At 43.7% G+C, this 144,179-nt stretch overlaps 3 protein-coding genes across 5 annotated transcripts in view; 2 read left to right on the forward strand and 1 right to left on the reverse strand.

The window, feature by feature from the left end:
- Nucleotides 1–34,740: 34,740 nt before the first annotated feature.
- Nucleotides 34,741–104,247, reverse strand: LOC123747281 (acid phosphatase type 7). Its single transcript, XM_045729361.2, has 11 exons — nt 103,994–104,247; nt 100,831–100,983; nt 97,455–97,649; nt 86,438–86,570; nt 83,333–83,408; nt 81,558–81,655; nt 79,339–79,522; nt 44,015–44,157; nt 42,013–42,153; nt 38,803–38,971; nt 34,741–37,864 (listed from the first exon to the last, which is right to left on the reverse strand). Exons 2-11 carry the CDS (start codon nt 100,967–100,969, stop codon nt 37,784–37,786), a joined length of 1,359 nt encoding a protein of 452 aa, XP_045585317.2. The 5' UTR covers nt 100,970–100,983; nt 103,994–104,247; the 3' UTR covers nt 34,741–37,783.
- LOC123747288 (uncharacterized) lies at nt 46,359–78,317 on the forward strand. 2 transcript variants are annotated; one of them, XM_045729373.2, is made up of 6 exons: nt 46,359–46,660; nt 51,063–51,374; nt 64,218–64,321; nt 71,640–71,723; nt 75,806–75,983; nt 76,166–78,317. In XM_045729373.2, exons 1-6 carry the CDS (start codon nt 46,487–46,489, stop codon nt 76,307–76,309), a joined length of 996 nt encoding a protein of 331 aa, XP_045585329.1. In that variant the 5' UTR covers nt 46,359–46,486; the 3' UTR covers nt 76,310–78,317. The 2 variants fall into 2 exon arrangements, with proteins under 2 accessions (XP_045585329.1, XP_045585341.1); XM_045729385.2 differs by having other exon boundaries at nt 78,065–78,317.
- Nucleotides 104,248–130,414: 26,167 nt separating the features above from the next.
- The window catches only part of LOC123747319 (activator of 90 kDa heat shock protein ATPase homolog 1), a 21,916-nt gene continuing 8,151 nt past the window's right edge, over nt 130,415–144,179 (forward strand). Inside the window, exons 1-8 of one of the 2 annotated variants that reach the window (XM_045729438.2) lie at nt 130,415–130,623; nt 131,638–131,720; nt 133,486–133,685; nt 135,466–135,586; nt 137,885–137,988; nt 139,917–140,045; nt 140,265–140,366; nt 141,789–141,925. In XM_045729438.2, the coding sequence (XP_045585394.1) occupies nt 130,544–130,623; nt 131,638–131,720; nt 133,486–133,685; nt 135,466–135,586; nt 137,885–137,988; nt 139,917–140,045; nt 140,265–140,366; nt 141,789–141,925 (956 nt within the window). In that variant the 5' untranslated portion in view covers nt 130,415–130,543. Of the gene's footprint in view, nt 130,624–130,994; nt 131,456–131,637; nt 131,721–133,485; nt 133,686–135,465; nt 135,587–137,884; nt 137,989–139,916; nt 140,046–140,264; nt 140,367–141,788; nt 141,926–144,179 lie in introns of those variants that run through there. The other variant, XM_069321559.1, reaches the window with a different exon arrangement.

The following is a 144,179-nucleotide window of genomic DNA, read 5'->3' on the forward strand; positions in this document are numbered from 1 at the left end:
TGTCCAACTTTTGCGTCATTCAAAAACAAAACTAAAAAGTACATAATTTCATCTTCATAGTTTTTTACCATGTTGCTTTAAAATTGCAGTGTATCTATTGCTACCCAATCTCCCAATCTTTATATACCCAATCCGAACATCTTTACCATTCTGATCATTACTGTCTTATATGTGCTGTCAATCTGCTGTACGGTGCCTATTAATCTTGTTTGAATTACCAATCAAGTTGTCAATGTAATCAATCAGAGCTTTAATATACCAATGTGCTTTAATATACTTACTAATCTCTCTCATCTCATTTTTTTTCTTGCAATGTATTTGTTATCATTTTATTAATTCTGCTAGAATTTACCTACTTAAAATTATCGGTTAGATTAAGGACCTGCCCGAAACCCTGCGCGTACTGGTGGCTTTACAAGATTGTAAATACCATGCTATGTATTCTCACAAACCCCATCTACCTTCTTGTATATAAATAAATAAATAAATAAATAAATAAATAAAAATAGGTGATTTGAAGGGCGGCGTGTTTCTCGTGGTAATGGATGTGTTGTGAGGACGTGCTCTTTGGGCGTGGGGCCAAGGGATGGTACGTTAGGGTAGTTGAATTTTGACTGTTGCAAATTATTTGTATTTGCAATACGTGAGTAAAGCATTTATAGAGTGGTGCGATTCGAACAGAGAAAGAAAGCAAAGCACTGTTCAAGAAAAGTTCGGACATAGTGAGGTTGTTGATGAATTACCAAGCATTTGACCAATGTTCGAATGGAATCCGTTGCAAGTTGCGTGTATAGTGATTTCCACTTATACAGAGAAGAGCGGTTGGTAGATTAGCGAGTATTTGGTCTGTGTTTGGAGGACGTGCGGGAGAGCTGGGAGCTCCGAGGGCTGCCAGGACTCATTAACTAGCACGATAATAACACACACTGTGAGGCGCCTGCAACATTAACACGTTCTTGACGCGTGTTAAAGTCAGCTTCCCATGAGACTCTTGTGTGAAGGTCAACTTTAGGTAAAACAATGTGAAGGTCAACTTTAGATATGACTCGAGGTTACCTTACCTTGAGGTTACCTTGAGGTGCTTCCGGGGCTTAGCGTCCCCGCGGCCCGGTCGTCGACCAGGCCTCCTGGTTGCTGCACTGATCAACCAGGCTGGATCAACCAACCAGGATCAGGCTGGACTGATCAACTCGAGTGTGAAGATGAACTTGAGATAAGACTCATCTTTATGCAAGAGGTGTTGGGACTTGCAAGGCCCTGCATACTGAGAAACAAATAACACTTTTGAATAATTTGATTATTTTGTCCCGGAATCATACACAGTGGAGCTTGGTTGTATAATCCTCCATACACGCATACAATATGAAAGTCAACACCATACCTGAAATGTGATGAGTAAACGAGCTTTCACCCTCAGACATGCGGTCCGTCCTTCACCCTCAGGCACAGGCTCGGTTGAGAGGCGAGGCACAAGAGCTGAAGCTCAACCTGCGCATGCATAGCTAGGTGAGTAGATGCGAAACATTGGTAAGCTGGTATGCCACAGTGGAGGAGAAGACGCCAGTTAAACTTACCGAGGCCTTTCTGTCCACGTGTCTACCCAACCATTGCCGCCCAGACGCTCTGGTGCTTAACCTGACTCAGTAACATGCTCATGATAAACTAAGTCCAAATACCAGTATGAGACTTAATAAAAAAGACAAATATATACAATAGTTAGTATAGACCAGAAAATTACAAAACTACAGGCCATAATAAATGCTATTAGAAAAGACTTCATGAAACAAGTATAATATCCAAAAGTACTGATATTATAAAGTAAATTAAGAAATAACGCATCATAGGACGGGGGGACTTGCGCCTTATTATTATGAGTACTCTCCTATTTCTTCTTTCTCCTCCTCATTTCTTTTTCTTCCTCCTCCTCCTCCTGCTGCTCGTCCTCCTGGTCCCCCGGGTGCCCATATATGGTGGTGTGGAGCCGCCGCCTCCCGGCAGGGAATCCCTGCATTCCCGCCATTTGCCAAACGCCGCCACTAGAATAATAAAAAAACTTCGTGTGACGTCAGAAGTAGCTGTATTTTTTTTTCTTTCAGTCATGGGGAATTTTGATGGAGGAGGTGAGTCTGGTGCGTGTGGGGTCACATTCCATCAGCCTCTCCCTCCTGTCACTCGTGAGGAATCCGGTAAATGTTTAGTTCTCGCGGACGATGCTATTTTTTTTTATTTTAATATAAGCCGATGTGGGATCATGAGTGGGAGGTAATGGTAGAGGTGAGGCTGATTAGTAAGAGATGACGTCTGTATCTCCCAGCTGAAGCATGAATTAACTGAAATAGAGATAGATTTGGTAATAATTAATTTAAAAATATTAATATATTTATGATAACAAATTACATATGATCAAGAAGGAACACCTGATTACTCTCTCCCTATTCTCCACTCTCCCTGGCTCACACTACTGATCACTCTCCCTGGCTCACACTACTAATCACTCTCCCTGGCTCACACTACTGATCACTCTCTCCCTGGCTCACACTACTGATCACTCTCCCTGGCTCACACTACTGATCACTCTCTCCCTGGCTCACACTACTGATCACTCTCCCTGGCTCACACTACTGATCACTCTCTCCCTGGCTCACACTACTGATCACTCTCCCTGGCTCACACTACTGATCACTCTCTCCCTGGCTCACACTACTGACCACTCTCCCTGGCTCACACTACTGACGACTCTCTCCCTGGCTCACACTACTGATCACTCTCCCTGGCTCACACTACTGGCGACTCTCTCCCTGGCTCACACTACTGACCACTCTCCCTGGCTCACACTACTGATCACTCTCTCCCTGGCTCACACTACTGACCACTCTCCCTGGCTCACACTACTGATCACTCTCCCTGGCTCACACTACTGACCACTCTCTCCCTGGCTCACACTACTGACCACTCTCCCTGGCTCACACTACTGACCACTCTCTCCCTGGCTCACACTACTGACCACTCTCTCCCTGGCTCACACTACTGACCACTCTCTCCCTGGCTCACACTACTGACCACTCTCCCTGGCTCACTACTGACCACTCTCTCCCTGGCTCACACTACTGACCACTCTCTCCCTGGCTCACACTACTGACCACTCTCTCCCTGGCTCACACTACTGACCACTCTCTCCCTGGCTCACACTACTGACCACTCTCCCTGGCTCACTACTGACCACTCTCTCCCTGGCTCACACTACTGACCACTCTCTCCCTGGCTCACACTACTGACCACTCTCCCTGGCTCACACTACTGACGACTCTCTCCCTGGCTCACACTACTGACGACTCTCTCCCTGGCTCACACTACTGACCACTCTATCCCTGGCTCACACTACTGACCACTCTATCCCTGGCTCACACTACTGACCACTCTCCCTGGCTCACACTACTGACGACTCTCTCCCTGGCTCACACTACTGACGACTCTCTCCCTGGCTCACACTACTGACCACTCTATCCCTGGCTCACACTACTGACCACTCTCCCTGGCTCACACTACTGACGACTCTCTCCCTGGCTCACACTACTGAGCACTCTCCCCTGGCTCACACTACTGACCACTCTCCCTGGCTCACACTACTGACCACTCTCCCTGGCTCACACTACTGAGCACTCTCCCTGGCTCACACTACTGACCACTCTCCCTGGCTCACACTACTGACCACTCTCCCTGGCTCACACTACTGACCACTCTCCCTTGCTCACACTACTGACCACTCTCTCCCTGGCTCACACTACTGACCACTCTCTCCGTGGCTCACACTACTGACGACTCTCTCCCTGGCTCACACTACTGACCACTCTCCCTGGCTCACACTACTGACGACTCTCTCCCTGGCTCACACTACTGACGACTCTCTCCCTGGCTCACACTACTGACCACTCTCTCCCTGGCTCACACTACTGACCACTCTCCCTGGCTCACACTACTGGCGACTCTCTCCCTGGCTCACACTACTGACCACTCTCCCTGGCTCACACTACTGACGACTCTCTCCCTGGCTCACACTACTGATCACTCTACCTGGCTCACACTACTGGCGACTCTCTCCCTGGCTCACACTACTGACCACTCTCCCTGGCTCACACTACTGGCGACTCTCTCCCTGGCTCACACTACTGATCACTCTCCCTGGCTCACACTACTGGCGACTCTCTCCCTGGCTCACACTACTGACCACTCTCCCTGGCTCACACTACTGGCGACTCTCTCCCTGGCTCACACTACTGACCACTCTCCCTGGCTCACACTACTGACGACTCTCTCCCTGGCTCACACTACTGACCACTCTCCCTGGCTCACACTACTGACCTCTCTCCCTGGCTCACACTACTGACCACTCTCCTTGGCTCACACTACTGACCACACTCCCTGGCTCACACTACTGACCACACTCTCCCTGGCTCACACTACTGACCACACTCCCTGGCTCACACTACTGACCACACTCCCTAGCTCACACTACTGACCACACTCTCCCTGGCTCACACTACTGACCACACTCCCTGGCTCACACTACTGACCACTCTCCCTGGCTCACACTACTGACCACTCTCCCTGGCTCACACTACTGACCACACTCCCTGGCTCACACTACTGACCACACTCCCTGGCTCACACTACTGACCACACTCTCCCTGGCTCACACTACTGACCACACTCCCTGGCTCACACTACTGACCACACTCCCTGGCTCACACTACTGACCACTCTCCCTGGCTCACACTACTGGCGACTCTCTCCCTGGCTCACACTACTGACCACTCTCCCTGGCTCACACTACTGACGACTCTCTCCCTGGCTCACACTACTGACCACTCTATCCCTGGCTCACACTACTGACCACTCTATCCCTGGCTCACACTACTGATCACTCTCCCTGGCTCACACTACTGACCACTCTCTCCCTGGCTCACACTACTGACCACTCTCCCTGGCTCACACTACTGACCACTCTCTCCCTGGCTCACACTACTGACCACTCTCTCCCTGGCTCACACTACTGACGACTCTCTCCCTGGCTCACACTACTGACCACTCTCCCTGGCTCACACTACTGACGACTCTCTCCCTGGCTCACACTACTGACGACTCTCTCCCTGGCTCACACTACTGACCAATCTATCCCTGGCTCACACTACTGACCACTCTCCCTGGCTCACACTACTGGCGACTCTCTCCCTGGCTCACACTACTGACCACTCTCCCTGGCTCACACTACTGACGACTCTCTCCCTGGCTCACACTACTGATCACTCTCCCTGGCTCACACTACTGGCGACTCTCTCCCTGGCTCACACTACTGACCACTCTCCCTGGCTCACACTACTGGCGACTCTCTCCCTGGCTCACACTACTGATCACTCTCCCTGGCTCACACTACTGGCGACTCTCTCCCTGGCTCACACTACTGGCGACTCTCTCCCTGGCTCACGCTACTGACCACTCTCCCTGGCTCACACTACTGGCGAATCTCTCCCTGGCTCACACTACTGACCACTCTCCCTGGCTCACACTACTGACGACTCTCTCCCTGGCTCACACTACTGACCACTCTCCCTGGCTCACACTACTGACCACTCTCCCTGGCTCACACTACTGACCACTCTCCCTGGCTCACACTACTGACCACTCTCCCTGGCTCACACTACTGACCACTCTCCCTGGCTCACACTATTGACCACTCTCTCCCTGGCTCACACTACTGACCACTCTCTCCCGGGCTCACACTACTGACGACTCTCTCCCTGGCTCACACTACTGACCACTCTCCCTGGCTCACACTACTGACGACTCTCTCCCTGACTCACACTACTGACGACTCTCTCCCTGGCTCACACTACTGACCACTCTATCCCTGGCTCACACTACTGACCACTCTCTCCCTGGCTCACACTACTGGCGACTCTCTCCCTGGCTCACACTACTGACCACTCTCCCTGGCTCACACTACTGACGACTCTCTCCCTGGCTCACACTACTGACCACTCTCCCTGGCTCACACTACTGGCGACTCTCTCCCTGGCTCACACTACTGATCACTCTCCCTGGCTCACACTACTGGCGACTCTCTCCCTGGTTCACACTACTGACCACTCTCCCTGGCTCACACTACTGGCGACTCTCTCCCTGGCTCACACTACTGACCACTCTCCCTGGCTCACACTACTGACGACTCTCTCCCTGGCTCACACTACTGACCACTCTCCCTGGCTCACACTACTGACGACTCTCTCCCTGGCTCACACTACTGACCACTCTCCATGGCTCACACTACTGACCTCTCTCCCTGGCTCACACTACTGACCACTCTCCTTGGCTCACACTACTGACCACACTCCCTGGCTCACACTACTGACCACATTCTCCCTGGCTCACACTACTGACCACACTCCCTGGCTCACACTACTGACCACACTCCCTAGCTCACACTACTGACCACACTCTCCCTGGCTCACACTACTGACCACACTCCCTGGCTCACACTACTGACCACTCTCCCTGGCTCACACTACTGACCACTCTCCCTGGCTCACACTACTGACCACACTCCCTGGCTCACACTACTGACCACTCTCCCTGGCTCACACTACTGACGACTCTCTCCCTGGCTCACACTACTGACCACTCTATCCCTGGCTCACACTACTGACCACTCTATCCCTGGCTCACACTACTGATCACTCTCCCTGGCTCACACTACTGACCACTCTCTCCCTGGCTCACACTACTGACCACTCTCCCTGGCTCACACTACTGACCACTCTCTCCCTGGCTCACACTACTGACCACTCTCTCCCTGGCTCACACTACTGACGACTCTCTCCCTGGCTCACACTACTGACCACTCTCCCTGGCTCACACTACTGACGACTCTCTCCCTGGCTCACACTACTGACGACTCTCTCCCTGGCTCACACTACTGACCAATCTATCCCTGGCTCACACTACTGACCACTCTCCCTGGCTCACACTACTGGCGACTCTCTCCCTGGCTCACACTACTGACCACTCTCCCTGGCTCACACTACTGACGACTCTCTCCCTGGCTCACACTACTGATCACTCTCCCTGGCTCACACTACTGGCGACTCTCTCCCTGGCTCACACTACTGACCACTCTCCCTGGCTCACACTACTGGCGACTCTCTCCCTGGCTCACACTACTGATCACTCTCCCTGGCTCACACTACTGGCGACTCTCTCCCTGGCTCACACTACTGGCGACTCTCTCCCTGGCTCACGCTACTGACCACTCTCCCTGGCTCACACTACTGGCGAATCTCTCCCTGGCTCACACTACTGACCACTCTCCCTGGCTCACACTACTGACGACTCTCTCCCTGGCTCACACTACTGACCACTCTCCCTGGCTCACACTACTGACCACTCTCCCTGGCTCACACTACTGACCACTCTCCCTGGCTCACACTACTGACCACTCTCCCTGGCTCACACTACTGACCACTCTCCCTGGCTCACACTATTGACCACTCTCTCCCTGGCTCACACTACTGACCACTCTCTCCCGGGCTCACACTACTGACGACTCTCTCCCTGGCTCACACTACTGACCACTCTCCCTGGCTCACACTACTGACGACTCTCTCCCTGACTCACACTACTGACGACTCTCTCCCTGGCTCACACTACTGACCACTCTATCCCTGGCTCACACTACTGACCACTCTCTCCCTGGCTCACACTACTGGCGACTCTCTCCCTGGCTCACACTACTGACCACTCTCCCTGGCTCACACTACTGACGACTCTCTCCCTGGCTCACACTACTGACCACTCTCCCTGGCTCACACTACTGGCGACTCTCTCCCTGGCTCACACTACTGATCACTCTCCCTGGCTCACACTACTGGCGACTCTCTCCCTGGTTCACACTACTGACCACTCTCCCTGGCTCACACTACTGGCGACTCTCTCCCTGGCTCACACTACTGACCACTCTCCCTGGCTCACACTACTGACGACTCTCTCCCTGGCTCACACTACTGACCACTCTCCCTGGCTCACACTACTGACGACTCTCTCCCTGGCTCACACTACTGACCACTCTCCATGGCTCACACTACTGACCTCTCTCCCTGGCTCACACTACTGACCACTCTCCTTGGCTCACACTACTGACCACACTCCCTGGCTCACACTACTGACCACATTCTCCCTGGCTCACACTACTGACCACACTCCCTGGCTCACACTACTGACCACACTCCCTAGCTCACACTACTGACCACACTCTCCCTGGCTCACACTACTGACCACACTCCCTGGCTCACACTACTGACCACTCTCCCTGGCTCACACTACTGACCACTCTCCCTGGCTCACACTACTGACCACACTCCCTGGCTCACACATCTGACCACACTCCCTGGCTCACACTACTGACCACACTCTCCCTGGCTCACACTACTGACCACACTCCCTGGCTCACACTACTGACCACACTCCCTGGCTCACACTACTGACCACTCTCCCTGGCTCACACTACTGGCGACTCTCTCCCTGGCTCACACTACTGACCACTCTCCCTGGCTCACACTACTGACGACTCTCTCCCTGGCTCACACTACTGACCACTCTATCCCTGGCTCACACTACTGACCACTCTATCCCTGGCTCACACTACTGATCACACTACTGACCACTCTCTCCCTGGCTCACACTACTGACCACTCTCCCTGGCTCACACTACTGACCACTCTCTCCCTGGCTCACACTACTGACCACTCTCTCCCTGGCTCACACTACTGACGACTCTCTCCCTGGCTCACACTACTGACCACTCTCCCTGGCTCACACTACTGACGACTCTCTCCCTGGCTCACACTACTGACGACTCTCTCCCTGGCTCACACTACTGACCACCCTATCCCTGGCTAAACACTACTGACCACTCTCCCTGGCTCACACTACTGGCGACTCTCTCCCTGGCTCACACTACTGACCACTCTCCCTGGCTCACACTACTGACGACTCTCTCCCTGGCTCACACTACTGATCACTCTCCCTGGCTCACACTACTGGCGACTCTCTCCCTGGCTCACACTACTGGCGACTCTCTCCCTGGCTCACACTACTGGCGACTCTCTCCCTGGCTCACACTACTGGCGACTCTCTCCCTGGCTCACACTACTGATCACTCTCCCTGGCTCACACTACTGGCGACTCTCTCCCTGGCTCACACTACTGACCACTCTCCCTGGCTCACACTACTGGCGACTCTCTCCCTGGCTCACACTACTGGCGACTCTCTCCCTGGCTCACGCTACTGACCACTCTCCCTGGCTCACACTACTGGCGAATCTCTCCCTGGCTCACACTACTGACCACTCTCCCTGGCTCACACTACTGACGACTCTCTCCCTGGCTCACACTACTGACCACTCTCCCTGGCTCACACTACTGACCACTCTCCCTGGCTCACACTACTGACCACTCTCCCTGGCTCACACTACTGACCACTCTCCCTGGCTCACACTACTGACCACTCTCCCTGGCTCACACTATTGACCACTCTCTCCCTGGCTCACACTACTGACCACTCTCTCCCGGGCTCACACTACTGACGACTCTCTCCCTGGCTCACACTACTGACCACTCTCCCTGGCTCACACTACTGACGACTCTCTCCCTGACTCACACTACTGACGACTCTCTCCCTGGCTCACACTACTGACCACTCTATCCCTGGCTCACACTACTGACCACTCTCTCCCTGGCTCACACTACTGGCGACTCTCTCCCTGGCTCACACTACTGACCACTCTCCCTGGCTCACACTACTGACGACTCTCTCCCTGGCTCACACTACTGACCACTCTCCCTGGCTCACACTACTGGCGACTCTCTCCCTGGCTCACACTACTGATCACTCTCCCTGGCTCACACTACTGGCGACTCTCTCCCTGGTTCACACTACTGACCACTCTCCCTGGCTCACACTACTGGCGACTCTCTCCCTGGCTCACACTACTGACCACTCTCCCTGGCTCACACTACTGACGACTCTCTCCCTGGCTCACACTACTGACCACTCTCCCTGGCTCACACTACTGACGACTCTCTCCCTGGCTCACACTACTGACCACTCTCCATGGCTCACACTACTGACCTCTCTCCCTGGCTCACACTACTGACCACTCTCCTTGGCTCACACTACTGACCACACTCCCTGGCTCACACTACTGACCACATTCTCCCTGGCTCACACTACTGACCACACTCCCTGGCTCACACTACTGACCACACTCCCTAGCTCACACTACTGACCACACTCTCCCTGGCTCACACTACTGACCACACTCCCTGGCTCACACTACTGACCACTCTCCCTGGCTCACACTACTGACCACTCTCCCTGGCTCACACTACTGACCACACTCCCTGGCTCACACTACTGACCACTCTCCCTGGCTCACACTACTGACGACTCTCTCCCTGGCTCACACTACTGACCACTCTATCCCTGGCTCACACTACTGACCACTCTATCCCTGGCTCACACTACTGATCACTCTCCCTGGCTCACACTACTGACCACTCTCTCCCTGGCTCACACTACTGACCACTCTCACTGGCTCACACTACTGACCACTCTCTCCCTGGCTCACACTACTGACCACTCTCTCCCTGGCTCACACTACTGACGACTCTCTCCCTGGCTCACACTACTGACCACTCTCCCTGGCTCACACTACTGACGACTCTCTCCCTGGCTCACACTACTGACGACTCTCTCCCTGGCTCACACTACTGACCAATCTATCCCTGGCTCACACTACTGACCACTCTCCCTGGCTCACACTACTGGCGACTCTCTCCCTGGCTCACACTACTGACCACTCTCCCTGGCTCACACTACTGACGACTCTCTCCCTGGCTCACACTACTGATCACTCTCCCTGGCTCACACTACTGGCGACTCTCTCCCTGGCTCACACTACTGACCACTCTCCCTGGCTCACACTACTGGCGACTCTCTCCCTGGCTCACACTACTGATCACTCTCCCTGGCTCACACTACTGGCGACTCTCTCCCTGGCTCACACTACTGGCGACTCTCTCCCTGGCTCACGCTACTGACCACTCTCCCTGGCTCACACTACTGGCGAATCTCTCCCTGGCTCACACTACTGACCACTCTCCCTGGCTCACACTACTGACGACTCTCTCCCTGGCTCACACTACTGACCACTCTCCCTGGCTCACACTACTGACCACTCTCCCTGGCTCACACTACTGACCACTCTCCCTGGCTCACACTACTGACCACTCTCCCTGGCTCACACTACTGACCACTCTCCCTGGCTCACACTATTGACCACTCTCTCCCTGGCTCACACTACTGACCACTCTCTCCCGGGCTCACACTACTGACGACTCTCTCCCTGGCTCACACTACTGACCACTCTCCCTGGCTCACACTACTGACGACTCTCTCCCTGACTCACACTACTGACGACTCTCTCCCTGGCTCACACTACTGACCACTCTATCCCTGGCTCACACTACTGACCACTCTCTCCCTGGCTCACACTACTGGCGACTCTCTCCCTGGCTCACACTACTGACCACTCTCCCTGGCTCACACTACTGACGACTCTCTCCCTGGCTCACACTACTGACCACTCTCCCTGGCTCACACTACTGGCGACTCTCTCCCTGGCTCACACTACTGATCACTCTCCCTGGCTCACACTACTGGCGACTCTCTCCCTGGTTCACACTACTGACCACTCTCCCTGGCTCACACTACTGGCGACTCTCTCCCTGGCTCACACTACTGACCACTCTCCCTGGCTCACACTACTGACGACTCTCTCCCTGGCTCACACTACTGACCACTCTCCCTGGCTCACACTACTGACGACTCTCTCCCTGGCTCACACTACTGACCACTCTCCATGGCTCACACTACTGACCTCTCTCCCTGGCTCACACTACTGACCACTCTCCTTGGCTCACACTACTGACCACACTCCCTGGCTCACACTACTGACCACATTCTCCCTGGCTCACACTACTGACCACACTCCCTGGCTCACACTACTGACCACACTCCCTAGCTCACACTACTGACCACACTCTCCCTGGCTCACACTACTGACCACACTCCCTGGCTCACACTACTGACCACTCTCCCTGGCTCACACTACTGACCACTCTCCCTGGCTCACACTACTGACCACACTCCCTGGCTCACACTACTGACCACACTCCCTGGCTCACACTACTGACCACACTCTCCCTGGCTCACACTACTGACCACACTCCCTGGCTCACACTACTGACCACACTCCCTGGCTCACACTACTGACCACTCTCCCTGGCTCACACTACTGGCGACTCTCTCCCTGGCTCACACTACTGACCACTCTCCCTGGCTCACACTACTGACGACTCTCTCCCTGGCTCACACTACTGACCACTCTATCCCTGGCTCACACTACTGACCACTCTATAACTGGCTCACAGTTATAATCACACTACTGACCACTCTCTCCCTGGCTCACACTAATGACCACTCTCCCTGGCTCACACTACTGACCACTCTCTCCCTGGCTCACACTACTGACCACTCTCTCCCTGGCTCACACTACTGACGACTCTCTCCCTGGCTCACACTACTGACCACTCTCCCTGGCTCACACTACTGACGACTCTCTCCCTGGCTCACACTACTGACGACTCTCTCCCTGGCTCACACTACTGACCACCCTATCCCTGGCTAAACACTACTGACCACTCTCCCTGGCTCACACTACTGGCGACTCTCTCCCTGGCTCACACTACTGACCACTCTCCCTGGCTCACACTACTGACGACTCTCTCCCTGGCTCACACTACTGATCACTCTCCCTGGCTCACACTACTGGCGACTCTCTCCCTGGCTCACACTACTGGCGACTCTCTCCCTGGCTCACACTACTGGCGACTCTCTCCCTGGCTCACACTACTGGCGACTCTCTCCCTGGCTCACACTACTGATCACTCTCCCTGGCTCACACTACTGGCGACTCTCTCCCTGGCTCACACTACTGACCACTCTCCCTGGCTCACACTACTGGCGACTCTCTCCCTGGCTCACACTACTGACCACTCTCCCTGGCTCACACTACTGACCACTCTCCCTGGCTCACACTACTGACGACTCTCTCCCTGGCTCACACTACTGACCACTCTCCCTGGCTCACACTACTGACCACTCTCCCTGGCTCACACTACTGACCACTCTCCCTGGCTCACACTACTGACCACTCTCCCTGGCTCACACTACTGACCACTCTCCCTGGCTCACACTACTGACCACTCTCTCCCTGGCTCACACTACTGACCACTCTCTCCCTGGCTCACACTACTGACCACTCTCTCCCTGGCTCACACTACTGACCACTCTCCCTGGCTCACACTACTGACGACTCTCTCCCTGACTCACACTACTGACGACTCTCTCCCTGGCTCACACTACTGACCACTCTCTCCCTGGCTCACACTACTGACCACTCTCCCTGGCTCACACTACTGGCGACTCTCTCCCTGGCTCACACTACTGACCACTCTCCCTGGCTCACACTACTGACGACTCTCTCCCTGGCTCACACTACTGATCACTCTCCCTGGCTCACACTACTGGCGACTCTCTCCCTGGCTCACACTACTGACCACTCTCCCTGGCTCACACTACTGGCGACTCTCTCCCTGGCTCACACTACTGATCACTCTCCCTGGCTCACACTACTGGCGACTCTCTCCCTGGCTCACACTACTGACCACTCTCCCTGGCTCACACTACTGGCGACTCTCTCCCTGGCTCACACTACTGACCACTCTCCCTGGCTCACACTACTGACGACTCTCTCCCTGGCTCACACTACTGACCACTCTCCCTGGCTCACACTACTGACCTCTCTCCCTGGCTCACACTACTGACCACTCTCCTTGGCTCACACTACTGACCACACTCCCTGGCTCACACTACCTACCACACTCTCCCTGGCTCACACTACTGACCACACTCCCTGGCTCACACTACTGACCACACTCCCTAGCTCACACTACTGACCACACTCTCCCTGGCTCACACTACTGACCACACTCCCTTGCTCACACTACTGACCACTCTCCCTGGCTCACACTACTGACCACTCTCCCTGGCTCACACTACTGACCACACTCCCTGGCTCACACTACTGACCACACTCCCTGGCTCACACTACTGACCACACTCTCCCTGGCTCACACTACTGACCACACTCCCTGGCTCACACTACTGACCACACTCCCTGGCTCACACTACTCACCACTCTCCCTGGCTCACACTACTGGCGACTCTCTCCCTGGCTCACACTACTGACCACTCTCCCTGGCTCACACTACTGACGACTCTCTCCCTGGCTCACACTACTGACCACTCTCCCTGGCTCACACTACTGACCTCTCTCCCTGGCTCACACTACTGACCACTCTCCTTGGCTCACACTACTGACCACACTCCCTGGCTCACACTACTGACCACTCTCCTTGGCTCACACTACTGACCACACTCCCTGGCTCACACTACTGACCACACTCTCCCTGGCTCACACTATTGACCTCTCTCCCTGGCTCACACTACTGACCACTCTCCTTGGCTCACACTACTGACCACACTCTCCCTGGCTCACACTACTGACCACTCTCCCTGGCTCACACTACTGACCACTCTCCCTGGCTCACACTACTGACCACACTCCCTGGCTCACACTACTGACCACACTCCCTGGCTCACACTACTGACCACTCTCCCTGGCTCACACTACTGACCACACTCTCCCTGGCTCACACTACTGACCCCACTCCCTGGCTCACACTACTGACCACACTCCCTGGCTCACACTACTGACCACTCTCCTTGGCTCACACTACTGACGACTCTCTCCCTGGCTCACACTACTGACCACTCTCCCTGGCTCACACTACTGACCACTCTCCTTGGCTCACACTACTGACCACTCTCCTTGGCTCACACTACTGACCACACTCCCTGGCTCACACTACTGACCACACTCTCCCTGGCTCACACTACTGACAACACTCCCTGGCTCACACTACTGACCACTCTCCCTAGCTCACACTACTGACCACACTCTCCCTGGCTCACACTACTGACCACACTCCCTGGCTCACACTACTGACCACACTCCCTGGCTCACACTACTGACCACACTCTCCCGGGCTCACACTACTGACCACACTCTCCCTGGCTCACACTACTGACCACACTCCCTGGCTCACACTAATGACCACTCTCCCTGGCTCACACTACTGACCACACTCTCCCTGGCTCACACTACTGACCACTCTCCCTGGCTCACACTACTGACCACACTCCCTGGCTCACACTACTGACCACTCTCCCTGGCTCACACTACTGACCACTCTCCCTGGCTCACACTACTGACCACACTCCCCGGCTCGCACTACTGACCACACTCTCCCTGGCTCACACTACTGACCACACTCCCTGGCTCACACTACTGACCACACTCCCTGGCTCACACTACTGACCACTCTCCCTGGCTCACACTACTGGCGACTCTCTCCCTGGCTCACACTACTGACCACTCTCCCTGGCTCACACTACTGACGACTCTCTCCCTGGCTCACACTACTGACCACTCTCCCTGGCTCACACTACTGACCTCTCTCCCTGGCTCACACTACTGACCACTCTCCTTGGCTCACACTACTGACCACTCTCCCTGGCTCACACTACTGACCACACTCTCCCTGGCTCACACTACTGACCACAATCTCCCTGGCTCACACTACTGACCACTCTCCCTGGCTCACACTACTGACCACACTCTCCCTGGCTCACACTACTGACCACACTCCCTGGCTCACACTACTGACCACTCTCCCTGGCTCACACTACTGACCACTCTCCCTGGCTCACACTACTGACCACACTCCCTGGCTCACACTACTGACCACACTCTCCCTGGCTCCACACTACTGACCACACTCCCTGGCTCACACTACTGACCACACTCCCTGGCTCACACTACTGACCACACTCCCTGGCTCACACTACTGACCACACTCCCTGGCTCACACTACTGACCACACTCCCTGGCTCACACTACTGACCACTCTCCATGGGTCACACTACTGGCGACTCTCTCCCTGGCTCACACTACTGACCACTCTCCCTGGCTCACACTACTGACGACTCTCTCCCTGGCTCACACTACTGACCACCTCCCTGGCTCACACTACTGACCTCTCTCCCTGGCTCACACTACTGACCACTCTCCTTGGCTCACACTACTGACCACACTCCCTGGCTCACACTACTGACCACACTCTCCCTGGCTCACACTACTGACCACACTCCCTGGCTCACACTACTGGCCACACTCCCTGGTCACACTACTGACCACACTCCCTGGCTCACACTACTGACCACACTCTCCCTGGCTCACACTACTGACCACACTCCCTGGCTCACACTACTGACCACACTCTCCCTGGCTCACACTACTGACCACTCTCCCTGGCTCCACACTACTGACCACACTCTCCCTGGCTCACACTACTGACCACACTCCCTGGCTCACACTACTGACCCACACTCCCTGGCTCACACTACTGACCACTCTCCCTGGCTCACACTACTGACCACACTCCCTGGCTCACACTACTGACCACTCTCCCTGGCTCACACTACTGACCCACACTCCCTGGCTCACACTACTGACCACACTCCCTGGCTCACCACTACTGGACCACTCTCCCTGGCTCACACTACTGACCACACTCCCTGGCTCACACTACTGACCACTCTCCCTGGCTCACACTACTGACCGCTCTCCCTGGCTCACACTACTGACCACACTCCCTGGCTCACTCTACTGACCACTCTCCCTGGCTCGCACTACTGACCACACTCCCTGGCTCACACTACTGACCACTCTCCCTGGCTCTCACTACTGACCACACTCCCTGGCTCACACTACTGAATACACTCCCTGGCTCACACTACTGACCACACTCCCTGGCTCACACTACTGACCACACTCCCTGGCTCACACTACTGACCACTCTCACTGGCTCACACTACTGACCACTCTCCCTGGCTCACACTACTGACGACTCTCTCCCTGGCTCACACTACTGACCACTCTCCCTGGCTCACACTACTGACGACTCTCTCCCTGGCTCACACTACTGACCACTCTCCCTGGCTCACACTACTGACGGCTCTCTCCCTGGCTCACACTACTGACGACTCTCTTCCTGGCTCACACTACTGACCACTCTACCTGGCTCACACTACTGACGACTCTCTCCCTGGCTGACACTACTGACCACTCTCCCTGGCTCACACTACTGACCACACTCTCTGGCTCACACTACTGACCACTCTCCCTGGCTCACACTACTGACCACACTCCCTGGCTCACACTACTGACCACTCTCCCTGGCTCACACTACTGACCACACTCCCTGGCTCACACTACTGACCACACTCCCTGGCTCACACTACTGACCACACTCCCTGGCTCACACTACTGACCACACTCCCTGGCTCACACTACTGACCACTCTCCCTGGCTCACACTACTGACCAGTCTCCCTGGCTCACACTACTGACGACTCTCTCCCTGGCTCACACTACTGACCACTCTCCCTGGCTCACACTACTGGACGACTCTCTCCCTGGCTCACACTACTGACCACTCTCCCTGGCTCACACTACTGACGACTCTCTCCCTGGCTCACACTACTGACGACTCTCTTCCTCGCTCACACTACTGACCATTCTCCCTGGCTCACACTACTGACCACTCTCCCTGGCTCACACTACTGACCACACTCCCTGGCTCACACTACTGACCACACTCCCTGGCTCACACTACTGACCACACTCCCTGGCTCACACTACTGACCACACTCCCTGGCTCACACTACTGACCACACTCCCTGGCTCACACTACTGACCACACTCCCTGGCTCACACTACTGACGACTCTCTCCCTGGCTCACACTACTGACGACTCTCTCCCTGGCTCACACTACTGACCACACTCCCTGGCTCACACTACTGACCACACTCCCTGGCTCACACTACTGACCACTCTCCTTGGCTCACACTACTGACGACTCTCTCCCTGGCTCACACTACTGACCACTCTTCCTGGCTCACACTACTGACCACTCTCCTTGGCTCACACTACTGACCACTCTCCTTGGCTCACACTACTGACAACACTCCCTGGCTCACACTACTGACCACACTCTCCCTGGCTCACACTACTGACAACACTCCCTGGCTCACACTACTGACCGCTCTCCCTGGCTCACACTACTGACCACACTCTCCCTGGCTCACACTACTGACCACACTCCCTGGCTCACACTACTGACCACACTCCCTGGCTCACACTACTGACCACACTCTCCCTGGCTCACACTACTGACCACACTCTCCCTGGCTCACACTACTGACCACACTCCCTGGCTGACACTAATGACCACTCTCCCTGGCTCACACTACTGACCACACTCTCCCTGGCTCACACTACTGACCACTCTCCCTGGCTCACACTACTGACCACACTCCCTGGCTCACACTACTGACCACTCTCCCTGGCTCACACTACTGACCACTCTCCCTGGCTCACACTACTGACCACACTCCCTGGCTCGCACTACTGACCACACTCTCCCTGGCTCACACTACTGACCACACTCCCTGGCTCACACTACTGACCACACTCCCTGGCTCACACTACTGACCACTCTCCCTGGCTCACACTACTGGCGACTCTCTCCCTGGCTCACACTACTGACCACTCTCCCTGGCTCACACTACTGACGACTCTCTCCCTGGCTCACACTACTGACCACTCTCCCTGGCTCACACTACTGACCTCTCTCCCTGGCTCACACTACTGACCACTCTCCTTGGCTCACACTACTGACCACTCTCCCTGGCTCACACTACTGACCACACTCTCCCTGGCTCACACTACTGACCACACTCTCCCTGGCTCACACTACTGACCACTCTCCCTGGCTCACACTACTGACCACACTCTCCCTGGCTCACACTACTGACCACACTCCCTGGCTCACACTACTGACCACTCTCCCTGGCTCACACTACTGACCACTCTCCCTGGCTCACACTACTGACCACACTCCCTGGCTCACACTACTGACCACACTCTCCCTGGCTCACACTACTGATCACACTCCCTGGCTCACACTACTGACCACACTCCCTGGCTCACACTACTGACCACACTCCCCTGGCTCACACTACTGACCACACTCCCTGGCTCACACTACTGACCACACTCCCTGGCTCACACTACTGACCACTCTCCATGGCTCACACTACTGGCGACTCTCTCCCTGGCTCACACTACTGACCACTCTCCCTGGCTCACACTACTGACGACTCTCTCCCTGGCTCACACTACTGACCACTCTCCCTGGCTCACACTACTGACCACTCTCCCTGGCTCACACTACTGACCACACTCCCTGGCTCACACTACTGACCACTCTCCCTGGCTCACACTACTGACCACTCTCCCTGGCTCACACTACTGACCACACTCCCTGGCTCACACTACTGACCACACTCCCTGGCTCACACTACTGACCACACTCTCCCTGGCTCACACTACTGACCACACTCCCTGGCTCACACTACTGACCACACTCCCTGGCTCACACTACTGACCACTCTCCCTGGCTCACACTACTGGCGACTCTCTCCCTGGCTCACACTACTGACCACTCTCCCTGGCTCACACTACTGACGACTCTCTCCCTGGCTCACACTACTGACCACTCTATCCCTGGCTCACACTACTGACCACTCTATCCCTGGCTCACACTACTGATCACACTACTGACCACTCTCTCCCTGGCTCACACTACTGACCACTCTCCCTGGCTCACACTACTGACCACTCTCTCCCTGGCTCACACTACTGACCACTCTCTCCCTGGCTCACACTACTGACGACTCTCTCCCTGGCTCACACTACTGACCACTCTCCCTGGCTCACACTACTGACGACTCTCTCCCTGGCTCACACTACTGACGACTCTCTCCCTGGCTCACACTACTGACCACTCTATCCCTGGCTCACACTACTGACCACTCTCCCTGGCTCACACTACTGGCGACTCTCTCCCTGGCTCACACTACTGACCACTCTCCCTGGCTCACACTACTGACGACTCTCTCCCTGGCTCACACTACTGATCACTCTCCCTGGCTCACACTACTGGCGACTCTCTCCCTGCCTCACATTACTGCCACTCTCCCTGGCTCACACTACTGGCGACTCTCTCCCTGGCTCACACTACTGATCATTCTCCCTGGCTCACACTACTGGCGACTCTCTCCCTGGCTCACACTACTGACCACTCTCCCTGGCTCACACTACTGGCGACTCTCTCCCTGGCTCACACTACTGACCACTCTCCCTGGCTCACACTACTGACCACTCTCCCTGGCTCACACTACTGACGACTCTCTCCCTGGCTCACACTACTGACCACTCTCCCTGGCTCACACTACTGACCACTCTCCCTGGCTCACACTACTGACCACTCTCCCTGGCTCACACTACTGACCACTCTCCCTGGCTCACACTACTGACCATTCTCCCTGGCTCACACTACTGACCACTCTCTCCCTGGCTCACACTACTGACCACTCTCTCCCTGGCTCACACTACTGACGACTCTCTCCCTGGCTCACACTACTGACCACTCTCCCTGGCTCACACTACTGACGACTCTCTCCCTGACTCACACTACTGACGACTCTCTCCCTGGCTCACACTACTGACCACTCTCTCCCTGGCTCACACTACTGACCACTCTCCCTGGCTCACACTACTGGCGACTCTCTCCCTGGCTCACACTACTGACCACTCTCCCTGGCTCACACTACTGACGACTCTCTCCCTGGCTCACACTACTGATCACTCTCCCTGGCTCACACTACTGGCGACTCTCTCCCTGGCTCACACTACTGACCACTCTCCCTGGCTCACACTACTGGCGACTCTCTCCCTGGCTCACACTACTGATCACTCTCCCTGGCTCACACTACTGGCGACTCTCTCCCTGGCTCACACTACTGACCACTCTCCCTGGCTCACACTACTGGCGACTCTCTCCCTGGCTCACACTACTGACCACTCTCCCTGGCTCACACTACTGACGACTCTCTCCCTGGCTCACACTACTGACCACTCTCCCTGGCTCACTCTACTGACCTCTCTCCCTGGCTCACACTACTGACCACTCTCCTTGGCTCACACTACTGACCACACTCCCTGGCTCACACTACTGACCACACTCCCTGGCTCACACTACTGACCACACTCCCTAGCTCACACTACTGACCACACTCTCCCTGGCTCACACTACTGACCACACTCCCTGGCTCACACTACTGACCACTCTCCCTGGCTCACACTACTGACCACTCTCCCTGGCTCACACTACTGACCACACTCCCTGGCTCACACTACTGACCACACTCCCTGGCTCACACTACTGACCACACTCTCCCTGGCTCACACTACTGACCACACTCCCTGGCTCACACTACTGACCACACTCCCTGGCTCACACTACTGACCACTCTCCCTGGCTCACACTACTGGCGACTCTCTCCCTGGCTCACACTACTGACCACTCTCCCTGGCTCACACTACTGACGACTCTCTCCCTGGCTCACACTACTGACCACTCTCCCTGGCTCACACTACTGACCTCTCTCCCTGGCTCACACTACTGACCACTCTCCTTGGCTCACACTACTGACCACACTCCCTGGCTCACACTACTGACCACTCTCCTTGGCTCACACTACTGACCACACTCCCTGGCTCACACTACTGACCACACTCTCCCTGGCTCACAACTACTGACCTCTCTCCCCTGGCTCACACTACTGACCACTCTCCTTGGCTCACACTACTGACCACACTCTCCCTGGCTCACACTACTGACCACTCTCCCTGGCTCACACTACTGACCACTCTCCCTGGCTCACACTACTGACCACACTCCCTGGCTCACACTACTGACCACACTCCCTGGCTCACACTACTGACCACTCTCCCTGGCTCACACTACTGACCACACTCTCCCTGGCTCACACTACTGACCACACTCCCTGGCTCACACTACTGACCACACTCCCTGGCTCACACTACTGACCACTCTCCCTTGGCTCACACTACTGACGACTCTCTCCCTGGCTCACACTACTGACCACTCTCCCTGGCTCACACTACTGACCACTCTCCTTGGCTCACACTACTGACCACTCTCCTTGGCTCACACTACTGACCACACTCCCTGGCTCACTCTACTGACCACACTCTCCCTGGCTCACACTACTGACAACACTCCCTGGCTCACACTACTGACCACTCTCCCTGGCTCACACTACTGACCACACTCTCCCTGGCTCACACTACTGACCACACTCCCTGGCTCACACTACTGACCACACTCCCTGGCTCACACTACTGACCACACTCTCCCTGGCTCACACTACTGACCACACTCTCCCTGGCTCACACTACTGACCACACTCCCTGGCTCACACTAATGACCACTCTCCCTGGCTCACACTACTGACCACACTCTCCCTGGCTCACACTACTGACCACTCTCCCTGGCTCACACTACTGACCACACTCCCTGGCTCACACTACTGACCACTCTCCCTGGCTCACACTACTGACCACTCTCCCTGGCTCACACTACTGACCACACTCCCTGGCTCGCACTACTGACCACACTCTCCCTGGCTCACACTACTGACCACACTCCCTGGCTCACACTACTGACCACACTCCCTGGCTCACACTACTGACCACTCTCCCTGGCTCACACTACTGGCGACTCTCTCCCTGGCTCACACTACTGACCACTCTCCCTGGCTCACACTACTGACGACTCTCTCCCTGGCTCACACTACTGACCACTCTCCCAGGCTCACACTACTGACCTCTCTCCCTGGCTCACGCTACTGACCACTCTCCTTGGCTCACACTACTGACCACTCTCCCTTGCTCACACTACTGACCACACTCTCCCTGGCTCACACTACTGACCACTCTCCCTGGCTCACACTACTGACCACACTCTCCCTGGCTCACACTACTGACCACACTCCCTGGCTCACACTACTGACCACTCTCCCTGGCTCACACTACTGACCACTCTCCCTGGCTCACACTACTGACCACACTCCCTGGCTCACACTACTGACCACACTCTCCCTGGCTCACACTACTGACCACACTCCCTGGCTCACACTACTGACCACACTCCCTGGCTCACACTACTGACCACACTCCCTGGCTCACACTACTGACCACACTCCCTGGCTCACACTACTGACCACACTCCCTGGCTCACACTACTGACCACTCTCCATGGCTCACACTACTGGCGACTCTCTCCCTGGCTCACACTACTGTTCACTCTCACTGGCTCACACTACTGACGACTCTCTCCCTGGCTCACACTACTGACCACTCTCCCTGGCTCACACTACTGACCTCTCTCCCTGGCTCACACTACTGACCACTCTCCTTGGCTCACACTACTGACCACACTCCCTGGCTCACACTACTGACCACACTCTCCCCTGGCTCACACTACTGACCACACTCCCTGGCTCACACTACTGGCCACACTCCCTGGCTCACACTACTGACCACACTCCCTGGCTCACACTACTGACCACACTCTCCCTGGCTCACACTACTGACCACACTCCCTGGCTCACACTACTGACCACACTCCCTGGCTCACACTACTGACCACTCTCCCTGGCTCACACTACTGGCGACTCTCTCCCTGGCTCACACTACTGACCACTCTCCCTGGCTCACACTACTGACGATTCTCTCCCTGGCTCACACTACTGACCACTCTCCCTGGCTCACACTACTGACCTCTCTCCCTGGCACACACTACTGACCACTCTCCTTGGCTCACACTACTGACCACACTCCCTGGCTCACACTACTGACCACTCTCCTTGGCTCACACTACTGACCACACTCCCTGGCTCACACTACTGACCACACTCTCCCTGGCTCACACTACTGACCTCTCTCCCTGGCTCACACTACTGACCACTCTCCTTGGCTCACACTACTGACCACACTCTCCCTGGCTCACACTACTGACCACTCTCCCTGGCTCACACTACTGACCACTCTCCCTGGCTCACACTACTGACCACACTCCCTGGCTCACACTACTGACCACACTCCCTGGCTCACACTACTGACCACTCTCCCTGGCTCACACTACTGACCACACTCTCCCTGGCTCACACTACTGACCACACTCCCTGGCTCACACTACTGACCACACTCCCTGGCTCACACTACTGACCACTCTCCTTGGCTCACACTACTGACGACTCTCTCCCTGGCTCACACTACTGACCACTCTCCCTGGCTCACACTACTGACCACTCTCCTTGGCTCACACTACTGACCACTCTCCTTGGCTCACACTACTGACCACACTCCCTGGCTCACACTACTGACCACACTCTCCCTGGCTCACACTACTGACAACACTCCCTGGCTCACACTACTGACCACTCTCCCTGGCTCACACTACTGACCACACTCTCCCTGGCTCACACTACTGACCACACTCCCTGGCTCACACTACTGACCACACTCCCTGGCTCACACTACTGACCACACTCTCCCTGGCTCACACTACTGACCACACTCTCCCTGGCTCACACTACTGACCACACTCCCTGGCTCACACTAATGACCACTCTCCCTGGCTCACACTACTGACCACACTCTCCCTGGCTCACACTACTGACCACTCTCCCTGGCTCACACTACTGACCACACTCCCTGGCTCACACTACTGACCACTCTCCCTGGCTCACACTACTGACCACTCTCCCTGGCTCACACTACTGACCACACTCCCTGGCTCGCACTACTGACCACACTCTCCCTGGCTCACACTACTGACCACACTCCCTGGCTCACACTACTGACCACACTCCCTTGCTCACACTACTGACCACTCTCCCTGGCTCACACTACTGGCGACTCTCTCCCTGGCTCACACTACTGACCACTCTCCCTGGCTCACACTACTGACGACTCTCTCCCTGGCTCACACTACTGACCACTCTCCCTGGCTCACACTACTGACCTCTCTCCCTGGCTCACACTACTGACCACTCTCCTTGGCTCACACTACTGACCACTCTCCCTGGCTCACACTACTGACCACACTCTCCCTGGCTCACACTACTGACCACACTCTCCCTGGCTCACACTACTGACCACTCTCCCTGGCTCACACTACTGACCACACTCTCCCTGGCTCACACTACTAACCACACTCCCTGGCTCACACTACTGACCACTCTCCCTGGCTCACACTACTGACCACTCTCCCTGGCTCACACTACTGACCACACTCCCTGGCTCACACTACTGACCACACTCTCCCTGGCTCACACTACTGACCACACTCCCTGGCTCACACTACTGACCACACTCCTTGGCTCACACTACTGACCACACTCCCTGGCTCACACTACTGACCACACTCCCTGGCTCACACTACTGACCACACTCCCTGGCTCACACTACTGACCACTCTCCATGGGTCACACTACTGGCGACTCTCTCCCTGGCTCACACTACTGACCACTCTCCCTGGCTCACACTACTGACGACTCTCTCCCTGGCTCACACTACTGACCACTCTCCCTGGCTCACACTACTGACCTCTCTCCCTGGCTCACACTACTGACCACTCTCCTTGGCTCACACTACTGACCACACTCCCTGGCTCACACTACTGACCACACTCTCCCTGGCTCACACTACTGACCACACTCCCTGGCTCACACTACTGGCCACACTCCCTGGCTCACACTACTGACCACACTCCCTGGCTCACACTGCTGACCACACTCTCCCTGGCTCACACTACTGACCACACTCCCTGGCTCACACTACTGACCACACTCTCCCTGGCTCACACTACTGACCACTCTCCCTGGCTCACACTACTGACCACACTCTCCCTGGCTCACACTACTGACCACACTCCCTGGCTCACACTACTGACCACACTCCCTGGCTCACACTACTGACCACTCTCCCTGGCTCACACTACTGACCACACTCCCTGGCTCACACTACTGACCACTCTCCCTGGCTCACACTACTGACCACACTCCCTGGCTCACACTACTGACCACACTCCCTGGCTCACACTACTGACCACTCTCCCTGGCTCACACTACTGACCACACTCCCTGGCTCACACTACTGACCACTCTCCCTGGCTCACACTACTGACCGCTCTCCCTGGCTCACACTACTGACCACACTCCCTGGCTCACACTACTGACCACTCTCCCTGGCTCGCACTACTGACCACACTCCCTGGCTCACACTATTGACCACTCTCCCTGGCTCTCAATACTGACCACACTCCCTGGCTCACACTACTGAATACACTCCCTGGCTCACACTACTGACCACACTCCCTGGCTCACACTACTGACCACACTCCCTGGCTCACACTACTGACCACTCTCACTGGCTCACACTACTGACCACTCTCCCTGGCTCACACTACTGACGACTCTCTCCCTGGCTCACACTACTGACCACTCTCCCTGGCTCACACTACTGACGACTCTCTCCCTGGCTCACACTACTGACCACTCTCCCTGGCTCACACTACTGACGGCTCTCTCCCTGGCTCACACTACTGACGACTCTCTTCCTGGCTCACACTACTGACCACTCTACCTGGCTCACACTACTGACGACTCTCTCCCTGGCTCACACTACTGACCACTCTCCCTGGCTCACACTACTGACCACACTCTCTGGCTCACACTACTGACCACTCTCCCTGGCTCACACTACTGACCACACTCCCTGGCTCACACTACTGACCACTCTCCCTGGCTCACACTACTGACCACACTCCCTGGCTCACACTACTGACCACACTCCCTGGCTCACACTACTGACCACACTCCCTGGCTCACACTACTGACCACACTCCCTGGCTCACACTACTGACCACTCTCCCTGGCTCACACTACTGACCACTCTCCCTGGCTCACACTACTGACGACTCTCTCCCTGGCTCACACTACTGACCACTCTCCCTGGCTCACACTACTGACGACTCTCTCCCTGGCTCACACTACTGACCACTCTCCCTGGCTCACACTACTGACGACTCTCTCCCTGGCTCACACTACTGACGACTCTCTTCCTCGCTCACACTACTGACCATTCTCCCTGGCTCACACTACTGACCACTCTCCCTGGCTCACACTACTGACCACACTCCCTGGCTCACACTACTGACCACACTCCCTGGCTCACACTACTGACCACACTCCCTGGCTCACACTACTGACCACACTCCCTGGCTCACACTACTGACCACACTCCCTGGCTCACACTACTGACCACACTCCCTGGCTCACACTACTGACGACTCTCTCCCTGGCTCACACTACTGACGACTCTCTCCCTGGCTCACACTACTGACCACACTCCCTGGCTCACACTACTGACCACACTCCCTGGCTCACACTACTGACCACTCTCCTTGGCTCACACTACTGACGACTCTCTCCCTGGCTCACACTACTGACCACTCTCCCTGGCTCACACTACTGACCACTCTCCTTGGCTCACACTACTGACCACTCTCCTTGGCTCACACTACTGACCACACTCCCTGGCTCACACTACTGACCACACTCTCCCTGGCTCACACTACTGACAACACTCCCTGGCTCACACTACTGACCACTCTCCCTGGCTCACACTACTGACCACACTCTCCCTGGCTCACACTACTGACCACACTCCCTGGCTCACACTACTGACCACACTCCCTGGCTCACACTACTGACCACACTCTCCCTGGCTCACACTACTGACCACACTCTCCCTGGCTCACACTACTGACCACACTCCCTGGCTGACACTAATGACCACTCTCCCTGGCTCACACTACTGACCACACTCTCCCTGGCTCACACTACTGACCACTCTCCCTGGCTCACACTACTGACCACACTCCCTGGCTCACACTACTGACCATTCTCCCTGGCTCACACTACTGACCACTCTCCCTGGCTCACACTACTGACCACACTCCCTGGCTCGCACTACTGACCACACTCTCCCTGGCTCACACTACTGACCACACTCCCTGGCTCACACTACTGACCACACTCCCTGGCTCACACTACTGACCACTCTCCCTGGCTCACACTACTGGCGACTCTCTCCCTGGCTCACACTACTGACCACTCTCCCTGGCTCACACTACTGACGACTCTCTCCCTGGCTCACACTACTGACCACTCTCCCTGGCTCACACTACTGACCTCTCTCCCTGGCTCACACTACTGACCACTCTCCTTGGCTCACACTACTGACCACTCTCCCTGGCTCACACTACTGACCACACTCTCCCTGGCTCACACTACTGACCACACTCTCCCTGGCTCACACTACTGACCACTCTCCCTGGCTCACACTACTGACCACACTCTCTCTGGCTCACACTACTGACCACACTCCCTGGCTCACACTACTGACCACTCTCCCTGGCTCACACTACTGACCACTCTCCCTGGCTCACACTACTGACCACACTCCCTGGCTCACACTACTGACCACACTCTCCCTGGCTCACACTACTGATCACACTCCCTGGCTCACACTACTGACCACACTCCCTGGCTCACACTACTGACCACACTCCCTGGCTCACACTACTGACCACACTCCCTGGCTCACACTACTGACCACACTCCCTGGCTCACACTACTGACCACTCTCCATATCTCACACTACTGGCGACTCTCTCCCTGGCTCACACTACTGACCACTCTCCCTGGCTCACACTACTGACGACTCTCTCCCTGGCTCACACTACTGACCACTCTCCCTGGCTCACACTACTGACCTCTCTCCCTGGCTCACACTACTGACCACTCTCCTTGGCTCACACTACTGACCACACTCCCTGGCTCACACTACTGACCACACTCTCCCTGGCTCACACTACTGACCACACTCCCTGGCTCACACTCCTGGCCACACTCCCTGGCTCACACTACTGACCACACTCCCTGGCTCACACTACAGACCACACTCTCCCTGGCTCACACTACTGACCACACTCCCTGGCTCACACTACTGACCACACTCTCCCTGGCTCACACTACTGACCACTCTCCCTGGCTCACACTACTGACCACACTCTCCCTGGCTCACACTACTGACCACACTCCCTGGCTCACACTACTGACCACACTCCCTGGCTCACACTACTGACCACTCTCCCTGGCTCACACTACTGACCACACTCCCTGGCTCACACTACTGACCACTCTCCCTGGCTCACACTACTGACCACACTCCCTGGCTCACACTACTGACCACACTCCCTGGCTCACACTACTGACCACACTCCCTGGCTCACACTACTGACCACTCTCCCTGGCTCACACTACTGACCACACTCCCTGGCTCACACTACTGACCACTCTCCCTGGCTCACACTACTGACCACACTCCCTGGCTCACACTACTGACCACACTCCCTGGCTCACACTACTGACCACTCTCCCTGGCTCACACTACTGACCACACTCCCTGGCTCACACTACTGACCACTCTCCCTGGCTCACACTACTGACCACACTCCCTGGCTCACACTACTGACCACTCTCCCTGGCTCGCACTACTGACCACACTCCCTGGCTCACACTACTGACCACTCTCCCTGGCTCTCACTACTGACCACACTCCCAGGCTCACACTACTGAATACACTCCCTGGCTCACACTACTGACCACACTCCCTGGCTCACACTACTGACCACACTCCCTGGCTCACACTACTGACCACTCTCACTGGCTCACACTACTGACCACTCTCCCTGGCTCACACTACTGACGACTCTCTCCCTGGCTCACACTACTGACCACTCTCCCTGGCTCACACTACTGACGACTCTCTCCCTGGCTCACACTACTGACCACTCTCCCTGGCTCACACTACTGACGACTCTCTCCCTGGCTCACACTACTGACGACTCTCTTCCTGGCTCACACTACTGACCACTCTACCTGGCTCACACTACTGACGACTCTCTCCCTGGCTCACACTACTGACCACTCTCCCTGGCTCACACTACTGACCACACTCTCTGACTCACACTACTGACCACTCTCCCTGGCTCACACTACTGACCACACTCCCTGGCTCACACTACTGACCACTCTCCCTGGCTCACACTACTGACCACACTCCCTGGCTCACACTACTGACCACACTCCCTGGCTCACACTACTGACCACACTCCCTGGCTCACACTACTGACCACACTCCCTGGCTCACACTACTGACCACTCTCCCTGGCTCACACTACTGACGACTCTCTCCCTGGCTCACACTACTGACCACTCTCCCTGGCTCACACTACTGACGACTCTCTCCCTGGCTCACACTACTGACCACTCTCCCTGGCTCACACTACTGACGACTCTCTCCCTGGCTCACACTACTGACGACTCTCTTCCTCGCTCACACTACTGACCACTCTCCCTGGCTCACACTACTGACCACTCTCCCTGGCTCACACTACTGACCACACTCCCTGGCTCACACTACTGACCACACTCCCTGGCTCACACTACTGACCACACTCCCTGGCTCACACTACTGACCACACTCCCTGGCTCACACTACTGACCACACTCCCTGGCTCACACTACTGACCACACTCCCTGGCTCACACTACTGACGACTCTCTCCCTGGCTCACACTACTGACGACTCTCTCCCTGGCTCACACTACTGACCACACTCCCTGGCTCACACTACTGACGACTCTCTCCCTGGCTCACACTACTGACGACTCTCTCCCTGGCTCACACTACTGACCACTCTCCCTGGTTCACACTACTGACGACTCTCTCCCTGGCTCACACTACTGACGACTCTCTCCCTGGCTCACACTACTGACCACTCTCCCTGGCTCACACTACTGACCACTCTCCCTGGCTCACACTACTGAGCACTCTCCCTGGCTCACACTACTGACCACACTCCCTGGCTCACACTACTGACCACTCTCCTTGGCTCACACTACTGACCACTCTCCCTGGCTCACACTACTGACCACTCTCCTTGGCTCACACTACTGACCACTCTCCCTGGCTCACACTACTGACCACACTCTCCCTGGCTCACACTACTGACCACACTCCCTGGCTCACACTACTAACCACTCTCCCTGGCTCACACTACTGACCACTCTCCCTGGCTCACACTACTGACCTCTCTCCCAGGCTCACACTACTGACCTCTCTCCTTGGCTCACACTACTGACCACACTCTCCCTGGCTCACACTACTGACCTCTCTCCTTGGCTCACACTACTGACCACACTCTCCCTGGCTCACACTACTGACCACTCTCTTTGGCTCACACTACTGACCTCTCTCCTTGGCTCACACTACTGACCTCTCTCCCCTGGCTCACTAATATCATACTCAAAGCAATCGCCAAGAAACATGAATATGAACAAAACTTAGTATTGGCCTAGTTGCAAAGGAAGTAGTTAAGAGGTACTCGTCAGTGCTTACCAGTATAATAAGAGCAAAACTTTCCTATTACGAGAATAGATTCAAAGAAGCAAAAGGCAACATGAAAAGCACATGGTGAGCCATATCTAACATCCTAGGAGCTAAACAACATTCACATAACTAGATAAAAATCTCCAAGGATGGTTATACACCTGCAACAGATCTTGAAACATCAACTGAATTTAATAGATTCTTTTCATCGATTGGTGCTAACCTTGCCTGAAAAATCCCACAGACACATGTTACCACATATCTTTCAGGCAGCTACCCAAACTCTCTTCTCCTCTCGCCGATCAGCCCTACAGATGTTTTGTGCATCATTCACTCACTAGAAACCAAAGTTGGAATCATTAGTGAAATACCATCCATGGTATACGAGAGTGCCTCCCATGCCCTTGCACCACCCGTAGCTTTGCTGTTGAACAAATCACTTGAGTGTCATACCTTCCCTGACATCCTTAAAAAAGCACGAGTAACGCCAGTTCATAAAGAAGGTAACACGGCAGACATAAATAATTACAGACCCATATCAAATCTACCTGTATTATAAAAAATATTTGAATAAATCATTTACAAACAGCTCTTCTCCTATCTCTTAAAATTCAATATACTAAGTCCCTGTCAGTTTGGCTTCCGCTCCCAAAAAAGTACCAATGATACAATTATTAGTCTGCTTGACTTAATCTACTCAGCCCTTGACAAAAAGTGAGTTTCTGATTGGACTCTTCATTGACCTGAGAAAAACTTTTGATACTGTTAACCATAACTATCTCTTAAACTCCACCATTATGGAATCCGAGGCCTTGCCCTAAACTGTATCCGATCCTATCTTAGTGACAGACTCCAATGTGTAGCCATCAATGATATAACCTCTCCTACTTTACTACTAACCGTAGGGGTGCCACAGGGCCGCATCCTAGGACCAAAAAAACGGCCAATCTCCAGACACAAAGCAGAACGCTTTAATAGAGACCAACGTCGTCTATGCCTTCAAATGCCCACTTGGGGACTGTAAGCCTCAAAGAACTCAGTATATAGGCAAGACAACATCTCTTTCCAGGCGATTAACGATGCATAAGCATCAGGGCTCCATTAAGGAACATATAATCTCTTCCCACAACCAGACCATCACCAGAGAAATATTAACAAACAACACAGAAATCATCGATAGATACAGCGATAGCAGGCGGCTTGACATCTGCGAGGCACTACACATCAAGAAGTCAACACCAGCAATCAACAACCAATTAATGCACAACTATATTCTACCCACTTCAAGACTCTGCACCAATATAGAAGCATCAAGAATATGGGCCAATAGGCCCTTTGCAGTTACTTCCATTCTTCCCTTTAATTTACCCAATTTATACCAATTTATACAATTGTTTCGTGTTCTGTCTTGTGTTGAAAGTTTTGTTCACCTCATCCAAAACTGTTGTAACATATCACCTCACAAAATGCAGGTATATAAGATGAAAGCTGTTTAAATTATAGCATAGTTGAACTCTATTTAGTGTTTGCAGGTTATAGTTGTGTGTGTGTAAACTAAAGTCTTTGAAAATGTAATAAGTTATTACGAAACGCGTTCAAGTGTCGCATCAGACTAGAAATAAAAATGAATTTTGGAGAACTGATTTTTCAATTACCATCGACAGTGAAAAGAAACATAAGAAATATTGAGAAAATTCGTGTTAGAATTATTAATCTTACTTTTACATACATACATACATAATATATATATATATATATATATATATATATATATATATATATATATATATATATATATATATATATATATATATATATATATATATATTTTTTTTTTTTTTTTTTTTTCAAGAGATCCATAACCTTTAAGCACCTTTTTGCATTATTATTTTTGTATCAACCCATGTATATCTTGTAACCATCAAATGCATAATAAAGCACAAAAAATAAAAAAGGAAGGGGGTGGTAGGAGAAAAGCACACAGAAACTGTATTGGAGGGGATCTAAACATTCCCTCTAATGCGTTATGCGTGGTTTCCTCCGAGGCTATGGGTCCCCCTTCTTCCAGCTAGAGGTGGTACTCCCTTCCATTATTGTTTATATATATATATATATATATATATATATATATATATATATATATATATATATATATATATATATATATATATATATATATATACTGTATATATATATATATATTCTCAATATATATATATATATATATATATATATATATATATATATATATATATATATATATATATATATATATATATATATATATATATATATATATGTCGTACCTAGTAGCCAGAACGCACTTCTCAGCCTACTATGCAAGGCCCGATTTGCCTAATAGGCCAAGTTTTCATGAATTAATTGTTTTTCGACTACCTAACCTACCTAACCTAACCTAACCTAACTTTTTCGGGTACCTAACCTAACCTAACCTATAAAGATAGGTTAGGTTAGGTTAGGTCGGGTTGGTTAGGTTCGGTCATATATCTAAGTTAATTTTAACTCCAATAAAAAAAAATTGACCTCATACATAATGAGATGGGTAGCTTTATCATTTCATAAGCAAAAAATTAGAGAAAATATATTAATTCAGGAAAACTTGGCTTATTAGGCAAATCGGGCCTTGTATAGTAGGCCGAGAAGTGCGTTCTGGCTATTAGGTACGACATATATATATATACCATCGCAAGACTACACTTGCGTTTCAACTTTAGCCAACACCTATGTTGACTTCAATGCTACATAAGCAGGATGAGCTGCCAATCACCGGGAAGCAGCCAAGTCACGTAAATACAGAGACCTTGAGCACCACTACAATTTTGTCCCCATTGCCTCAGAGACACTTGGTGCCTGGGGTAAAAGTGCTGCTAGCTTTTTGAAGGAGTTGGGGTCTAAGCTAATCGAAACAACTGAGGGATAATGTTTATTAACAAGCTAATTATGCAGTAGTAGTATTCTACAATAGGCTAATACAATTGTTGGATAAAGCCATCGAAAGTATTTAAGAAAATACAACAATACAGTTTTCTAATTATCAGTGTATATTTGTAACATAATTGTACATACATGCAGTTCAACTGAAAGAAGTTTTTATATCAAAATTTACACTTTGTGTAAAATATCTGAATACTGTTTATAAAGATCAATATACAGTAATACTGTGCAAGCCAGTATTTAAAAATAATAAAGCACATTTTCATAACATCTAAATATACTATCTGGATCTAACTTTTGTATTATGTAATACTAGCTGTGTGATTGCAATGTTATTTGATAATACATCATATTTACATAAGTATTATATAAAGTTCCAAAATTTTCAGCAAATAATAATCAACAAACTTTATTAAATAATAGTTTAGTTCATTTATTATGCACCTCATACCCATCTTGTGGGATAATATAACATTAATTTTGGACTCTACTCTTAATGCATAAGCTTATAAAGGCATCTACTGTACTTGTGGATAAAGAGTTTATAAGTACAGTACGAAGTACCGAAACACAATATTCCACTGAAACCAAACAGTGTACAATAGTGCAATAAATGGTAAAGAGTACTACGTACCAAACACAAAGCTTGGTACATAGTATGTGCACTATATGTACAGTATATCCACCTGCACAGTATGCTGTATGTACATCAACTTCACAGTATACTTTCTGTATACCCAATACATGTGCAGTATTTGTATAATGTATATTCACTTTGCAGAATACTTTATGTATATTCATTGAACAGTACACTTTCTGTATATCCACTTCCCAGAATGCTTTATGTAAATACACTGTGCAGTGTACACCCCACAACCAACCAACACCACAACCCACCAACACCATACAACCAACCAACACCACAACCCACCAACACCCCACAACCAACCAACACCACAACCCACCAACACCATACAACCAACCAACACCACAACCCACCAACACCCCACAACCAACCAACACCACAACCCACCAACACCCCACAACCAACCAACACCACAACCCACCAACACCATACAACCAACCAACACCACACAACCCACCAACACCATGCAACCCACCAACACCATGCATCCCCCTAACACCACACAACCTACCAACACCACACAACCCACCAACACCACACAACCCACCAACACCACACAACCCACCAACACCACACAACCCACCAACACCACACAACCCACCAACACCACACAACACCACACAACCCACCAACACCACACAACACCACACAAACCACCAACACCACACAACCCACCAACACCACACAACACCACACAAACCACCAACACCACACAACCCACCAACACCACACAACCCACCAACACCACACAACCCACCAACACCACACAAACCACCAACACCACACAACCAACCAATGCACTGCACAGGAATACACTGTACAGTGTATTCCTGTAACACATCCTGCCCTCTTCTTTTATTAAGAAGCTTTAAACAAATGCAAAAATCTTAGCTACAAGCCTATTGGAAAACAAATTTAATGGAACTTTAAACGTAATGGAAACTGTCAGCGTGAGAGATGGTGTGCACGATAATATAGTAAAAGAAACTGTAAAATGTATTTATTTTGTAGTTTTCCTTCCTGCCCGTGATTGAAATATTAATTTTAATATTTACAAATCAATGTTAATATTTGGTATTGAAAGTACTGTACTGTATATTTGACATGCACATATTCATTTATAATTAGGCAGTAATGTGCAGTACAATGTAATATAATCATACATTGTTGGAGTACAAAGAATGTTTACAAATTAAATACTGGCTTAATGCTAAAAATACATACAAGTTTAAAAATTAAAGCAAAACTTTGCTTAAATTTAGTAAACAGAAATAAGGAAGAGAACTGAGGAGGTAAATTTTTTTCAAAAGATACAGTAGTCATAAGTTAAAAATAAAATGATGAAAGATTTAGGGATGGAAAAGAAGGGAAGAAAGAGAAGATGGTAAGGAAGAACAACTGAAAATTTTTATATTTAAAACTTAAAACCCAAAGAAGTTTTATTAAAAACAAGAGGTACTCATGTCTTACTACTTTGTAGTGTAGACAAAACGAACACCAGTCACAACCATCAGCTGCAGCTGCTACACTACTCACTTTAACTACAAATGCCCGAAACCCAAAACGCTTTGCGTAATAGTGGCTTTAGGCATTGTATGTACTAGCTCTATCTATAAAGCCAACAAACTTTGTAAAATCTCCTTATGTATGTACCTTTGCCTAAATAAAAATTATTATTATTATTAAATATAATATTTGAATTAGCCTTACAAATTCCTTGATAAAAGTATACCATTATGGTCATTGGCAAACAAACACTGCAGCTCATATTTCCAGCATCACACAAAGGCACTCATAATCAAGACTGATACATTTTATATCAAGCTCATATTTAACCAACATGGAATGTTACTATAAAAAGAACTGTATCTGAATAGAATTAATGAATTTCATATGTAGCAATTTTTTTATAAATATAGTTTTGAAGACAGCTATGCAAAGTATTGACAATAACTCTTCATCTGATGATATATAAAAATCTTAATAATTTTTATGACAATAATATATAACAAAAATTAACCAAAGGTGCTATTTGCAAATACTGTATCATAGATTGAATCATTTCAATATTGAAGACAACTGTATAATTAAGAAACATTCAGTTAGATTTAAAATTTAACAATGAATTGCAAGCTCTTACATAATTGCTACTTAGGAGAGAGGGAGGAGTTATGATACCTGGATCTCAACTTATGAAGACAGTGGGAATGTAATAGATGAAGGAGAGTACATGTTCATAATTGTATGTTTTTCACACAGAACATAACAGAAAACCAATCTTTGACAATGGAGTCATGAACAAGGCAACTAGATATGACAGCCATCAGGTGACTACTTGATCATCAACAAGCAAAGCAAGAGCTAATGTGATGTCTAAATATCCTCTTCTCGAATCTTCTTATATGACTCGTGCCTCTCTCTCACCAACCACACACTGTCGATTATTTTCCCATTCTGGAAGATAAAGACACCATTAAAATACTGTATCTGTTAAACTTAATGCTTGAATAAAATATATATATCAAATCTTTACACATGGAAAAAATATGAAGGCCTACTTATGTAGTGTTTAGTTTGCTCTTGTGGAAACGTCCGTCCCACGATACGCCACTGCATGTGGGATTATCTTATATTATCTATTATCTTATACAGTATAGCCATATGCATATAGTTGTAATGGCTTAGAACTTTCTTTTGATAGTTCCCTTCCCCTTTTCTTATATTGGTCCACACTAAAGCCCTAAAAACACCATAAATGCTTGGGAATTCCTCACCGATTACTGAATAGCATAGAAGGATCTACAATCATATAATAAATACAGGAGGGTGGTGTAATAGCCACAGCTATAAGGCCCTGGGTTATTCCCATGGGAGGCCAAGAGTATTTGGGCAATATTTTTTATAACTGATGCCTCTGTTCACATTGCAGTAAATAGGTAACCGTGAGTTGGGCAATTGTTGTAGGTTGCTGCCTATGGAAGGTAATTTGTTGGCCTAGGGGGACCTCGATAAGAGTAAAAGGCTCCCTATCCTCAGCTAAGTACATTCATAATCAGTGTGTATCAACGATAAATTCTAAAAACTCTTTATTGATTAATGTAATACACGAATTTTTATCAGTTTATTTGTGATGAGCCTGTGATCGGATGTGCAGCGTGCAGAATAATATATTGCCATACTAACCTATGATAGTTCTGAATGGTAAACTAGGTTAATTAACAGTAATATGACTTGCAGTTACTATACAACATTATACAAGCAAATTTAATTAAATGTTTCTAGCATAGGCTACATAAGACCATGAGCAGGAGTGATTGGATATAAATAATAGCTGCTTCATAGATTCAGTCATATATAATTAAACATACAAGTTCATATAAAATTATAACTACCTGATCATCAGACACCTGCTCCCAATAGAGATGAGTAGTGTTGAAAACCTTGAGGCGGGTGTAGCCATAATCAATGGCACGGAAGGCTGACCACTCAGGCTGATCTGGCATGAAGTGGTCATGGATCTCATCACAGCCTGCTGATCCTGTTGTGAAGTGTACTGGTGCCCTGGCAAGGATCATATAGCAAAACTGTGATTAATACCAACCACTGTTTTAACTAATTAAAATTATGTTACTTTTAATGCCCTTTGAGGGCATTATGCAAGAGGGACCTGAAAGCCATGGACGTCGATCTTGCTATGTGGGAGACACTGGCTGCAGACCGTTCAGCCTGGGGGCAGTCTGTTCAAAGAGGTCTCTCCAAGTTCGAGGAGTCACTTGCCAAGAAATCGGAGGCAAAGAGACAGAGAAGGAAAGCCGGTAGCCAGGAAGACAGACCAGAATCTGACTTCGTTTGTGCTCAGTGTGGGATGGACTGTCACTCTGGGATTGGCCTCATCAGTCACACCAGACGCTGCACCACGATTGACAACCAGGACGCAACTCCATAGTCTCCCGAGACTGAAGGATGCCTACTTTAATGCCCTTTCTCTATTCCCTGTCGATGATAGGGATACCACCAAAAATGTAATAAATTTAGTTTTAAACTAGAACCACATTGAATATACTGTATATAAGTATATTTTGATGCGCAATGAATGGACAATAAATAAAAAATAACAATAATTTATATTTTAAAAGTATTCAATGATGGCAGTTACAATTAACGCACATAACTGTCTACAGATACAGTAGTGCGTTAGTGAAACAATTTTTTTCTGGAAACCCTAGTCTTAAAGCTAATTCAGACTGATGGCACTATATTCCTTATGCTGTGTAGATACTTCTTTATCTCTCTTTTAAACTGGTCTTACAGTTTTCTATTGTATTTAGGCTATTCTATAATTGGAGATGCATTCCAAGACGTTACATATCAGTGATATCCCGAGATTTAATTGCTTACCACAACCCCTGCAATGACAAAATAAATTTACCTGGATTTACCCGAGGACTATTTACTATAATTTATTCCTAGTTTAGTTTAGTTCATTTATTATGCACCCCATACCCATCTTGTGGGCGGTAGTGAAAAGGGTTATAGAGGCACATAATGGGCTCAGGGACTGAACCCCACAATTCATTTAGCTAAGCAAGTTACAATCTTGATGAGCTAGTTACAAAATTCAGTATAAGTCGTCACATCATCAATGGGTTCGAGTTCGACCACAAGTACAGTTTCTAAATTCAGCAACTGACATATGTGGAGAGCTAGTGTCACAACTGATATGTTTGTCCTGCACACCGCCCCCAATCCAGTGGGCGGCGGTGGATAGGTTACAATCACTTAGTTACTACCTACAGTTAGCAAACTGGGGATATTTGGCTAAAATTTCTGGTAGCAGATCATTTATAATTATATATTTACACATCGTTGGAACATTAATTATAGAATTGTCTCTGAATTCACGTGTCTTTTTGCACTCCATCACATAGTGACGGAGGGTGTGCGAATAATTTTGTTGACAGTTTACATTTGGTCAGGTCTACATCAGCAGATAATGAGAATTCCCAGAAATACTTGTAACCAAGTCTAAGCCGAGCAGGAGTAACATCTAGAAGTCTGCTGATTTTATTGGATGATCCATAGATGTGTGGCTCCTCTTGCATGATAGTTGCCTCAACTGGGACTGGAAGCCAGCAGCTTATCAAGGCTGACACTTAACTGAAACATTTTCAAATAAATGTGTCTTTTGCTAATTATCTTTGTTTACCCAACTGTTGACAGTTTGCTTTCCTTTTCATAAAATTAGAAGTGTCATAAATACAGTACAATTCGCCTCGCAGTCATCGTGGCTTCGCGACCCCGCACTTCGCGAGCGCTGTCCTGGGTTGGTATCCTGGCCAGGAAGGATTGACTAGGTGCCAATCCTTAACTGTATGCCTCTGTTCACCCAGCAGGTACCTGGTTGTTAAACAATTTAACAAGTTGTATTCCAGGGAAAATTTAGATTAAGGACCGGCCCGAAACGCTATGCATGCTAGTGGCTTTACAAAAGTGTAAGAACTCTTGTATATATAAATAAATACATGAAATAAATTTGAGAACATTGTGTCAGTATCAGAGGTCCACAACTCTCCAACATGTTACCACCAAATACACTCTAAAATAATATTGCTGAATCAAATATAGACACTTCAAGAATAAACTTAAGGATCCTGGTTATATGAGCTTATAGCCTGCAAGCAACAACAAGTCTCTTTGATCAGCAGTCACCAGTCTTACAAAAGAAGCTACCCGAACTTCAAAGATGTTAAAAGACTATCAAACATCCTTTAACACTGGAAAATAAAGGTCTTATACAGTATATGGGACACAACTATACACATCACAGCTACTATATTACACTGCAACTTTACAATATGAAAGCTGCTCAGGAAGTTTGAGCTGTAGTAACAAAACAAAAACAACAAAAAAAGAAACTTGTGGGAGTCACATTCACTACCGCAACAGACCCCAATGGAGACCTCGCCTATACAAAAAAAATCATTATCTCATTTGAGAAAGTTCCAAAGAGAGCAACGTATATCCTAACCAAGTCAACTGTCATGACAAGAGAGGCTGAGGCACTCGTAACAAGCAACATTGCAAGAGAGCAACGTATGAGGCACTCATAATTAGCAACATTGCAAAGAGAGCAACGTATGAGGCACTCATAACTAGCAACATTGCAAGAGAGCAACGTATGAGGCACTCATAACTAGCAACATTGCAAGAGAGCAACGTATGAGGCACTCATAACTAGCAACATTGCAAGAGAGTAACGTATGAAGGACTCATAACTAGCAACATTGCAAGAGAGCAACGTATGAGGCACTCATAACTAGCAACATTGCAAGAGAGCAACGTATGAGGCACTCATAACTAGCAACATTGCAAAGAGAGCAACGTATGAGGCACTCATAACTAGCAACATTGCAAAGAGAGCAACGTATGAGGCACTCATAACTAGCAACATTGCAAAGAGAGCAACGTATGAGGCACTCATAACTAGCAACATTGCAAATAAGATATGAGAAGGCTGATCTCATTATTTCATTGAGTTTAAATACTGTATTGTATTATGTAACATCCTTGATCCTTTCATACAACTAAATAGATTAACTTACCTGGCATTAGTGTAAGGTTCAGATAGTGATCCATTCAAGACAGTATAGTTGAAAATTGGCCATAACCTCTCATAAGAGTGCTCATGTGCCCAGACTGCCAAGTCTACACCATATTTATCAAGAATTTCCTCCATTGCATACCTGTGAAGGGTTACAAAATAAAACATTAACAAGATGTTATGTAGGACACAGGAGGGATGCTGCTGTCACTGTACCATCCATCTCATCTGAAGCATGGTAGAGTACCTGGGCAATGACTTCGGCCAAATATTTGACAGTATGCTGGGTCGCTGAAACCAAATTGTGATATTAAAACAAATTAATTATAACATTATTACAGTACGTATTATAAGGGAAGGGAAGGGAACTATCAGGGGGAAAGCGCGAAGCCATTACGACTATATAGCACTGGGAAGGGGTCAGGATAAGGATTTGGGATGGAACGGGGGAAAGGAATGGTGCCCAACTACTTGTGGACGGTCGGGGATTGAACGCCGACCTGCATGACGCGAGACCGTCGCTCTACCGACCAGTCCAAGTGGTTGGGCTACGTATTATAAATAATTCATGATCTGAGGTATTTTGATGAATTATTAAAAGGACATCATTTTATACCAGCCTCTGTTGTGAGGTGGTGTGGTCCCTGCCCCGGTCTAAAGCAGAATGGATTGCACCATTTGGTTGTTAAATTAAAATCAATCTTTCCCTATATACAATTATATTTATGATTATTTGAATGATTTTGTAAGGAGTGTGGTTTATTGTGCCTCCGTATTTTTATGCTGGAGAAAGCAAATAAGATTAATCTTGTGATTAATTATTGTTGTTGCAATTGTTGGGCGTTGTAATTGTTGCAATGCAAGGGCGTGATCCAATTGTTTCCCATTCTTACTATACCCTGTACTGCATCTATATGTTGCTGCTCCATTTTGTGTGATAACCTCCATTTTGTGTGATAACCTCCATTTTGTGTGATAACCTCCATTTTGTGTGATAACCTCCATTTTGTGTGATAACCTCCATTTTGTGTGATAACCTCCATTTTGTGTGATAACCTCCATTTTGTGTATGATAACCTCCATTTTGTGAATGATAACCTCCATTTTGTGTATGATAACCTCCATTTTGTGAATGATAACCTCCATTTTGTGAATGATAACCTTCATTTTGTGTATGATAACCTCTATTTTGTGTATGATAACCTCCATTTTGTGAATGATAACCTCCATTTTGTGTATGATAACCTCCATTTTGTGTATGATAACCTCCATTTTGTGAATGATAACCTCCATTTTGTGAATGATAACCTCCATTTTGTGTATGATAACCTCCATTTTGTGAATGATAACCTCCATTTTGTGAATGATAACCTCCATTTTGTGTATGATAACCTCCATTTTGTGTATGATAACCTCTATTTTGTGTATGATAACCTCCATTTTGTGAATGATAACCTCCATTTTGTGAATGATAACCTCCATTTTGTGTATGATAACCTCCATTTTGTGAATGATAACCTCCATTTTGTGAATGATAACCTCCATTTTGTGTATGATAACCTCCATTTTGTGAATGATAACCTCCATTTTGTGAATGATAACCTCCATTTTGTGTATGATAACCTCCATTTTGTGAATGATAACCTCCATTTTGTGTATGATACAGGATCTGAACCAAAGTCATGCAAATTTATCTCCCTAAATTAAGCTCTCACGTGGAAATAGGAAACGAACAATACGATATTAAATGGGGGTTAAAACATGCTACTGTAGTGGTTAAACTCCATAAGCCCAGAGGATATACCTGTAATATAACAACTACATACATTAAAGTGTAAAATTAAATAAAAAAAATAATTGCATCCTTCAATTACTGTACTGTATTTAAAACCTAGTGAGATATCCTATTACTGTATTTATAGTACAGTACAGTATTTAGAAAAACTGTATCAAAATACATTACAATTCATCCAGCATGAACTAGATTAACGTACAGTACTTACGTGTGCACAAGTGGCAGGCCAACACGAGTGAGGCAATTCACTTTGGTACAGTCATCATGATCATTGTTAGAGCAGTACATAGGACGGTGACCAAACACTATGATCCAAGGACGTGTTGCACGGACTTCAGGTTTAGTTGCCTCCTGTAGAAAATATTATTAACCCTTCCATAAGTACATTTAAATATACTATCCCATAAGATTTTTTTTAAAGAGACTTGGCAAATGTTAAATCATACATATTTTTTCAAATGAAAATACACATACAAAAATAAAATATTCTAAAAAGTACATTTTACCTTTGTACCAACCATGCAGGCAGGTGTCTGGGCATAAGGGCAATACCCACTAAATGTGTTGCCATTCAATCTAAAATGCTATGCATGTTAATTGTTTTGCAAAAATGTACCACTCTAGTACAAGGTACATACATCAATGTATGTACCTTCACAACCCATCGTACCTTCTTGTATATAAATAAATAAGTAAATAACCTGTATACATACTGTACAGATCTTGACTACTGACACTTTAGCACTTATTAAAAGTAACTGAAATGGTCTCCTAATACAGTATAAATAATAGGGATTATATTTTCACAAGTGGACAACTTAGTACAGCAATAATTTAAAAAAGCCACTAAGCCGGGAAGATTATGCAGCACCAACTGTGTTGCCGAATATTCAAAAGGCACTAAATATCATTCAGGATGCCAATACAAGAACAAGAAGGCATGAGGCGAGCGACATCACAAGGTATTAGATTCAGCAATTCAGACAATAAGGAGCAGCAGGGCATCATTCCATTAAGTGCCCATGGGTGAAGCGCACGTGGTCAATATATGCAGCCTAGTCAGAGCTGTTCTCGCCCCATATTATGGTAGTAAGAAGAGGTTCATGCAGATAGACCTTTATGATTGTATACTAAAGTTCAACCCAAGTAAATATAGGGTAATGAAACTAGGCGGAGGAAATAGGGGGCGAGACACTAGATACCGAATGAAAGATGAAGTCCTTCATGAAACGGACATAGAGAAAGATCTAGGAGATCAAGTTCAAGTTCAAGTATGTTTATTGAGATAAGAAAGAAATACATCTTAAAGGGATAGAGTAGCTTAGGCTATTTCTACCCCCCTCTCTAGGAGATATCACGCCAAACCTGTCTTCTGAAGTGCATATCAAAAGAGTAACATCAGCGGTGTATGTGAGGCTGGCTAACATCAGAACCACCTTCAGAAACCTGTGTAAGGAATCTTTCAGAACGTTGTATACAGTACTACATATGTAAGACCAATCCTGGAGTATGCGGCTCCAGCATGAAGCCCGGACCTTGTCAAGCACAGGACTAAGCTAAGACTATTACTTGCTTAGCTAAATGAATTGTGGGGCTCAGTCCCTGAGCCCATTATGTGCCTCTGTAACCCTTTCCACTACCGCCCACAAGGTGGGTATGGGGTGTATAATAAATTAACTAAACTAAACTAACTAAACTCCTGAGTACCTACTTACTGCTAGGTATAAGGAGGCATTAGATGAAAGGAAATGTGTCCAACCATTTCTGTCCAGCCAGGGTTTAGAACCCCGGCGGGGATTCATTGCACAATCGGGCTGCGGAATTCTCGATTGTGCGTCGAGGATACGAACACAGGTCCAAAGCGCTCGCGAAGCACCAGGCGAGTGATTAACGGGAAGTAAATGAGAATGGGAAGACGGGACACCACGAGCGTAGCTCTCATTCTGTAACTACACTTAGGTAATTACACTTTTTTTTTAGATATATACAAGAGTTGTTACATTCTTGTACAGCCACTAGTACGCGTAGCGTTTCGGGCAGGTCCCTGGAATACGATCCCCGCCGCGAAGAATCGTTGTTACAACCAAGTACCCATTTTACTGTTGAGTTAAACAGAGGCTACAGTTAAGGATTTGCGCAAATCAGGGCGTAATTACTTAGGTAATTACCACTGCACCACGGGGAATGCTATTCAGCAACATATAAGTACATTGAATGTTGAGGCGGGATCAAAGAGCCGAAGCTCAACCTCTGTAATTTCAATTAGGTTAGATTCACCTCAGGAAGCATAAAGACAAATTAACAAAAAAATGTCCTGAAGTAGGCAACGAGTATACTTAGATGAGTACAAAGAGCTTCCTTCATGACGTAGTCATCTCTGACGTCACATTTCTAGCAACCATAAAAAATCGTATCATAAGAATGCCATCAAATAATTTATTTACATGTAAACTTAATAAACATGGAATATATAATACACTATGCAATATACATATATATGTAATATACAATATGAATTTGTGAACAAATTAAGAACCAACAGCCTTGCTATAAATGTAAACAAACATCTGTTCGTCTGTTCAAAAGTCAGAATACTGTAGAGGAAGAACTTTAAAGCAGTTGCACGCAAAATTAAACAAATACAATTGAAACAGCAGCAACACAAAAAAGTAATGTAAAGATGGAGGAAAAGGCAAGCAAGAGAAAGTCTATCTTAAAAGGTCAAAGTGAGAGAACTGAGACGAAGAAGCGGTTATCGTTTGCCAGCAGCGCGGACTTTTCCCAGACCTCGCCTGACAGTCCAGTAGTAGGAACCCGCCGTCATCCAGCTGACATTGTTCCCACCAACATCAAGGTTGTAGTCCCAAAAATTCCATGGGCTTTAAGTATAAGAATGACATTTTACTGAATCCGAAATTTGTGTTAGAGAATGCGATTTAATTTATCTCGGGAACAGGAAGCCTGTCTATATATAACGTATGTACCGGGTCCGTCTAATTACCGCAAGCTACACAAGCTTCACAAAGCTTCCTGGCAATACGTTAGTAATGAATAAATATGATAGGTTAGGCTGACTTAACCTAACCTAACCTAACCTAATTTAACCAAACCTAACCTAACCTAACCGATGCTTGGATCGACAACTTGATTTGGCGTCACCAGCTCTTTATTTTCGTCTAATTTTTTTATAAAAAGATACTTTTTCAGATTAAAATTGTTTTTTCGTGTTGTACATTCAGCACCAACATTTTAATGAGTAAATATATCACATTTATTCATTACTAACGTATTGCCAGGAAGCTTTGTGAAGCGTGTGTAGCTTGTGGTAGCTTGCGGTAATTAGACGGACCGTATGTACCTCCCATTAGGTTTATATCACGGTCCCTCCCAAGGACCAAAAACGAACTACTGACCCCAGAATGCAACCCGATAATTGCTAAATTCCCAGGTACCTGTTTACTGCTAGGTGAACAATGGGGAATGGTATGAAACAAAATGTGCCCAACTATTTCTGTCCCACCTAGGAATTGAAGCTGAGATCCCCCAGTTGTGAGTCAAGAATGAAGCCAAACTGCACTATGAGACTCTATATGGGCCTCGACATATTTAGAACAATTTTATGACAAGTTTCATTTTTTTCATGGCCTTAAAATTAAACTCGCTTAAAGGCACCAAATTTATTCAGTGAAGTAACAGTAAGAAAACGTAGGAGCATTTCTTAAATTTAATCCTGGGAGATCATGCGAGATGCCAGAGATGTTTGGTTAATCACAGTACGATATGGTATGTGGGGGCACAGCACTATTTGCTGACAGTATAAGATAATGTATATTTGTTGATTTCTGTATATAGATACTGGTGCTGTAATCATTGATGTAAATAATTAATCTCTGTGATTAGATATATGTAACTCTATCTTAACTACCTACTAAAAGTGAATAAGGCCCAAAAATAATGACATTTCTTTGTTATGTGGGAGTAGACTAATAATGTGTATGTTTGCCTTGGTATTGATACAGTTTTGTATTTCACATAAAGTGCAAACCATTTGAATATTAATTGTAGTGTTATCACATAGATATGGTCCAAAGATAATGTAATATCATTTGAAGAGTGCTAATGTACATATTCTGCATACCATTACTATATATTTTCATTGTCTATCCTAATTAACTTCATCTAGCCAAACCCAATATATCTTAGACAAAACTATTGGTTTGAATTTGAAACAAAAGTTCTGATGAATGTATATGTTTTTGCAAAAAAAAAAAAAAAAAGTTAGGTTCACTAAACTGTGAGATTGAACTTGCTCCAAAAGCTAACATAATCATATTCACTTAGCAGAGATAGCCAGTTTCTGTAGTCTGGTCTGGTAGGCTATGACTATGTAAAACATTTATGCTAAACTATTTGCAGTACTTTTCAAACACATCATGCTACCTTGCATGTTAGTATTAGACCTTAACAGTCATTAGATCCTGAGGAAATAAGTTCCTAAATGTGGGTCTCCAGACACATGGGGAAAAAGTGATAAAAAAGTCTCCAAACAATATGAAAATGTCAATAGTACTTACCTTGCTATCATGTCTTATAATGTTAGATCTTAATACAGTACTTGGTGATATTTAAGGAATGAGTTGCCAAACGTAAGATAGCTGTCACCTGGAGAAAAATTATATAATAACAAACAGACAGTATGGTTTTCAATCTGGAAGATCTTGTGTAATGAATTTACTCAGTTTCTATGATAGAGCCACAGAGATTTTACAGGAAAGAGATGATCGGGTTGACTGCATCTATTTGAACCTAAAAAAGGCTTTTGACAGAATTCCACATAAGAGGTTGTTCTGGAAACTGGAACATATTGGAGGAGTGACAGGTAGGCTTCTAACATGGATGAAAAATGTTCTGACAGAAAAATGAGGGCAATAATCAGAGGCAATGTATCCGACTGAAGAAATGACAAGAGCAGAGTACCACAGGCTTCAGTTCTTGCACCGGTAATATTCATTGTCTACATAATCAACCAAATGGAATACAGAATTATATGATCATGTTTGCTGATGATGCTAAGATACTAGGGAAGATAAGAAACTTAGATGATTGTCATGCCCTTCATGAAGACCTGGACAAAATAGGTGTATGGAGCACCACTTGGCAAATGGAATTTAATGTGAATAAATGCCATGTTATAGAATGTAAAATAGAACATAGACCTCACAAAACCTACAAATTATGTGAGAAATCTTTAAAAAATTCTGATAAAGATCTAGAGATAGTTCTAGATAAAAAAAACTATCACCTGAGGACCACATAAAGAATATCATGCGAGGAGTCAATATTTTCCAATTTCCAATTTTTTTATTTACATTTTCTAATTTTAGAATTGCTTTTAAATACAGAGATAGTGAAATACTAAAGAAATTGTTCATGAGCTTTGTTAGACCATAGTTGGAATATGCAGCGGTTGTATGGTGCCAATATCTTAAGCAATCAACAAACTGGAAAATGTGCAAAGACATACAACTAAATGGCTCCTGGAACTGAAGGAAAAGAGCTACGAGGACAAGTTAGAGGCAATATACTAAAACTAGAAGATAGAAGAAAAAGAGGCGATATAATCACTACATACCAAATAGTGATGGGACTCTATGAAATTGATAGAGAAGAATTCCTGAGACTTGGAACTTCAAGAACAAGAAGTCAGATTTAAACTAACTAAACAAAGCTGCCGAAGAAATACAAGAAAATTCACTTTCGCAAACAGTGGTAGATGGAACAAGTTCGGTGAGAAGGTGGGGGAGGCCAAAACCATCAGTAGTTTCAAGGCATTATATAATGAAGAGTGCTGGGGAAGACGAGATATCACGAGAATAGCTCTCATCCTGTAACTACACATAGGCAATTACCCATCTAAAAGCCCCCCCAAATACTAGTCTCCAGACATCGACGAGGCCGAATATCCCAGACGAAGATGTGTTATTTGAGAAGTGTTGCCTAATAGTATTGAAATAATGGAGATTATTATATAGTACATAATATACTGTACATGAACAAATCCACAAGGGCCATGATGAGGGTTCAAACCCTTATCACGGCCCTTGTGGATTTGTTCGTTTGATATATCACACTATTGTGATTTCTGTGTGTATACTGTACATGTTTATGCTGGTAACATTTCCTTATAAATAGGTGACATGTCTTGCAATCTAGAGACCTGTAGTAAGGTGTCTGTTAACTTAGTTTTGATTTTTTTTTTAATATCTGGGTATATAATAGACTCATGTAGAGTACATTATAGTGTTGTTATATTGAACACCCTGCCTTATTTCAGTTCAAACCATTAATTTGTTAAGTGTCCCGGTAATACAGTCAGGTTCGTTCTCGATTCACAATCAAGAATTCTGGATTTGAATCCTGGGCAGGAAAGAAATGGTTGGACACATTTCTTATCACCTAATGCCCTTGTCCACCTAACAGTAAAGAGGTACCCAGGAAGTGGACAGCTTGTTGTGGAGTTGCATCCTGGGGATACCTGCTTGATGGGGTTCTGGGAGTTCTACTTCCCAAGCCCGATCCGAGGCCAGGCTCGACTTGTGAGAGCTTGGTCCACCAGGCTGTTGCTTGGCACGGCCTGCAGGCCCACATACCCACTACAGCCCGGTTGGTCCGGCACTCCTTGGAGAAAACTATCTAGTTTTCTCTTGATAATGTCCACAGTTTCAGGAAGGTTTAGTAATTTGACCCTGGGGGGACCCCTCAATATAAGCCTAACATGTATGGTATGTATAAACTGGCTGCCTGTCTTCCAACACATTGAATTATTTAACTTAATACTGTATAAATTTAACTCTTCTTACCAAGTTTTAATTTGTTCACCCCTTCCCTAACCTAATCCCCACCCCTCTGTCCTCTCACCCTGAACTCTTAGTCCTCCCATCTCTGTTCTGTTGAATATAATTTTATACTGTACAGTATATACTAATTAAATAAATATGAACTAGTACAGTATTATATTGAGTTGAGATTTTAAGATCAGACATAAATAATTCATCTTTCAGCATACATCTGGTTATTTTCTCTTGGTTGATATATTCATACAAACAAAATGAGATAAAATTAGGATTATGCAGTATAGCCATGAGCTTTGGTTGGGAATGAGGAGTCAGTGTTTTACTGATAGGGAAAACATTTTGAATGTCAAATGATTTTAAATATTAAAACTGTTACTTATAAAACATATTTTTCCAAAACAGAGCCAAATCCAAGACCTTGAAGTTACCCCTTTAAAGAAGCACAAAAAGCAGTCTGCAGGCTCTGTTGCTTCACAAAGCCAAGCATCACAATCTAATAGCCAGTTAGATCTTCAGGATTCCTTTGCCATTGCTGTTCCAACCTGCAAGTCTGTCAGACGCACCGCAATGGGATTGTGTTATAGCCCCGAGGAAACATCTGTAGAATTACACACACACCACCAGGAAACTATTCCCTTGAAGGATAATAAAAGAAATAATTTTGTAACTGCTCTTCAAAACACCTATAGAACAAGGCCCACAGCAAATGTTTTGGTAAGAAAATACCTTTGATTGCATTTAGATTTGAGTGTATATTCTTATTACAGTTATTTACAGGTGCTGAATATGTCATATGCAATATGTGCATGGGATGATGTACTTCACACCTACCTGTCATGCCAACATTAAAAGGGGGTTGTAAAGGGGGTTGTATCTTTCACACTAACATATGCATGGTATTACAAATAACCTTCTTACTAATTTATGTATATAATTGTCATTCATGCCAGCATGAACATGGAATCATGTTCCTCATTCCAACATATGAGATTGTCATTTTGTGTATGTGATTATATGCTTCATACTTGTGTTTAGGTTTATGTTCTTCAAACTATCTGAATGAGATGGTCTTTCATACCAGCATATGCAAATGATTTTTATATCTTTCAACATTCACATGGGTTTACATATTTCATACAAAAAAATGGCGGTATAAATATTGTAAGTCTTATGATGTATACAGTTGCCTAAAGAGTTTTACATGGAATATCAGAACATTTCTGCAGGCTACTACATTAGATTTTAATGATATTTTGTTTCATTGATATTAACTTACCTAAGTTTTCTGAGGGGGAACCCCTACGACTTCCTATAGCTTATGGGGCTAATGTATTTTATATTAGATTGGGATATTAGCTATGGAGTTCAGACCTACCAGGGACATGAACTAGAACCTGGCCCCTTTCAGAGAGGTTTTAGGGAGCAGTGGCCCTGGAAACCCCCCCCCCCCCCCCCTGTGGTTGGGGTTTTTTCTTATCTGCCATCGACCGGGGTTAGGCACCAAGAAAGGTAGGCATAACAAAACAAACCCCACATGGTAAGTAACTAACAACAAAAACCGAACAGAGAGGTAGAACTCCCTCAATTGCAAGGAAACAAGCAAACAAGCAAGCGTAACACGCTACTGCTACCCCGCTTGTTCGTGCAGCCCTCCCCTCCCCGAGAGGGGGAGGGGAAGGCCCCGGATCTCACTGCACCGGCTGCATAGCACTTCAGTTCGCAAGCTAATATCAACCGGGACAGACGCTTCTCTAGCCTCAGTTTCCTAGGCGGTGTTTGCCTCCGTGGCGCTCACTTCCGTGTTTTTGTGTTGTGTGGTGGCCAGGTGTTCCTCATCAGCACCGGGGCTGCATGTGCTTAGGGGCTTCCTTCCCTAAGCGCCCTGTGAGTACTGCCCCTGCGTGTCAGGGTTATCTTCCCTGGGGCGTTCGGGACCCATTCCCGTAAGGGTTCTTGCTGCTCAACATTTACCTTGCCCTTGGGGTCAGCTGGGGCTTGGGGCCCTTGTTTGGCCTTGGGTAGGGACTGGTATCGTGCTGGTTGGGGTGTCAAGGTGTTGCACCACCTGCTATCTATGCAGCGACCGATTCCTGTTGCCTCTGGGGACGGTGTACTTTTGCGGGGGTTTTCTTTTCTTGTTATTTTCATTTGCCTGGTGGGGGTCTACCTAGTGTGGCTATAGTTCCACTGGTATTGTTTGGTGGCCCTTTGCTAGGCCCCCATGATTGTACAGGTCGCAGGGGTTTTCAGTGTTGCATATACCCCTTGTTAGCTTGGGTATTAACCGGTTAGCAACTTCTTGCTCGGGATTCCCGTAGCAGTAGCAGTTAATCTACGGGCCCTAGAAAACCCTGTCGAGGCTCGGTGGACCATTGGATGTGTCTTCTGGGTTCCATCCCGTCTTGGGTTCATTGGTTGCTGTGCCCTTGTCTCAGGGTGACAGTCACCACTTTTACCTCCGTCATGCTGCCTGTTAGGTCACTGACACCTTGACCCGGAGTCTTGCGAGTTGTGTTCTCTGCTTGTTCTACAGTACTCTTCTGATGTCCTTACTATTAAGAGTACAGGCGGCATCCATGTTGCATGATCGATTTAGGGTGGTTTCCCAACGTTTTGATTAGGTGGTGTTCACCCCTTTCCCCTCCCTGCCTCCCTCCTGACTGTCTGCGGGTTTCAGGGTTAGAGCTGGGGGTTTAGTTGATGCAGAGACTCGGGCGGCTTCGAGGGCTGCCTCGTTCGAGTTGGGGATGGAGGTTTTCAAGCCTGTTCCTCCTGCCGGGGCTTTTGGGTCTTACCAGCGGCCTTTTCTCTGTTTCCTTTCCCCTGGACACTTCCTTTTCTTTAAAGGCAGAGGGCATGGAGGACGGCTTCTGCCCCGGGGCCTCTGTTGCAGGTTCCCGGGCTGTGGGAAATGCCCGCTTGCAGTTCTGGGGCTGTTTGCCCAGGCAGAAAACTGCCCGGGTTTTCTGCTTCTGGGCAGGATTTTTTGTCCCTCTTGTCTGCTTGCTTCCCACATTTGCTGGAGTGTTTTCAGATCTCTTGCGTTGGTCACGGCTCCTTTGTTCTGGTGGCCATTTTCTTTCTGCGGGTTGCTTCCCCACCTGGCCATCAGGGCGGAGCTGCAGTTTGTTTACCTGTGCCTGGGTGTGCAAGCTCACATTTTGGGGGAGTTTTTCACCTCCTTCAGGGGTTTTATCCTCCTGTTGCCATTTCTTTGCTTTTTCTGGGATGTTCTTCCTTTCTTCTGTTCCTCTGGGAATGCTTGGGTGTTGGTTTTACACCGATTTTTGCATTTTCTGTCTTTTTGGGTCTGGGCCCTGGGTCCCTGTCTGTTTATGCTTGCTCCCACACCTTGTGTCCCTCGGTTTTCGATCCGCTTTGGCCGTTTCACTGGAGGTTTCTATCTTGTTGCTGTGCTTTGAACTTTCTGTGGTGTATTTCCGCCAGCAAATGTGGCAGTTTGGGCTCTCCCAGGTTCGATTCTGGGTTCCTTTGGGTTCTTTGGTTTCGTTCTGGAGGTTTCTTTCTCTTGGGCCCCCTTTGGGGCTTCAGGAGGCTTTTAGTTACCTCGTGTGAGACCCGGTTCTGCATTCTGGGGTTCTGGGGTCTTCCTGGCTTGCAGGCTGCTCTTTTTGGGTTTTGGCACGTGTTGTGGTCGTGCCGGAGCCTTGGTTTTTGTTGTCAAGGGGGGCCTTTTGGTGCAGTTTTTGTGCTCTCGGTGCCTTCTTAGTCTGGCCGGCGCTGTGCTCTTCTTCTGTGAGGAGTAGCACAGGAGGTTTTAGTTTTATGGCACACCACTTCCACTTGCACATAGGCCTCTTCTCAGTGGCCTATGTCTCTAGGCTGCATTCAGTGTTTGTATATTATCGTCTGCAAGTGGATCATGTCTGATGTACCTGCTTGATCTTTACCTTTAGGATCGAGGGTATAGCATGCTCTGATCCTCTAATACTACACTTGCTGGATGAGAGTTTGAAGGATGTACAGCAGTTTTATTACATTCCAGTGACCATTCTTACTGCTTCTGCCATGCAATCTGTTTAGTGAATGATATCTTTCACTGTGAGGTCTGCAATGTGTCGTCATTTAGTCTTCGTTTTGGATGAGACTCCATCTCATGGCTCAGCCTACGAGGCTGTTGCCACTTTATGGGGAGAGTTTTTCCCATATGTGTTGTATGCAGCTTGGTGTTGTTGTGGTTGCCTCAAAATCAGCCTCTTTATCTTTACTTAGGGTTTCTCTCTTTGTTCCAGGCTCATCAGCATCTGAGGGTTTTGGGGTCAGATTGGTGTGTCTTTGTTTGAGGTTGGGTCTTTTCTGGGGGGGTTGCCTCTTCCACATGAAGGTTGTGCTTCATGCCAAAGATCTACTGCCTCCTGCATCTAGGGAAGGGGGTGTTGCAGCTGTGGATCCTTCCATTTGGGGAGACACTTTTCTGTCCTCAGTGTTTGGTGTGGAACATGACTTTGCCCTGGACTCTGTTTCATGAGGCTTCGGATGAGCCCAAGGAGGATCCATGGGGTACCCTTTCAATCCTGATTGGTCTTTGGTTCCTTCTGTAGAGGGGTATTCTTTCAAGGTGGAGGGTTTGTTATACCCTCCTTCAAAGTATGAGATGGATTCCTTGGTTCCTTCTCCCTGTGTTCGCTTCTGGGTTCTATTTGAATCCTTGGCAGTGTACTGTTTGTGGATTTTTTATTTTTTATTTATTTTTTATTTATTTTTATTTTATTATTATTACTAGCTGTACCCGGCCACGCATTGCTGGGGCTCGGCAATGCATGCGTGTTGCTGAGCCACATCAACCCTCTCCCTGTCCTCCCTACCATTCCCCCCCTTCTTCATCCCCTTGTCCTCCCAATCATTCCCCACTCCTCTGTCCTCCCCACCATACCCCTCCCCTGTCCCCTTGTCCTCCCCACCAACCACCACTCCCTCCCATCCACTTGTCCTCCCCACCATTCACCACTCTGTCCTCTCGTCCTTCCCACCATCCCCGACTCCCCCATCCCCTTCCCAACATTCCCCCTCAACCATCCCCTCGTCCTCCCCTCCATCCCCCCCACTCCCCTTTCCCTTCGTTCTCCCCATCATCCCCCTCCCACTCCCATCCCCTCGTCCTCCCCACCATTCCCCACTCCCTCATCCGATGCATTCCCAAATGATTTGATATTCCCATCACTAAAAAATAAGTAGAACAGTTTAAAAAACGAAAAAAATAAAAAAATTAACTACTCATGAAATGAAAGGTATGGTAAAACACACAGCTCAATTGCAACCCAATGTCTCACAAAACAATTAAATCAAAATTAAAATAAATCAAAATATGAAAATTTAATTTACCAATGCAATCGGAAACATTGAAATGGAATCGTAACGTATTTAGTATAGCGTGCAGTTGCCTCTATGTGCAACAGATGGTGCTGTTTTTTTTAAACATGTTTTTACCTGTCACAGCTGTTGCATGTATATAGTAGGTATATAAAAACACATGCGTATTCGAATGGAACATTGTATCAAAATTTCAAAGCAATCAGTGAAGAACTTTCGAAGATTAGCAATTTTGAACAAAAGAACATTTACATTTTTATTTATGTAGATAGATGACCAGTATGGTAAACAACACAGCTCAGTTGCAATGCAATGTCACACAAAATAATTAAATCAAAATTAAAACAAATCGATAATCTATGAAAATTCAGTTCATCAATGCAATCGGAAACATTGAAATGGAATCATAACATATTTAGTCATATAGCATGTGTGGCTTTTACGTGCAACAGATGGCGCTGTTTTTTTTTTTTAAATGTTTTTACCTGTCACGGGTGAGGCATGTATATAGTAGGTCTATAAAAACATGCAAGTATTCGAATGGAATGTTGTGTCAAAATTTCAAAGCAATCAGTAAAGAGGTTTCGGAGATTTCCCTCACATGAAAAACACAGTTTTTAAAAAAACATGTTTTTACCTGTCACAGACGTGACATCTATATAGTTTGTATATAAAAACATGCTTGTATGTGAATGGAACAGTGTGTCAAATTTCAAAGCAATCAGTGAAGAACTTTTGGAGACTAGCGATTTTGAACAAACAAACATTTACATTTTTATCTGTATAGATTATACAGGAACAGACTGATGATTCCTGTTAGAAGACTCAGAGCTTTTCCTTCCCAGAGTTCATGGTAAGTGTTACCATGAACAGTTTACATGGTATAGTCCTCTCCTGTTGTTGGTTGGAATTGGATTCACAGGTCATAGTGCTTTCTCCAGCTTTCACTCCTGTTTGATATCACTCAAGCATCAGGCAGGGGGTGCATCTGTTCAGAGTTCTTCGTGTTGGCCCTTTCATGGTTCACCCCTTTGACAGCATTGTCAGAGGTACATCTGGCTCATTTTGTTCTCAGATGTGTCCCGTGCTGTTAGTCAGGCTTGGAAATTAGGGGGCAATGGGGAAATTGCTGGCAGTCCAACAAAATACAGTACTAGCAGCCTTGAAACCTGGTCAATGTTCCTATCTACACCAGGCTTGTATGGCATTTGGTAGAATGACCTCTCATTGATTCTTCCCTCCTATGGGGATTACTGGCTTCTGTTCTCTGCCCCCTGGTAAGTTCTCTTTGAGTTTTGTTCTTTGTGGTGAGATAACAACAGGGAGCCACCATAGGAGCTCCTTGAAAAACCATTGATGAATGTACAGTAATGAAATTCCTCTCTCTTGTAGGTGGGTTCTTTGACTCTCTCTTTTCCTTTCTGGGGCTTTGATTTTGGTCTTTCCTGGCTCAGTGACTGATGAGTTGGCTGCATGAATCCAGTAGCTGGAAGTGCTGCCACCTGGTGGTGAGCAGTATACAGGGTGAACTGCCTAACTATTGGGTGGATCATTTCGAAATCTCATTTTCTGTGTTGCGTTTACTTTGCAATTATCTATGTTTTGCTCTACTTTTCTGATGGTTTTTTCTTGGTCCAAGTGATCTAGTATCCTCAGTTTCTTGCACTTGTATAGAGGAGCCAGGTTTTGGCTTCTGGTTCCCAGTAGGCTTACAAAGGCTCACAAACACCTGGTATGATTTGGACTGTGTGGAGCTATCCAGGTTGCTGGCAATTGGCAACCCACCAAAGACCCACCAAAAAGGAGAGTTTCATTACTGTATGAGCTTGCTTATCAGGACTAGTTGGGAACGACCCTCCCACCAGATAAGCTGTATTTCTTAGAGTAAAAGTCCAAAAATTAACATGTTTGCAATTTTTTGTACCACAACCAACATAATTTAAATTTCCACACTCACTATAATTAAAAATATACCAGTATGTGTACTGTAATTTAAAATAGAAACTTCAGCTTACCTTATCATAATTTGTCTTGATTGATGCTGCACATCTTTAACTTAACTGCGCCAACCAAGTATTCTTGGTTGGCGGGAAACTGCGCCAACCAAGAAAACTCTTTTTTTATTTTTCCGTGCCCATTCTAAATGTGTGCAAGGATGGTTGAGTATGAAATGGACTCTTAGGACCTCCAGTGAGAGGCAGCCATCTTGGAAAAAATTCCCAGAATGCCCTAGGGCTGCTGGCTGGGTTAGTTCTGAGTGAGCAACCATGGGTGGCGCATGCACCTCTGGGTCCCAAACACCTGTCCGACGCGGTGTTGAAAGATAACGCTCTGTCGGTGAAATTCAAACCTTATTGTTTGAAGAACATAAGGATCATAATATTGGTGAAGCTAGGCGCAATAAGGACCTAGTACAAAGGTCGGATGTAAGTGATACAGCACCTATGAGGAAAATACAACGAGCGTATCCAATTGTAGCTCTGAGCGTCACCCTTGCAATCCTATGCTATCTCCAATTTATTTAGATGATACATAGATGAAACTTTTTCTGCGTTCAGTGATGATGCATCTGATACAAGTAGCATAGATGAACAGTCTTAGCAGCTTCCATGGTGGTGTTTTCTATAGGTATTTTCAAGAATACCTGAATCACTTCCTGACTGACGGACACTCTTTGAGGCAAGCTGAATCTCTTCCTGTGTGGGACCATACAAATTGATCTTTTCAAGACTACCTTACAAATTGATCTTTTCCTATAATCTTTTCAATACTACCATATGCTTTACAAGCTTGGCTACATACAGCCTACAAGTATTAAAGCCAAGGGTGTACGTGAGTGTGTTATTTGCTAGCACACAGAATGAAGAAACAGGAAGCGAAAATTTATCTGTACCTGGTGCAACGAGAATGAAGTCACGCTGTGCACCACGGACTACTTCATTGATTATTACTCACTTCTGAAGTACTGAGTGTGTAATACAGTGTGTTACTGTGTAAATAGTGTGTGAAACTGTACATATTGTAATTTTAGTGAATTTTTAACAATATTGCGACGACAAACATTTATTGTGGACACATTACTGACACATGTATCACAGTTCCATGGAACATTATGAATGTTCTACTGTACATATTGTAAAGGACACAAATATGCATCATATACAATAAAAAAAAAATTAAACTGCACTGGAAATACATAGAACAAATAATTGAAAATATATTTGTGGCAACACCCGGTGCTTGAATGGCCCATGCGACCGTGTCTGGGCGTGTCATGCACGGGTGACCAGGCCCTGATGATGTCACAGCATCCCTTGTCCACGTCCCAAAGTTATCAAAGTCCCACGTTATCAAAGATTGATAACCCAAATGAATTTTTCATGGATATGATACCAACATCAAATCATATATCAGACGTCGCCCCACTAGATTTTGAAGAAGCCATAAACAGTATGCCTATGCACCAGGCCCGGATTCTTGGAACTCCATATTCATCAAGAACTGTAAAAAACCACTATCGCAGGCCCTTCACATTCTGTGGAGACAAAGCCTAGATACTGGCGTTATCCCTGACATACTAAAAACAGCAGAGATAGCATCACTCCATAAAGGAGGAAATAAGGCAGAGGCAAAAAATTACAGACCGATAGCACTAACATCGCACATCATAAAAATTTTTGAGAGAGTGCTAAGAAGTAAGATCACAAAATACACGGAATCACAGCATTTCCATAACCCGGACAACATGGTTTCAGAACAGGGCGCTCTTGCCTGTCGCAGTTGCTGGACCACTATGATATGGCATCAGATGCTATGGAAGACAAACAAAACGCTGATGTAATTTACACAGATTTCGCAAAAGCTTTTGATAAATTTGACCATGGTGTTATTGCACATAAAATGCGTTCAAAAGGAATTACCGGGATCTACAATTTCCTGACTAACAGAACCCAATGTGTAATAGTCAACAAAATAAAATCCAGCCCATGAACCGTGAAGAGCTCAGTCCCCCAGGGTACTGTGCTTGCTCCAGTACTTTTTCTCATCCTCATATCGGACATAGACCAGAACACAACCTATAGCACTGTATCATCCTTTGCAGATGACACTAGGATTTTCATGAGAGTTGGCAACATAGAGGACACGGCAAACCTCCAATCAGATGTAGATCAGGTCTTTCTATGGGCTACAGAAAATAATATGGTGTTTAATGAGGATAAGTTCCAGCTCATGCGCTACGGAAAAATTGAAAATATAAAAACAGAAACCACGTACAAAACTCAGGCAAATCATAACATAGAACGAAAAGGCAATGTAAAGGATCTGGGTGTACTCATGTCGGAAGACCTTACCTTCAAAGAACACAATAAAGTAGCCGTCACAACTGCAAGAAAAATGACAGGTTGGATAACAAGAACCTTTCACACTAGAGATGCTATACCGATGATGATACTTTTCAAAACGCTTGTGCTCTCTAGAGTGGAGTACTGCTGCACAATGACAGCCCCTTTCAAAGCTGGAGAAATTGCTGACCTAGAGAGCGTGCAGAGATCCTTTACTGCTAGAATCCACTCAGTAAAACATCTAAATTACTGGGACCGACTAAAGAGCCTAAATCTGTACTCCCTTGAGCGCAGGCGGGAGAGAGACATAATAATTTACACGTGGAAAATAATTGAGGGGCTGGTCCCAAACCTGCACACAGAAATAACACCACATGAGACCAGAAGACATGGCAGGATGTGCAGAATACCCCCGTTAAAAAGCAGAGGTGCAACAGGTACTCTGAGAGAGAACTCTATCAACATCAGAGGCCCGAGACTGTTCAACACGCTTCCACTACACATAAGGGGCATAACTGGCAAACCCCTCACAGTGTTCAAGAGAGAACTGGATAAGCACCTCCAAAGGATACCTGATCAACCAGGCTGTGACTCATACGTCAGACTGCGAGCAGCTGCGTCTAACAGCCTGGTTGATCAGTCCAGCAACCAGGAGGCCTGGTCGACGACCGGGCCGCGGGGACACTAAGCCCCGGAAGCACCTCAAGGTAGCCTCAAGGTAGGTAGGTCCCTACAGCCAAAGTGGAATTTGTTATTTATTTTTACATAGACAAGTTCAGGGAAGGGAATTTATCATTTTACGAAGAAAAAAGAATTTTTGGGGAACACTTTATTTCATGCGCACGAGGGGAATTTCACAATAAACTCAGCGCAGCACGGTGGTTAAATCAATAGTTCTTGAAAATTTACATAACCTAACACAACACTAAAGTATATGAGCTAACATTATTGTACAGTACATGAGCTTGGCAAGGTCAGTTTTGACTGCCAACTGCTGAAATCATCACTGATTGAGGGATCTTGGTTAGGCTTCAGTGGTTGAAGGTCCTTACCTTGCTTGTGAGGCTTCAGTGGTTGAAGGTCCTTACCTTGCTTGTGAGGCTTCAGTGGTTGAAGGTCCTTACCTTGCTTGTGAGGCTTCAGTGGTTGAAGGTCCTTACCTTGCTTGTGAGGCTTCAGTGGTTGAAGGTCCTTACCTTGCTTGTGAGGCTTCAGTGGCTGAAGGTCCTTACCTTGCTTGTGAGGCTTCAGTGGTTGAAGGTCCTTACCTTGCTTGTGAGGCTTCAGTGGTTCAAGGGCATTACCTTGCTTGTGAGGCTTCAGTGGTTCAAGGGCCTTATCTTGCTTGTGAGGCTTCAGTGGTTCAAGGACCTTACCTTGCTTGTGAGGCTTCAGTGGTTCAAGGGTGTTACCTTGCTTGTGAGGCTTCAGTGGTTCAAGGGCCTTGGCTTGCTGTTTTACCAAATATGATTTGAGTTTTGCTTGCCTCCTGCGTTCTTTGGTTTGCATCATGTACTGATACATGTTTCCAACCTCTGGATTAGCACAGTTGAATAAGCAATTAACATGTCAACAGAAGACATGAGTAAAATGTATTTGGTTGTGTTGTTAGCATAACCTTCTTCCAATTAACACCTCCAGGATGATGGCTGCTGCTACCAGACATAGTATTGGCAAAAAATTATTAAAGTTTGTATAGAAACAAAAACGTTATTTAAGAAATATTTCACTAATGGCACGGCACTGTAGTATAATGTTAGGGCCAAGAGCACATGGCCTGTTTAGCTTGACCAGGCCTGGACGGGTCAACTTGGGGCAGACAGGCATGTTACATAGACTGCCAGGCAGTAAAAAATATTCCAAATTGTAGCAGGAAACTACAGTCTTCATCCCTAATGCATAGTTTTTAAGAAATTTATATTTGTTATAACATTAGATAATTTTTCTTTAGTTTTTACTGTAATGAATTATTTTAACATAATTCTTGGTTATTCTATACAATGCAGATCATAGGCCCCTCCACATGCCCCTCATTCCCCAGACAGTTCCTCCCAACACCCCCCCTACCCCAAAACCCCTCTCCCAACACCCCTCTACCCTGAAACCGAACACCCCCCATATACCTCACCCCTCAAGCCACTGCTGTATGGAATTAATACTGCATGGCCTGATGCCTCTCTGTGGTATCCAGCAAAATCTCTGGGTTTACTAATTTCTGTCCAGATATAGTGAAGTTGGACAGGAAGTTATCTGGGGTTCATTTTGAACCTATGCCAGTCTGCACTATCTGCACTATCAGTTATCCGAATTACTCTCCAAATATGCCCAAGTTTTGCAAGAAAAATATCTGGATGGGATTTTGGCCAGAAAACCCAAACAACCGGTTTAGCGGAATTAGGATAAGTGAGCGCATAAAGTACAGTGGAACCTCTATTAACGAGTTTAATCCGTTCTGGCACCGAGCTCGTTACCTGGAAAACTCGTCTTAAGAAACAAATTTCCCCATTTAAAATAAAGGAAATAAATTTAATCCATTCCACTTCCAAAAACATCCATACTTGTATGACTTTTTTTTATGTAAATATAATACTGCACATGTAAATATAAATATTTTGTTGTAGTGTTTTAATATTTACTTTACCTTATGAAGAGTAGTTGCTGGCTTGAGGGAGACGATGGGGAGGTGGGAAGGAGGAGAGGGGTTATGGTGTGGAAGGAGAATCCACCTCTGAGTCAGGCGGACTCTCTCTTCTTGGGAATTTCACCCAAATTTCATTTCAAATGTCACACAAGGATGTGTTAGACCAGCACCAAATAAAAAACTACGTCGATTACACTCGTTGTGTCAACAATATAATAGTCTTACCACGAAGATACAATACAATGCCGTTTTCTCAAATAGGCAATGTGGTTATTAAAGAAAACGGAAATTTCATGGCAAACATGTATACAATCCCCAAGTCGATCGGATAAGAATTGGATTTTATAGAAATATTTGCTCAAATGACGCTTGGGTGCGGTGTTTGGGTGCATTCAAGAGAAAAAAAGTGTGTTACGTTCAAGCGACATATACCTGCAAAAGTGATAACACTTTCATAAAGTGTTATCACAGTGATAAATTAATTAAACATTTTCACACACCGGGTTGTCACTGCTTTATCAGGGCAGCTTTTCCAAGAATGCGTTCACCTTTTCAAACATTCCAAACACTTCCCTGATCTCAGTGGAAGAGGCAGCATCCTCCCTTACCTCCTCATTCCCTTACTAATGGTGTAAATTGTTGATGAGGACCTGCCATACTTCCTTGTGAGATCAATCACACAGACACCACACTCATGCTTTGCTATAATTTCCTTCTTTAAATCCACAGTAATTGTATCTTTCTTCCTCTTGACAACACTATCTTTAGCAAGCAGCTTCTTTGGAGACATCGTGTGTTACAAATTGTAGTCGCAAAACCACTAAAAACCCAAAGAAAAGCTCAAATAAATCCAGAGGGATGCTTGTCGTGTGAGATACAACAACAACACTGGCGTCGGAGGCGTCCGAGAATTTGCGAGAACCCGCGAGACGCTAGGAAGCGCCATGTGCTTTCACTCGTTAATAGAGGCGAGCTCGTCAATAGAGACAAATTTGCTGCGAGTGGCTTGCTCGTTACTGGAAAAACTCGTTAATAGAGCCACTCGTTAATAGAGGTTCCACTGTACATTTAATGCTGATTTTTTGTACTTGCATATAAATTTACTATTGAAACTAGGTTGAACCTGCTGATTTTGCATCTAATCACAATTAATAATGTAATTCATTACAGTAATGAAATGAATTACATTAACATTTTAGATGATTTACTCATTGTTATATCTAGACATAATTCTGCTTCCAGGTAATTGGAGATAAACATCATGGACAGAGGATTAAAGATGATCTTTTATGGCAACATAATCTTCAAAAAACACCAAGCTCTGAATGGAACATAATCCTTAATATGTAAGTCTAATAATTATGCATATTTTTAATAATTTCTTTAACCTTATAGCAAGAGATAGGTATTGCATTAATTGAATAAGTTGTGGGATTATACACAAAAATACTGTACTTATATTGTATTTATAATAATTTTATAGTTACAGTTATACTGTATCATTGCCCACCATTATGCGATGCTAGCTACCTATTATCTCCAGCAATGATGGAGTATAAAGATCAAGTTATGGGCCCATCTTCGTTGTTTCTAGAGCATGCACCTGCCTAGGCCCTAGAAAAGAAAATTAGCTCATATGGCTGTGAAATGTGATGGTGCAAATGTATGATGTGCTAGGTTTATGTTAACATTTGTTGGAAGCAAGAAGTAAGGGTGGAAAATGGTAAGCATTATAAGAGGCAGTAGGGGTTTTAATGAACAGTGATATGAGGAAATAAATTATCTTCCATGGTGTATTCCAAAATGCTGATATGTGAAATTCAAGTTTGAAAGGAATTGTTTCTTATAGATATCCTATACTTGTGTCCAGTCACTTCAAAGTGAACAGTTAGGCATTCAAACAGACAGGTCAGGGGTGGTGAGGATGCAAACATGAGAGGTCATTTTCATGAAGTTTGATTATACTGTTAAGGATTAAGCACAAAGCTTGAACATAAGAATGAAGGTAACTGCAGAAGGCCTATTGGCCATTGATTTTCTGGGGAAATCCCGTCGGCTTCCTGAAGCTATCCGAACTGATATTTATATTGTTTGGGGTCATCGGTCACTGGAGTTCTCGTGCCTACCGGGAACCAAAACCAGAACCTGGCCCTCTCAGAGAGGTGCAGGGGGCAATAGCGTATGAGCACTTTACATTTAAAGTATGTCATATTAGAAAGATAGGCGAACCAAAACAAACAGCTAGCCAGTAAAACTGTGACCTACAGCCAGAAAGAGCAAAGAAACTCCTGTTAAAAGAAAAGAAAATAAAAGAAAAGTACTAGTACTCCCGCTCGTTAGTGTATACCCCCCTCTCGCCAGGGGAGTGGGAGCTGGCCCTCACCACCTTTCTCTCCCTCAGTTCTCATCCTGATGTGTGAGGGGTCACTCAGTCACCTCTGGCCTCAAGTTTCTGTTCTGGATTTTGCCTTGTGGCTGTACCAGTTGTTTTTGTGCAGTGTGGTGGCCAGGTGTTTCTTGTACTTGGAGCTACATGCACCTAGGGTACCCTTCCCTGGGTGCTTTGTAAGTACAGTGGTACCTTGGTGTACAACTGTCCTAGAGTACAATTTTTTTTTATGACATCAAATTACTTGGAATTACATTTTTTTACATTTTACTTGGAATACGATATTTGTTGATACATGTTTGGGTTGATCAAGCGTCTGGTGCTGGGTGCAGGGCGAGGCACATTCAGTTGTTTACCCATGTATCCCACCTAGTAACGACCACGCTTGAATTCTTAGTAAAGAATTTCATTATTTTTCTGCTTTTCTGGGGGGGAGCCCCATTGGCTTCCCGGAGCTATCCAGGCTGATATGAATATATTAGCTTTCTGGCATCAGTCAATGTGCATGGGGGTTCTTGCTTACTGGGGACCACAAGCCAGAACCTGGCCTCCCCCCTCCCCCCCTCCCTCGGAGAGGCATAAGGAGCAATGGCCTATAGAAACCCCTATGTGGCTGGGAGTATTCTATGTTTGCCATCAACTGGGTCTGGCATCCAGAAAGGTAGGCGCCCCAAAACAAACCCCTATTCTGGTGAAAATATTGCTACCGAAAGCCGAATGAGTGGACAGAACTCTCCAAATAAAAATTAGCAAACTAGCATGATTTCATTACGTTGCCATGCCATTTTCTACGCAACCCCCCCCCCCCCCTCCCTGGGAGGAGGAAGGGGAAGCCCTAGATCTCACGTTGGCAATCCACCCTTTAGTTCTTGGCTGATGTGTTGCTGGCAAGGTTGTGTGCCTCTGACTCCAGATTTTGTCAGTTTCTGTGCCTTGTGACGTGGTCCTGTCTCTACGGTTGGTGTGTAAGCCAGGAGTATTATTCTTCAAGTACTCGGGCTACATGCGCCTAGGGTTTCCTTCCCCAGGTGCCCTGTAAGTATCACCCTTGGGGCCACCTTCCACAAGTCACCTTGTGGTCTACCTCCACTGTGTCTTTTACTGCTCGGTGATAGACTGCCCTTGGAGTCAGCTGGGTTTACCCCTGTTTGCCTCTGGGTAGAGAGTAGTTTTTGTCACTGGTTGTGAAAATGTAAGGTAATGTAACTAGGCAGTGGAAACAGGAGGCCAGACTCAGGATACAAAATGGGAGATGAACTCCTTCATGAAATGGACAAAGAAAAGGATCCAAGAGTTGATATCACACCAACCCTGTCTCCTGAAGCCCACATCAAAAGAATAACATCTGCGGCATATGCAAGGCTGGCTAACATCAGAACTGCCTTCAAGAACCTGTGTAAGGAATCATTCAGAACCTTGTATACTACATATGTAAGACCAATCCTGGAGTATGCGGCCCCAGCATGGAGCCCGTACCTTGTCAAGCACAAGGCGAAGCTTAAATAAGTTCAGAGATATACCACTAGGCTAGTCCCAGAACTAAGAGGCATGAGTTACAAAGAAAGGCTGCGAGAAATGCACCTTACGACACTAGAAGACAGAAGAGTAAGGAGAGACATGATCACTACCTACAAAATTCTCAGAGAAATTGACAGGGTAGATAAAAATAAACTGTTTAACACGGGTGGTATGCGAACAAGGGGACACAGGTGGAAACTAAGTACCCAAATGAGCTACAGGGATGTTAGAAAGAACTTTTTCGGTGTCTGAGTAGTTAACAGATGGAATGCATTAGGCAGTGATGTGGTGGAGGCTGACTCCATACACAGTTTCAAATGTAGATATGATACAGCCCAGTAGGCTCAGGAATCTGTACATCAGTTTATTGACAGTTGAGAGGCGGGACCAAAGAGCCAGAGCTCAACCCCCACAAGCACAATTAGGTAAGTACTAAAGAAACTGTTCATGACTTTTGTGAAACTAAAATTGGAATCTGCAGCCGTTTTATGTTGCCCATATCTCAAAAGGCACATAAATAACAGGAAAAGGTGCAAAGGCATGCTACAAAATGACTTCCGGAACTTAAAAAAAAAAGGAGTTACAAGGAGAGACTAGAGGCATTAAACATGCCAAAACTAGGAGATAATAGAAAAAGAGGTGATATGATCACCACTTACAAAAAACTAACAGGAATCGACCAAATTGACAAAGAGGAATTCCTGAAACCAGCTACTTCAACATCAAGAGGACACAAATTCAAGCTAAGAAAACAAAAGTCCCGAAAAAATATTTGAAAGTTTTCTTTTGCAAACTGAGTGGTAGACGGTTGGAACATGTTAAATGAGAAGATGGTTGAGGCCAAAACCGTCAGTACTGTAGTTTCAAAGCGTTATATGACAAAGAATACTGGGAAGTCGGGACACCACGAGTGTAGTTCTCATCCTGCAACTACACTTAAGTAATTACATTTTCCACACATTCACTGCAGAAGTTGACTTGATTGCTCATGCATCCACCAAGGAAGCTCATTTTCACTTCCCTGGTTCCTTGAAATCATTCTTACAAATGAACACTATCAGCTTATTAAAGAATATAAAATAAAATAGATTATTTTTGTAAAGCTGGTTATAAAAGATTATGGGTACTGTATTGTTTACAACATTAAACAAGGTTATTATACAAATTGTATATATGGTGTGCATTTTTCAAAACTAATTACAATACTTTACCAAACACTGTATTTAAATGTGAAATATAGGTTAAAATATATAAATAAGCTTTTTGGGAGGTTTGTCTATTTTATGATGACAATTTCTTAACACTTTCGCGCTATCTGGACGCGCCGGCGCGTCCTGTTTCGTCTAACGTAAACGCATAGTGGACATAAAGTTATGTCCTCTTTTAAAATATTTGTATAAAATTCAATTTTAATCCGATTTCATTGGGGTTTGTTTCAAACGACGCGCCATGAAGTTCTCTTTCTCACCACTAGGCCGCCTGGCGCGTCGGCCTACCCGGTCACGTGACGGGCCTATTGTTTTCGTGTCACGTGTCGTGAGTCGATCACGCTCCCCTCGCGCGCCAAACTCGAGCATTTTTACCCGTTTCCGTGTGGATTATACCCAATTACTTCATCAAAAATGGATCCAGGTCAAGGCCCAAGCACTTCTACGCCCAAGGAAGCCTCCAGGTCATCGAGAGTGGACAAAATAACCCAAATTTTTAAGAAGTGGAGCGGAGTGAAGCTCACACCAACGAAAATTCCAGGCCTTGTGGAGGATTTATCAGAAGCTGAAGGTGATGTAGAGGTATTGGAGGAAGATTTTGGAACCCACAACGATTATAGTGTACCTAGAGCTAGAGGGAATGATACGGCAACGAGTGATGAGGAGACTGAGGCCCTCACCGAGGAAGAGGAGGCACCGCGACCCCCTCCTCCTCCTCCATCTCGGCGCACACGTGGTGCATCTAGGCTACCTAGAAAAGTAGCTACCAGACATGTTACTCGTCGTAGGAACACACGACAAATTGCGCCAAGTGATTCTGAAAGTATAAGTGATGAGGAAAGTGATGAGGATTCATTCGAGCCTGCTGAAAGGCGTACACGTACAGTACGTACTCGGCAGGCTGGGGCTGGGGCTGGTGAGGGCTGGAGTCGTAGCAATACTTCTCCAGTTGTTGATGATTTTACTGGAAATCCTGGACTGAAAATTCCCAAGCCTACTAGTGCACTGGCTTATATTCAATTGTTCATCACGCGTGCCCTCCTTGAGTTCTTTACCGTTGAAACAAATTTGTACGCCTCGCAGTTATTCCGGATGGCCAATGAAAATGTATCAGATATTTGGACCCCAGTGAAGGTGAGTGAAATGGCGCGATTCCTAGGACTGTTCATATTGATGGGCATAATTAGGCTCCCAACTATGAGGATGTATTGGCAAACAGCAAAGCCATGGCATGCTCGTTTCTTCAGCTTGTTCATGCCGTCCAGACGATTCCAGCATATAAACCAGTTTTTCCACACATTCAATACCAATGCAGTGCCCGTGAACAATCGTGATAAGTTGATAAAAGTGAGACCAGTGATGGATTACTTGAAAGACAGGTTTGCTCAAGTTTACATCCCCAAGAAAGAGTTGTGTTTGGATGAGGGTACAATGGCATGGCGAGGCCGACTATCCTTCAAAGTGTACAATCCAAACAAACCAGACAAGTATGGTGTGAAACTTTATATGCTTGCTGAATCTGTCTCTGGGTACATATATGACTTTGACGTATACTCAGGTATTGGTAAGACGATAGTGGATACAGTAACGGGGTTGATGCAGCCTTTAGTGAACCAGGGTTACCATTTGTACATGGATAATTACTACAACTCGGTTACCCTGACAGAAACATTGAGAGAACTTGGGGTGTACACATGTGGCACAATTAGAATGCTACGTGGTGCCCCAAAGGTATTGCAAGCTCTAGCCAAGGGTAAACTTCCACTGGATACCACAGTATACCGCCGCAAAGATAACACCTTCATTCTCCTGTGGAAAGACAAGCGAGTGGTTTCAATCATTACCAACATCCACAATGCAGACACTCAGCGAGTTCAGCGAAGGAAGCGAATTCGCAACCGAGACGGAACAAGTGGAATACAACAGGTAACAGTGAACAAACCGACTGCAATTTGCGAGTACAATAAGTTCATGAAAGGTGTGGACCACTTCGATAAAATGGTTAAATATTACCATTTTACCAGGAAAACTCACAAGTGGACCAAAAAGATTACCTTTTATTTCCTGCAAATGGCATTGCATAATGCCTATGTTTTGTACAAATACAACACAACTGATCGAAAAAAGCTAACATTGCTACAGTTCCACGAAGTGGCAATCTGGGCCCTATTGCACTGGGACACAGAGGAGTGGCCTAAAACAACATCATCATCTCAACACTTGCGGCACGCTCCAGACATAAATGATGACACAGCTCCTGCCAATGCTGACGCCATGCCAACTCCCGGACCATCTGGTGTGAGGCGGCCTTTGTTCACTACACCACCTCAAGATGAAGCAGACAACGAATCTGAACCCGACATGTCTGCCACACTGCCAGTTGATGAAACTGTTTTGTCAGATGAATCTGACTCTCCTGCAACTCCTGTTACACCTCCAGCGAGAGGACCTGGCCGCCCTATTGTTGATTCAGAAAATCGCATGAACTACAAACTGAAACATGAAGTTTACAGACTGCCAAAACGTCTCAAGTGTCATGCATGCGCACGGTCTGGTAAAAGGAAGGACACGAACTATGGATGCAAGACCTGTGGTGTTGCACTCTGTGTTGTTCCCTGCTACACCAATTACCACCGGAAAAAGGTGTATTGGGTGGTGAAGAAGTAACCACCCGCAACAGCTTCACTCCACCTACAAACCATCTGTTGAGCAACTTCAGGAATGAAGAACCTGAAGAAGGTGGAGTGAAGAACAAATGCTCAACTTACTGTTCCACAACCAGCCTTCCCTTGGTAAGTACACCTATTTGGTCCAAGTTTGTGTAGTATAATTTAGCTCATAGAACATTCTATTGCGAAAACATTGCCACAAAAATGAATGACATACATACAATAATAATATCAGAACAGTGAAATAAGTATAAACTTTCAAAGCAACGTTTCGCGCGTGTGTCGTCCGGTCACCATTACCGGGTAACAGTGTGCCCACTTCCCACACTCTTGCGGGTGGGCCGGGACCATTATTCTACGATTATATTCATATCACCGTGTTGGGAATTTTATTGGGAGTCCATTGATACCAAAATTAAGGCTGTAGGACAATTGTAGAGGTGATAATAATCCCAAGAGTAAAAACATTTTGTTGCTGTTGAGCGCTCACGGCGACTCATCTTCGTAGTTATTTATTTCATGCTGGTATCTCTATAGCTTTCGTGACTTTTTTTACTGATGTTCTTCTAGAGAATTTTATTGCGAACACGTTGGTATCAAAATGAAATACGTAGCATGAAAACTAAGGTCAGAAAAGTAAAAAGAGTATACACATTTTTGTTTTTACGCTTAAGCGATAAAAACGCCGCGCGCACATACGGTTGGCTGAGTGACCTTCGCCGAGAGCGCGAAAGTGTTAACATTGTATATTATGAGATATTATGGGGCATACCAGGGATGCCTCCCTCAAGTTACCTTCATGCTGTAGAACCATATACAGTAAATGCCTATATAAATTAATGTGGAGCAAATTAAAAATGCTTTTGTGGTATACTTTCAGAATTTGTGAGGAAAATCCACCTACAGACATATTGCCAAATGTCCATTTCTTTATCTTCCTCGTTCGCATGGATGAGTTTCACAGGTATGTATTTCATAACAAGAAAATTTTGCCTTTTTATGGAAGTATGATCTTATTCAGAAGTCCTTGAATTGTGATATTCAGTTAAGTCATGATTATTTGAAGTATAATGACACCTCCATATAATTATTTATATGGATTCATAATGCAGTGCCAGTTTGAAATTCAGATATTTTGATTTGGTTGCAAAGAATCCTGGAGTGTGTCGTATAGTACTGGGGACCTCGTAGCTGAGTGGATAGCGCTCGGGGGTCGTAGTTCTAAGAGCCCGGGTTCGATTCCCGGCCGAGGCAGAAACAAATAGGCAGAGTTTCTTTCACCCTTTAGAACACACCTGACACCAGATTATATGAATAATCTGCTAGTACACCTAGCAGTAAATAGGTACCTGGGAGTTAGGCAGCTGCTACTGGGTACTTCCTGGGGATGTGTGTGATAGAGAAATATACTGTATGTAGTAGACATAATTGAGGAAAAATAGATTGGTTAGAAAGGCAGGGTTCAAGCGCTAATAACTCGATTCTGCAGGCACAAACAGTAAATACAGTATAGCAATTGTAAGCCAATCCTTTTGTTTTAGTATTTTGGGTATTTAATGACAAATATTAGTTTAATACAGCAATATACTGCACTGTATTTTATTTTAGATTTTTGTATAGTACTGTAAGTTCTACTTGTTTTTTGTGGCTTCTATGCATTCAAAAACTTACTGTTAGTGTACATGTACTATACATATATTTTTCCATTTGTGCAAGCACCATCTGATCTCTTGTAACTACTGTACAGTATTTTCACCAAGTTTTCGTTGGCTATGTCATTATTTAAAACTTGGATGCCATTTTGTTTAGCAAGAATAGAGAGGTTACATCAGCCAAGCACAAGAGAAACTTTCTCACCAAGGATAAGTAGGCCAAGTTATTATAGAACCTTATCTTGAGTTATCTTGAATTACCTTAATTATGGCTTAGGAGAACATTGGCTGGTAGTGAAGCATGGCATTGGCACTAGTACTGTTGTAACAGTGCAAGTATTTTGCACTCTTTCATGTGTATAATTGTGAGTTGTACTTGTGTGTGTGTGTGTGCGTGTGGGTGTGTGTTGGTGAGGAGGCTGCGGTAGTGGAGGAGTGGGCTGGCTTGTGCTGAGTACTATTGAACAAGGAGAGCCTTGTATACTGCAGGACCCGCCTGGGTCCTATAAGGGTTAGTTTTGCTTCTCAGGCCTTATTTGGGCATAAGGAAGAGAGTACACAGCTTTCCCCACGTTGGGGATGGCTGGGAGGATTCAGTTAACGACCGCCTTACAGAGAGAGAAGGTGACCGGCCAGCTTCCTCACCCTGACGGGTGACACTCCAGGCACCCTCAGGGTGTATCCGTCTGAGTTGTGAGGTAAGAGTGTCAGTAATGCATTGTCTTGATTGGGTGTCTTTGTGGTGACGAGCTAGTGGAGTCTGAATCATTTAGCCATGTATGGTGTGGGCGTGTATGGAGTTGGTGATCCCCCCCCCCTTTTAATTTGGTCAATATTGTGTTAAATAGTAGGATGTCAAAGTGTTAATTGGAATAATTTGAGAAAATTTGGATTCAATAAACATCTATGTGTAGAATAACAAACTTGACTTTTGTTTAGTCCTCTTTTTGAATCAATTAAAAACTCAAGTAAGAGTTAAGGCTAGAGAGATATCTAGATGAAAAAGTGAGAGATAACTAAATTAAGCAGTGTTCCTGTCGCATTGTTTAAGTGGAAATGAATTTAGATTCAATGACAGGTGGTGGCAGCAAACATCAGAACATCTTAGAATATCAGTATAGTATAACATCATCGATAGAGTAGAATAAAATCAGTCTACTCCCCCCTTTCTTCTTATGCCTTCTACATCGTACTCCTCCTCCTCCTCCATTCTCTCCCTCCTGCCTCCCCTTCTTCCCGTTCGCTTCCCGTTTTCTATGCCCGCCTGCCTCTTCTCCTCCTCAGTTCCCGCTCGCCCCTCCCCCATGTTCTATCCACCCCATCCCCTCTCTTCTCCCTCTTTCCTCCTCCTTCTACCTTTACTTCACTTATACTAATTTCACGATCAACCCCCCCCCCCCCCCCCCGTTACACTGTTTCTGACACAAGAAAGCTAAGATAACATAATAGAGTTTGTTAGCATGAGAACAGTAGTGGCAAAAATTTGATAGTAATATCTTAAGCCTTGTCAAAATGTGAGGATTTGGATCATGATATTTGTCAATGATTTATGCAACTTTAATTTACCATTAAAGTTCACTATTACAGTGACACCTCGTCTTACAAATGCCCCTATTTACAAACTTTTTGGGTTACAAGAACATTTTCTTCGTAAAATGTGAATCTGCTTACGAGCTTTGCCTTGAGTACCGCAGTTTGTTGATGGGTCGATCGAGTGTGTAGTTCCTAGTTGCACGGGCGACCGCGCTTCAGTTTACCTGTGCCTCCCAATTAGTGACAATCCTGCTTGAATTCTTTAAAAAAATTAATTGTTTTTCGGCTTTTGGGGGATTTGAACATAAAAGTAATTATATATCACGCCAAAGATCTCAAGAAAGTCAGTGGTAAGGTTCAACCTAAGAAAACACATGTGAGGATGACCATAGAGCAAAAACAAGAGACCATTTGTAAGCATAAAAATATTACATGGTACACAGGTTGTTGAACTAGCTAGGCAGTACCTGTACAATAAATCTGTGTTAACGATATGCACTGTAATTGCTAAGAAAAAGGGCATTATGAGTACTAAAGTGGCAAAAGGTGTATCAACAATTACGAAACAAAGAACACAAACACTTGAGGATGTTGAAAAGTTATTAATTTGGATACACAGCAAGGAGTTAGCAGGTGATAGCATTTCAAATGCCATCGTTTGTAAAAAAGCAAGGCTATTGCTTGATGATCTTTTGAAGAAAACCAATGGAACAAGTGATGCAGATACGAAAGTGTTTTAGGCGAGCAGGGGAATAGCTTGAGAAATTTAGAAAAAGAAGTGGCATTCAAAGTGCTGTAAGAGTTGTGTGTTGAATTGAGAGATGGTGGAGAACACAGTGAAGAACTGACCACTGAAGAATTCCTAACCTTTTACAAGAAGCAGCAACAGGAAGCAGCTGGGGCAATTTCTTCAAGGGAGGAAGAGGCAGTACAGAATGTCCCTCAACAATTAGGAAGTGGTGTAGACTATGGGAAGAAATGCAAACTTTTGTTGAAACAACTCACCCAGAGCAAGCTGTAGTAGACCATTGCCTTAACCTTCTTAATGACACTGTGTTACAACGTAGGGAAAAACAAGTCTCTATGAAAAGGTTTTTAGTGAGAAAAACAAGCAGTGAGCCACAACCAGGTCCTAGTAGTATTCAGGCAAAACACAGGAGAGTGTACCCCAGAGAAGTCATCACTACCTGATGTTATAATGGAAGGGGACTCCCCTTCCAAACACTAACACCTTTCCTCCCCCCCCCCCTCCTCCTCATTGTCTTCCATACGCCAACAAGAGTCATCAATAAAGGTAAGCTATGTACATAATATAGTACTAGAGTTTTGTGTGAATTAGGTATGAAATCTATTTTAAAGTTAATATTTTTGGGAGTGTGGAACGGATTAATTAAATTTATATAATTTCTTACGGGAAAATTTGTTTCGGGTTGCGAATTTTCAGCTTACAAACTATCTCTGGGAATGGATTAAATTCGTAAATGGAGGAGCCACTGTATTGAAAATTTATTTACAGTAATTTTGTAATTTGCAAGTATAAAACTATGTGCAACTTAAATGATTTGGAATGCATAATGTGTGAAATTACATGTTTCTTATGAATGCTGATATGAAGGGATTAAACTAATATATAATAGTTTTTAATTTTGTAGTGGCCTACAACCATTGTGATGCATATAGAGGGGTGTTACTTACTAGGAGAATGGTGTAGTGAAATATCTTCTTAATAACCCTGAAGAACATTTAGGTAAAAATTAATTCATCATAACTAACAATACTGGCTATCGTGTTCAAAGGCTTTGAACACTGAACGGCAATGTTTTGGGCACATTTCCAATTTTTCCATGCCTATTTCTTACAGTTTAACATCTCTTTCAAATGTCCTGACCAAGATTAATGACAGTAGTGTACCTCCTAAACGTATGTTGGTCCTGTCAGTATCTACTTCACACGAACTACACAAGAATGTTATAGATCTGGAAGAGTTTGCACATTTCCTTGATCGCCATCAGATGATAAATTTTCCATGGGAGGAGCAGGTTTGTAAAATGTCTTTGTTTCATGGTTTCACCAATAAAAATACCTAATACAGTATATGAACTAACAATAAATATACAGTAAAAATTTATGAAAGCACTTCACAAGTGATCCATTATTTCAAATATGCTTTGGTTACTCTCAAAGCTTCATTCAGCCTTGATCATCTAAATCTTTTTTTCAGGGAAGACCTTCCGAGCATCTGGTTATGCAGCTGTTGAATACCATATACAATAGTGTTGGATTCTATAAAGGGTCTTCACTATTAATGAATTATGTATTGCAGCGTGGCCTCAGTGAATATGTAAATGACACCACCCTTTTGTAGATGGAATATATAATCCATGCTATGCTAGGTGGGCACAGAAAAATGCTAATGAATGAAGGGAAATTTTTACCCAAAAATTTTGTTACTGTATATTGGAATTTTTATGAGAACAGTCAGCTTATTTTGGGTCTTGAATAGATAAAAGAAACTGCTCTTTGTAAGCAACGCGCAATAGAAGTAATAGCATAAATCCACACTTTCCTGTCCTGGGTAGTGTTACTAATTAAAATGTAGACCCTTTAAATCTGTACAGACCTGGGAATTTAATGCAAGAAAGTGTGCTGCAGTGAAAATATTTAAGCCAATTATTTACTAGTACTTGAGGTATTTTTACCAAATTTTAATATACAGGCATGTATTTACATTTTTTTAAACTTTACCAACAAAAAATTTAATAGAAAATAATCTATAAAGATGGTGAGGGTGGGGTGGAGGGGGAGGGAGCTCTTGTGTGCCACCTTCAGGTAGGAGAGGGTGTCTCCTATTTTCCTTTTCCTGCCTGCTGTGGTGGCACATAAGTGAAATACACCCTATGTGTTAGCCATGCATAAACACCTATACATTCCCTTAAGTTCCTTCATCTGAGAGTTGAGCCTACCCAGTAACTTTGGCCCCCGGAGGAGTAACACGCTTCTTGGGTGGGGGAACAGAGGTAAACCAGGAGGTTTAGTGCAGCCTGCCTTAATCAATCAGCTCGTCCTGTTAGCCCACCTAGTTAGACATGAGTTAACTCTGTCTACTTATGCCCTGCTTTGCTTGTTATCCCTTATGTGGGCCCTGTTTCCTTTCACCACCTTTCTTTTTCTGTATGAATGTCTCACTAGTAAAATTCCCTAATTCATTCATGTTGGTAATACAGTATTTCTCATGTTCCAACCTTGCCCCTGTGGAGGGTCCCATTTGCAAAGTTTTGCAGAACTTTGCATGTGGACCTACATAGTGAAGGCTTATGATAGGTTATGATGGGTTTCATAACAACCATCTGTGTGTTATGAAACTACCTTTTCCTTGAACACTATTCTTCACACACTGCCATAATCACAGATGGGTGTAAGTCTGCTGAGGGTGTTGGCTATTCCATTGTCTTTAGTGACCAAACCTACATATGCCATCCATTCTCAAAGGTTTGCATCTTCATAGCAGAACTTCATACAATGTTCTATGCGCTTTGTCAACTGCTTTTCTGATACCAATGCTCCTTTGTTATTATGGTTGACTAGCAGTCCCCTCATGGCTCTGTGGTCATTTAACCATATGCATCTTGTGGTGGTCGAAATCTAATATTGGTTGTTTCTTATTTCTAGCAGATTTACGACAGTTGAGTTTTACTGGGTTCTCAGCCATATTGGTATTACCTTAAATGAACATTTGGACATTGCCACTAAGAAGGCTATCCACACTTGTCTTATTTTCCAAAAAGGTATTCCTTATTCATATTTCTACCTAGTCATTCATTCCTCAATCCTAGACTGCCGGCAGGGTTATTGGTCTGATGTTACCGATAACAAACTGCACATTCTTAAAGATAACCTATACCCTTGATACCTACCACCATAATAGACAACTAGAAATGCCTTTGGTTTGCTTATGTATTGGCAATACACACTTAACTCAGGAGCACTTAATGGAATGCCACTCTGCTCCTTATGGTCTGAACTGCATTGTCCCACTTTGTCGTGCACCTTCTTGTAGGTTGTCTCAATTTTCAGGACAATCATATGTCTCACTTTGCTAATATAATTTCTCTCTCGACAGAGTCCTTGGTGAATCCCACACCTTCGATAAAGCTCACATTACGTGCTTTTGTTCTCATATTGGCATCCTAAGTGATATTTAGAACTTTTTGAATATCCAGTGACACAGACAGTGCTACATAGTCTTCCTGGCTTGGTGCCTTCTTTTGATAATTATTTACCATAGAGCTTTACAAAATTTTTGTGATTCTCATAAAACATTGAATTACATACACTGTACTTTCAATATATTTTGTAATAAAATGTTAATTTTTTGATGAAGTCTAATTCACCTTTATCATACTACTCTTGCACAAGGACATTTCAGTAAATGAGGAAATACATATATGAAGTACAGGGTGTAGTAGTACTGAGCCTTATGTAAAGTACATATGTTGGACAACGGTGTGGAATAAACATAAAAAATCAAGAACTGGTGCGGTAACATTGTTAATCTGAGAAACATGAAGTTGTGTTCTAAGAAGAGAGTAAGAAATAAAAATGTAACGAATGAAAGTAAAAAATTCAACAAAGTGTTAAACTGAAACCATATTGCAATGATTTGAGCATGTTGAACAATGAATAATGGTAGACTGGTGGAAAATGAATTTGAAAACAGAAGAGGAAGGTTGCAAAGAAGATAGGACATGGTAAGCATGTGACGAAGCTAGATAGGACATGGTAAGCATGTGACGAAGCTAGATTCAGTATATGCAATGCACAAGATAAGCAGCAAGGCTAGGTAAAATAAGTTCGTCAGGAGGGAGTGAATATTTGTTCATGGGTGAATTTTGATTACTGAATACTATACAGATTTGTGTGGGTAATCCAAGCTAACCTGTAAATTTAGTGAGTTTTTAGTAGTGCTTCACCACATTTTACATTCTGTTCTTTACCCTTTTTCCTGGAGGGCCAACTGATGGCTCCCTGTTGCTTGCTACACTAAGATATCTCCACATTATTAAGTCATATTAAGCCTTTGCAAGTTATTAAAGGTCTTCAAGAACCAGAAGCTAAAACCGAGCACCAGTTCTTAAAATGCTAACTATCATACTGGAGCAGCAACTGTAAAATGTTATATAACAGTCATATATTTATGTAACAAATAAAAAACTGCACACCAGGGGGGGATTTTGGCTATAAACAGTGGTGCAGTGAATAAAGGTTAATAACAACATACTCATAAGCACAACAATATTCACAGTAAAATTATTAACTAAATCAGCAGTATGTACTTTATTTAGAAAAAAAATTTGAATGAATTATGAAAAATAATAAAGTACGTTCTTTACTAACCTCCAGGTCTTTGATGAGCCATTCATACTGTCGAGAGAGAGGCTTCAATCCATATTCAAGGAAGTAGTAAGCCTCAGTATTAATGGCAATAAAATGCACTTGTCCCATGTCCCAGCTGAAGAACAAACTCTCTGTATCCTCATAATTGGGCATGCTGAACCTTGATCGGTAGTTGCTGAAATTGCTGTAAGGAAATTTTTTTTAAATATTGTTTCTGTGGAGAGCCCCTTCAGCTCCCCAGGGCTATACCGGGCTGATGTGTATATATTACTTTCCCAACAGTCAATCGATGGAGTTTAGGCCTACCGGGGACCAGCGCTAGTACCTGGCCCCCTCAGAGAGGCACAAGGAGCAATGGCCTAGAGACCACTGCACAACTTCTCTGCAGAGCAGAGAAATTGAAACATGCCCTAGTATAGACAAAATGACAAATTCACCCACTCATAGGAAGGCAACCCATTCTCGCACTTTCGTATAGTCAATATTAACTTATTAAATAGGTGCATATGTGACATACTAATTTTTTGTGACTATTTTAGTTTACCTTGAAAAGCTTCATAGAAAACACCGACCTTACCTAACCTTCTTAGTATGTTAAGATAAGCATCTTATTGCTTCTTAATTGCAATTATTACTTAACCTATTATAGGTATAGGTTAAGTAATCATTGTAATTACGAAGCAATAAGATGCTTATCTTAACATACTAAGAAGGTTAGGTAAGGTCGGTGTTTTCTATGAAGCTTTTCAAGGTAAACTAAAATAGTCACAATAAATTAGTATGTCACATATGCACCTATTTAATAAGTCAATATTGACTGTAAGAAAGTGCGAGAACGGGTTGAGGAAGGAGGAACCAAGGACCCATGCATGGACACAAAACTTCCATGAAGTCCTCCCTCAAAGAACAAGGGTGGAAATGCAGAATGTACTTCCATTCCCTTAACAGTAAGCACATGCACAGTGGAAAACCAAAGCTGCTTTGAACTCTCAGCAAGCAATAGTGGATGAAGACTGGGGTACTTGTCAGATGACATGGAACCCAAAGCATCATCAAAAAACAACAAATCTGTAGTCTTCCAATCTTGAAGCTCCAATCTGCAGGTTAAAGCCAGGTCAGGTACACATTCCTCATGCAAAGTGAGGACTGACTGTATGTGTAAATGACCTGCCAATAAGTAAAATACTATATGAACATGTTAGTAAATTTTAAAATTAATTGGAAAAGGGTGGGGTGGGGGGAAGAATGATTACTTTCCTTCTCATAAGGCCATTTATCACACACACAGACTGGTTAATTGTCAAGGACCTTAATGAAAGATTCTGCATATTAGTTTACTTGTTAGACACCAAAAAATACAAAAATTGTTACATTCAGTACATACACAATAGATTGATAGCAGCAGTTATAGGAAAGCATAACAAAACAAAGCAAATGACAAAAACCAAAATAAGTCAAAGTTATTGATTTGGAATTTAAAAATAAACACTAATGATAAATTTTGTATTTGTAAGTATTAGTTTACAGTTGGATTTAGAGATTCTGTACTAAAAAAAAAGCTACTTAATAAAACCAGCGTTGAATGTAATGAAACGCCATTTTCTGGGCGAGTCCCGGAGGCTCCCCGGAGCTATCCATGGCTGATATGGATACCCTAACTATTTTGCATCAGTCGATGTGGGTGGAGTTCTAGGCCTACCGGGGATCATGAGCCAGAACCTGCCCCCCCCCCCCCCCCTTCTCACAGAGGCACGAGGAGCAATAGCCCATAGAAATGCACATGTGATTTGGAGCATTCTATATCTGCCATTGACCAGGACAGGCACCCAGAAAAGTAAGCGCCAAAAGCGCGGTAAGCGCGGCGCGGCTCGTGTGGCGTTATGCTTGCTTGTTCGTTTTTCTTTTGGGGAGTTCTGTCCACTCGTTTGACAATTTTCGTTGTTAACCAAAATAGGGGTTTGTTTTGTGGCGCTTACCTTTCTGGATGCCTGTCCCGGTCGATGGCAGATATAGAATGCTCCAAATCACATGTGCATTTCTATGGGCCATTACTCCTAGTGCTTCTGTGAAGGGGGGGCAGGTTCTGGCTCGTGGTCCCCGGTAGGCCTAGAACTCCACCCACATCGACTGATGCAAAATAATTAGGGTATCCTTGTCAGCCATGGATAGCTCCGAGGAGCCGTAGGGGCTCCCCCCCAGAAAAACTATTTTAAACTTACTATTTTTGTTCATGGTTACCCGGGCAGGTTATATAAGGGACGTAGGCAGCAATTGGTTGAATCTGTCGCATGAACTCGTCACCAACACGGGCATTGTCCTAGTTTAAGAATGCAAATACAGTATTAGACAATGTATTTAATACACAGCATTCATATTTTGCAAAGACTATAAACTAATCTAAACATACTAACAATACATGAATAAAATGCTTCATATAGCGAAGATTAAATCAAGTATAGTATAGTACACACTCAAATTATCTGAATCAGTAGGGATTCAACCCCATACGATTCTGCTGACAGCCTGTATAACTCAGGCGTATTAGGCTTTTGTTTCTACATTTTAAAATCTAATATCTGTTATTAGTGCAACAAGAGTTATTAGTGAAATATTTGCACCCTTTTTCATTTAAAAAGCACATTCTTAACACAAGAAAAAACTTTTGAGTATGAGAAACCCTTCTTGGTGCAATTTTTTCTGCCACCCACATTATTCAGTATTTGTATGCCCTAAGGCTCATGATCTACAGTCAGGCAAGTGTAAATTGGCATTGATGCCATAGGGGACTACAGCATCCACGCAGGGTCATGTATTATGCTTGGGAATCACTGGAGACGGTCATCCAGACAAGAGTAAGACGATACTCAGATTGTTTAGTCATAAACACAAAGCTTTCAAGAATTTCCAATTAATATACATTTACAACTGTTAATGGAAACTATGTACTATATTAACCTTAATGCAACAGTGAAAACTCTGTATTAAACTAACATCGCAATGGAAACCCTGGATTAAAGTAATATGCCATAATGGAAGTCCTGTGTTTAACTAATTGCCACAATGGAAGCCCTGTGTTACTAATTACCACAATGGAAACTGTATTAAACTAATTGCCACACTGGAAACCTCTGTATTAATCTTATCTACAACAATAGAAACTCTGGGATTAAACCAATCTGGCAATAAGTATTAAACTAATTGCCACAATGGAAACCCTGTATTAAACCTATGCAACAAGAGAAACCCTGGGATTAAACCAATCTGGCCATAATAGAAATGCTGCATTAAACCAAACTGTTAATGGTCTGGATTAAACCACTCGGTTAATAGTAGAAACACTGAAAAAACTAATAGATCTGCCAATTACAAATAAATTTGTTCCACCTCACCACCACCAGGCAGTGAAGTGGCATGCCATCCATATTATCATCCATCCATACAATTAAAAAAATATTACGTGGAATACATGTTGTCTGAATCAATTGGTACTCTTGAAAAAAAGTCCTAGAAAACAGTCTACACTGTATATAACTAATTAATGCTTAAAAATTGCATGTAGCATAAACATCACATTGCTAATCTACAGTTCAAAGCCAAAATTTTAAATTTAGATTACCTATGTAAAAACAATTATTATTAGTAGTAATTTGCTTTTTCAATTAAATAAATAGTCTGACATCAGGCACCAACATAATGGGTTTATACAAAATAAATGTGAAGTGCCTTTTCTTACACTGTAAGATTTTTTGCAATTACAATAGTTAAAGTACTTTCACTTTGTAGGACAAGCTGATGGTAAACTGCACTACTGAAGCTACAAATGACTTGTATGTTTATGTGGTAGCTGCACCAAAATGTAGCGAGCCATTACCAATGTTCTGAGCATAGTAAATGGATTTTGTCACAAAAAAAAAAAAAACTGATGTGTTTTGACAATAATTTACACATGACATTATACTGAAAATGGAAATTAAACTAATTTATAGATACTAACAGAATCCATGTCATAAGCAAAATCTCCAACATGAATCACAGCATCATACATTCCCATCTGTGTCTCCTCTTGCAGTCTGAAATCATCAAAGCAAATTATACTATGAGCAAACAGTAGTAGTATAGTACAGTATTGTACCAATGTATCATACTTATGATATCCTACACTTAAGACAAAGGAATGAAATACTGTATAAAGTAATTCTTACAGATATGATGGGAATATTATTTGTTCAGTCCTCTTTCTGAGAAAACTAGCAAAGTTTCATAACTCAAGCATGATTAAAAATACAAAAGTGTGAAGCACTTTTGATGAAAGGAAATGTATTTGGTTAAATGTTTGAAAATATTTTCTGTACTGCATATTTGTTATGCATATCCATATCATTCCAATCTTAACTAAATTTTAAGGTGAAAAGCATTTAGTGAGTCTTACAACATTTCAAAATTAAAAAATATTAGAAAAATGTCTATCATTATAAATAACACTCAAATACCTGTCCAATTCTCCTAATGATCTCCTCCCAAAAAAGTGTTTATTTCACTTTTTGATTATTAATGCAACCCTCATTTAATAATGCACCCATTAAGGGTTCCAGTAGTAGTCGGGTTCATTCTTGACTCAATCGAAAATTACGAATCCCGGGCGGGACAGAAATGGTTGGGCGTATTTCTTATCACCTAATGCCCACGCCTTCCTAGCAGTAAATAGGTACCCAGGAGTTAGTCAGCTTCTTGTGTGGTTGCATCCTGGGAAAGGTCACCAATTTGACCCTAGGGGGGGCCTTGATATAAGCCAAATAAGTACTCTATGTATAAATTGGGTGCCTGTTCCCTGACAATGCATTATTATTATTAACACTTTGGCATCATGATGACGCTCCCAGCAGCATCAAAACAATACACGCAGTATACAACATGATGCAACGCATCATGTTGTATACTAAACTGCGCAACGCGCCTGCAGGCTCTCGACGGGGGTGTGCAACACGCCTCCGGGTATTTATATTTTTGCGTTCCATTCAAAACTCCCACGGCTACTTGGGATTCACATCAGCTTCCTCAGGGCTCTTGTAAGCAGACGCCATCTTTAAAAAAAATCGTGGGCCACATTCCCGGGTGTGAGAGCCTCAGTACTGAGTAAGCAACCAAGGCTGGTGCACACAGCATGAGCTCACAGCACCGCTGTTCAGCATTGTGACCACAGCATCGCCTAATAATGTTAAAATATATATATATAACGTGTATAATTAGCCATGATAGTATTACAGAAGAGCCTGAGTGTGATAATGACTGTGTACAATGTTCAAATATCAGTGATTCGATGCTATTCACGATGTTCACAGAGCTAGCCTCAGCACAACAGCATTATTTCGTCCATCGAGGAATCGTCAAACGACTTCGTAGGTTCCTTTACAAAATAAACTTGTGATCAATTATTCATTTACAGGAATTAGTGACCAAGATTGTGATAATAGCAGGACTGTGATGATAATTAGCACTGTGCATAGTATTGTGGGAGGAGGAGGTTTGGTGAGGGACGGAGGGAATCGAGGTAGCCTCACCGTGTGTGGCAGCCACTCTTGTTTTGCTCACCATAGTGGTTCTATGGTCTTAGTGGTTCGCTATGGTGAACACATATGTACATGGGTATATACAATGTGTGTATATAGTGCAATAACAGCAACAGGAGTATGTTGGGAGGAGCTATTTTGGTGAGGGAGGTGACGTCGTAATCGTAGCGTCGTCTGCTGGCTGTTGTGTGATTTCTCATACAGTGTAAGGTGGCCACTGTGCTGACACAATACCGGCTTACTTGCATAGTTTTGGTGAATAAAACAAGTAGATACGTATACATAACATGTGTAAATAGTGTAATAAAAACAATAACAGTATGGTGGGAGGAGCAATGTTGGCGAGTAAGATGTTGGAGTGAGGGAGGACTGGCTGGGTGTGGCAGATCACACTTGCAGAGTTCTGAGTGTGTTGATGGTGAATGTATATAGTGTGTGATAGTGTATAGTGTGTAAATATGTTGTAAATATTCATAAATGAACATGAAACATTGGTGTGAATAACAGTATGGTGGGAGGAGGGGTGATGGCGAGTACGATGTTGGAGGAGTGAGGGAGGACTGGCTGCGAGTGGCCGATCACACTCGTAGAGTTCTGAGTGTGTTTATGGTGTGTGTATATAGTGTGTGATACTGTACAGGGTGTAAATAGATTGTATATACTGTATACATAAATTAGCATGATACATTGGAAATATGTACCAGATATGTGTACACGTGTCATGCACATAACAGTGTCTTCGGACAATACGGATGTTCTACTGCCATAATATAGTGTATGTGTTCATTATACATAGGATTGGCACAAAAAAAAAAAATAATGTATTTGGAACCTGCGCAATAAATTAACAAAAATATATTCGTGGCAACTCCCGCATCTTTACCCGGGCGCCCTACTGGCCCCGGGAGCATACACCACGGGTGACTAGGGATTGATGTCGTCACGAGCGAACTTATGGACCCCATAGCAACCAAAGTAAGTACAATTTTGACTTTTTGTTAACATATCCATACTCAGGGAACGGTTTTTGACATTTTCAAAAAAACAAAGAATTTTTTCCAGAGAATTTATTTCCTGTGCACTAGGAAGGGGGGGGTGCTATATTTGGAAGCCGAGCAGTTGAAGGGTTAACAGCATCAACAATTACAATATTTAAAAAAATTCTATTTATTGTCCGATTATTATGGGACTTGTTTTAAAATGCGCAGTGTTCTATTGCCAACAATTTAATACTACAGTTAATGATGTAGGAAGAAAAACAAGGTAGGAAAACTGGAAAAAGTATAAAAATTTGAGTGTGACAGAGCGCACACGGGCAACACCTGTCCGACTTTGACCTTAGCTGGGTGGTGCACACGGGTCAGGACTACTTTGAAGTGGCCCTCCAGGCCAGTACCAGGCCAGCCAAACTGATAAATAACCAGCCTCTCATTTAAATATGCATTATTTGTGCATACTTTTGTCTACAATGCATAAGGATTATTTTTCAGTATATGTTATTTATCGTGCTAAAAATTATTTTGCAACCTTACCTAGAAAGTGATTGCGCATTGATAGCTCCCATGTCCCCATACATGACAACTGAGATGGGCCAGTCAGTGCCATTTTTCCAAGTCTTGAACATAAAAATCTCAGACCAGCCAAGGGGACTTCCACAGTGGTAAACTGTAAAAAAAATAGGACAATGAGTGTAATGAAATATTAATTTTAAACAGCACCTCAGTAGCTCTCCTGAGCTATTAGCGCTGGGTTATTCCAAGACCATCACTAGTATGCCTGGCCCTGAGCATCTATGAAACACAAGACAAGTAACCTTGCAAACTCTCTTGTAGTGCAGGGACGAGTAGGATGAGTAACTCAGTTGAGAGCATTCCATAATCAACCAATAGGAATAACTGCTTGCTGTGACACAAGAATATTTTAGTCACTGAACACTGCCTCCAAGCATTCATTGGTATCTTAAGATAGCCAAGAATCATTCTGAAATTACTGTACTTAATAAGTACAGTAATTACCCCTATAATAAAAAATATATAAAATAAAATAATGATAGCCAGTAAGTGGCAACATCACCTACGAGTACTGGGTTGAGGTAGGTGGCCACAATCACTTTAACCCCAGTCTGCCCAAGCATACTCAGGAAAGAGGCAAAATAAAGGTTGAGAACAAGTAAGATGGCACTCAAAAGGGCATTTAATTTTCCACATTTACCCTATTATCCAATAGGGTAAATCTATGGAGTGAGCAAACACAACAGGAACTTATCAAGTGAAAAATTAGTAGGCAGAGAGGACTCAAGGTGATGCGAACCAGACACATCACCCACATGATAATTGACCCACTATAAACACATGTGTGATGGGGAGGAGACAAGAGTAGGAGGCCAGCTCACCAGAAACTCTGGATCTGGGTGGAAGAAGACATAACAGCTGTAAGGGTGCCAAACAGACTCATAGCAATGGTACAAGGGTATACAGGAGCCAGGGAATAGGGGTCAGAGAATTAATAAACAGGGCAGAAATAAGAGAGGCAAAACCAGCCCCCCCCCCCTTTAAAAAAAAACAGCGTTGAATGTAATGAAACGCCATTTTCTGGGTGAGACCCCAAAGGCTCCCCAGAGCTATGTTGGGCTGATGTGTATATATTAGACTGCGGCAACAGTCAATCAATGGAGTTCTATGCCTACCGGGAACCACGAGTCAGAACCTGGCCCCCTCAGACAGGCACGAGGAGCAATGGCCTATAGACACCCCCCCCCCATGTTGTTGGAAGCAGTCTATGTCTTCCATCTACCAGGTCAGGTGCCCGTAAAAGTAGGAATCCCAAAACAAACTACAGCTGGTTAAAAATTGCAAACCAAAAGCTGAACGAGCAAGCAGAATTCCCCAATCAGAAAAGCAAACAAACATGACATCACCACAGCCACCGCGCCCCTGTCTGCGCAGCTCCCCCTCCCTGGGAGGGGGAAGGGAGGCCCCAGACCTGGTTGAGGCGTCTTCCGGTATACAGTATATGGCGCCCTTCCCTGGCTTCGAGGCTGCCAGGGTCGATGCCTTTTGGCTGAACTGGTCGAGGTGGTCTTGGCGCGCTTGGAGACTTATCAGGGGAGAGTAGTCCTCTTGGCCTTTGGTTAGGTAGCTCTGGGAAGCCGAAGGGGCTCTCCACAGTAAACCAGCATTGAATGTATCGAAATGCCATTTTCTGGGTGAGACCCGGAGGCTCCCCGGCATCCCTCCCTCCCTCCAGTTGGTTTTTTTTTGCCATTTTGATATCCAGCCTCTGCACTGGGGTTGGGTAGCTGGCACGGGAGGTCTTGCCCTCCCCCCCTTCCCCTCCCGGAGAGGGGAGGAGCTGCTCAGACAGTGGCGTGGTGGCTTTGGTGACGTCATGCTTGTTTGCTTGTTTCTGATTAGGGAGTTCTGCTTGCTTGTTCGGCTTTCGGTTTGTAATTTTTAACCAGTTGTAGTTTATTTTGGGAGTCCTACCTTTCTATGTGCTTGACCTGGTAGATAGCAGATATAGACTGCTTCCAACTACATGGGGGGTTTTCTATAGGCTGTTGCTCCTCGTGTCTCTTTGAAGGGGCCAGGCTCTGACTCGTGGTCCTCAGTAGGTATAGAACTCCATTGATTGACTGTTGCTACAGTCTAATATATACACATCAGCCCAGTATAGCTCTGGGAAACCGAAGGGGCTCTCCCCAGAAAATGTAGCAACTAGACACATGTTGTAAGAATAAAATGAGCGAAGAAACCAAACCCAAATGAAAACGAGACCATTTTAGAAAGCAGGTGTCAGAAAATGCAAAGAAGGAAAGGAGGAAGAAGCTCCTTCCTTGACTCGTGGGACAACACAAAAAGATTTAGCCAGAGCCACAAACTATGGAGTGATGGAGGAAGGGATTCTTTTAAAAACTTTTTAAAGTTTTTAAAAAGAAAGTTTAACTTTTAAAATAGTGTACTGAACAATTTGGAGGATGTTGATCCAGACAATGTCTTCAAAAGGTCAGATGTACATAACACAAATAAGGAACAACGGTTTCAAGCTAAACTAGCCACAATGTAGGACTGAAAACAGGAGATGCTTTTTCACCCACTGTTATAAACCCATGGAACCACCTACCCACCAAAGCCATAAATGCCAAAACATTGTTAGATTTTAAAATCCATCTGGAAAGAATCATCAGGGCAAACAGAGGGGCCTTTGACAACCCACCAGCTTCCTGTCCTTGTCGAGGCCACTAGTGTTAGTGGCCCTCGGGTAAATTCAGAAAAGCATAACAGCACCCAAGAAACAACAGCAAAAGAGCAAGAACCAGCCAAACCCCAACAAGAGAGGCTCTAAAAGAGCTGACATAAAAGAGAAAACAAGAGGGGACTGCCTGACAGTTGCTAAAGCATCAGGAGATAAACAATTACTACAACAAACTCAAGGCTTGTCAAGCAACGGGAGAAGCTAGAAAGACCGCCAAGCCAACTGACACTGGTGGTGCCATCCTTCATGTGTGTATGTACACATAAAGGAGCCATAAGAGTGTTGCTATCTGCATCTTATACAGATGGAGGTATAGTAAGAAGTCCTAAAAAAGCACTTTACAAACAAATAGATCAAGTCCCACCTGCTCCATTTGTGACAGCATCCAATACCACAGCATCCTAGTCAGGAAACACATCAAAATGGGATAAAAGTATAAGAGACTGTATATAAACATATTTAGCACATCCCAAATGTGGAACACATGGAGAACTGCAAGAGGGCAACTGGTCACCACTAACACCAATAAAGGCCAGTGTCCATGTTCAGATGATGAAGCTGGGGACAAGTCCCTTCCCATGCTTCTATGGGATGCTGGATGTTTCCAGTAATAGACAGAATGATGGTCTCGCAAGTTACCATGGAACCGAGCCCCAAAAATCCTGCAGAGTAAAACACCAAAGTAGGAGTATCTTCAGGCCCTACAGAGTGAGCAAGTACTACATAGTCCCTCAGTCAGTGAAGTGTCGACCATCCGATAAAATGGTATAGCACCTTCAACCAAACACAGCCCTGACGATAAACCATTGAGACGAAGTTCAGATGCCACAACAGGCTCATGAGGTACTCATGAACAGCCGGTGCCTTCAAATGACCTGTCAAAACAGGAAGCCCAAGCCAGGAGGTGAGAACCTGGGACCTCAGGTCGAGTTCTGTGTTTATAAGCCAAACCTCATAGGGAGTGGATCCCTAAACTTATACACCTAGAGAAACAATCACCAGAGCCTATGTGGCCAGAGGCTGAGGGCATTTAGGAGCCACAATCAGAGGAGGTGGCTGGGGAAAGTCTGTTAGCCAATTCAGAAGGAGTACCAATGCATCAAAACTTCTCGAAAGACATAAGTATTAAAATCTTAACCTCTTCCTCATAAAGGAAGGTACAGAGATTCCCTACCAGCAGGAGCCAAGGAAACCAAAGCATCTGTTCTGCTATATAGTCATAATGGCTTAGCACTTTCCTTCATAATTACCTTACCTGTACTGTAAATACTTGAGACCACAAGAAAGCGTTCACCTTATAAACCACAATACAGTACAGTAAGGTAGCTCAATTGAAATCGCAATCCACTGTTGACAAGTGTCACACACAAGGATAAAAAGAGACCTCGGAGCTAACAAGAAACATACTGAAGACACAGTTTACTATGAGGGTAAAAAAAAATTAAGAATGAACCAGAAAATTGTACACAGCAGAATGAGCCTTCACATTGGATGGGCTTGCCAGAACATCTGGACCAGCAGCTGGTCATGCCATCGTGTGGCAGTTAGTGCAGTAGCAGTTTCTTATGTAATTTCAGAGTAATTTTTAGGTATCTTAAAGATTCCAATGATCATTAGAAAGTTGTGTTAAGCGATTTGATATGTTCTTTGGTGTCATAGTGGATATTTTCATTGGTCAATTGAGGTATGCTCTCCACGGTGCTCCTTGTCCATGTTCTTTGGTGTCATAGTGGTTATTCTCACTGGTCAACTGAGGTATGCCCTCCACTGCGCTTCTTGCCCCTGGGCTATGGAACAAGATGATTCACAAATTTACTAGTCCCCATGGGGCTTATTGAACCCAGTGCTATGGCTCAGAAAATCTACTAAAGCAGTTTTGCTCAAAAAAATATATACCCGTACAGTATACTGTATATTCATACTGTATATTCATACAGTACATCATGTAAAATATAATGCATACAAAATTTGGTAACCAAGAATTTATTCTTGCTTTATGGCATGACTTTTCATTTCAACTCTATTTAAAATGTATTATTTTGCATATAAATGGATGATAAAAGGGCAGCAAACACTTTAAATGATTATTTTACATCTGTTCACACTGGAAAGGTTGGATGACATCCCATCACCCTCACAAATGTCTGAAGGAGGGGAGGAGAATGAATTCAGGGATATACCCATAATATGCAAAATAATTAGAAAGAACACTGACAAACTAAAAGACTCAAAAGCCCCAAGTGTGGATGGAATCCAATCCAAAGTCTTAACACTTTGGCTTGGTAACGACGCAGCATTGCGTCGTTCTTTTACTCAGGGGTAGTCCGGTAACGACGCAGCATTGTGTCGTTCATTAAAATATTTGCAGAAAATCCGGTTTTTATCCAAATTTTTTGGGACTGATTTTAAACTGAGTGCCAACGTCTTCCCGTTCTTTTACATCAGGAGCATCCCACATGCTCCTGATGTAATTGCCACTGGAGCCAATGTTGCAACACCCAGACCATCAACACCAGGACCTTCAGGTGTGAGGCACCCAGTATTCACTTCACCCGTACCTGAAGGTGTACCTTCATCATCTGAGTCAGAAGATGAGACTGTGATTATCCCTAGTGGTGCTTCTGCAAGGACAAAACCCCGTATTGTGGATAATCCAGAACGTCTCAACAAAAACTTGTCCCATACTCAAGTAAAGATACAGAAGCATCTGAGGTGTCGTGTTTGCAGAATGTCTGGTAAAAGGAGGGACACACTATAAGTACAAGACGTGTGATGTACCACTGTGTCCTGTACCACGCTACAGCAAATACCATCGCAAGAAACAATTCTGGGCCGATAAGCAGTAATGCTTGCCCACCATCTACTCCACCTATAAAAAAAACATGGGTTGACCCTTCAGGAAACGTTTTCCTGGAGCAGGTGGAGTGGATAAAACTAATGTTCAGCCCATGTCATGCTCCACAAACAACACTGTATTGGTAAGTACAAAAAGTTTTAGTTTTTTATATACAGTGGCACCTCGACTTACGATTGCCCCGACTTACGATAATTTATTTATTTATTTATTTATATACAAGAAGGTACATTGGGATTGTGAGGATACATAATATAGTAATTACAATCTTGTAAAGCCACTAGTACAAGCAGCGTTTCGGGCAGGAAACGAAATTTCAAGTTACAATGTAAATTTGATCGAAAAATGCGAATCGACTTACGATAGTGTCGTCGACTAACGATATTTGTTGGTACACGTTTGGGTCGACCGAGCGTGTGGTTCCTGGTCACGCGGGCTGACCTGCCTCAGTTTACTAGAGTTGCCCGCTTAGTGACAATCTTGTCTATAAGAAATTCCGTTTTTGTGGTGATTTTTCGCTTTTTAAACATAAAACTGATTATTATACTGTATTTTATGCCATGGGGTCCCAAGAAAGTCAGTGGTAAGGTTCAACATATGAAAAGACATGTAATAATGACCACAGAGGAAAAACAAGAGGTCATATGTAAACATGATAATGGTACTAGTGTTGTTGAACTAGCTTGGCAGTACAGTACAATAAATCTTCAGAGGAGGAGGCGGCGGCATTAGAGGATGTCCCTTTCTCATTAATTAAGAAAATGTGTGCAGTATGGGAAGGACTGCAAAGTTTTGCTGACAAGAATCACCCAGATAAAGCTGTAACAGCCCATTGCATTGATCTTTTTAATGACAATGTGATGCCTCACTACAGACAAGTGTTGAAATGTAGGGAAAAACAATCTTCAATGGAACGATTTCTAGTGAGAAAATCAAGATGTGAGCCAGAAGCAGGTCCTAGTGGTATGCATGCAAAATGTGCCAAAGTGTGTACCCCAGAGAAGTCCTCACTGCCTGATGTTATAATGGAAGGGGACTTCCCTTCCAAACAGTAACACCTCTCCTCCCCCCCCTCCTCACCATCTTCCATACACCATCAAGAATCTTCCATCAACTTTTGGTCCAACTTTTGCGTCATTCAAAAACAAAACTAAAAAGTACCTACTTTCATCTTCATAGTTTTTTTACCTTGTTGCTTTAAAATTACACTGTATCTATTGCTACCCAATCTCCCAATCTTTATATACCCAATCCGAACATCTTTACCATTGTGATCATTGCTTTCTTCTTATATGTACTATCAATCTGCTGTATGGTGTCTATTAATCTTGTTTAAATTACCAATCAAGCTGTCAATGTAATCAATCAGAACTTTAATATACCAATGTGCTTTAATATACTTACTGTACTAATCTCTCTCATCTCATTTTTTTCTTGCAATGTATCTGTTATCAATATATTAATTCTGCTAGAATTTACCTACTTAAAATTATCTGTTAGATTAAGGACCTGCCCGAAACGCTGCGCATACTAGTGGCTTTACAAGATTGTAAATACTATGTTATGTATTCTCACAAACCCAATGTACCTTCTTGTATAAAATAAATAAATAAAGGTAAGATAAACATATGTACTGTATTGTAGTTAGAGATAAAAAAATTATTCAGAATAAAATGTATGTATAAGTTAATATTTTGGAGGGTGGGGGACAGATTAATTCAATTCCCTTTATTTCTTATGGGAAAAATCGCTTTGACTTACGATATTTCAACTTACGATCCATGTCTGGGAACGGATTCCCATCGTAAATTGAGGCCCCACTGTAGTTTATATTGTTGTTTCTACTTTATTGTATTGTATTGGCAATATTGTTCTTCAATTTGCCCTTATATGCATATATACATCTAAAGCATTCTATTAGGAATACTTTCATACCAAAATGAGCGCTGTAACATGAAAATTGATGTTAGGAACCGGAAAAAATACTAAACATTTGCGGGTGGGAATTGGGGACGTAGAGGGTAAGCGTCTGGGTGCTCCCTCGCGAGTAACGCGTGGCCCCTCTTCAACTCATCCGCAGGTGGAACGTGACCAGGTTTTTTATTTTATATGCATATACTCCTTTAGAGAATGCTATTGCAAACCCATTGATACCAAAATGAAAGACCTAGGACAAAAATTGAGGTGACCAAAGAGAAAAGAGGGTACACATTTTATCACTCTTGTGCGCTCCCAGGTAACTCGCTTGGTAAGCCGGGCTTTTGGAGCTTATATGCATTTACTAGTCTAGGGAATTCTATTGTGAACACATTGATACCAAATTGAATAACTTAGGACGAGAATTGAGGTGACAAAGTTGAAAAGAGTATACATTTTTCAGAATTACTGCCCCTCCCGTGGAATGCCCAAACCCGCCAGGGGTAGTGCGGAGCTCGCGCGCCCAGATCGTCAAAGTGTTAAAGGAACTGGCAGAAGAACTATGCCTGCCGCTGAAACTACTTTTCACAAAATCTCTGAACAAAGGGGTAGTCCCTCTAGATTGGAAATACTGTATACAAATGTTACTGTACCCCTATTTTAAAAAATGGCAGAAAGAGCTCAGCAGAAAACTACTAGCCGATCAGCTTGACATCCACACATCTGCAAGCTCATGGAGAAAATCCTCAGGAGAGAATCATTCACCATCTTTCAGTGAACAACCTTGTTCACCGAACAATCGACACAACATGGATTTGTTAAAAACAGATCCTGCCATACAAATTTGCTCACATTTTTGGAAAAAGTAACCAGCTACTCAGACAAATGCCTTCCAGTGGATGTAGTATACATGGATTTTGCTAAAGCTTTTGATAAGGTACCACATGAAATACTGGCAAGGACATTACAGGCCCATGGAATAAATGGTAAAATATTAGAATGGATAAAACAATGGTTGAAGGAAAGAAAACAAAGGGTCATGCTAAATGGAAACGAATCTGAATGGAGAAATGCAATAAGTGGGGTGCCACAAAGGTCCATTTTGGGACCTACCCTTTTTGCAATATACATGAATGACTTAGATGAGAATATTACAAACCACATCAAATTTGCAGATGATGATTTATGGTAAAGTGGGAATGAAAATGATATTGAAGCCTTACAAAGAGATCTACTTGAACTCCACAAATGGTCAGAAGACTGGCAGATGCTTTTTAATATCAACATATGTAAGACCATGCATATGGGGCATAACAATCCATGCCAAAATTACAAAATTAATAGCATTCCACTACAGCAGATTGATGACAAAAGGGACCTTGGAGTCAAGATCCACCACTCATTAAAAGCTGCACAACAGGTGGTGCAGCAGTCAGAAAAACTAACCAAACTCTTGAGAAAATCAAGCATACTTTTGACTATAAGGAAAGAAGGTAATGATCCAAGCATGGAAACCTCATTTTCAAAAGGACATAGCTGCTCTTGAGAAGGTGCAACATCAGGCAACAAAAGTCATTCCAGAGCTACGTCATCTCTCGTATTAGGAATGCTTGAAAGCCACAGTAGTAACAACACTGCAAATAAGGCATGACAGGGCAGATCTCATTGAAACATTTAAAATACTGAACAAGTTAGAGGATTTTGATCCGGATATTTTCTTCAGAAGGTCAGATGTAACACAAAGAGCAACGGTTTCAAGCTCAACAAACCACAATATAGGACAACAAACCACAGGAGATGCTTTTTCACCCACAGGGTTATTAACTCATGGAACCGCCTACCTGCCAAAGCCGTAACTGCCAAAACTGTGCTGAATTTCAAAATATACATAGAAAAGATCATTAAGGCAAATGGGGGGACCTTCGACAAGCCACAGGCTTTCTGTCCTCATCGAGGCCACTAGAGTTATTAGCTCTCAGGTAAATCAGGTAAATATTTCAACTCCTTATATAAACGAAAATTATCATATAAAAGATTAGCACAGTATGATATTTATCAAGGTTATCTTTTGAATTATATTTAGATAACAGTGGGAAAATTATTTGCTAAACATTCGTCCACATTGAATCACCAACCAAATGACAAAGTTATACAAGTTATCTTCCCATTTACCCAAACCTGCTTTTCCAATTTGTGGAAGAGCCATTTGTGGAGGACAGTTTCAAGATTTTTTGACAATCTAGGATGACAGATTTCACCCATTCTTCTCTATCAATGCAAACATTGGAAACCTTCTCATAAAACTTGATCAGGTTCATAAGGCATGACTTTCCTTTTCTAGATCCTGTTGTCTCTCAGATACAAGGTTAGTCTTCTCCAGGTGCTTCCCCTATCTTCTTTCTGGTTAACATCTCCAGTATTTTACAAGGTCTTCAGTTTCAGGTCTCATAAACATCCTCTTTCTTCAATAAGGGTACCATGTTTGCATTCTTCTAGGCTTTCCAGAGTGTAGTCCTTTGGAAACATTGCAATCCCCATAATCTTTGTAATTTTCATTTCTATAATTGCAATGATGTTCAATTGTATCATCTGTGCCCTTTCATGTAGCTCTCCTAACTTATTCATCATACTGTACCACCCACCGGTCTTGTAGTACAGTTGGCTTTGTTCTCAACTCACAATTGGAGATCCTGGATTCAATTCCTGGACAAAACAGAAACAGTTGTGCATGTTTCCTTTCAACTAATGTACCTGTTCACCTAGCAGTAAATAGGTATCTTGGAGTTAGGCAACTGTTGCATCCTGGGGAGGGTTAGTAGTTTAACCTTGAGGGGGGACCTCAATACAAGCCTAAATTATATATATATACACAGGCTTCCTGTCCCCAACAAAATATACTGTATGTTCATTAATGGACAACTGTATCCTCGTGAAGGAGGTGGGGGGTCAACACAATATTGGTTTGGGAGGTAAGAATGACTTGCGCCTTAGGTAGGTATCAGGTATCAAAAGATATGTGTTGGATGTAACACTTACTGGGTGCTTTATGAAACATTCCTTATTTTCCACATAAAGCAGCTAGTGATATAGTGTATAGTACTGTGTATACTGTTTAACATAATAATGTACTTGTACAATTAGTGATTAGAGGTACTCTATGCAAAGTGCAGTGTATTTTAAACAGAGTGTAGGGCAGTGTAGTTATCTTCAGACAGCTCACTCATAACTTATGAGGTACAGTACAGTAGTGACATAATGTGCTAGTAAGTGGGAGCTAGTTTTTATAGCACACAACTCAGAGATATGTATGTCATACAATGTACAACACTATCAAGGAGATATTGTTAATTTACCAGTACTTATACATGCACTGTTGTGTGAAATATTATGTACAAGATTTATGGAACCATGTACTTGGTATAACATATATATAGTATGAATTCAATACAAGCTTACTTACAGTATCACATGCATGACATAAAATGCTAAAAATGCAACATAAGGCAAGTTTTTAATTCTCTTACAGTATGCAGTGTTTGGCAGCAAGTCCTTCAGAGTGACTCTGTGTATCCACATCTGCCGGTGTTCATTACCGCCATCAGTAAACTCCTTGCTGCTGCCATCAACAGAGTTGCTCAGGCTTGCTGTCCCAAACTTTACAACAGCCGAAGGAGTTTCAGTTGGTGTTACCCAAGTAATCACGATGTCTTGGTTTGTTTCTTAAATCAATATTAAATATAGAATTAAGTGTCTTAAGATAAACCATACAGTATATACAATTATTCATGGATATTGAACAGGTATTAACTGCAAATATGCATCAATAAAAATAGGATAAATTTAATGTATCATAAATCTTATAAATTCCCTGATTTAAACCTACTATTTTGTATATCAAAATACCCCATTCTCCTAAAATGAAAATACATATACTGTAGTAACTGTTTTGTCAAATGTACCGATATGTAGTGATGGATCACTAGAAAGTTTACTTTTGGTATTACTGTATTGCATATGGACAAAACTAGAAACTTTGTTAACTGCAATGTTAACACTTTCGCGCTCTCGGCGAAGGTCACTCAGCCAACCGTATGTGCGCGCGGCGTTTTTATCGCTTAAGCGTAAAAACAAAAATGTGTATACTCTTTTTACTTTTCTGACCTTAGTTTTCATGCTACGTATTTCATTTTGGTACCAACGTGTTCGCAATAAAATTCTCTAGAAGAACATCAGTAAAAAAAAGTCACAAAAGCTATAGAGATACCAGCATGAAATAAATAACTACGAAGATGAGTCGCCGTGAGCGCTCAACAGCAACAAAATGTTTTTACTCTTGGGATTATTATCACCTCTACAATTGTCCTACAGCCTTAATTTTGGTATCAATGGACTCCCAATAAAATTCCCAACACGATGATATGAATATAATCGTAGAATAATGGTCCCGGCCCACCCGCAAGAGTGTGGGAAGTGGGCGCACTGTTACCTGGTAACGTTGACCAGACGACACACGCGCGAAACGTTGCTTTGAAAGTTTATACTTATTTCACTGTTCTGATATTATTATTGTATGTATGTCATTCATTTTTGTGGCAATGTTTTCGCAATAGAATGTTCTATGAGCTAAATTATACTACACAAACTTGGACCAAATAGGTGTACTTACCAAGGGAAGGCTGGTTGTGGAACAGTAAGTTGAGCATTTGTTCTTCTCTCCACCTTCTTCAGGTTCTTCATTCCTGAAGTTGCTCAACAGATGGTTTGTAGGTGGAGTGAAGCTGTTGCGGGTGGTTACTTCTTTACCACCCAATACACCTGTTTCCGGTGGTAATTGGTGTAGCAGGGAACAACACAGAGTGCAACACCACAGGTCTTGCATCCATAGTTCGTGTCCTTCCTTTTACCGGACCGTGCGCATGCATGACACTTGAGACGTTTGGGCAGTCTGTAAATTTCATGTTTCAGTTTGTAGTTCATGCGATTTTCTGAATCAACAATAGGGCGGCCAGGTCCTCTCGCTGGAGGTGTAACAGGAGTTGCAGGAGAGTCAGATTCATCTGACAAAACAGTTTCGTCAACTGGCAGTGTGGCAGACATGTCGGGTTCAGATTCGTTGTCTGCTTCATCTTGAGGTGGTGTAGTGAACAAAGGCCGCCTCACACCAGATGGTCCGGGAGTTGGCATGGCGTCAGCATTGGCAGGAGCTGTGTCATCATTTATGTCTGGAGCGTGCCGCAAGTGTTGAGATGATGATGATGTTTTAGGCCACTCCTCTGTGTCCCAGTGCAATAGGGCCCAGATTGCCACTTCGTGGAACTGTAGCAATGTTAGCTTTTTTCGATCAGTTGTGTTGTATTTGTACAAAACATAGGCATTATGCAATGCCATTTGCAGGAAATAAAAGGTAATCTTTTTGGTCCACTTGTGAGTTTTCCTGGTAAAATGGTAATATTTAACCATTTGATCGAAGTGGTCCACACCTTTCATGAACTTATTGTACTCGCAAATTGCAGTCGGTTTGTTCACTGTTACCTGTTGTATTCCACTTGTTCCGTCTCGGTTGCGAATTCGCTTCCTTCGCTGAACTCGCTGAGTGTCTGCATTGTGGATGTTGGTAATGATTGAAACCACTCGCTTGTCTTTCCACAGGAGAATGAAGGTATTATCTTTGCGGCGGTATACTGTGGTATCCAGTGGAAGTTTACCCTTGGCTAGAGCTTGCAATACCTTTGGGGCGCCACGTAGCATTCTAATTGTGCCACATGTGTACACCCCAAGTTCTCTCAATGTTTCTTGAGTGCTTGTAGAAGTGCTTGGGCCTTGACCTTGATCCATTTTTGATGAAGTAATTGGGTATAATCCACACGGAAACGGGTAAAAATGCTCGAGTTTGGCGCGCGAGGGGAGCGTGATCGACTCACGACACGTGACACGAAAACAATGGGTCCGTCACGTGACCGGGTAGGCCGACGCGCCAGGCGGCCTAGTGGTGAGAAAGAGAATTTCATGGCGCGTCGTTTGAAACAAACCACAATGAAATCGGATTAAAATTGAATTTTATACAAATATTTTAAAAGTAGACATAACTATATGTCCACTATGCGTTTACGTTAGACGAAACCGAACGCGCCGGCGCGTCCAGATAGCGCGAAAGTGTTAATTATAAATATAAGACATAAAGTAACCTAACCTCTCCTAGCAATCTTAGGCCTAATACACACTATATTAGACCTACTATAGTACATATTTGTACTCTACTAGGCCTAGGAATATTTAAGTTCTGTTTTCAGCATTATTTTTTCCCGAATCTATAAAGTTAAAAGTACAAAAAATGGTTTACTGGTGGTCTATCGCTACATATTGGTACTGTACTTTGGATCAATAATTACTATAAGTACTGTACTATCATTTCATGAGGATGGGTTGCAAAATTCTGTGATATTCAATTTTCAATTACCATACAATAATAATGAGGGATGACTGTACTGTATACAGTAGGCTTACTGTATCGGTTTTTAGTCACAGAAATTTAAGATGCCTTTAAGATTAACACTATCTGCCTTATAATAATAATAATAATAATAATAATAATAATAATAATAATAATAATAATAATAATAATATTAATAATGATGATAATATTTTATTTATTAAGTACACAAAGGGATCATATTATAATAGCCTCTCATTATGCAAAGGTAGTGTGGGAAAAGCAGAATGTGTGGCAGTATATGTACAGTGCTCTCCTGTATACAGATGCTGTACTGGGTGGAATGTCTGCACTGTGCCACCCTGCTGAACAGACGGTGATGGATGCAAACGTACAAGGTCTTTATGCTAATTAAAAGTGAGTTTAAGTTTAGAATCAATTTAAATTACAAAAAATGCAATCTTCCTTACCTCCTATGACAATGTGAATCTGCTGAGGCTGAAAGTCTTCGGTTGTAACATTGTCAATATTAATGACAAATGGAGCAGCTCCCAAGGCACATGTTATCAGAGCTGGGATCACGAGGACAAGCTCCAGCACCTTCATCATTCCTAATATTGTGCCTGACAAAAATGTGAATTATTGAAGGAATATACAGCAATATTTTCATAATGCTTAATGTTTAACAGAAAATTGCATACATTTACCAAAATTTACCTCAGATGCACCATTTCTATTGGCCTCAGTGGGGACAATGGGGCACAGGTTCCCACATTTTAAAATGAAGTACAGTACTCTATTGTCTTGGCATTTACTTCAGTGGGTAGGTGAATTCATGAGTTTATTACCCTATCAGTAAACAATTATTTGATGTTCGTCCTACATTAAGGTTTGTTGAGCTTGAAGGTGTTTTTCCCTTGTGAGTTTTATTTTAAATTTTATAGAAATGGTCTGGATTAATATCTACCATTGTCTAGATAACGAATAAAGTTTACAATTTTCTGGTATTAATATCTTGAGATGAGATGATTTCGGGGCTTAACATCCCGGCGGACCGGCCCTCAAAAAGGCCTCTTTTTTGTTACATATCCCCAGGAAGCAGCCCGTAGCAGCTGTCTAACTCCCAGGTACCTATTTACTGCTAAGTAACAGGGCCATCAGGGTGTAAGAAACTCTGTCCATTTGTTCCTCCTCCACCGGGGATCGAACCCAGAACCTCAGGACTACGAATCCGAAGCGGTCCACTCAGCTGTCAGGCCCCAAGCAGTAAAGACTGCCAAAATTAAATTAGTTGCACATCTTAAGGGTAAATGGTAATTACCTAAGTATAGTTACCTAAGTATAGTTACAGGATGAGAGCTATGCTCATGGGGTCTGTCTTACAGGGGGGATTACTCAGACAGTTTAAGTTAGAATTAAGTTAAGCTAAGTTTAAGTTTTATCAGTGCTCATGGTGTAGTGGTAAAACACTCGCTCTGTGCTTGGCAAGCCTTTGGCCTGGGTTCGTATCCTGGCCGATGGAGGATTTACTTGGCGCCAATGCTTAACTGTAGCCTCTGTTCACCCGGGAGTTAACGGGTACCTGGTTATTATTTATTGATTTATTTACATATATATATATATATATATATATACAAGATGGTACATTGGGTTTATGAGAGTACATAGCATTGGTGTTTTTACATTTTTGTAAAGCCTCTAAAATGCATAGCATTTTGTGGAGGTCCTTAATCTAACAGATAATTTTAAATAGGTAATTTCTAGCAAAAATTGAAAATTTTTTAACAGGTACATTGTAAGAAAATTTGAAAAAGATCAGTAGGTACATTAAAGTTTTAATGTACCTACTAATACAACAGAAAGTTAACAGAAACAGTTAAAGACTGTTACTTTTTGTTTCTTACTTTAACAGAAAGTTAAAGTAAAATTTGAGAGTAGCGTGTTACTCTAAGCGTGTTCTGCTACCTCTTAAGGGTAGGTAGCGTGTTCCGCTACCTCTTAAGGGTAGTGTGTTCCCATGGCCTTCCTCCTACCACCGTAACCGGCGGTGGGAAATGGCTCTGGCAAGGCTTAACTCATGAGCACTTAAAGGAGCACCGCCCTGCTCCTTATTGTCCAAATTTCATTGTCTCTCTTATGATCATGAATATCTTTGTTAAATGTCCAGACTTCAAGGACATGGGTGTTTCTTGTTTCCCGACCATCCCTCTCGGTCACTTGTCCCTTGATCAAATTCTTGGTGAATCAGATAACTTCGATATCGTACGCCTTATGCACGTTTGTTCTCGTATTGGCATCCTTTGTGATATTTAGGGTCTTTTGAATATCCTGCACATTTGATGTGCTACATAGCCTTCCTGGCTTGGTGCCTTCTTTTGATATTTACTTACTTCTCCCTTACATGATTCACGTTCCAACTGTATGCAGAAGATACACATGCTGTATTATAACAAGGGCTTCGTGCAGTGAAGTGAATAGGGCTTCGTGCAGTGAAGTGAATAGGGCTTCATGCAGTGAAGTGAATAGGGCTTCATGCAGTGAATACATGCACATCACTCTGTCAAAAATGTCATTCGGTCAATCAGCTTAAGCATTGTTAGGTCTGTCCAGCATGTGATGATCAAGCCAGAGAAACAAAGCTGCCAAAAAACATTAGACAGTTCACTTTTGCATAGTGGTAGATGGTTGGAAGAAGTTAAGTGAGAAGGTGGTGGAGGCCAAAACCATCTGTAGTTTCAAAGCATTATATGACAAAGAGTACTGGGAAGACGGGACACCACGAGTGTAGCTCTCATCCTGTAACTACATTTAGGTAATTACACAGACAACTTAGCTTTCCCTTGGCTAAGGGAAAGGCAACACTGAGAAAAATGTACAATTTTTATAAAGTTTAATTTAATCAAAATTAAAATAAGGAAAAAAAATGTCAGCATGATTCAGACATAATTTTTCCCTTGTTGCTGTTGAAACATCAACAAGGAGTGATCATACAGCTTAATGGGGGTGCCAAACTTAGAAGAGAACATATTATAAACAAGAAACTACAGTATTACAGTATCTACTGTGACTTGAACCATCTACATTTGTTTGTGTTTAGTTTAACAAGGCTTACTACTTCTTACCATAATATAATGCTGTTTTAGGCTGAATTGGTTAGTTTAGCATCTGTTAAGGGCAGAAAGTCTAGGCCATTCCTTGTAAATAAATAATCAAATAAATAAATACATAAATAAATGTCACCCACCCAGTTGCCTATTGCCATTATTCAGTTGCTTGCATGAACAATGAACACGACAGGAACTACATAATTATTTATTTTACTTAAATATTTACAATAAAGCACATTCATAAGTAGACACCAACGATAGTAGAGATAGTAGTACATGCTCACCAGGCCAATACACCTCGCTGAGGTGGCTAATACACTACAACAAGTGTCACGTGTGGTAAACGTCACAATAACTACTTGTCACAATCAATTGTCATATGTCACTTTTAAGGCTTGTAAATCAACTTCACAAGCGCGAGTCTACAGTATACCGAGGCAGTCTACCGTATTCTACCTCGCACTTGACCCATACAACAATGTCTTGTCTATTAATAGCTTTTAATATACATTAATGTGCAAAATACCTCAAACGACGGAGGAGGTGGAGATGACGAGTGGCACCCAGCGAGGCACTCCAGGCACTGAGACACTCTGAGGCACTCGAGGTACTGAGATGCTGAGGCACTCGAGGTACTGAGACACTGAGGCACTCGAGGTACTGAGGCACTCCAGGCACTGAGGCACTCGAGGTACTGAGGCACTCCAGGCACTGAGTCACTCTGTGGCACTCGAGGCACTGAGACACTCTGAGGCACTCTGGCGTTGTTGAGTCTTCATATACCTAACCTTTCGTACCCGAACCGTCGTCATGGGAACCATGTCAGCTGGTGATAACAATAACAACAATATCTGGGCGATAAAAACCACAAAAATTGGAAGATAAATTTCGTTCTCGACTCACAATCGAGAATTCAAGGTTCGAATCCCAGGCGGGACAAAAATGGTTGGGCGCGTTTCCTATCACCTAATGCTTTAATAACCCTCCTGGGAGGGGGGGGAGGGGAGGGGTAGTTATTCCACCTTGCGGGGAGGGGGTGGGGGGGGGACCTCGATATAAGCCTAACATATAATTCAGCGTATCGGGGGACAGGATGCCTGAGTGTATTCATACACGGTAGACCTATATGGTCGAATTCTCAATACACACACACAACCCCACAACAAGCTGACTAACTCCTGAGTACCTACTTACTGCTAGGTGAACAGAGGCATTAGGTGAAAGAAGATGTGCCCAACCATTTCTGTCCCGCCCAGGATTCGAGCCCGGAATTCTCTATTGTGCGTTGAGAACGAATCCGACTGGGTTCGTTGTCGAAAAATAGGGATAGGGTTCCGGTAGAACCCTATATTTTTATATTAAGATTTTTTTTAATTTATATTACAGGTATCATATTAATTTTTATATTAATATTATATAAATATTAATATAGGTCCCGGTATAGGTAGAGTTAGTGTATATGTATATGTATGTATATATCGTACCTAGTAGCCAGAATGCACTTTTCAGCCTACTATGCAAGGACCGATTTGCCTAATAGGCAGAGTACTTTTCTTTATTATCATTATTTATAATTGATTAATTTGAATTATTATTGTTATATTATATTAAGAACATAAATTATTGACTTGTTATTGAATTGGTTAATTTGAATTATTATTGTTATATTATATTAAGAACATAAATTATTGACTTAGTTATATTAGTTTAGGTTAGGTTAAGGTAGGTTGGGTTAGATAGGGTTCGTTAGGTTCCAATTTCTTTCCTGGTTAGGTTCGGTCATATATCTATGTTAGTTTTAACTCAAATTAAAAAAATACCTCATACATAATGAAATGGATAGCTTTATCATTTCATAAGAAAAAATTGAAAAATATATAAATTCAAGAAAACTTGGCTTATTAGGCAAATCGGGCCTTGCATAGTAGGCCGAGTACTGATTTCTGGCTACTAGGTACAATATATATATATATATATATATATATATATATATATATATATATATATATATATATATATTATATATATATATATTATATATATATTATATATATATATGGGGGGTACCACCACTGGTGCAATTATAGGGACCCACAGCCTCAGAGAAGGGAACACAGAGCACTCAGGGAAAAACTTGACATTTAACTCTGAATACGAAAGAGTGTTCACTTCTCCTACCACCCCCTTTTTTTTTTATTATGATGTACACTTTATTATGCAAGGTTATACAGTTACATATCTGATTTTATACAAAAAAATGAACATTAAGAGGACACAAGAAAAAGTTCGCTTCCTAGAGGCTGTAGATTTCCTCGAACTCCTCCGACGCCGGGCAGGAACCGAGGATGCAGCGGGCATTTCCCCTCTGGATCGCGACACTGAGGCGCTGAAAGAGAAAACTTGCTGCTCTAGGGTCTCTTGTGGTGTCAATGAGCTTGGAACCAAGATCCTTAAGAAACCTTCTTGCACTCTCACCCCATGGGCCTAGGGTCTCAGACCCTATTGGAACGAAATTGTACCTTTGATCTAATTGCCTGTACTTGACTGACTTTTGTTTTTCTCTGTGTGTCGCTGCGGCTCCTGCCGTGCCGGCAGAGAGGGTGATGTATGTCGTTGCCAGGGTGGATACGCAAGTATAGTCCCATGCTAACTGCCTGCCACCCTTCCACGGACGCAGTGTGATTCCGTCTGGTCGGCCGGCAAAGCTAACAGAGTCACGGTTCAGTAGGTTGCGGGGCTCTCTCTCCGCTGGACACTGAGCAGAGGCAAGGCTTCTTTTAATGATGTCGTTGACTTCGTCGTGTCTAGTGTGCCAACCACCCGATTTTCCACAGTGCAGGCCATGCAATCCATATTCGTCAGCATCTGCCTCGCCGCAAATACACCTGTGAACAGTGTGGATAGGGGCAGCAAGGCGGAGAGCGACTGCAATACGGAGCTCCTGCGGATCAAGACGTGTGCCTGTCGCAGACATAGGGACTGCCAGAAGGAAGTCCCCTGCATGGGGAGCCTGCACAGCTGTGAGGCGTGCACGATCACTGGGGGTTGTTGCTGCCTCCAGCAAAGCTGTGGCTTCTTTGTCTACAATGGGGCTGTCCCAACTGGATTGTTTCTTGGCTTTCGGCATGGCTGGTCTGAGTGCTGGGTCTGTCATGGCACCCCATTTCGTGTCGCATTCCGTGTAGTGGGGGTCCTGTATCCCCGCTACATCACTCAGGGTGTCAGGCAGAATTTCCTTAACCAGGTCATCTGATGCTGAGGAGGAAGACAGGAAGGCTGGGACAGCAATTTGGGTGGCGGTGCGGACACCCAAGCCACCGAGCCTGACAGGAAGAGTGGCTTGTTTCCACTGGTATTCGTTGAGGGAGAGGTTAACAACTTTTTCCAGCATGGTCTTCAGTAGGAGGTCATACTCGTCAAGCTTTGGGTTGTTGTAAGATGGGGCGCACCTCAGAAAGTAGGTTAGCCTCGGAAGGGATAGGCATTTGGTGAGGAGATAAAAAGCATCGTGGGCATCGATGTCACCTATTCTGTCTTCCATCCTCCTAAGGTCTGCGATTTTCTTGTCGAGGATCTCCTCAATGGCGTTAGACCCGAGGGGAGCTCCAAGGAGGGTGCTGTTCTCGGCCCTAATGACATGGGCTCCAGGCAAGGCAGACCTTATTCTAGCTACGATGTCTGGGTTGGAGGAGACTACTTCACACTTGGAAGGGTTCAGGACGAGACCCAGGCTTACTTCTTGCTCCCTTATTTTCCTGATATCTGACAAGAGGTGGTCTACGGTGCCAGCTATAGTGCCATCATCCAAAAACCAGATGTTGAACTCGCTGGACAAGCTTTCGGTGATTTCTTTTAAGACTAAGCAGAAAAGAAGGGGAGCAAGAGGATCACCTTGCTGAACACCTTCACATGATCAGATTTCATGTTCACCAAAGAGCAGTTTTGACTCGCCACTGTAGCACGATAGTATGAACGGGTAGAGGGGCCGGAAATGGCGATGTACGGCACAAAGTACTGCATCTCTTCTTACCATGTTGAAGGCATTCTTAAAGTCCAGTTTGAGCAGGGCCTTTTCATCAGAAATGTTTGTGATGTATGCTCGTGCTGCATGGGCAGCCGCTTCACAGTATATTATATATATATATTATATATATATTATTAAATATGACCGAAAAAGTAAGATTAATAATTCTAACACGAATTTTCTCAATCTTTCGTACATTTCTTTTCACTGTTGGAGGTAAATCAAAAATCAATTCTCCAAAATTCATTTTTATTTCTAGCCTGACGCGACACGAGCGCGTTTCGTAAAACTTATTACATTTTCAAAGACTTTTAGTTTACAAATACACAACTGAATAGAACTTACGCATATCCGATTTTATATCTACATTTGAGTGAGGTGGATGAGGTGAGGTGGCATTAATAGGGTATTAATTTCATCAACACAAGACAGAACACGAAACAATGGGTATTGAATAGAAGTGTTTGTAGAAAGCCTATTGGTCCATATTTCTTGATGCTTCTATATTGGAGCGGAGTCTTGAGGTGGGTAGAATATAGTTGTGCATTAATTGGCTGTTGATTGCTGGTGTTGACTTCTTGATGTGTAGTGCCTCGCAAACGTCAAGCCGCCTGCTATCGCTGTATCTATCGATGATTTCTGTGTTGTTTACTAGGATTTCTCTGGCGATGGTTTGGTTGTGGGAAGAGATTATATGTTCCTTAATGGAGCCCTGTTGCTTATGCTTATATATATATGTATATATATATATATATATATATATATATATATATATATATATATATATATATATATATATATATATAATTTGGGGCACACGTGAGGAACAAAGAATGAGGTGATTTGGTAAAATGCTATGCCCAAGATTACTATCCGAGTGCCGGCGGTGGGGTGGTTCAAATAGCCTCGGCTATCACCTCATTATGTCCGGTCGTGATGGTCAAGTGGATTAAGGCGTCTTGTACATACCAGTTGCGTTGCTTCTGGGAGTATGGGTTCGAGTCACTTCTGGGGTGTGAGTTTTCAGTTGCATATTGTCCTGGGGACCATTCAGGCTTGTTCGCATTTGTGTTCCTCACGTGTGCCCCAAAGAATGAGGTGATTTGGTAAAATGCTATGCCCAAGATTACTATCCGAGTGCCGGCGGTGGGGTGGTTCAAATAGCCTCGGCTATCACCTCATTATGTCCGGTCGTGATGGTCAAGTGGATTAAGGCGTCTTGTACATACCAGTTGCGTTGCTTCTGGGAGTATGGGTTCGAGTCACTTCTGGGGTGTGAGTTTTCAGTTGCATATTGTCCTGGGGACCATTCAGGCTTGTTCGCATTTGTGTTCCTCACGTGTGCCCCAAAGAATGAGGTGATTTGGTAAAATGCTATGCCCAAGATTACTATCCGAGTGCCGGCGGTGGGGCGGTTCAAATAGCCTCGGCTATCACCTCATTATGTCCGGTCGTGATGGTCAAGTGGATTAAGGCGTCTTGTACATACCAGTTGCGTTGCTTCTGGGAGTATGGGTTCGAGTCACTTCTGGGGTGTGAGTTTTCAGTTGCATATTGTCCTGGGGACCATTCAGGCTTGTTCGCATTTGTGTTCCTCACGTGTGCCCCAAAGAATGAGGTGATTTGGTAAAATGCTATGCCCAAGATTACTATCCGAGTGCCGGCGGTGGGGTGGTTCAAATAGCCTCGGCTATCACCTCATTATGTCCGGTCGTGATGGTCAAGTGGATTAAGGCGTCTTGTACATACCAGTTGCGTTGCTTCTGGGAGTATGGGTTCGAGTCACTTCTGGGGTGTGAGTTTTCAGTTGCATATTGTCCTGGGGACCATTCAGGCTTGTTCGCATTTGTGTTCCTCACGTGTGCCCCAAAGAATGAGGTGATTTGGTAAAATGCTATGCCCAAGATTACTATCCGAGTGCCGGCGGTGGGGTGGTTCAAATAGCCTCGGCTATCACCTCATTATGTCCGGTCGTGATGGTCAAGTGGATTAAGGCGTCTTGTACATACCAGTTGCGTTGCTTCTGGGAGTATGGGTTCGAGTCACTTCTGGGGTGTGAGTTTTCAGTTGCATATTGTCCTGGGGACCATTCAGGCTTGTTCGCATATATATATATATATATATATATATATATATATATATATATATATATATATATATATATATATATATATATATATGTCGTACCTAGTAGCCAGAACGCACTTCTCAGCCTACTATGCAAGGCCCAATTTGCCTAATAAGCCAAGTTTTCATGAATTAATTGTTTTTCGACTACCTAACCTACCTAATCTAACCTAACTTTTTCGGCTACCTAACCGAACCTAACCTATAAAGATAGGTTAGGTTAGGTTAGGTAGGGTTGGTTAGGTTCGGTCATATATCTACGTTAATTTTAACTCCAATAAAAAAAATTGACCTCATACATAATGAAATGGGTAGCTTTATCATTTCATAAGAAAAAATTAGAGAAAATATATTAATTCAGGAAAACTTGGCTTATTAGGCAAATCGGGCCTTGCATAGCAGGCCGAGTACGACGTTCTGGCTACTAGGTACAACATATATATATATATATATATATATATATATATATATATGTCGTACCTAGTAGCCAGAACGCACTTCTCAGCCTACTATGCAAGGCCCGATTTGCCTAATAAGCCAAGTTTTCATGAATTAATTGTTTTTCGACTACCTAACCTACCTAACCTAACCTAACCTAACTTTTTCGGCTACCTAACCAAACCTAACCTATAAAGATAGGTTAGGTTAGGTTAGGTAGGGTTGGTTAGGTTCGGTCATATATCTATGTTATTTTTAACTCCAATAAAAAAAATTGACCTCATACATAATGAAATGGGTAGCTTTATCATTTCATAAGAAAAAAATTAGAGAAAATATATTAATTCAGGAAAACTTGGCTTATTAGGCAAATCGGGCCTTGAATAGTAGGCCAAAAAGTGAGTTCTGGCTACTAGGTACGACATATATATATATATATATATATATATATATATATATATATATATATATATATATATATATATATATATATATAAAGGGGTGCAAGTGTAGGGACCCATAGCCTCGGAGAAGAAAATAAAGAGTACTCAGAGAAGACCTTGTGGATCCTCACTGAACACTTTGATATTGTCTTCTCCTTCCACCCCTATTCTTTTAGTATGTGTGTGTATATATATATATATATATATATATATATATATATATATATATATATATATAACTAACTTTATTATATAATATATATATGCACTAACTGCCTGTCCCCGACACAACGAATAATTATTATTATTATCATTATTATTATATTAAACATTAAAAGGAAAAGGCTCAATAAACGTTGGAAAGAGGGTTACGCCGCAGCCCGAGAAATTGATACGATAAATCTATACTATAAGAGAGAATACCTGTTTGTCTAGATGTTTGGGGCAAGACTCACCCAACTTTGCATGTGGGAATGGTCTGGGGTGCGGGACGGACATAGGCTGGTCGGGGTAGCTACCCCGACCATTTAACTTAAGCCTAGGCTTAAGTTAAATACTTTATAAAATATTAACATCAATAGAGACCTCTATGTGATTTTCACGGAGTCAAGTGTGAAATATTTGGAGTGATTCCTCTAGAGTTTTTAGTGATATATTTTCTGAGACTTATGCAGTTGTTTAAGTGCTTTTAAACAATGATTGTTCAGGTAGAAGGGAAAGAGGGAGCGGGAGGATGAAGGGGATGGGGACGAGGGATGAACAGGTAGATGGGGTGAACACTGAGGAAGAGAGGAAAAGATCGAAGAAGAGACCCGGACGCAGCCGGGTTTGATTGGTAAGCATAAAATCACTTAAACTCTATGACCCCTCGGGATTCAACTTTGACCGCCGTGGGTCTCCCCATCACCCGCCTGGGAGATTGTGGCGTTCACGTTAATTCAGATAAAATTACTCTCATATAGCGCCTTCGTAACACTATATACAGTATAATATAAAGGGTTCCATAATTATGAAGTCTATTATAGTTCTTCCAATAGGCTACATAGAAACTGGCCTCTAAAAGTAGTGGCCTCTAAAAGTAGTCATGCTATCAAACACATCACGAGATAGACGCATGCATTTACCCGATAACGCCCATGCATGTGTGTGTATATATATATAAAGTTGACCAACTTTCACAGACTTAAATAAGGAGTCATTCAACACGTGGATGGGCCTACCACACGTCACAGTTCTGGAACAATGCGGCGCTAACACTGAGGACATAATATATCGACAAATAAGGAGATATACCATACAGTATCCAGGGATATTTAGTGTAGACGGTAGAGAATGGCCATATTTGACTCGTAGAGGACGAACACGAAAAGATGGACATTCAATGTCCGAATAAGCCACGGGATTATTACAAATAATTTCTTTAGTGTCATTTTTAATATACTGGGAGACCTATATATGTATTTATATAGAACTTAAAGTGGTGGAGGTTTATACACTAAAATATAGATATATAAATCTCTTCACTTGCTGTAAAAAGATTTCTTTCTAATATTCCTGACTCATCTGCGCCTCAAGTTGTCACCAATGACCCCAATCTGTGTTTTTTTTAACATAAGTGAGTACAGGAGTTGGTGACTTTAACTTCTGTTATGAGGCTTACAGCTAACCCTTCCCCTATCTCATGTTAACACTCGCCTGATAGTTTTATCCTGGAACACAATCTAACAATCTGTCAAGGTCTCTAAGTACTGCTGGGTGAACTTGGGATAATAATAGTAAGAAGATTAATTTAATCACAAGAAGGTACAATGGGTTGGTGAGATTAAGTTGGATGAATAGTTAAGAATGGTTGCGCCCAGTCAGTCCTCTCTGGATTCCATATCTTGTCTTGTGCTGAACATGGTCTCTTTATCAACCTTAACAATTTCCTTTAAAATTTTATATCATTAAAATCTATCTTTGATTCCTTCTCTCTTCAAGTGTAATGAGGGTCACTGAACTATAGCCTTTCTTCATAGTTTAATACTCGCAGGTGTGGCCTGCACCCCGCTGCCTACCTCTCAACCTGTTCTAGCTTGTTTTATGTGATGCTTCACGTGGATGTTCCTCTCTGGGCGGCATATTGCTAATGAGCCAACATGATGTGTACAATACTCTTAAGGCCTCCTTCCTTAGGTTCTTAAATTATATTCTTAGGTTTATCAGTTTGGTATATGCTGCTGATGGGATCCCGTGCAGGTGAGCCCCACCTGCCACCTTCACACCTTGTTCTGTTTCAGGACTCGCGCATATCGATGTTACACTTAAACAAGATTAAATACTTTATTGGACCTGTATTTTACCTGAGGGCCACTAACATTCTAGTGACTTCGATAAAGACAACAAGTAGGCGGCTTGTCAAAGGTCTCCCCCCCCCCACATTTGTCCTGGTGATTTTTTTATGCTGGATTTTAAAGTTCAGCATTTAAACGCGACCCGCCTATAGCATGGGTCTACTGGCCTGGCTCCATAATAATTATGTTCTTATGTTCAGCTAATACTGAACTACTGAGAGAAATAGAAATACAAGATGAATATAAAGAGGTAGAGGACGTGGTCAGGGTAAGGAAGCAGCTCTCGATATTTAAAACAAGAAAGGAACTTGTGTGTGGATGTGACTCTTCATATGGCGTGAAGCACAGGTGACAAGGTCAGCGGGAGACACCAGCCCAGGTGTATATGGTCATCAAGGTGTTGGGCTCTGGCCCCCAGACCACCAGACACGCCCCTCGTGTGAGTGACCTGAACTATGAGCATGTGCTCACAGTATTAAATCATACATTGTTAGAGAAGGCTCTGAAGGATCGCTAAAGTTATCAGAATAATATTTGATATACTGTATGTACTCACTTAGTTGTGCTTGCGAGGGTTGAGCTCGGGCTCTTTGGTCCCGCCTCTCAACTGTCAATCAACTGGTGTACAGATTCCTGAGCCTACTGGGCTCTATCATATCTACATTTGAAACTGTGTATGGAGTCAGCCTCCACCACATCATTACTTAATGCATTACATTTGTTAACTACTCTGATACTGAAAAAAAATCTTTCTAATGTCTCTGTGGCTCATTTGGTTACTCAGTTTCCACCTGTGTCTCCTTGTTCGTGTTTCACCCGTGCTAAGTGTTTGTCTTTGTCCACCCTGTCCATTCTCCTGAGAATTTTGTAGGTGGTTATCATGTCTCCCCTTACTCTTCTGTTTTCCTAGGGATGTGAGGTTCAGCTCTCTTAGCGTTTCCTTTAAGCTCATACCTCTCAGTTCCAGGACTAGTCTGGTGGCATACCTCAGAATCTTCTCTAGCTTTGTTTTGTGTTTAACTAGGTATGGACTCCAGGCTGGAGCCGCATACTCCAGGATTGGTCTGACATAAGTGGTATACAGGGTCCTGAACGATTCCTTACGCATGTTTCTAAAGGCAGTTTTTATGTTGGCCAATCTAGCATATGCCGCTGATAATATCCTTTTGATGTGGGCCTCTGGGGATAGGTTCGGTGTGATATCAACCCCCAGATCGTTCTCTCTATTTGACTTTTGCAGGATATCATCTCCCAGATGGTACCTTGTGTTCATCCTTTGATGATTTGTCCAGCCTTTGTATGTGTTGAGTGTGGAATGGGAGAGGAGGTCGTGAGGTTTTGCGAATGTCATGGGTTCGTATCCTGGCCGGGGAGGATTTACTGGGCGCAAATCCTTAACTGTAGCCTCTGTTTAACGCAACAGTAAAATGTGTACTTGGATGAAAAAACTATTCTTCGCGGCAGGGGATCGTATTCCAGGGACCATAGGATTAAGGACTTGCCCGAAACGCTACGCGTACTAGTGGCTGTACAAGAATGTAACAACTCTTGTATATATCTCAAAAAAAAAAAAAAAAAAAAAAAAAAAAAAAGTCCATACAGGGAGTCAAATGTAAATATGACAAAATCCATAGGGAACCCTATCTCCTCAAATATAATTAGATGAGTACAACAGATAATTAGTACACACACACACACACACACACACACACACACACACACACACACACACACACACACACACACACACACACACACACACACAGGAATGTTCACACGTAGTAATAACAGAACGAGGGGACATGGGTGGAAACTGGAAACTCAGATGAGTCACAGAGATGTTAGGAAGTTTTCTTTTAGCGTGAGAGTAGTGGAAAAATGGAATGCACTTGGGGAACAGGTTGTGGAAGCAAATACTATTCATACTTTTAAAACTAGGTATGATAGGGAAATGGGACAGGAGTCATTGCTGTAAACAACCGATAGCTGGAAAGGCGGGATCCAAGAGTCAATGCTCGATCCTGCAAGCACAAATAGGTGAATAGGTGAGTACACACACACACACACACACACGCACACATTATGTGCCATAGAGACATTAGAAAGAACTTTTTTAGTGTCAGAGTTGTCACCAAATGGAATGCCTTAGGAAGTGATGTGTTGGAGGCTGACTCCATAAGCAGTTTCAAGTGTAGATATGATAGAGTCCAGTAGGCTCAGGAACATGTACACCAGTTGATTGACAGTTGACAAGCGGGACCAAAGAGCCGAAGCTCGACTCCCGCAAGCACAAGTAGGTGAGCACACACACACACGCGCGCGCGCGAGACAGTGGAGCGGACACCGTGTTAGTTCTCACGCCTCTTATCACTCTAGGACTAATGTATGTACACAGTTTACACTCAGTATTACACCTACAATCTCTCACTCCAGCCACATCGCCTGTGTAGGTAAATATAGTACAGGTAAATATAATTATTTACCTGTATTTACCTATACAGGTGATGTAGTTAGAGTGAGAGATTGTAGGTGTAATACTGAGTGTAAACTGTGTATGGAAAGAGAACATAATAATAACGGTACACCATAAAATAAGAACATAATAATTATGGTACACCTACTGAGGATTAACTGGTTAACTGGTTGTTAACTAATTGTTGATTGCTGGTCTTGACTTTTTATTGTATAGGGCCCCTTCTATTGTCGTTATAACGAATATATATATATATATATATGTATATATATATATATATATATATATATATATATATATATATATATATATATATATATATATATATATATATATATATATATATATATATATATATATATATATACACGTGTGTCTGGTTGTGAAGCGTCTGCTCATGCAGCACGAGCATACATCACCAACAATTCTGACGAAAGGGCCGCTGCTTAAACTGGACTTTAAGAATGGCTTTAACATGGTTAGAAGAGATGCAGTGCTCTGTGCCGAATTTCGCAATTTCTGGCCCCTCTACCCGTTCATACTATCTTGCTACAGTGGTGATTCAAAACTGCTCTTTGGCGAACACGAAATCAGATCATGTGAACGTATTCAGCAAGGTGATTCTCTAGCTCCTCTTCTTTTCTGTTTAGTCTTAAAATAAATCATTGAAAGCTTGTCCAGCGAGTTCAACATCTGGTTTTTGGATGATGGCATTATAGCTGGCCCCTAGACTACCTCTTGGAAGACGTCAGAAAAATAAGGGAACAAGAAGTAAGCCTGGGTCTCTTCCTAAACCCTTCCAAGTGTGAAGAAGTCTCCTCCAACCCAGACATCATAGCTAGAATAAGGTCTGCCTTGCCTGGAACCCATGTCGTTAGGGCTGTGAACAGCACTTTCCTTGGAGCCCCCCTCGGGTCTAACGCCATTGAGGAGATCCTTGATAAGAAAATCACAGACTTCAGGAGAATGGAAAACTGTTTAGGTGACATCGATGCCCACGATGCTTTATATATCCTCACTAAATGCCTATCCCTTCCGAGGCTAACCTACTGCGCCCTATCCGATGAGGTGCGCCCCATCCTACGACAGCCCAAAGCTTGAAGAGTATGACTGATTATTGAAGACCATGCTAGAAAAAGTTGTTAACCTCTCCCTCAATGAATGCCAGTGGAAACAAGCCACACTTCCTGTCAGGCTCGGCGGCTTGGGTGTCCGCACTGCCACCCAAATTGCTGTCCCGGCCTTCCTGTCTTCCTCCTCAGCATCAGATGACCTGGTTAAGGAAATTCTACTTGACAACCTGTGTGACTTAGCAGGGATACAGGGCTTCCACTACACGGAATGCGACACAAAATGGAGTACCATGGCAGACCCAGCACTCAGACCAACCATGCCGAAAGCCAAGAAACAATCCAGCTGGTACAGCCCCATTGTAGACAAAGAAGCCACAACTTTGCTGGAGGCAGCAACAACCCCCAGTGATCATGCACGCCTCACAGCTGTGCAGGCTCCCCATGCAGGAGACTTCCTTTTGGCAGTCCCTATGTCTGCAACAGGCACACGTCTTGATCCGCAGGAGCTCTGTATTGCAGTCGCTCTCTGCCTTGCTGCTCCTATCCACACTGTTCATAGGTGTATTTGCGGCGAGGCAGATGCTTTTTTTTATTGCATGGCCTGCACTGTGGAAAATCTGGCGGTTGGCACTCTAGACCCGATGAAGTCAATGACATCATTAAGAGAAGCCTTGCCTCTGCCCAGTGTCCAGCGGAGAGAGAGCCCCGCAATCTATTGAACTGTTAGCTTTGCCGGCGAACCAGACGGAATCACACTGCTCCCTTGGAAGGGTGGCAGACAGTTGGCGTGGGACTATACTTGCGTATCCACTTTGGCAACCACATACATCAACCTCTCTGCCCCAAGCAGGAACCGCGGCGACACACAGAGAAAGATAGAAGTCAACCTTGTACAGGGAATTAGATCACCGGTACAACTTCGTTCCAATAGGATCTGGGACCCTAGGCCCATGGGGAAAGAGTGCAAGAAGGTTTCTTAAGGATCTTTGTTTCAGGCTCATTGACACTACAAGAGACCCTAGAGCGGCATGTTTTCTCTTCCAGCGCCTCAGTGAGTCAGTGTCGCGATCCAGAGCGGGAATGCCCACTAGCTGCGTCCTCGGTTCCTGCCCGGCGTCGGAGGAGTTCGAAGAAATCTACAGCCTCTAGGAAACAAACTTCCCCTTTTGTCCTCTGTTTTTGAACGCAAAGTTTTTCTCTGAATACTCTGTGTTCCCTTCTTTCAGGCTATGGGTCCCTACAATTGCACTAGAGGTGGTTTATATATATATATATATGTCGTACCTAGTAGCCAGAACGCACTTCTCAGCCTACTATGCAAGGCCCGATTTGCCTAATCAGCCAACTTTTCATGAATTAATTGTTTTTCGACTACCTAACCTACCTAACCTAACCTAACCTAACTTTTTCGGTTTCCTAACCTAACCTAACCTATAAAGATAGGTTAGGTTAGGTTAGGTAGGGTTGGTTAGGTTCAGTCATATATCTTCGTTAATTTTAACTCCAATAAAAAAAATTGACCTCATACATAATGAAATGGGTAGCTTTATCATTTCATAAGAAAAAAATTAGAGAAAATATATTACTTCAGGAAAACTTGGCTTATTAGGCAAATCGGGCCCTGCATAGTAGGCTGAGAAGTGCGTTCTGGCTACTAGGTACGATATATATATATATATATATATATATATATATATATATATATATATATATGTCGTACCTAGTAGCCAGAACGCACTTCTCAGCCTACTATGCAAGGTCCGATTTGCCTAATAAGCCAAGTTTTCATGAATTAATTGTTTTTCGACTACCTAACCTACCTAACCTAACCTAACCTAACTTTTTCGGCTACCAAACCTAACCTAACCTATAAAGATAGGTTAGGTTAGGTTAGGTAGGGTTGGTTAGGTTCGGTCATATATCTACGTTAATTTTAACTCCAATAAAGAAAAATTGACCTCATGCATAATGAAAAGGGTAGATTTATCATTTCATAAGAAAAAAATTAGAGAAAATATATTAATTCAGGAAAACTTGGCTTATTAGGCAAATCGGGCCATGAATAGTAGGCCAAACAGTGCGTTCTGGCTACTAGGTACGACATATATATATATATATATATATATATATATATATATATATATATATATATATATATATATATATATATTATATATATATATATATAATATATATATATATATATATATATATATATATATATATATATATATATATATATATATATATATATATATATATATATATATATGTCGTACCTAATAGCCAGAACGCACTTCTCAGCCTACTATTCAAGGCCCGATTTGCCTAATAAGCCAAGTTTTCATGAATTAATGTTTTTTCGTCTACCTAACCTACCTAACCTAACCTAACCTAGCTTTTTTTGGCTACCTAACCTAACCTTACCTATAAATATAGGTTAGGTTAGGTTAGGTAGGGTTGGTTAGGTTCGGTCATATATCTACGTTAATTTTAACTCTAATAAAAAAAAATTGACCTCATACATAGAGAAAAGGGTTGCTTTATCATTTCATAAGAAAAAAATTATAGTAAATATATTAATTCAGGAAAACTTGGCTTATTAGGCAAATCGGGCCTTGAATAGTAGGCTGAGAAGTGAGTTCTGGCTACTAGGTACGACATATATATATATATATATATATATATATATATATATATATATATATATATATATATATATATATATATATATATATATATATATATATATATATATATATATATATAAACCAGTGGGCCTTCGAAGCCATCGAAGTACATGGCTACGAGTTTATCCCTACCCTGTTTCTTGCATTGCACCTGTTGGAGGAGTTCCTCCCTTGAATTTGATTGGATAGCTTGTGCCGCTCTGTGAAGAACTTTTTAAGGGTAACCCCTATTCCGGAACATGTCCCAGTGGTCCTCTAGCTGTGATTTCATGGTCTGATCGCAGCTATTGATGCGTTTCAATCTGAGGCCCAGGGGCTAGATTCACGAAGCAGTTACGCAAGCACTTACGAACATGTACATCTTTTCTCAAAATTTGGCGGCTTTGTTTACAATTATTAAATAATTAATGAGCTCGGAAACACCAGGAGGCTGTTTATAATAATAACAACAGTTGATTGGGAAGTTTTCATTTTTGTAAACTGTTTTATAAATGTAACCAAATCCATCAAAGTTTGAGGAAAGATGTACACGTTCATAAATACTTTCGTAACTGCTTCGTGAATCTGGCCCCAGGGAGTATGGGAGTGAGTTTTTCAGTGGAAGTGGGTGACTAGAGTCGTACTGCAGGTAGGTATGTAAGTTAGTTGGTTTGTAGTAGGCCTTCGTCTCTAGAGACTGTTGTGTCCAGGAAACTCAGGTCCCTTGCGTTGTGTTCCATTGTGAACCTCAGGTTTGGATGTATGGAGTTAGCCTATGTGTGGAAGGCGCTTAGGTTCTCCGGTGGACCTATCAACTTTCCCACCAGGAGACTTGAACCCTAGCCAGCACTGAAGCCTCACAGCAACTGGCATAGCAGGTACGCCTTTAACCAACTACACCAAACTCAGACCCTTAAAAGAGATGGTAATTTCGGGGTATTTAACTCCCCCAAAGATCACCACCTCCCAAGGGCAACTAGAGCTAGTGAGAGGTCACTCACGTTCTTTCATCAAGTCCCTGTTAATATGGGAGAACACTATCTAATGGGAGAACACTAGTGTCTATGTTTAATGCACTAACTTGCCTTAATGCACTAACATGCAAGTGAAGTTTTACAACTTTAGAACACTTTCCTACCAGGAGACTCGAACCCTAGCCAGCACAGAAGCCTCACAGCCCCCAAGGCCATGCCTAGGGCAAGCTAGCCACTGATCCAGCTGCGCTGCACGTACCAGTGGCTTTACATGAATGTTATTACTAAGCTATGTATCCTCACAATTCCAAAGTACCTTCTTGTATATGTATAAATAAATAAATAAATAAATAAACTGAGCCTGGCCACGCGGCAACACCACCAGGTGTGGCACCTCCCGCCCTCGTGCAAGGGAGACCCACTTGTGCATGGCACGACACGCACGCCCGGCACGGCACTGAGGGCGGGAAGGGGCAAGCTTAGCTGGAACACCGCCAGCAGAGGCTTCGGCTGCTGGATCATCGTCGGGAACCACATCCGCCGGAACATCAGCAGCCAGGACGGGACCTAGGGGGAGCCCTGCACATGCACCCAACGTGGCCCCCCAGACCCGGTCGCCGCCCGCAGGTGGCCCTCAGGGGCGTGAGAGAACCAGGGGCCCCTGGGGACAAACCCACCAGAGTGAGAACATAAGAACAAAGGCAACTGCAGAAGGCCTATTGGCCCATACGAGGTAGCTCCTATCTATAACCACCCAATCCCACTCATATACATGTCCAACCCATGCTTGAAACAATCGAGGGACCCCACCTCCACCACGTTACGCGGCAATTGGTTCCACAAATCAACAACCCTGTTACTGAACCAGTATTTACCCAAGTCTTTCCTAAATCTAAACTTATCCAATTTATACCCATTGTTTCGTGTTCTGTCTTGTGTTGATACTTTTAATACCCTATTAATATTCCCTTTGTTATGTCCATTCATCCACTTGTAAACCTCTATCATGTCACCCCTAACTCTTCGCCTTTCCAGTGAATGCAACTTAAGCTTTGTTAATCTTTCTTCATATGAAAGATTTCTAATTTGGGGAATTAACTTAGTCATCCTACGCTGGACACGTTCAAGTGAATTTATATCCAATCTATAATATGGCGACCAAAACTGAACTGCATAATCTAAATGGGGCCTAACTAGAGCAAGATATAGCTTGAGAACCACACCAGGTGTCTTGTTACTAACGCTGCGATTAATAAATCCAAGTGTCCGATTTGCCTTATTACGAACATTTATGCATTGATCCTTTTGTTTTAAATTCTTACTAATCATAACTCCCAGATCCCTTTCGCAATTCGACTTCGCAATCTCAACACCATCTAGCTCGTATCTTGTAACCCTATCATCATTACCTAGCCTCAAAATTTTACATTTATCAGCATTAAACTGCATCTGCCATCAGTGTCCTTTGACCATTTCAAAACCCTATCTAGATCAACTTGAAGTGATAGTGAGTCCTCCTCCGAATTAATTTCCCTACCGATTTTCGTATCATCGGCAAATTTGCAAATGTTGCTACTCAAACCTGAATCTAAATCATTTATATATATTATAAACAACAGAGGTCCCAGGACAGAGCCCTGAGGCACCCCACTTACAACATTTTCCCACTCTGACTTGACTCCATTTATACTAACTCTCTGTTTCCTTTGGTATAGCCATGCCCTAATCCAGCTTAATATAGCACCCCCAATACCATGAGACTCTATCTTTTTAATCAGTCTTTCATGTGGCACTGTATCAAAAGCTTTGCTAAAGTCAAGGTACACAACATCACAATCCTTACCACTATCAACTGCCTCAACAATGCTAGAATAAAAAGATAACAAATTTGTTAAACATGAACGGCCATTTATAAAACCATGTTGCGACTCAATTATTAATTTATGTTTTTCAAGATGAAGACGAATTTTATTTGCTATTATAGATTCGAGTAACTTTCCCACAATAGACGTTAGGCTAATTGGTCGATAGCTAGACGCAAGTGATCTATCTCCTTTCTTAAAAGCTGGTATCACATTAGCAACTTTCCAAAACTCTGGCACTCTGCCTGACTCTATAGATTTATTAAATATGGTTGACAGTGGGTCACAAAGCTCCTCTTTGCATTCTTTAAGCACCCTGGCAAACACTTCATCCGGCCCTGGGGATTTGTTTGGTTTGAGTTTTACTATTTGTTTAAGAACATCCTCCCTGGTAACTGCTAAACTCGTCAACCTGTCCTCGTCCCACATAGACTTGTTCGGCTGAAGGCATATTGTTAAGTTCTTCTTTAGTAAATACAGATACAAAATATTTATTAAAAATACTACTCATCTCTTCATCACTATCTGTTATTTGACCTGTCTCAGTTTTTAATGGACCTATCCTTTCCCTAGTCTTAGTACGATATAACTGAAAAAACCCTTTAGGATTTGTCTTTGCTTGCCCTGCTATGCGAACTTCATAGTTTCTTTTTGCTTTCCTTATCTCTTTTTTAACATTTCTAACCAGTTGTACGAATTCCTGTTCTAAAGTGACCTCCCCATTTTTAATCCTTTTGTACCAAGCTCTCTTTTTACCTATAAGGTTCTTCAAATTCTTTGTTATCTACTTTGGGTCATTAGTATTCGATCTATTCAATTTGTATGGTATACTACGTTCCTGTGCTTTGTTTAGAATATTCTTAAATAAGTTATATATTGAATCCACATCGAAATCCACAGAGTGCCTGAATACGTGGGACGACACCCCCAGCGTGTTGCGGCACCGGCCCGCGGGCGAGAGCCCGGCACGCCCACACCCCATGGCCCCCGGCCCGGTCGAGAGGAGAGGCAAGGCCCCTAGGGCAGCCCCCAGAGGCGTGCGAGCCGAAAGGAGCCATCCACGTCGCCCACGTCAAGTTCAAGTTCAAGTATGTTTATTGAGATAAGCAATAAATACATCTCAAAGGGATAGAGTAGCTTAGGCTATTTCTACCCCCCTCTACTTCAAGTCCCTCAAGGGGCGCACAAATTCAGTGAGTACAAATAGACATATAACAGTACAAGAATCCCATTTAACATTGCATACAGCAAGTACAGCATATAATTGTTACATTCTTGGGGCAAAATTCTTGTAGCTCCTAAGTATACTGTCTATTATACCATTATCACACATCCAAACAATTTGATGTGGTACACTATTTATTTCTTTATTTCTATATTTTTCAATAAGGTGACACTCTAATACATAATGTTCTAAGGTGTGGGCGTACGGCATGCTACATAATTTACACTCCTTATCTTTTTCACTGACATCGACACCGTATTGCCAGATATATTTATATCCTAATCGTAATCTCATGTAAATTGAATCCTTCCAAGTAGACTTTCCTTTACCATAAGTGAAGGACGAATTTATATTTATTATTGAATAATTCTTAAGTGTGTTACTACTGTCCACCATTGCCATTCTCTTTATCATTTCTTCACCCTCCTGAATCACCTTGAGTCTTGTTTTTATTTGTTTCAAGGTTAACTGACATACAACATCAACAAGAGTTTTTTCAGTGGCTCTCTTCGCTATGTCATCAACTACCTCATTCAACAGTATTCCCACATGTGAAGGGATCCACATGAATCTTACTTTATACCCAGTTTTTTCTAGTCTCTTAACATTCTCTCTACACTCTATCACAATATTCTGATATACTGGGCGTCTGCTATTTAAAGACTCTAACGCTCCTCTGCTGTCAATAAAGAAGCAGGCATTTTTACCACATTTGACTACTTCCTGTAATCCTGCTAATACTCCTTGGAGTTCAGCCTGCGTTGAAGAGACATTGTCAGTTAAGCGGCGTCCAATAACAGTATCTACAGTGCCGATGTCAGTGTACTCCCTGATCAAGACTCCACATCCTGCCTTCCCATCCCTAGCTACTGTCCCATCACAATATACATGTAGAGTGTTTTCCGTAGGCAGTTTTCTAATTATACAATCATATGTTGCCCTCAGCTCTCCTATTTCATACATACTTTTTTTCTTATGCAAGGGAGTAATTACTACATCTACATTACAATCCTCCCATGGTGGTGTAAATTTTCTTTTGGGCACAGCAATACACTCTGTAATAACATCATACTTTATAACATTATAACATAATTTATTCATATATACTCTCTTCTTCATCATACACTGTTCACTACTTCCCACCTTTTGAACCGAGAGGATTAATTCATTAGCTCCCCCACCTCTCATTAATCTAATGGCAGAGGCTACATTTATCTCTGAAATTCTATCCCCAATACTCTGCAGATTCAACTCCATCCTCATTATCTCAATCATAGCATTTCTTGGGCATCCTAAGATAATTCTCATTGCTTCATTTTGTACCTTCTCCAACTCGCCCATCCTACCTTTACCAAAACAAGAAATGACAAGTGCAGCATAATCAATAAGAGATCTTACAGTACTCAAGTATAACATTCGTAGCACAGGGACTCCCACTCCCTTTCCACAGCATGCCAAAGCCTTCAGAGGTTGTAATCTCTTCCGACATTGACCCAACAGTCTGTTCATCTCAGCTTCCAAACTCTCATGGGTATATCCAACATATATGCCTAAATATTTATATATATTAACTCTCTCTATATTTTTATCGTTTATTTTCAAAACAATGGGGCTCCGACTTCTACATTCAAACTTAGTTTTGTTTTCATTAACCACCAGTCCCATATGGTGACACAGGTTTCCGAAATTGTCCAACACTGTTTGAACCTTTGAAATATCTTTGCCCTGAAACAAAATATCATCGGCATATATGATCGGAGTTACCCCATTTGAGTATCTCTCAGATGCTATCTTATTCATTAGTACATTAAACAGGGTGGGACTCAACACTCCTCCCTGAGGTGTGCCGAGTTCAAAAGACCTCACACCTGACATACAACCTTGATACCACACCTGAGCCTTCCTTTCGTAAAGATAATCCCCTATCCAGCGCAATAATTTCCCTTTAACACCAAGACTAGCTAATTCATATAAAATAACCTCTTTGTTGGCTTTATCAAAAGCTCCTTGTAAATCAATGAAAATTCTATAATAATCATTTTCATTAGCTAGACATTTAATAATACAATCGGAGGTACTTTTTCCTTTGAGGAACCCGAACAAATTACTAGACAGCTGATCACCTATTATATATAAAAGTCTATTTAAAATGATCCTCTCCATCATTTTACAAAAACACGAGGTTAAAGACACAGGTCTATACTCTCCATTGGCTTTAGGGATAGGGATGATCATAGCTTTTTTCCATTTACTGGGAATACTGCCCTCTTTATAACTAATATTAAAGAGGTCTAAAAGTGGGCTTTTCGTCATAGTGGCAAGTTCATTAAGTATTTCATAAGTTACTCCATCCTCCCCAGGTGCGGTAGATTTCCCAACTTTAATCGCCGTTATTAGTTCTTCTCTGGTAATACCTGTGCAAGTGACATCACCACTGTTACCTGCTATAAGTATAAAATCCTTTCTTAGATCTTTCCAAGAATCTAATGACTCTCTCGTTACAGCGGGTAATGAACTAAGTTTGGCAGCTTCCGCCCATTTATTTACGAGCCCATTTGCAATTCCTTGCGGGTCTGGATGTGCAACAAAATTGTGCTTTTTACCCCTAATTTTATTTACGTCTTGCCAGATTTCCTTCAAGTTTCTGTTACTCCCAACTTTCTCTGCAAATTCCTGCCAATACTTGCTCCTAATTTCCTTTCTCTTCTCCCCACACAGCCTAGCAACTGCCAGTAAAGCATTCTTCCCTTCCTCAGTCCTACCATTCCTATTCCAATCCCTGTGAGCTCTCCTCATTGTTAATGTCCACCCCTTAAGCATCTTGTCATGTGTATAATTTTCTTTTCTGGGGGGATGCCTTTTTATACTAGATGGTTTCCGATTCAATGTTGCATTAAATACATCTACCTCCTTAATTAAATCTTCATAAAATGCTTCTGCCGAAACCGGCTTATAAGTATCATACCAAGACTTAATATGGCCAACAAGACCCCTTAATTCTCCCTCATTAAACTTTAACCTTTTCCTCTGAAGGCAGGCATGCTTTTTATCTAGTTTAAGCTGTATTTGTAATGCAAAATGATCACTTAGCATTTCATCCACAGTAAGACAATTCCCCTCTATGCCCTCAGCATTTATTAAACAAGCATAATCTAATCTCCCTCCCCTCAAATGAGTAGGAGAGGGCTCGCCCAGCAGTTGAACATCTTCATGTTCCTGCAAAAACTGGTACCATCTGCAACCATTCCTATTTGCTTTACCCCTTGATCCTAAAGCTGGATGTCTGGCATTAAAATCCCCTACCACAAGTGTATCTTCAGAAAAGAAGGAATCTGGCAAGTATCGTAAATCAAGGGAGCTATCAGAGATGTATAGATTAATGAAATTTAACTCTCGGTCCTTTAATTGTATCCGCAAGCTAATACTTTCAATACCTCTATATCTCTGAGGGATTCCAGTTATCTCGGCAGGTATGGTACTTTTGACATAACATGAGACCCCCCTAGTTCCTCCATCAGCATATAAGTGAAAGCCTCTATAGCCATTTAGCCTCAGTATGCTACCATCCCTATCCCCAGTTTCCTGGAGTGCTACTATGTCAATATCCTCTCTAAGAGTATAATAGTGTACATCCACCGCTCTAGTTTTTAATCCATTAATGTTCCAAGATAATATTCTCAATTTACTTTCATCCATGATTAATAATAAAACTACCTTTGCCCTGTCCGTCACATTCCATGAGATACAAGAGTACCTTAGAAACTTCCTTCCAACACCGTAACATTTTTTCTTTCTCCTCACCTTCACAACTACTACTAACATCGAAGGTAATATTTTTCATATCTATTTTCTTTGTTATTTCTGTAACCCGTTTTACTTTAACCGTTCTTTCACCATTTGTCACAACAGGAGGTTGAACACCGCTAACACTACTAGAAAGTGTATTCTCCTGACTATCCTCTATCATCGTTACCTCATGCACATCATTACTTTCTTCTACGCACGTTTCACTTTCCATTTCACGTCTCGTTTTACTTTCAATTACACGTCCTGTTTCACCACCATCTTCACCCCGTCCACCTTCCATAGCCAATTTTTCCAATGCCTCAATCCTCTTATCTAGTTTTTTTAGATACTCCAAAATTTGATTACCAACCTCAGAGGTGACCATATTGTCCTGAACCTTGTCGTCACAAGGTTTCAGTTTTTCCACTGCATGATGTACTTTCCCTAAGCTCGCCTTTACTTTCTCCGTCCCTTTTTCCCACACATTGATCATAGGGGCTGCCGTTGGCTTCCAACTGTTTCCTCCATGTTCCTCTTGCACAATTTTTCCTTGCTGCGAGGATACATCTATCCTGCTTGTAGGACCCGTTCTAGTCTCTTTCAGATGAGGCTTCATGGGGCATAGAGAGGAACCAGCATTGTGGCTGCCTCGACAGTTGCAACAAAATGGGATGATTTTTTCACTTCTTTCAATCTTGACTCTACACTCTCGCGAGTCGTGATTTTTCCCACAATACCGACACCTGGGGTCAAACTGGCATTTCCATGCCATATGTCCCCAACGTGAACACTTCATGCACAGTATGGGCTCCTCAACGTATTTTGCAACGTTCCTATAGCCTAATCCTTGGACAAAAATTTTCTCCGGCGCCTCACCCTTTACCAAGGCAACAACCTGGCTTCGTTTGTCACCACGAACACTATTCCTCTTGGCCCAGACAACATTATCATTGTTAAGAAGAAGACAGTCAGGATCCAAATAAGTTGGAAACTTGAAAACTATGATCTTTGTGTGCAACATACCTTCTTCTGGAGGAACCATCACTACATTCTCAAATCCAACCGTCGTGAGGCGTTCCACGGCCTGTTCAGTCCCAACTGTTATGTAGGGCCGGTGAAGACCCTCCTTGAAAAGTGGTTCGTATTCCACACATTGTTTAGCCAAACGTACCGTCCACTCTAGCTTTTGGTGGAAATTCAATTGGCATGTTGTAGGGAACAACAGCCTCTTCCTTCTTGTCTTGTCTTGAGTCTTGCCGAGTAGGGTCTCATTCTTTGGTCTCTTTGCAATCTCATCGTCACTCTCACTGTCTCGCTGTCTGTTATTATTTCTCCGTTTCTTTTTGTTCACTACTAATTCAAACGGTCGATTATCATCTTGTCTGTCCTCCTCACTACCACTTGGGCATACCGCCTCAGCCATTTCTTCGACGCTGTCAATAATCAAGAACAAATGCACAATATCCTGTATCACCACGTGCAAAAAAACGAAGAGTGTGGGGCAATCCTCCACCTCCCACCAATCAGCGGACGCCAAGAGCGCCAACCTAGCGACCGCACACAACCGTGGTCTGGATACAACTGTCGCCCACGTCAGACCCCGGGCACGGACACTAGGCCATGCCGGACACACCGTGCTCACCTCTGGGCGCTGGGGGACGCCCGTAGGGCAAGTAAACCAGGAGGACTGGCCGCATGGGCCACGCCACCAGGCGTGGGCGCCGCCAGCCCCCGGGCGTTAAGGAGCCCGCACGTGCATGCCTCGTGGCCCAGGCGCCCACTAGGGCCTCGGGCGAAGCAGTGGCCCCAGGGACCACGCCTAGCCTGGCCAACCGGGCGACACCTCCAGATATGGTGCCGCCCGCCCTCGCGCGGCAAGGAGACCCACACGTGCATGGCACGAAACTCACGCCCGCACCACGCGGCCCTCAGCCCAAGCGAGAGGCGAGCCAAGGCCCCCCAGGGCAGCCGCCAGAGGGAAGAAAGCCGTAAGGAGCCTGGCCACGTGGCCCACACCGTACCCCGGGCACGGGCACCAGGGCACGCCGTGCACCTCCGGGCCCCTAGGGGCGCCCCCTAGGGCAAGGAACCCAGTAGGACTGACCCACGTGCGTAGAGGAGCCCGCACGTGCACGCCACATGGCCCAGCTGGCGCCCATAGGACGAGGGCGGCACGACATGTACGCCTGGGCACGGCACGTATAGGGCGTGAAGGGACAGCCCGCACGGCTAGCTCCCTAGAGAGGGCAAATAAACCTGAGAGGCAGCTAGCTACTGCGTCGCAACACGCACGACAAGGGGCACGGCGCTGGGCACACGCCGATCACTGGGGACATCCCTAACTAACAAGGGCGCCCACCACGCTGAGCGTGGTGGGAAAACACGGGCAGGACTGTACCTTAGGGTAATTGCGATGGGCAGGCTGCTCTGAAACGCCATGGGCTAACAACGACTTCACGCAATCAGAAGTCTCTTTATTATTATGATTATTATTATTAATTAATTATTTGTATTTAATAATTAATTAATTATTATTATTATAAAAATAAAATAAGTCCCCCACTCTGTGAACGTTTTCTTCCAACCGCAGAAAATACCTATTTGATATTCCAAGAGTACGACTTAATCAAACTAGAAATGCCTTACAAATCAAGGGACCCAGAATGTGGAATGACCTTCCTACTTATGTCAAAGGCTGTACCTCTCTCAATCAGTTTAAGATGAAAACTAAGTACTACTTAATTAACTCCATGCACCTTGCCCCTAAATATCAACCCATATCTTACATTTTTAAAACAATGCTGTTTGTTGACCAACTTGTATATTGGCTATTTTCTACCTGTTCCCCCCTTTTTTATCTTTTATTTTTTTTCTTTCAACGCAAGAACCTTACTTGATACTTAAGATCAATTACTATTAAGTTTTAGTCAGTGTTTTTTTTCCAACCTCACCTTGCCCGAAACGCTATGCGTACTAGTGGCTTTAGGTATTGTATGTACTACCTCTATCTATAAATCAATCAGAATGTTTGTAACGCTGCATCTATGTATGTACTTTTCCTAAATAAAATATTATTATTATTATTATTATTTATCATGGGTATTATTATTATTATTATTATTATTATTATTATTATTATTATTATTATTATTATTATATCTTCACAAAGGCCATACCATATACTTGAGCAAAAATACAAGCTGCAGCTTCATAATATTGTGTCAATAAATTAAACAAAGCATACTAGGTATACAAGTGTAATAACTGTTCATTCTTTAGGAAATATAATATCAGGTAAGTATAATCATTACTACAATGGTTCAATAAAGCAACCAGGCCTGTTAATGCATACTGTAATGTTACATTTCAGAGATAACGTTTCATAGTTTTAAGAAATAAATATTCTAAGCTGCATGTACTATTTAAATCCCCATTTTCAGTAATTAACATAGTTAATACGTAGCGTGTTAGTGATATATACAGGAGATCCCTGCGGCCTGGGTTATTCTGGAATATTCGCCTCGGGATCCCTGGGTTCCTGGAGGTAAACAGTGGTCAGTTGCCGCATTGCCGTCCTGTGGACCTTACGTGCATTCCTTACCTTGGACACGCTAAGGTACACGCCGTAAAGCTCTATTTTAGGTTAACAATGGCGAAGTGGGGAGAGGGAGATCCCAGGTGGATTGTGGAAGAGCGACCCGACGCCACCAACGTCAATAACTGGCACTGGTAAGTGTCACCAACATAAGAGCGTGTGCTCCCGGTTTCCGGTTTACATAATGTATTTTTAGGGGGGGGGGCTTTGTTGGATGTGAAACCTGTATACTTGTTTTGTTTAACATTTACCTATGTGCAAAAAATAATTGGAATAGTCTTGGTATTACAAAGGATGAGAGCTTTACCAAACACCGTGTTCTCATTACGTTGACCCTTCTCTGTGATTGTGATGTGCAGTTGGGAGGATTTACTGGGCGCAAATCCTTAACTGTAGCCTCTGTTTAACGCAACAGTAAAATGTGTACTGGGTTGTAACAATGATTCTTCGCGGCGGGGATCGTATTCCAGGGACCTGCCCGAAACGCTACGCGTACTAGTGGTTGTACAAGAATGTAACAACTCGTGTATATATCTAAAAAAAAAAAAAAAAAAAAAAAAAGTTGTGCACAGTATAAATGAGGCAACGGTCAAAGAACATTCCTTAACATCTCTAGAAACCTCTCCCTCTAGACCCACATGAAAGACTACCACCCCACAAGAAAGCTTGGTCTGCTCTCTGGCAGTCAGTTAGACCCACCGCTTGAGACATGAAGGATATCAAACTTCTGTTGTGATTCATCTCTCAACTCATGGTCCCCGACACTACACTTGGATATTCGGCATTTGTCTTGCATGACTGCATAAGCGATACATGCCTATGGGGAAAATAGGGAAACATTGTAAAATTAGACTGACTGGCTATTGAAACAATATTGTACAGCACTTATATTTTTTGAATAAGAATTAGATCATTTAGGTTGGGAATCATTTGGCATCAGAATAATGCATCAGCCAATCATATACAGTATGTATTTTTTTTAATTGATGCAATTCTTATTCATTAAAATAATTTTCATTATGTACATGTGCTATAAATTGTGTAATAAGACTTTTATCGTATGATTAGTGGAAACAGTTCATAAATAGCATACATAAAGTATTATAACAATATTATACTGTATTAATTTTTCTTTTTTATTCCATAAGGTCAGAGAAAAATGCCAGTGGATGGAGTATAGAGAAACTGAAGTCTTTGTTTGAGGGTATGAACATTGAAGAGCCTGGATTAGGTGAGTTAATTTTTTTTTTTTTTTTTTTTTTTTTTTTTTTGTCAACTGCAATAAACTGCATGACATAATTGGGATTGTTTTAAAGTACTGCACAGGAAAAAAATAGGTGCCATCTTGGAAAAAAAAGTGAACATTCCTTCCTGGGTGTGAGGGGGCCCATAGTACTGAGAGGGCAACCATGAATTGCTCTTGCAGCAGCAGCAGCTCACAGCACTGCTTTGCAGCTTGTTCCTACAGCATGACTTAATAATGGTGAAAGAAATTAGTAACCGCAATCATTTAATAGTGTCATAGATGATCCTGACATAAAATCTATGTACCATCTATGTACTAGGCAGCCGGTCGGCCGAGCGGACAGCACGCTGGACTTGTGATCCTGTGGTCCTGGGTTCGATCCCAGGCGCCGGCGAGAAACATTGGGCAGAGTTTCTTTCACCCTATGCCCCTGTTACCTAGCAGTAAAATAGGTACCTGGGTGTTAGTCAGCTGTCACGGGCTGCTTCCTGGGGGTGGAGGCCTGGTCGAGGACCGGGCCGCGGGGACACTAAAAAGCCCCGAAATCATCTCAAGATAACCTCAAGATAACCATGTTCAGATATCAGTGAACCAAGTGCTGGTTATGATGATTACAGCATGAGGCATACATACATGTCTATGGTTTGGAATGTCTACACATCATGAAAAGGGACCTCATGTTCCCTTAGAAAATAAACTTATGGATGATGATTCATATTCAAGATTGTTACCTAGATTCTGATGATAACAGTAGGGTTGCGGCTAGAGTTGGTAATATGTAGTATAGTGGGAGGGATTTTGGTGTCAGGTTCAAAATGACACAGCATTTTGATGTGTTAGCAACTAACTAGTGTGTGGTGTATTCTGTGCTTGGATTACCAGATTACCACACCCACCAGAACTGCTTAGTTTGGTTATGGTGCATAAAATGTAGTGATATGACATTGAAATAAACATGTAAAAATATCTTCATGGCAACTCCCGCTACACGCCTGGCCAGGAGGAACCTCCACAGGGTATTTGCTCCATGGACAGTCAGGAATCATGCCATTTATTTATTTATTTCTATACAAGAAAGTACATTGGGTTGTGAGAGTTTGAGCATTGCTCAAACTCGCATGTACATGGCTGTTTAAGTGTTGCATTTTTGCAAAGCCACTAACACTCATAGCATTTTGAGCAGGTCATTGCAAGATTTCCTCACTTCACCATGGCCAAAGCATGTTATAATTTATTTCCCACATGATCAGGTATGCATTTTAACATTTTTTTTTTCTCTTGCACTTGGGGTTGTTATATATAAACAAGGGTTCAGTGTAGGCAAAAGTGTTAAAAGCTGATGCAGATTGAGTGTGACTATAAAGTGTGTAAGGCAAGACTTGAGTGAACAGTGTAACCCAATGCTTAATTTCAGAAATTAACTCTCTTTGATCTTGTAACCATAATCAGCATGTATAAAACTACCTCTGAGATTTAATAGGATATTATAATTTGGAAGGAAAAAAGTTGATATTTGACCTTTTAACAAATACTGTAAAACCAAGTTTGTTGGAAAGTGCTTGAGTATAAGACAAAAATCAAAGAGCTAAAAGTTAATCTGAGAGCTCTTAAGACCCAAGAGCTAAGGCAACAAAATCAGGGTGAATAGTATAAGACAGTGTTTATTTTTGAAAATACTATTTTTGATATTACAGCCTTAAGATATCTTAATAAGTTAAGGTACTGTAAATAAAATTTATTTTAATTTCAGGCATAATAACAATAAAGGAATTAACGAAATGTGAAGGTGAAGCTACTGCCAGCAACCGCAAAGGAAAACTTATATTCTTCTATGAATGGGTGCTGCATTTAGACTGGACGGCTGTGTTGTTCGAGAATCCTGAAAAAGATGTCAAGGGCAGTATAGAAATTCCCAACTTGTCGGAAGAGAATGATCCTGATGAAATTGATGTGAGTGTTTGTATTTGCTTTTGTTAATTGTTCATGCACTAAACCAAAATTTAGTTCATAGTGTGATAGGTGCTCTAAAAGTTGATAACTGAGAATTAAAAGCATTTCATGAAAAGGTGTAGTAGGTCGATGTGTTTTGTGAAAGTGAAACAGTTGGATTATTTAAAGTTAAACAAATTAGTGTAGGTGAGCTTAAAATGCAATTTTGTTACTGTCCAGTTTGTTTAGGGTAAGTGAATGATTTATAGAAGTATTAAACAGGTGTGATAAAAATATTGAAAACCTTTAGAAAATAAATATACTGTACAAGGAGATGGAAGAGGGAAATTGTTATGAAATTTAAAATTTTTAGCAGTACTAGTACAAGAAAATCTAAAATTAGAAAATTTGGTCAGATAATTATAATTAATGTTGGATGTAGCTAAATAAGGAAATGTGAAACTGAGTAATTTTAAAGTAAAACATTGTGGCCTTTTTATAGAACTGAAGTCATGTCTCTTCTTGGTCCCGTCTTTATCTACTCCATCAAAATTAATAAAAAGCAGTTGATCCAGATTCAGAAGAGATCTAGAATGGAAATAAGCCAAGCTTGTCGACTTTTTCAACTGATGACTGGTTAGCATAAGACATGTTATAATTGGTTTGTTTTGAGAGAAAATTAGGCAGTCAGTACTGTATACATGTATATGAGTGAGTTTGTTGAATGTAAATAGCTGAATGCTTGGCCAAATAGGCTTTATGCAGTTTCTTCAGTTGTGATGTTCTTGTATAGTACAGTACACACTTCTTTTATCTCATAATTTTAATCTATTTTGCAAAGGAAATTTAGATCTGTAAAATGAATTCAGTGAATTCTGGCAGATATTCTGTAAATCTTAGCCCAACCACTTGGGCTGGACGGTAGAGCGATGGTCTTGCTTTATGCAAGTCGGCATTCAATCCCCGACCGTCCAAGTGGTTGGGGACCATTCCTTTCCCCCATCCCATCCCAAATCCTTATTCTAACCCCTTCCAAGTGCTATATAGTTGTAATGGCTTGGCACTTTCTTCTAATAATTCCTTCCTTTCCTTTCTGTAAATCTTAACCCTTAGTTAAATGTAATAAATATATACCTAACATTGCTAAGAGCATTGTGGTACTCCATAATTTACAGAAAAAAAGTAATTGGCCCCCCTTAACTTAATATAAGATATTATAAATATGTGCCTCTTTATTTTAATTTTTCACATCTCTCATTTTACTCACCCAGAAGTCTATCTGCCTATAATGTTCTCATTTTATAGGTAGCTGTACGTAGCTACATAGTCTTCTTGGCTTGGTGCCTTCTTTGATAATTGTACTGTAATGTTATCCTCCTCTAGATTGTCACCGATTGCTGGACATCTTGGGTGAAAAACTAAATTTCCTCTATTGCTCTGTTAATGACAGCGGTGATTTATAAATGCGATTTTTTTTGTATTTGGTAAAATGGCACAAATTAATCTGTGTTTACATATATCTCGCATGTACTACATACTTTAATATAGTAAATATCAAATAAACATTTGATGAAAATATTGTGACTTTTTGACATCCAGGCACATGTCTTGCAAAAAATTACAAGAAAAATAACTGTGAACAGTAAAGTTATATGCTGACAGACGAGTAGATACCCAAGAAGGGTAATATATTCTATCTTATTTCTTGACTACTTTTCCTTGCCAACTGTTTTTTTTTTCTTCCTTCCCTGTAAGAAATGGTAGATAATGGTACTGTACTTGATAGCCAGGATTTTTTCAGGTTAACATAACTGTCTCTGCTGGAGGATCAGATGGTGACAAGGTGAAGGAGTTCCTCAGGAAAAAGGGCACCAGTAATATTAGAAAAAAACTTGGCGAATATATTGAGACTCTAAAGAAAGGTTAGTTTGGATATACAGTATAAAATTATCTTAAGTGAGCTCTTCCTAAATTTGTTGTAAAATCACTTAATTGACAAAAAAATGTTTGTTTTAAATTAGGTTACAGTACATGCAAAATATTAATTGTATGAAAAATAACCTTGAAAAACTAAAGGCATTCTTGTACAGAATAAAATATCGTTAATGTATTTGAGATACAATCCTTTCCCTCCTGGTATATAAAATAATCCTATTTGATAGCTCATGGAAGCAAAAATTCCTTAAGTTTGAACTGGTGTAACCCACCTTACAGGTGCTTGATATTTAGATTTGCTGTTATATTGCTGTTAGGTTACTCACACCTTAGCCTCCATAACGGGTGTCCATGCAGATGCATGATTTGCACGGTGTGTGTTTATCTGTAACTGTAGCAAAGGCAGCAGTAGGCATCTTAGTCTTGCTTATGGCTTGTCTTGTTTCTGCATGTGTAGTCGAATCTTTCCCTCTTTGATGTGATAAAATAGTTGTCATTTACTATGCACCCCATATCCATCCTGTGGGCATTGGCAGAAAGGATTAGACATACACAATGGTTCAGGATCTGAACCTTAAGTTCATTTAGCTAACCAATTAACAATCTACTGAACCTAGTTACACATTTACAAATCCACAAGGGCAGTGACGAGGATTCGAACCTGTGTTCGAGAGCATCCCAGACGCTGCCCCAATTGACTGAACTATGACATGGTCAAAGGAGTTGAAACCGAAGTTCTACTGAACTTACTGGATCCTGCAGCCTCTCTGAGGCACAAACCAGGATTTTTGGTTTGTGCCTCAGAGAGGCTGCAGGATCCAGTAAGTTCAGTAGAACTTCGGTTTCGACTCCTTTTGACCATGTCATAGTTCAGTCGATTGGGGCAGCGTCTGGAATGCTCTCGAACGCAGCTTCGAATCCTTGTCACGGCCCTTGTGGATTTGTTCATTTGATGCATCACGCAATTGTGATTTCTGTGTGCTGAGTTACATAATTTTTGCATACGTATGTATATATACAGTCTAAATAATTGGAAACCCTTGGTTCGTGGGGCAAATGTTCATTAAAATTCTTGAAGGAACTGGGCGACAAACTAATCAGTCACAAAAGACCAGAGAGCAACAAGTTTCTTGTTCCAGTAAAGAGGTGTTTGATTTGTACTACAGTAGCGGTCAAATTGGTTTGTGACTTTTATTAGTGAATTCAGTTGCTGTGCTTTTCATTTCACTTCTAGTATTGTCATGTACATGTTAATGCCATACTTTTATAATCATGTAATCATTTACAGTAAAGTTTACACTTAAACAGGGGTGGTAGGAGAAGCAAATACTGTACTATATTGAAATAAAGGACAAATTTTGTGAGTGCTCCCCTATTTGCTTTTTCGAGGCTGTGAGTCCCCACAACTGCACCAGAGGTGATGGTACCCCTTATGGACAAGACTGAAGAAATACATCGACTAGTGTAACTGTTTTCTTGTGATCCCCAAAGAAAAATTGGTACTCTACTATAATTTTTTTAATGCATTCTTGCTCATATTAAGCTTTCTGGGTTTTATTATGTGCTGAATTTGTGGCTGGAAGGAGGATTAAAAAAGTAATTTTTAAATGGCTGTTTTGTTGAGTAAAATTTGAATAAAAATTAATTTTGGAGGTACGGTATGGGAAAGTTTATTATTGTTAACTTACTTTTGTGTTTGATTTACACTGATTTTTGCACGAATGCAACCATTGCATTCGTGGTGACACATTTGCACTAATGTTACACATTGCAGCATGCTTTATAGTTTTTAATTATAAGCTTCCGAAAAGAAACCTGCCACCATCACATGAAACACACCTAAATATTTGGCCTCTCATGCTTGACCATATCTTGCTTATAATCATTTGTACCTTTCCAGTGAATACCCTGTAGATGTTAAGGGTTTGCTCTGGTTTTGCAAGGTTATACATAGTGCTCAGGGCTCTTACCGAAGGTCCAGCCCTTCTTTTTGATAGTGGGAGAAGCTGTAGGGCATTATCCAAGGATGTACTGTGGCTTCTGTCTTTATGCTTTGTCCTTCTGGATAACTGCCATGATTCTTTACCATACTAATAGCTAGGTATATAAAGTAAAGTTATTGATGTTTTATGTATATTATGCTTTGAGGCAGAGGATGCTTTTATTAATTTCTATATTGTTGCCACAGTATGACACAAACTATAGTACAAGAAAATGCAGTGTTTGTATGAAAAAAGTCCTGTTTAAAGAAAGCTTAGTTTACTAATTTTCTTTTGACTTTTCAGAATATGCAGTTGATCTAATCAAACCCACCAAGGGCCAGGCTGTGGTCAAGGAGAATAAAACACATATCAGCCCAACACGAACTGATAATTCATTCAGCTCAAATGTAAGCTTTCAAAAATGTTATTTTTTTATATATATAGGCGAAGGGCTGCCTACATAGTTGTGAACCAAAAAATCTTAGGACCAGATTATTTTGAGGCCCTTATGTTCTAAATGAGATTGTTAGTCTAACGAAAATTACTCCAAAACATGAAGTATGTACTGGTATATCCTATGACAGTAGAGGGTAGGCAAGACAGGCATGGATATATGGTGTTATAGGGCCTTGGATGGTTGTTAAAGGTCATCATTAAACAGCACAACTGTCCATGGAACTGAGGTCTACTTGCTCCTGGTCCCACTTCATCTTTCTTTTCAGTGGCCATTGAATGTGTATACTATGTGCATTTTGTGTAATTTTAATTTGACTTGAAACTAATCAAATGTCCTCAAATGTAAAGTATTGTCGTTGTGTTGCATTACGTTTCAGGTCTGTGTTGTTTCAATGTTGGGCAGCATTTCTCTATGCGATGTGTTAATGCTTCACCTTTTACTTTAAATTTTTAAATAATTTCTTCAGAGAGGGACGGAAGTGAAAGAGGAACTGTTATATTTTTTTAACATATTTCATATAAAAAGAGAACTCGCTCACTTTTAATGTCATTAAAAAATATATCTACCGTACATAAATTTTTATTATTTTTTTTAAATCCTATGGCACTTTTTTGATAATGCAAGACTACTGGTGAGGTCTACAAGACCCCCCTACAACACTACTTGTAGGGGTCTATTGGCGAGAATGTGGTTGTGGGGGTCTACTGGCGAGAATGTGGTTGTGGGGGGTCTACTGGCGAGAATGTGGTTGTGGGGATCTACTGGTGAGAACGTGGTTGTGGGGGTCTACTGGCGAGAATGTGGTTGTGGGGGTCTACTGGCGAGAATGTGGTTGAGGGGGGTCTACTGGCGAGAATGTGGTTGTGGGGGTCTACTGGTGAGAATGTGGTTGTGTGGGTCTACTGGCGAGAATGTGGTTGTGGGGGTCTACTGGCGAGAATGTGGTTGTGGGGGTCTACTGGCGAGAATGTGGTTGTGGGGGTCTACTGGCGAGAATGTGGTTGTGGGGGGTCTACTGGCGAGAATGTGGTTGTGGGGGTCTACTGGTGAGAACGTGGTTGTGGGGGGTCTACTGGCGAGAATGTGGTTGTGGGGGGTCTACTGGTGAGAACGTGGTTGAGGGGGTCTACTGGCGAGAACGTGGTTGTGGGGGTCTACTGGTGAGAACGTGGTTGTGGGGGTCTACTGGCGAGAATGTGGTTGTAAGGGTCTACTGGCGAGAACGTGGTTGTGGGGGTCTACTGGCGAGAATGTGGTTGTGGGGGTCTACTGGCGAGAACGTGGTTGTGGGGGTCTACTGGTGAGAACGTGGTTGTGGGGGTCTACTGGCGAGAACGTGGTTGTGGGGGTCTACTGGCGAGAACGTGGTTGTGGGGGTCTACTGGCGAGAACGTGGTTGTGGGGTTGTACTGGCGAGAACGTGGTTGTGAGGGGTCTACTGGTGAGAATTTAGTTGTGGGGGTATGCTGGTGAGAATGTGATTGTACGGGGGGTGTTAAGGTATGTTTTGAAATGGGAGAATTAGACATAAAAGATTGAGGACCACTGCACAAACTAAACTAGTGACACTTCCCGGCAATATTTACCTAACAGTAATTAGGTACTCTCAGGTACCTCTTTTCTGCTAAGTGAACCGGGAACTGTGCCCAAACACTTCTCATGTCACAGGAATTGTAGCCAGCAGCATGCACACATTAATTGAAGCATAAATGGTATTTGTTGTAAACCAGTGAGTATGAATAAGGTTTCTGAGCCTTAAATGATTGTTCATTGGTCATTTTCTGATTAGAGGTCTAAATTTAGGCATGAAGAAAAGCCCCTTAATGTAGAGTAAATGAAGTTTATTTAGAAATATTTATTACTAGAATTTCTTCTTAGGTGATGAATACAACCAATAACATAGAGAAGATGGGCCTGGGTTGCAAGATAAGTACATCAAAGATCTGTACCAATCACACATTCAAGTGCACTGCAGACGAGCTTTACAGAGCTCTTACTCAGCGAGAGGTTTGTACTTTTCATTTGTACATTCCAATTTAGATCAAAATTTAAATATTTAATTTTTGTTTACATTGGTGTGATAATTACTTCAAACTTGCATGGTATTTTTTAAAGTATACACTTGTGTTTAAGGCAGATCTGAAGCTACCAGGCAAAATGCTTAGTTTACATAGCTATTTATAGCTTATAATGGTATGTAAACATTACACATTTTGCTTTTTCCAGATGGTAGTTGCTTTCACAAGAGGTGATGTGAAGTTAGAAGTAGAGAAAGGTGGGAAGTTTGAATTCTTCGGTGGGAATATATCTGGTGAATTTGAGTCTTTGGTAAGTGATATTTCATTCAGGTAATGTACTGGTATTTAAATTTGTAAATTAGAGCTGAATTGCACATTGTTTTTTGACATGCTGTATTTGGAAGAACTATATACTTCATATGAGTAGCTTACAAACAACTGCAGGCATATTATAGAACATTATTTTGTATACCAGAGAACCAACTCACTTAGATCATTGTAAAAAACCAGCATTGAATGCAATGATGTGCCTCTTACTGGATGAGCCCCAGTGGCTTCCTAAACCTGTCGCAGAGTGCTCCATGCAACTGGGTCACATCAGACATGGGCATCCTGTTTGGCTTACCAGAGACCAGATCCAAAATCTGGCCCCATCAAAGGTGCGGAGAGCAAATGACAGTTCACCACCACACTGAGGAAGCATCCAGAAAGTCAGCAAAGCTTTACAGATAACTGGAGGGTTAACAAAGACTTAAGCCTCAAACATTAAACAACTCTACAAGCAATTGATCCACAACAACATTAACATTTAAAATGAGTGTGAAACCCATAGTACCAAATACAGTGCCACCAACAAGCAGCCCGGCTTCTGGAAGTAATCGTCTTTCTTATCAGATCTGGAGCTGATGAACAGCAGAAAAGCAAACCTGGGAGGGAGCGAGTCAGACAGCCACCAGGGCTCATCCAAAAAGCATTTCACTACATTCAATGCAGGGTTTCTCAAGGGAGTGCTTTCCCACTAGTGGCTTCCTAAAGCTGACAAAGTAGTATAGAGAACAGAAATGGGACTTACCAGAGAGGAGTGGTGGCTTGCACTAGGATGAAGAGAAGCCAGGCTAGGAGACATGGCCCAAGGCAATCCATAGCCAACTGGGACCAGGGTCATTAACCAAATACCAGGCTGCTAGAACTGCCTCAGAATGCCTGAACCCCTGCTGTTGTCTGAAAGATCCAGAACAGTGTATCCCCCAGGACGTGATCAAAAGATCTGACATGGAAGACGACTGTGAGGAAGCTGGCATTTGGTGTATGGGTTTCATGCTAATTTTGAATGATTCTCTTGTTCATTGTGAATTGTTTGCAGAGTTATTTCATGTTTTCAAGGCTTTAGACTTTAACCCTCCAGTTGTCTGTAAAGCTTTGCTGGTTATCTGGAGGTTTCACAATGAGATGACGAATTGTCACTTAATCTCTACCCCTCTTTGACAGCGTCAGGTTTTGGCCCTGGTCCTCAGTAAGCCAAACAGAACTCTCATGTTTGATGTGACCCAATTGCATAGAACAATCACAGTAAGATAGCTTTGGGGAGCCACCAAGAGGCTCCATAAAGAAAACCAATCAGGTGTTGATATCTCTACCTCAAGATATAGTTTCCGCTGGAGTTAGAAGATCAGCACATTGGAGTTTAAAATATTTCTGGTATTTGATATGTATATTTTTTATTTTCCCCCAGGAACCGAACAAACAGATAGTACAAAAGTGGCGTTTCAAATCTTGGCCAAGTGGCCACTATTCAACAGTTACCATGGATATTGTACAAAGGAACGACTGTACAGAGCTTCAGTTGTCTCAAACAGGGGTTCCATCCAAGTGAGTACAATAAGCTACTGTACTGTACTTTAAATTATAAATTCTGATCTTCAGAGGGTTTGACAAGTTTCTCTTAGCTCTTAAAATGTTTAAATAGTTAGCATGTGCAAATGCACATGTACACTTTTAATGCATTGGTACACACACATTTGCACATTATGTACATGTACACACATTTAAATGTTTACTTTCATATATGAACTTGTGCACATGACACAAAGTATGGCATGTTTATAGAAAAGGTAAGGCTCAGAATGAGAAGATACACGTAGAAAATTTGAAGCTCAAATGGGTTAGTAGAATTTGAAGATTTCTTTAGTGCACAGATAGTGAAAGATTGGACAAGTTAGATGAGTGCATAATATAGGCCAGCTCAACAAAAGATTATTTGCTTAGCTAATTGCACTAGGGGGATGGGGGTTCAGTTCCTGAACCGATTGTGCCTCTGTAACCCTTTACGCCACCACCCACAGGATGGCTATGGGGTGCATAATAAAGAAATTGAATTCAAGTCATAACTTAAAATGTAAGGATGATAAGGAATTTGTAGTAATTGCATGGACAACCTATAATCTAATTATTAGCCTCCTACAAATGCAGCTTAGTTAGTACTGTACTCACTGAAAACTGTGTTTTATTACTGGTGAACTTTTCCACTCGTGCAGTTAAATGGACTGTATAGTACAAGAAAATGATCAAATATTTTACTTTAAATGGAAAAATAACTAGAACTATCTAGTTATAGTTATTTTATAGTTATTTAGAAAAAAATATATCTATATATATAGAATATATATTTCTAGTTACCTAGAAAAAATAGAACTTTAAATTCCAGAACTATCCTGGAAAACAAATTATTTGTGAACCTGGACTGATACTGTCCAGATCTCAATGATTACACTGTAATAAATTGTTTATGGCAATGCATACTTATCAAGGTTCCCAGTTGTAAAGCTATACTGTACAGTATTTACAAACCAATTTTTTCAGGACCAATAATAATGTATAAGCAATATATTTCAAACGTATTACTAAATACTGTATAGTTCATATAATTCTCTGGTTCCCAAACTGGGGTCTTTTTTGCAATATGTAGAGGGACCATAAGCTGAGGCAGGACACACCATCTTTTATTATAAGGGCAAAATACAGTACATGGATTTGCTGATGAAAAAATTAATTTTGAGGTTTAATACCAAGTGCAGGGGGGGCCATTAATAAGCACGCTGTATGAAAAAGGGGTAATGACCATAGTTTGGGGACCACTGATCTAACTGCACAAGTGGAAAAGATTATGAACAAGTTTACTTAAAACATATTGCTTATCAATTATTGCCCCCTCCCCGCTCAGCTCGTTGTCGCCGTGTGGGGGCTTAGTGGGCGGCTGCCGGAGTGTGATGCTCCTTGGGACAGTCCTCTGTCCTTTTCTAGCCTTGTGCTCCTGCTGCCGTCCTCTCCAATTCTGCTGGGCATCTTTTCCTTTTCCTTCTGTTTCGTTTTTCTCCCCCCTCTTCTCCTATCTGCTTGCCGTTTCCTGTTGACCTTTTGCTCTTTCTGGTTCTTCCCTTGGACTTCTTCTATTTTGACGCCCGGGTGCTTGAGGAGGCATACTCTTGCACCCGTAGAACTGTAGTACCCGACGTCGAGAGCGAGGGGAACCTTTTATTGTCAATCCCCCTTTCGTCACTGAACCCGATCTCGACGGACTGTTGGTTTCTTAAGGTGGCGTTTGTGGGGCGTATACTCACGACGCACCCCTAGGAGGCCCCGGCAAGATCGGCGATAGCTTCTTGTTGGGTGTCCTGCCTCTAATTGTGGCTCCATGGTGGGTGTGGGGGCACATTCGTGAATGAATTCTTCTTTTCGTAATGATGATAACCCCTGTTTCGGCTGCTTCTGGTTTACCTTCTCAGGCTCGTGGGGTGGGCGACCAAGCCCCCGAGTCGGTCCGTATTGGAAGACCGGGCTCTGTAGCCTCCGCTGCATTGGGCCCCGACCTTGCTCCTCCTTTGGCCTCTCTGACTCCTTCCCCTGGCTCCCCTCCCTCCTCTGTGGTTGGGTCGAGCCCCAAGCCCCCAGTGGTGACTACCTCGTCCCCTGGCGCGGCTCCTTCTCTAGTTGTAACTACTGCGCCTTTTAACCCCTCTCTGGGGGTTCTCACCGCCGTCCTTGTCACGGCCGCCCTCGCTCGATTCCTTCCAGTTCTGCTACCTATCAAGCCTTGTTTGGTCCCGCTTCGTGGGCCAAATATTTT

This window comes from Procambarus clarkii, chromosome 10 (genome assembly GCF_040958095.1).
Source record: "Procambarus clarkii isolate CNS0578487 chromosome 10, FALCON_Pclarkii_2.0, whole genome shotgun sequence".
NCBI classification, from domain to species: Eukaryota; Metazoa; Arthropoda; class Malacostraca; order Decapoda; family Cambaridae; genus Procambarus; species Procambarus clarkii.

Bases quoted from the DNA above. Each gene is read 5' to 3' on its own strand.
- LOC123747281 (XM_045729361.2), bottom strand. From the start codon at position 100,969: ATGATGAAGGTGCTGGAGCTTGTCCTCGTGATCCCAGCTCTGATAACA. The intron at 81,656-83,332 runs GTTAGTATCTAT...TTCTTAAACTAG, and splicing joins TTGCTTATGACATGGATTCT to GACAATGCCCGTGTTGGTGA. The intron at 37,865-38,802 runs GTAGTTATAATT...TTTATCTTCCAG, and splicing joins AGCAGGTGTCTGATGATCAG to AATGGGAAAATAATCGACAG.
- LOC123747288 (XM_045729373.2), top strand. From the start codon at position 46,487: ATGGAGGAAAAGGCAAGCAAGAGAAAGTCTATCTTAAAAGGTCAAAGT. The intron at 64,322-71,639 runs GTAAGTCTAATA...GTATACTTTCAG, and splicing joins TGGAACATAATCCTTAATAT to AATTTGTGAGGAAAATCCAC. The intron at 71,724-75,805 runs GTATGTATTTCA...TATTTCTTACAG, and splicing joins CGCATGGATGAGTTTCACAG to TTTAACATCTCTTTCAAATG.